The 144179-nt window shown below is 44.0% G+C and overlaps 3 protein-coding genes across 3 annotated transcripts; all 3 read right to left on the bottom strand.

Annotated features, from left to right (window-relative positions):
* Window positions 1–28973: 28973 nt before the first annotated feature.
* Window positions 28974–108086, bottom strand: fut8b (fucosyltransferase 8b (alpha (1,6) fucosyltransferase)). The gene is made up of 10 exons (XM_062411915.1): window positions 107942–108086; window positions 64638–65259; window positions 57133–57251; window positions 55912–56074; window positions 51352–51466; window positions 46386–46623; window positions 40341–40587; window positions 32543–32719; window positions 31865–32015; window positions 28974–30849 (listed from the first exon to the last, which is right to left on the bottom strand). Exons 2-10 carry the CDS (start codon window positions 64838–64840, stop codon window positions 30511–30513), a joined length of 1752 nt encoding a protein of 583 aa, XP_062267899.1. The 5' UTR covers window positions 64841–65259; window positions 107942–108086; the 3' UTR covers window positions 28974–30510.
* Window positions 108087–127352: 19266 nt separating this feature from the next.
* LOC133973699 (granzyme K-like) lies at window positions 127353–129274 on the bottom strand. Its single transcript, XM_062411713.1, has 6 exons — window positions 129180–129274; window positions 128801–128990; window positions 128492–128665; window positions 128322–128383; window positions 127987–128099; window positions 127353–127860 (listed from the first exon to the last, which is right to left on the bottom strand). The coding sequence occupies exons 1-6, from the start codon at window positions 129217–129219 to the stop codon at window positions 127708–127710; spliced, it is 732 nt and encodes a 243-aa protein (XP_062267697.1). The 5' UTR covers window positions 129220–129274; the 3' UTR covers window positions 127353–127707.
* Window positions 129275–134268: 4994 nt separating this feature from the next.
* Window positions 134269–136161, bottom strand: LOC133973711 (mast cell protease 2-like). Its single transcript, XM_062411729.1, has 6 exons — window positions 136090–136161; window positions 135711–135900; window positions 135402–135575; window positions 135233–135294; window positions 134908–135020; window positions 134269–134781 (listed from the first exon to the last, which is right to left on the bottom strand). Exons 1-6 carry the CDS (start codon window positions 136127–136129, stop codon window positions 134626–134628), a joined length of 735 nt encoding a protein of 244 aa, XP_062267713.1. The 5' UTR covers window positions 136130–136161; the 3' UTR covers window positions 134269–134625.
* Between the last annotated feature and the right edge of the window lie 8018 nt (window positions 136162–144179).

The following is a 144179-nucleotide window of genomic DNA, read 5'->3' as shown; positions in this document are numbered from 1 at the left end:
TGAGCAGCAACTAAACAAAACTGTTGCTGTACAACAATTTTTTACAACATGAACAGCTGTAGCTGTGCATTTCATAGTTATTCTTCAGCTTTGAATTTACTAATTCAATAAAAACAATCAGATTAACAGAGCCTCTTTACACAAATGAAGCATTCCAAAAATAAAACAAACCTCAGCCAAATTTAAAGCCGAGTTTTACAATATTCTATTAAATGTTAACTGTCAGACGCAGTTTCACACTCTGCAACACAGATTAGAACTTTTACTTTTATTTCATCGCACAAAAGTAAACCTGGAGGCCGTGTTTCCTCTCTTCTGGTGGGACTGCAGCATGGACGTCTGAGCCGTGCATGGCACCGCACCACTCGGGGACTGTTGTTGTTCACGGTTCAGGCCTGACAGAGAGCATAGTTAGTGTAATGATCCATTGGCTGTGTGTCTAATGAAGAAATAGATCGCATGTGGATGCTCTCCAGCTTCACTGGCTTGCTAATGAGCACATTTGTTTGCACGTATGTGGGAATATCCGTCGGCAGTAAAGGCGGCCTGAAGCGGGGAGGGGGGGGTTACCGAGATAATCACATTCCGTCAGGGAAGATACCGAGAGCCCGAACCAGTCCTGTGCTGGGCCGCTCTGCGTTCTCCTCTATACGCTTTCCCCCACAGTCCCTTTCTCTCCCCAGCCAAACCTCCATCTCTCTGCCTCTCCTGAGCCGACTCCCTCCTCCACTGTTTCTTTCACACTCCCCACAGATTAGTGAGGATATTAGCCATGGCAGTAAACACAGTCGCCTCCTCTGATCCATTTGGCAGTGAGCAGGTGAAGGGAGGATGTGTCGCGCTCTCCTCTCTCTCTGTTCTTATCCACCTGGCTGCGAAGGTGACTGCACTGCCAGACAGTAACCGAAAGTGTGTGTGTGTGTGCGTGTGTGTGTATGTGTGTTTGTGTGTGTGTGTGTAAAAGCCTGGCGATCTGGAAAAGACAAAAGGCGGAAGAGACAGTCCCACTGGTGGGGGTCGGATCACACTGGCACCAGTTCACGCCAGAGGTCATGTAATTTCAGCCATCTGACGGAAGGAAGTGAAACACTCACCAGGCCAAACAAACTGCAGGCGTGTGCCCGTGAGGAAATGCACTCAGTGCAACCTGATGATAGCTGCTGGGTTCTGGGTCCTAAAACGTGAGCGTCATCCCAATTGGGTTTATTTTTAACGTCTGCTATCTTTCAGGGGGGGGAACAAACCATTTCCATCTGCCGAGAACTATGCATTTCCCTTGCGGGTAGTGGAGTGGTTTAACAAGTACCCCGGGTTCACCTTTATACTCCCAACCCCAGCAATACACACACAAACACACGCACACTGACACACTGTTATACGCACAAAATGGATACAGCGCACTAGTGCGGTGGAAGCCCTGTGGGGAGGTCGCTTTGATAGAGGGGTTTATGTCCCTCCCAATGGGCCCGGAGCAGTGCTCACAAAACAGCCACAAATCAATACCCGCACACATCTGTGAGGGTCTGATTAAAGTCTCCATTTCTATTGACATCATCCACCCACACACACACACACACACACAAACACTCACACAAATGAATATACACATGTTCACACACACAAAACAGGCACTCAAACACGTCCTCTGCACTTGGCAGGAGGTAAATGAGAAAACATGAAATGTGAGAGGGAGTTCAAGGCCGGAGAGGAGGTGAGCATGAAGGGTTAACTTGACCCCAAGCGACCAAGTCTGCTCGTGTGACCTGGAAACCACGACTGCACATGTAGACACAAACTCACGGGGACCGTTTTCACCCGTGAAGACCTCGGTGGACGGCTTCAAGCGACACGCTGACATCTGCCCGCAGGCTCTGGGGCAATTTGACCAGGTGTTTCAGGGCTGAGGCTCCACACAGAGACCGACCTAAATAGATGAATGTGAGCATTGCTCTTTCTGGACACAATGAAGCCGCCGCAGCTGAGCTACCTGAGGCCAGGGAGGGAGGAAATTCATCAAAAAGCAATCATCAGTGCTAGGTGGTGACTGATCTAGCGTGGCATCCATTCATTATGTAAATCTGGCAACCTAGCTTTCTTTATCATCAAAGACCCTCATTCTGAAAAATTAGCCACTCTTGGTCTGTGGAAAAACAAAAGAACACTAAAAGTGGAGTGTTGCTATGGAAACTACGTGGGAGAAACCATTTTAGGGAGAGTGGGTGGCAGGGGTGTGTGTACATCTGTGTGTGTGTGTGTGTGTGTGTGTGTCAGGCCGGTGCATGAGGGTGGCAGTGTTAGCAATCAACAGGTGTAGTGGAAACAGCGATATCTGGGCCCCAAATGGAATGGTCGATTAGATTTAGGACGCCGTGGCATCGAACAGTGGGTTAGTCCAGCAATATGATGGCGTCTGTGTCAAGCCACATTGAGTATTAAAGTGAAGGTGCTGTACTTATTGTCACTGCCGCAGATGGACCTCATTATCAGGAGATTAGTCCGCGGCTGCACAAATACAAATAATCTGATTCATTGATGGGAAGGCGGCAGCTCCCACTGTCATTCAGAGCAAACATGGAATTCTCATTGAGGTATGAAAAAGGAAAAAGCTGAAACAACACAGGAGAGTATGAATATTACAGGATGTGAAGAGATAAAAACTCAACCCCCATCGTCACGCTTACTGTTAGCCAACTGCAGCTAACATGGACCTGATGAAAGATTCAAGAGGGAGAAAGAGACACTTCAAGGGCGTTTCAGACCCTGAACGATCATTTACATTCATGACTCAATAATCCTTGTCAGATGACAGCGGGAGATAAAGCCCTGTCTCATATCTGGGGTCATTTCTGTGGCGAGGGACCTAATTTCCATTACTCTGAATGTAACGCACCAAAGCGCAGGAAATCTCCGTTCGCCCGAGCTATCGTCTTCCTCTGATCTTCCCCTACCTTCCCCTACCTTTTCAATCTGGAATTTATGAGGGATTCTTATTCTCCCCCTCCGTCAGCCATTACTAAGTAAGGTTTGACAGCTAACAATGTTCTTCATGCCAGCTTGAAAGATGTCTCTCTGGCCTGAATATAAAATGATCTGTACCTGCGGCCCCTGAGTTCATGATCTGATAGGAAAGAGTTAAACACGTCAAATCATATCAAAGGACAGGCCGAGTTTGTTTGTCGCGGTGCCTTTGATTTCTGTGAGCTGGGGTCAGGATTTGTTCAGGCCGTAGAGAATCATCAGCACAGGGAGTTCCTCTCAAGTGTTTGGCTGCTGACTGATAAAATCTCACCCACAAATACACATAGATCCACACAAACACCAAAACACCAGATATGTCTCCAAAAACTTCTGTAAAGGTCAAGTTCATTTTTTCTTAAAGATAACTTGAGAAGTCTAATTTCAACCACATCATCAGTTCTAAAGATGAAAAACTCACAGTTCATGAAAAGACGTACAGGAAAGCCAGAAGTGCCAGGCTAGCGGTTTCCCCTTGATTCCAGTCTTTATGCCGTGATAAGCGAATCAGCTCTCGGCCCTGGCTGCTTACTTAAGGCATTTAACTTCTCATCTTCTCTTTCCGAGAAAGCAATTAAGCATATTTCTCACAATGTTTAAGTCTTATAAGACTTTTTCATAAAGGAAAGAGAAAGATGGTGAAGCCCAAAGAGCATCTTTGTTTTGAAACATCCGATCATATTGGACATTTGGCTGCGTGCACCACTTATGGCAAGTTGTGAGTTACCAGATGAATTCACTTCATGCATGTACATGTGTGTCAGTGCTGGGTCAGTTAACTGTGGTGCATTGCTTTGTAGTGAATTGGTTAAATGTTCCTTCTTTGGACGGCACCATACAAACAGCTGCTGTGGAAGCTGCAGCATTTGGAGTCATTTTCTACACTAAATTGAAAACAGATTACTTCTGGGAGAAATACAAGTCATGGCCTTAACATAAACCTATGGTGTTGCTAAATTACCCCCGAGACCCCCTGAGCCGCTCCTGCAGCTCTGCTGGAAAACATTAAACTTTCTATTTAAGGAAATCTTTGGAATGCTGATTTACATTTGGGCTGGATACGCCTGGGACAGCTGCTTCCTCCTGTTTCGCTTCTCTATATTTATATACTGTATACGCACAGCACACGCTCCGCTGCAAACCTCCAGCTATCCGTTCCGATCCATCACTGTGTTATAAATCATCCTGATGTGAAATTACTTATGAGAATCTACAGATTTCCTAGTGATATTCTGCCTGATTTATGTGCCAGAAAGTGGCATCATGAGCCTAATCCGGCAGCCTCCCTGGTTGTCATAACGAGGAGGAGGAGGAGGAGGAGGAGGAGGAGGAGGAGGAGGAGGAGGAGAAGATGGGAACAATTATGGGAAGAGAAAAAAAAAATGAAAGCGTGGTGCACTCCAGATGATTGGGTGAAGAAGACAATGGAGAAGACATGTGGGCATGTGTATGTAGGGGATACAGATGAGCAATAGATTGGTTCGCTGTCAGCGGCTCCGGCCCCGCAACAATGTCATCATAAGCCGGCGCCTGAGTACCTGTCACACACGATGGATGGAGAGCCGCCCGATGGAAATACCTGTGTGCATACTTGAGAAGTGAACATTGCAGCCCTCCTGCTCCTGCTAAGTGTGGGAGTTAACAGCTCACTCCCACCTGTTCCTTTGCTGCTGCAGCCCCGAGCCTCTCCCCCTTTTCTCAAACACCTCCACAGGGAGAGATTGGCATGCGAAGGCGAATTCACATCCATATACCTGTTTGCATAGGAGGTATTAAAATCCGGTGTGAAAGTAAAGTTGTAATACCCGGTTGGAAGTGGGGAGCAGTTTTTGCAGCACAGTGTATTGCAAGGTGGTGTACTACTTAAAGCACTCCTCGTAATCGATGCCTTGATGTGTAAACAGCAGCTTAATACTGCAGCAGCAGGTCCAGGTGGAACCAGGCTTAAAGGCCCGGAAAGCCGGTTTTCCTAATTAGCTTTTTTAATAAACGCATCCTACGTGAACACACATTTATCAGCTACAGTTAGAGCCTTACAGGTAAAAATCACATGAGAGATTTTTATATTTGTGTTTTTCTCCGGGCTTTTTATTACTTGCTTAAAGTAGCTTGTATGACACTGAGTTCAGACTTATTTTAATAAGCAAAATGTTTCCTTTATTTGAGGAAAATCTGTAACGACTATGATTAGATCTTGAGCTAGTTTATGCTTATTTTAGCACTTTTAAGAGGAAGTTTTCAACTGATTTAACTACTTTTTCTTTTTATAGTTTCGGGTGATTTAATCGACAAGATAAATGAAATGCATCAAGTCATGGTGTATTTTTTTATCTTTCCCTGCAAAGGAAAATGTAACTTAAGCTACCAGAGAAAAAGTAAGAAAAGCTATTTTCCACTTGCACATTGGTGCAGGACGAGGATAAAAGTAGAATATATTGAAAGTACTGGAAAAAAATTAATAAGGCAGATTAACTTAAATGTTCCACTAAATATACTTATATGTGTATATCTTCTTTCGTTGGTTCCATGTTAAATGCAGCTTTTTGCCGTCCTCATTTTCTTGTGCTTCACAGTGTGCGTCTGAGACAGAATCTGGTTCTGGTCTATTCTCAGAACGTGTCCGAGCCAGCACAGTGATCAGTGGGATCTCACAGAGGATATTACAGCAGAGCACAGAGCTCCTGGCCGGACTTGCTGAGGCAGCTCACACTGCAAATGCCTCTTAGGGGATCAGCCTTCAAAACTCTCTCACTTTCAGCGCCATGTTAAAAAAAACACTTCCCACTGCAGGGAGGAATCTCAAAACACAACTGTCAGTAGGTGATTAATGTTAAAACTTCAATATAACAACTCAAACGAGATCATAGCTCCGCCAAGGCCCAACAGTCCCCTCATGAAACCACATTTAAAATTCACTACATCAAACTTTAATGGATAAGCAAAAAATAAATAGCACATGCTCATAAATATCAGTCCCCTGAACATGATTGATTTCCATCGAGATCAATGAATTATTCTTTGAGAAATCAACAATGCAATGTTATGTGAATCCGCCCCATGATCTGCATCCTCATCAGAATTGAACATGCTCTTCCTTGGGTCACGCCCCACCCCTCCACAGAATGTTTATGGAAATCGGTTGAGTAGTTATTGCGTAATCCTGCTGACAAACAAAAGTCATCTAAAAACATACCCCCCCCCCCCCCCCCCCTCTTCCTTGGCAGAGATAATTTGCAATGAATCAATGTCTGGACTAACGCTCATAAACCAGCCGTTCTTAATTAAGTCTATTTATCTATATATAAGGTCACATTCTCTGCTGTATATCATGTATTTTTTGTGCTTCTCCAAAATATAGACTCACCCTGTCAGACATGTCATGATGTTAACTGCTGCCTCAGCTACAGATATAAAAATATGGCTGTGACAGGGTTTTTTCAGGCAACATGTTTATGAGGGATTATTTCCTGGTGGAGGCCTCCATCTCTTCCTGTGGGTTCCAGGTGAGTGACAGCAGAAGGAGCGTGAGACGCTGCGCACACCGACATAAACACACTCTGCACGGATGCAGATCCACCGGCAAAGGCAAATGAAGCCTCCTTGTTTAAATATCTTCACCCTGAGAGACTTGTTTTTTCCCACTGTAAAAAAACGAATGTGCCGAGGTGCCTCGCCTCTTCTGAGGGGGAGCGCTGCGGTGCTGTCTGTGTGACAGCGCAGGCAAAGATAATGTCGGTTTATTTATAATGTCAGTAAAGCCCTCAATCTCACAAGCAGTCTGACAGGGCAAGAAGAAGTGAAGATAAAAAAAAAAAAAAAAACATAAAAATGACCCTCAGTTGAATAATGAAAAGTTTTGAAGGAGAAGAAAAACGTAAACAAATGGTAAACACACAGAAAGCTTGATCTGATAGGAGAGCGGAGACGGATTGGGTTAGCATCTATCAACTGGAAGCAGCAGCACCAGTGTCAACAAATTTCCCTCAACCACGACGCCTCCGCCACTTGTTCCAGCGATAACGTGTGTTTATTTGCCCGAGAGACTCTGCTCCTGTGACGCTACGGGTCCACACGTGATTCAGATTTCCCCCTGAGCTCAGCCGACGCAGATCCACAGCAGCAGAATGGATACGTGCTCCTGCTGGATAGACAAACAGGCTGAATTCCCATAGATCTAAATCCTTATACAGGAAGAGGCTGAGGAGGTGGAAGGACTGAAACTGCTGGGAAGTGGGCAGAGGCAGAGGGAATGTAAAAATGATTTGTGTTTGTACAAGAAGACACAAATAAGGAATCCAATCCATTTATATGGATCTAGTAGCTGTTGGAGTTCGGGTCATTGTGATTTTACTACCAACCAGAATAGCAGAATAGAGTTGAGAGCGTGTTTCCACCAAGGCCGAACAATCCAACACATGTTTGTATATTTTTCTAAAAAAAAAAACAGTAGAAAGATACTGCATGGATCAAGAAAGAACCCATTCAATTTGAGTGTGGATCCAGTTCAGGGTGCGAATCCAGTTATATTTCATTACACTTTCTTTCACATTGCGAGACGGAGCGTTATGCAACATTTCCGTTGATTATTCACGGATCATAATTTATAAATCTGGCTTGTTTAAGGGACTGATATTCATTAGAATGTGCAATTTGGTGCAGATCCAAATTAAAGCCCAGATCTAGTTAATTTAAATGAGGATTCATTAGGCGACTGTTGGGCCTTGACGGAGGTGTGGGCCTTTCTAGTTTGTTACTCCGTATCCTGACTCAAATTGAAAGGTTGATTCCCAGGCGCGAGTTTGGTGGAAATTGGTTAAGTAGTCTTTGCATAATCCTGATAACAGTTAAAGCAACAGACAAACTAGAATGGCATTAAAAGGCTTGCGAATCTTCACCGAGGCCCAACAGTTCCTTTAAAGTCAATTCAGCTGCACCCAACTGGATACACATGTGGATAGAAGATTCTCGAATGTGGCAGATCTTGTCTTTCACAAAAATCCATGAATCAGTCCCTTGGAAATCTCAATGTTAGTCAAAGTGATAAAGAGTTCTGGATATGCCCCTTTTGTCCAGATCTGCACCAAAATGCTTTGGGTTCTATCTTTGCCAATGACCCATCCTTCCACCATGTAACATACAAATCTGTCCAAGAGTTTTTTGCTTAATTTAGCTGGCAATCAAACAAAACCAAGGGAAAAAGGAGAAAACATAACTTCCATAGTTAATTTGACCTGACCTCAACCCTCAAGGTTCTTCGCGTCCGCACGTCCAAAACTCATGGTCGGCTCTGCACATCAAATTCAAAACACCTGGCCATTATATTACAGAGTACAGACGCGGTGAAATGAATCTCCCGCATTGTCTTGCCGCAAACCTTCATTTATCATCATCAGTGCAAACCTGAGGGAGCTCCACTACAGCCCCTCCCCGAGCTGTACATCTTTCTCTAACCACCCTCCACTGGTTACCTCACCGTGCTCTAACGTCTCCGACAGCCTTTTCAAGCCCTCCATCTCATCTACCTCCTCTACCGGCGCGACAACAACTTCCCCCAGAGCTTAATTGCTCTGAGAGAAGTGAACTTTCCATCAGGCTGCTCCACCATGTCTGACAGATTCCACTCATCAGCTGTGGTCGGCCATCATTAACCAGGAGACAACAGGAAAACCTTGCTGGACAATTACTGAGGCTTTTTACCATTGTTCTGCCGACAGCTATCCTCACACAACATCTGTTCCCAGTGTCAGAGACTCATCACATCAACTGAGGGAGAAATCACGAACCACCGACCGAGATTATGAATTTAAAAGAAACTCAATCACCGAGCCAAAATAAGGATAATGACATATTAGATTGCAATAGTCAAATATGTCCAACAAAGGTTTCTTAAAAGGTCCAGAAATGCTTTTGCACTTCTTATAATAAAATAAAAGATGTCTATCTTACTATTTTGTTTCTTACTCGTGCACATTGAAGTTCTTGTCTCCCTTTGTGCCGGGCCTTCCTCCATGGACTTTCTGAAACCCAGCTGGAGGAGCACAAAGTCAAATGCAATGTGACATCCAATGTTCTAGTGTAACAAGTCCCTGTACAGTCCCTCTGCACAATAATTAATCCAATAAGAATGATAAAGGTGGAGGTTACTCTGCCCGAAGAGGTGCCACAGAGCTAATGGACTGTGAGGGAAATGTCAATCAACTGCAGTGTGGGGGAGAGAAGGTCGAATCAGTCACAACTAATGAAGACACTTGTGTGCATGTACCGTGGGTGTGTAGTTAGGTCCAGCTGATACTGGATTTAAGGGCTGGATGCCAATACTGATGCCAATACAGGGGTGGAAACACTCAGCTCGCTGGACTTGATATAAAACATCTCTTCTCTTTGTTTGAAATCAATCTATTGATATTTTTTCTCCATTTCTAAATCTATCTAAAGAATGGTTATTCTGTAAAAAATGGTTTTGTATCAGACATCTCATACATGGATACTGATTTATCTCAAATAGGACAGTATGATAAAAATCAGCCGACCGATTTATTGGTCTGACTCTGAGGCGTGGAGTCTTTACAGAGTGACAGAACCCTGCGGCAGCCGACTCCACCTGGTGCTGACGCCTGAAGAACCGGAACAAAAGAGACTTAATTATCTTCATAGGTGTCAGAATCGTCTGCAAAGGCCCGTCTGTGGATCTGAGGGTTGCTCTCTGGCTTTTCCTCATCTTATCTTTCTATGAGATACGAGATAGAAAAAGACAAATACTTTCACGACACAGAAGAGAAATGTGAGAAGAAGAAAAAAAGAATCTGGATTTAAGAGCTAAAGCAGAGGAACGCCTGCTCCATCAACATGAGAACCGGAGTGACAGGTTGATTAAAGCAGCCGAGGCAATCGGGGTGATGATGTGTTTCTTATGAGCATCTGCAGATTAAGATTAATAAAAACCTATTCGTGGAAAAATAACTTTTCTATAAAATCACCACAGGCATTTCACCTTCAACTGAATGTACAACCAATTGTGTGGGAGGCTAATAACTGGCAGAAAGCAGGTAAATACATAACCTATGAAGTAACCTTTAAGATGATCTATGACTCACACAACAGTGACGCATGTTATCAAACCTGTTCCACCTGCTCCATTTCGTCTACTGTAGTTTGGATGCGATGTACTGTGGTTATGAATATATATTAATGTTTGACAGTGAACCGGTTTTACAGCAGTCCAATCAAAATTAACCATGTCTTCATTCCAGGAGAAATTTAAAATTATAAAAAATTGGCAATGACTCCTGCTGTCAACAAAAACACCTGCCAGGCACCAGGTAGCAGATAAACCACGTCATCAACTAGCTAGGGAAAATAATGGAATATTTAGTTTATCCCATGTTTGAGGAAATCCAAACACAGCTGCAGGGACTTGACCCAATGAAATAGGCTAATGCTGCTCTACTGATGTATTTAAAGATGGACAACATGCAGCGAAAGCATCTTGGATCACACCTGGTGGCTGGCTGTAGTAATTTGTCACATAGACACCACCTTCACCATGTTTGTGGATGGGACATAGTCAAAAGAAAAACTAAATACATGTGAAATACGTGTTTCTTTCTGATTTCTATCATTTTTAAGTTGTTTTTTATCACACCCATATTTGTGCAAGTGGAAATTTATCCAGTAAGTTTTGTTTTAATTAGTTGTTATAAAAATGCGGTGAAACTAAATCTGACTCACCTCGATACCGGGGCTCCACACCATGATCGCTACCAGCTGCAATTAACTTCTTATACACAAGATGGCAGCGTTCGTGTCGGCAATACAATGACTTAATTTCTGGATAGTGGAATGAGGTGGAGAAGTCCATCTTTATAGTATACTGTGTGATCTACTACGCAACAATGCCGTTAATACAAGAACGCACTTATTTGTTCGGGCACACAAACCTCGGGGCCTTGCCGTCAGCGGCCGGACTTCCCCCGTGTCCCCCGGGCGTCAGGATCCAGAAGACTTCACGGTGTCTCTGTGAAGTCAGCACTTTAGTTTCAGATCGGATAATTGGATTCCCATTCATCAGCAGAAAACATGTGCACCCTCCTTTCTCAGCAAATTAGGAGGGGGAGAGGAGATAGAGGGGGCGTTCACATTTTTTTTTTACAGGAGAAGGAGTTCTTAGATTTATCACTAAACCTTTCCTTCATTATAAAACACACTGAAGATCAAGCTTATTTAAAGTCGAGTTTCAACCCTGGCACAGAGAAGCGTTGCCTCACAGAGACTCTGACGCTGCTCTGGTTTCAGTGGATGTCATTAGAAGCACCAGCTAAAACCCTCAGTGCAATAAATCATTATTTTACTTTCTGCCTTAGGGACAAAGATCCAATATTGAAAATCCGACTTTTTAAACGACTCAGGGATTCCTTAAGGCTAAAGCAGTCAATGCAGTCGAATGTGATCCAGACACTGAGGAGGACTCACCCAGCTCCTGACTCAAAGGGAAACTGTGCATGTCAGTGAACCGCCATAGGAAGGCTGGTAACTTGATCTGATCTGTAATAACGCAGGATTCATGTGATTCGTTTGCTGATCAGGTTTGTCGGGGAAACGGCTTCAAGCCTCAAAATATGAGGTTGAAGTTTTTTATTGGTTTTCATGTTGGTGAATTTATCTACATTTTCCACCACCTGAAATTAAAATATCAAAACAGATTGAATGGGTAGCTGGTAAATCCTACAGTGAATTGGGTGATGAATTTAGTTGTGCTATTTGTGCGACTTACGCAAGTGATATTACTCCAAGGCATCTACAGGCACTTCCAATAAGAACAGATACGTCTCAACATGGAAATGAATTATCAGGAAATTAAACCTTACGACTGGAAGTCTACTGCTTCGTGTTTCATTGTGATCCCTCTGCTGACCTGGTTGAATGTCCTGTGGTGGCCATTATAAGAAGCAGCTCAAGGCCTTTCTGCATCAGCTGAGCAGCGAACACTTAAAGCACTGGGTCAAAGTTCATACAATTTGAACTCTGACCAGTAAGACATTTTCATGGAATCTTCCAGAGGAGCTGTATGTGAGTCGCGTGTGTATGAGTTGGTTCTCCCAGAACTTTACCTGCCAGACCCTCGAGTAACATATCACAAACATGTCGAGGACAGGTCATACATGTAGAAGACAAGGGCAAAGACGACAACTTGGAGATTAGATCGATTTTGGTTGACACAAGGCCGATGCCCCTGTCAACGTCCCAAAACAAAAACACATTGAAACTTGTACGTCACCTCCATGCTCTGCCCAGACACCACCCATCGCCTGAATGTTCCGGGCATCTTCCTGTTGTCATGAACGTGTCTGATCCGGTCGATCTCCTCCTGCATTCTCCACACGGCTGTGACGTAGGTAGAAGACGGATACATTAGAAAGTCGGCCATCGGAAGAGATACTTGCAGACTATGTTTACACAGCTATCATTATCCCAGCTGCGGTTATCAGAGAATCCAATGAACATTAATCCTGGAGATTGTCGGACATAAGTTCTAGAATGCAACATGCAGAGAGCGCCCCCCTGTGGAGAATAAGGTTGGGAGCAACGTAGAAGAAAAGGCTGTATTATCAAAATGCTAAAACATAAGAAACTAGACTTTATACTTGTCTCCTGCAAAATGTGCCTTGATCCTGTAAAAGAAAATGAACGATAATGACGAGATCCCCCATCCCATGGCGCGTTCAGGTTTGTGATGTCGGCTGAAGCTGAGTAATTGAAATTTTTTCCCATCCTAATAAGAGGAGAGACAATTTCCCGACATCTTCCCATGGTATCGTCTCATCAGTTATTGTAATTCTGTCTGGACTCGCGGTTATCTGAACCGCAGCCTATCTTCAGGCAGCAGAAACATGCAGTGAAATATAATTAATCTGGAGACCGGAGATACAGAACTATCTATCTCTCCCTGTTCCGTGAAAAAAACTTCAATAGATGTCTACCCAGTCAGTCATATGCAGATGATAAGTCCAGAACTTGGGTTCGGAGTTAACTATCCCAACAACATCTATACCGGAAGGCATCTCATTACATTTGATTTCAGAGATTTGAACACGTCCTCTATGAATAAGAAGTAGAAGAAAGCTGAGACTGCTTTGACGCTGTGGAGCTGTCAGTGAGTGAGATGTCCTCGAACGATCACTGCACCAAGGAGAAACCCTTTGATAGCAGTGCAGACGGAGCCCTGCAGTTGTAAAGATAAAAATCTGATGTTTGACCCATCACCTCGTTTTTTTATGGTGTGTAATGAGCATGGCAGCATTATGAGACCTCTAAAGACTCATTAATGCTCAACGTTAGATATGTATACGAGTCTTCTCTCTGTACTCTGCGTTCGTTTCATTCGGATCTTCCGAAGACAAAGCGCAGCAGTACCGCCAGGATTCAATGGGGGGCAGTGTAGCCAATAGCACAAGCCAGTCGATCATCAGACACGAGGAAACACTTTCAACAATGGCAGAACTTTTTGAGGAGGGATTTTCCAAGTTTACAATGTGGCCGCTTTTCCTGTTTTCTTAATCATACTATCACAACCTCCGTCAGAAGCTCTTGACTCAGCGCTGCCCTCTAGTGGATGTATTGGTTAACAACCAAATTGACGTTAAGGATGCATGTGAGACAGTTATGTTGTATGAAACATATGCATCTCTCTTCATATGTAAAGGCAGCAGAACAAGGAAAGCAACTCTCTGTCTTGCTGTATTCATTTGTGAAGGTGCACTGAGCTCAACTACACCGGAGTCAAATTCCTATTACAAAGCCGATCCTCGTCTTTTCTACGACTTCTGCTTTTATTGCTGCACTTTATGGTCTGCTTACTTTAGTGCGAATGTGTGGCCGAGTGGGTTTGTGGGTCGTGGCTCAGGGTTTGGCACGATCATGGGATCTGGTTTTCAAACCTCCAGTTAACTTTGCTCCTGCATTTCTCTCAGTCTTTTATTCCTCGTCTGCTTCAGATGTGCAAATAAACCAAAGCAAACACATTCCACAGATACTTGAAGAGCAGCCGTAGCTCTGGTAGTGTAGAGGAGCTAATTCAGACTTGATACACTGCACTCGATCATTAGCAGTTTGTCTCAATGTTATTCTTTCAATGCACACAGAGAAGAAAGATTCAAATATGATATTGGAGTATTAGAGTGGCCAATTTATGACATAATGTGTTTGCCTGAAGAATAGTGACTGTGTAGCAAAACAATACAAACTAAAAATTTGCTCATGAATACTTTTACTGAGCACTGTCAGAATTGAATACTCTAGTATTGTAAAATAATTGCTTTTTGTGCTGCTATAGAAAATAGTAAACACAAAGTTTTTTTAATTTATTTTTCACCTTGATGTTACATAAATACAGAACCCACTGGTACATTCGTATTTCATTAAATCATATTAGAAATATTATATTAAAAATCAAAAAACCATGAAAGAAGTAATTACAGAGAAAACGGTTCCAAAACATGATGTTGTCATAAAAGAATAAACACATTTTATTCAAGTTGTAGAAACTTAAACCAAAGATTGTGTTTAAAATTCTTATAATTCAAGTCCATTCAGTATATCTGATGCCTTTGAACAGAAAAGCATATTTATGTGACACAAGGGATGTGGAAAAATGAAATACTACATTTCGATCTCCTAGTCTTTCAACATAAATTTTATAAACCCTGGGAAGAAATATGGTCATGTTACCCGCTAATGGCAGCGAGGCTCAGGGGAGCAGAGGGAAGCGGGAGCACATTCACTTTAGATCATGTGTAAGAAATGAGAATGGATGCCACTGGATGCTCAGCTCTGCAGGTAAAATGTACAATAAAGGATAATCCATCAGATTGTCAGGGTGTTAACTCTGTGGAAGTGAAAGTGTTGGGACAAGAAATATCTGCAGCAGTCTCACAGCAAACTGGATTCAGCGCTGACCTGTGTCACTTAGCAGGACTTTCCTGACCAGAGGGTTCAGGCAGAGCGACTTGAGGGCTCAGAGAGGAATCCTGAGGCTCCACATCCACTCTATCAGGCCCCGACCCTCTGGAATATCTGATTCCTCAGCTGATGCTTTCTGTGAGCGCCGGTTCAGACCTGGAAGTGGACGCTCCTGGAAGTACAGGTGTGAACCATAGACTGTATTTAAAGATGGATGACATGACAGAAGCCCAAAGTCCGAAGTCCTCCTCCATGTTGGTGGATGGGAAATGGACAAAAAATACAAAGCAAAAATACACTTCATAAAAAAATAATTTCTGTCACATTAGGTTGTACGTATCACATGGTGTATGTTTAAGTATTTACATTTCTGATAAATCTGGTTTTGATGCTTTTTAAACAGGAATATTGAATGTTCATGTTTATTACAATGTAAAGATTGTGATGTAAGAACGCACCTACTCAGATTCACATTGGACCAAATGTATTTTTAGTTTTCTCAGAGATTTTCCTATCACTTGATTTTAACAAACAGACATGTTGAGCTTTACTTTTTGTAAAACCACGATTTTCTGCAATTACTGCAAACACGAATGTAAAAGGACGATCCTGCAGAATCACTGTGTCTCTGACTTATGTAAAGAAGTGTGTAATTAATTCAAGCATCTTCTTTCTAACAATATGATGAGAAATGAGGAACACTGAAGAAAACACAACATCATTTTTAAGCGCTCACATCTGTTTCTTGAAGGCGTGCCTGAAAGGATAGAAGCTGTGGTTAAACATTCATGACGCTATCAAGATTGTTGTTGGTCAGGGCAACCCGTTTACACCAGGCCACTATGTGTGGAGTAACATGCAGGTGCCTAAGGGCCTCCTTGAGCCTTGAGTGCACTGGATATCTATATTACATGTGGTTTAAAAAAAAAAAAGGCCGGAACATCCGCAGGATACCTCAGCTGATGTAGGGGATACATTCAAAGATTAAAATAGATATTTAACATGTATGTTGAATCATCTGGAAATATGATTCAGTGTCTTGTTCATATTGTTTCATTTGATTATATTTCGTTTGGTTTTCATTTCAAATGTGCACATTTCTTGCAACGTGCTTTTATTCACTAAATTATGAAGCTTTATAAACAATTGTTGTTGGTCGAACACAGACAGTAAGAAGTATTTGTTATCATAGATATTCTTAAATAAAAACTAACTTTATGTACAAAGAAATAATTGTTTCCCTGATGTCCTCCTGCACGTTCTGTCAGTACAGGGCGATGGTAAGTTATGCTCACACATGATCGCCCCGGTATTATTTCATTATTTAAATCCAAATCCATATCGGTTGGACCAAACGAGCCACAATGAATTCCATGATGAAATATAAATGTTCATTAAGCAGTTATGAATCATCGAGCCGTGATGGCGGCTGGATAAAAGGCAAGACCTGCGTGCTGCCTCGTTCCCCACCTTCTCTTCTGTCTGCGAGTCTCCCGGGATCCCAGAAAACTCATCTATCTGTGAGGAGCGAGAACAAGGGTTTTGATTTTATTTTGGGTGTGTATGAATTATTCAGACTGCATAACCCTACATTTATCTCCGATGGAGGCTGGCTGCTCAATCGGTGTCGAATTCTCTCCAACTAATTCTTACTCCATCTGTCTTTCTCTTGCTCATTCTGTGTCACAACCCCCTCCTACTCCCTCTTTCAAACACACACATACACACACACACGGTGGATAAGATCTGTCTGTACTTCATCCCATGGGGGTCTTGGCAGGCCCTCTCAGGAATATTGATCATGGCACCCCTTTGTGGCAGGCCTTCTCTGCAGCGGTGGCACACAGCCGATATAGAGCTGGAGCTCTACTGGGATGGCTGGAGTGGGATTTTAGCGCCGTGTTATGAGCCCCCTGTGATCTCGGCGGCCCACAAGGCACAGCAGGAAAAGCCTTTACATGGAGGTACAAACACACTGTGGGGCTCTCAGGGGCTCGGATTCGTCGTGGAGACTCTGAATAGTGTCACTGCATTATTAATCTAGACGCAGGCTGGAGCTTATGTTCTGTCTCCTCCTGCCCCACAGGCTAGTCAAACCATTCTGGGCTCCCTCGGACCAGCTGGGACTGACTGCTGCCGAGGTGCTTTTCAGCAACACACCTGACGCTGAACTGCCCCGAGCGAGGCAGCCCGGTGACGGACAGTGGAGCTCGGCGGCGGAGGCTGGGCGGCTCCATCGCTCCTGTGTGGGCGATGGAGTCGCACTGAGGAGCCGAGCCGAGCTTAAAAAAGAACAAGTATGCAAATGAACATGCCTGCTCAGCATTCCCTGGATGAGTAAAGCCTCAAGTTCATCCTGTGACAATCTGAAGAAACAGTCCTGCACAGACCCACTGCTGCCGTGCATCTCATTATTCAACCGTCAGATACAGTGTGTACCAATCACACCCTACAGCAAGGTTACTGTACACCTTTTGAAGAAACGTGTCACAAGGAGAACTACACACACAGACACACACACACACACACACACATACACTCGTGGGAGTTCTGAATCATTAAACATGCAGCTTGATCGGTCATCACACACTCGGGAAACATTTATCAGCTCCCATAGAAACAGTGGACATCCCAGCGTTTCTAGATATAACAAACACATCACGTGGAAAACTGAGGAAACAATGATAAACAAAACCTCCAGTCTTCAGTGGAACGGTTTCACAGTGAACTCCACACTGCTTGAACAAAGGCTTCAGCTCAATACACACGCTACAGTGTGGATGTGGAGATCTGGGGCCGATCCTCATACTGATATTATGGGATAAAAGGATTTCTAATACAAATATGTTGGCTGATACATATAGGAAACAATCGGCACTGATTTCTAAGATGTCGTTATCACTCAATGAAAAGTAATTGATATTTCACTGTGTAACCATAAATTGGACTATACATACCTATGAATAAAAAGAAAACACACATACAACCAACAAGTATATCGTTTATTCTGTAAAATAAAGGTTTTCATATCTGCACCTGTCGACCAACATAAACGCAGACACCGATAAACTTTGTCTCTCTCACCACTAGTGTTAAATAAAAAAAAGACTTCTCTTCACAATGAAATACATGGACCATCCATTGGAACAGGAACATCAGGCTTCTTTCATTCCTGAGGAGCCTTAAGTTTTCTTTGAGTTAGTTCACAAAACCCTCTTAGCAGCAGAAACCTAATGAAACCCACCTGTTCACGAGTCGCTAACCATTAGCATAACCGACACCCCCAAACTGCTACATGAGGTTGTGATATTTCAGGAGAGAAGAAGTATCACAGGAATCGTCACCGCTGTGTCACTGCAGGGCGGCACGCTGACAAGAACATAGATTGCCTTGTTCTTTGATATTAGGTTCGATTCCCAAATCGCAGGGCTGGAGCAAAGTGGTCCTTAACACAGCGGGTGTTAAGTTCCTCTTTACAGACACTCACACTCACATTGGAACGGATCTGATCTGGACCGTTTCTCGCATGAAGCCTGAACAGTGTCCAGAAAGATAATTCTATGAAAAAACTACATTCACCTCCACAGTTTCAGGGTGAGTGACAAAACTGCAGACACAGAAAATTCTAAACTTCCTGTGTATGACTCGATATAACTTGAGGTAAGTGAAAAAAACCCTGAATGGACCAACCCTTTGAAGAGCTCTGAGTAATAAGGTGTTTTCTCCACTCACACTTAACGCTGAGCCTGCACTGAACCTGCCTTTGGCTGGTGACATCAGGATTATGTCACATTGCATGGAAACTGACAGCCTCATTGAAGCAGCCTCTCAGTGAGTAAACCGTGATCATGCGCTATGGATGTTAAGTAAATTGGCAAACATCTGGAAGGATATGAATAACCTGAATTTTCCACTAAACTTGGGAAATGAAGTAGCCCCCCCCCCCCCCCCCCCTGCTGGGCGTCTGATGAACAGTGTGCTCAGGCATCCTAATAAATACTTGCTCGTAATTTCAACCCGCCCTCCTGCTGAGAGAGGGCGACAGGGGCGGCTGGCGAGGTCTCACTGATTTGAAGGGGGGGGGGGGGGGGGCAGGGAATGAGAACAAAAGCGCAGTGAGCGAGCGTTGGGTTAATTTGGTGTCTCCGCTCGCGTCTCAAAAATTCAAACTGAAAGTTGAAGCAGCATCTCTCGATGTTTAATTAATCGATAGAACATCCTGGCCTTTTTTTTTTTTAACTCTGTGATTCATGAGGAAGCACGAGAGCTGAAATCTGATTTGACCCCCGACGGTAATGTGCGTCAAGAGTGAAATTACGCCACAGTGAGAATGAAGAAACTGAAAGTTATGTGCTGCGTGCCCTTTCAGCAGCGTTCACGAAAGGGGAGTCAAAGGGCCCATCGATCTTGAACCCACTGTGAAATACGAGCCAATGCACAACCCTGCAAGGCCAACAACACACAACTCAGAGGGATGACGCGGGTGGGATGAGAGACAGTGATGAAGAAGCCAGTGTGGCATTTTTCTAGGTCAACAGAAAAAACGGAGCTCAACCGTGTGTTAACATGTGCACCTGCATGCTCCCCCCCCCCCCCCCCCCCAGACGTCCCCACACACACACACACACACAAACACACACACACACACACACACACACACAGCCAGCAGCCTTCAATAATATACCCAGGATGACGGTGGCGAGGGAAGCAGGTGACGCATCGGGTCAAGGGCGAGGCCGTCATCACAGGGAGGCCGGAGCTCCAGGCAGTAATCTAACGGCATGTCTAATCCAGACTCCATGACACCACCTATCTGCATGGGAGAGTGGAGGGACTTGGGAATTGTTAAAACTTTCCCTTTCCTCCTTCACGCTCGTGTGCTGCAGGAGAACATCTCTCCGGACTTCAGAGCGATGGAGAGCTGCCGAGACGAGACCCGGTTCTCGAGGAGAACGTTTCAGATTCTCAGTCGCAGAATTACACGTAGTTACAAGTGCTAAAGGCGCTAACTCTCCTTTAATCCCCACATAAAAAAGAGAGAGAAACAAAACTAAGTGATGGAGAAAATGTCCTCTGTAGAATTACACCGGTGACTAACATGGACAGGAACATTGGGGCTTATTCATAATAAGGCTTATGGGTAATACCTTTCATGCAAGGCTCCTCAAACACCTGCTTCTTCTAATAAAAACTGGATAATTGTCGGGTGATGTCAGACACATGCACCTAAATGAACATATGATTAAACGATGCATAATCAAATCAACGTTAAACCTCTTTTCTTTGAATTCAGGCCAGTTGAGATTTTTTTGGAAAAACAAAAGCCAGTCAGTTATCACGGCAGCATGAATGTATGAATGTGGCCTCTGCTGGTTGGAGGCCAAATGACAAGAGCGGCTGCTTTGAAGGCAAGAATCCGACAAAACGTTTGGATGTACCCAACATCTTCGTCGGGTCGGGGATTTGTCAAATCAGCATTACAAAGCAGAGGCAAATATATAAATATGCAAACATGTTCATAATTCAGTGTGTGAGTCAATTTACGCTAAGGCTGGACCAATCAGAGCAGAGGGGAAAGGCACCCTCTGATTCTTCTGCATTAAAATGACACAAGCAAAATGGTGTTGATGGAAGACGTCTTTATCCGCCCGCTTCAATTCCCATAGTCCATGACTCCATGCTGTGCAATTTGAATTTTGTTTGTCTGCGATTTGCATTCAAGACAAAGAAAAATGCACAGTTCATGTTTCACTTCCAGTATTTAGCCCAATATCTCAACATCTGTTTGAAGGAATTGTACAAAAACACTTTCCAGATGATGTATCCTCAGGACCTTTGTGATAAACCTCAGTATTAAGTTTTGACTTTAAATATCTTTACCTGGGGTGGGGAACCTCAACCCTATCGGAGCTGATTTAAATTTCTATACCATCCTAACCAGGGTATTCTAATAATTATCAAACACAAATCACACTAACTGCTTCTCTTCAGCGATGAACATAAGGCCTGATGTCAGGTGGTAGTGATGAATAAGAGGATGAAGATGAAGAAAGCCCAAACAAATTGCTAAAACAAATCCTCACCTTTGGCAGCGGGTTGTGAGACAGTATTCCTCCCTTCTATCCAATCTAGTAATCAAACGCATTCAAAATGAAGAATTGAATATAACTGCATTTATCCCCTTATTTTCGAGCTTCATCATTTATATGTTCCAGCTTATTTTCATGTTTCCATAGATAGATTAATGGATTTATCATTATTATTATTGTATTATTATTATACCACGGCTTGGTTGAATTTCCTATTGTGACGCTTTCTTTCAAACTTGGAAAATCAAAGGGTGAGCAAGTCTTGATCCCGGCCTGTGATTAAATTCAGTGACTCATGTCCCCCGCAGGAGGATCTCTGATGACATGGTCGACCCTTTAACCTTTTATCGAAGGTCCTCATCGGGCCAAAATTCTAATTTGTCCAATATTTAGCTTTATGGTAACATTACTGCAATCAGCCTCCGGGGCCTTGTAACAGAGTCGGGGAGGCCGGCAGCCACCTCGAGATGAGAGGGTCTCTAGAGAAGAATTTAATATTCCACAGCATCGATAATCAGGTGAGAACCCCTTCGATTCAGTGGTCGGCCATGTTGGCTCCATGGCCAGAAACCCCCTCACCCAGTTTCCCAGTGTGCCTAGTGCCTTACCGCTGAGGCTGCATCCCCCATGCTGGACTGCAAAGGGTCAACCAACTCGTCTGATTTACTCCTCACAGAGATGATAGCATATTCCTCAAAGTTGACATGCACTCTAGGCTTGGACCACAATCTGCCATTGGGGGGAAATGCTGTGCCATGCACTTAATAGCATAAGCTCTTTTCACTTGTGCTTAGTCATCAGGTTTTGAGGGGACATCCGCTAAAGGGAGTGGGGGGAGATGGACGACTGAGAGCTCGTACATAGGCCTGGCTGAAGGAAGTAGAGAGATAGATGTGGAGAAGAGAGGTGGAGAAAGAGAGAGAGAGACCACTCTTCTCTCCTCTTACTGCCAAACCCGAGAGAACTTTCTGTCCTTCAGCTCCTGCTGAGGCCCCTCTCCTCACACAATGACAGTAGAATTACAGAGCAGAGAGCGGAGGAAGAAAGCCTGCTTAGCCGTCCCCGTCTCAAACACACAGCAGCTAAACAGCTCCTGCTCCACATCTCTATCTTTACATCCACTCCAGATCTGCCGTGGGTTTTGTTTAGGAACACAAGTGTTTTTTCTCTCGTGGCCCTAAAGATGGAGGATATTTCTTCACATATGCACATTCAAGAGGGATGAAGAAATCCCGGTTCCTGCCGGAGGCTGCCCGACATGTTACAGCATTAAGATTTAATCACCACTCTACAGACTTGCCAAAGCCTTCTGAGCAATCAGTGGGAACGATACTCCTGTCATTGTCACTGAGCTGCTCCTGGGTAGAAAACCCTGAACGTCATATAAAGCCTTTTCTTCTGTTGAGAGATGATAACATCTCCAGAGCTTTATTGGTGCACCTGCTGTGATTAGTGTTTTGGCTTTGTGCGTGAATGGGTGATCTACTGCAGCCGGAGGCGATTATTATCCCCACCACATTCATCTCGCCGAGACCATTGATTTGCAATTAGTCCGAGGGTGATGGTACACTCAGGTCTCTTTTGTGAACCACCAGGTACAGTGTCTTGTGTGTGCAGCGCTCGGCTTATTGTTGTCGAGTCCCACTGTGTCGCCCCGGGCTCTAAGTCAGCAAGGATGAAGTATTCAGCCAGTGCAGCGCTGTTGATCCTCTGATTTTGCTCTGTGTATAAGTATGCAGGTGGAGTGGTGGTGTGCGTCTCCTCAGTCCTCTGCTCCCCCTGCTACGTGAGGTACACAGGCGGTTTTATCAAACCCTGACTGGGAAGACAGATGGCTTTGAATAGGGGAGCCTAATGTAAAAGTGTGTGGAGTATGGCGGAGGGGGAGATAAGCAGCAGCCGGCCATTTCTCTCTGGCTGTGTTGGGGTACCGGGCCTTAAATCACCTGTTATCTCCCGCAGCCTCAGCCAGACGCTAATGGTCATCACAGCTGCAGGGGGGGGGGGGGGGGGCTGGACGCTGCTCTCCAGCACTGCAGTAGTCTTCACGTGGACGCAGAGTGATAGTGGATGTCTCAACAGGAGCATTCGTCTTTGAGCCGTACAGTGGAGCGGACGTCCCATCGACCCGCAGCCCATTAGGTCACTATTAAATGTGACATCACTATCCAGGAAGAAGTTTAATATCGAGACTGCATTTCAAAGGAGGATTCTGTTTTCCTACAAATTGGATTTCACTTTCAGAGGGTTGGCCATCATTTCTATTGGTCGTGATAACACTTTAATAGCTGGTATCTGGGGAGGGGACAATATTCTCCATTCGGGGCGAGGGACAAGTCAAGAGTTTGACCTGATTAATTTAAACCAGTGGTGCTGGTGGCAGCTAATTACTTTCACACTGCAAGATAAAGTTAGATAATGGGTTGTGTTTTATTGTGGTTCCTTAACAAATTGGAGAGAAACCGATTCCAAGTGCTGCTAAATGCTGAAAGGTGCTGATGAACGACTGGGTACATTGCCTGCTGATGACAAACATGGTGACCATAGACTGTTTATAGAGACGAAGAACCGATCTCCTCTTCCTCAGCTCAAATATATTGAGTAGCAAACAAGCTGTAAATGACGTTTAACGTTTTAAAGCATAAAATAACTAAGTAAAATCAAACTTATTGTAAAAATTAAGACTTTATTTTAATCTTTGACTCTCTACCTCGGTCCCATCCTATAACATGGATGAAGTGGGGGGGTTATGACCTATACTGCAGCCAGCCGTCGGGGGGGGATCAAGATGCTTTGGCTTCACCTTTGGGGAGCTGTCATGTCTTCCATCTCGTTGTTGATCACTGTAAAAATAGTCTGTATGAAAGGATATTTTGGTCAAATCCCATCGTTTTACCTTGTAGCAAATGATCCACAAAATATTTTTTGCAGCGGTGGGCAGTTATTTTCCAGTTTGCGTTTATTTTTTTTACTCCTACACACTAATTGGCCATTAGAGGGGAATATTTAAAGGCCTTGACAACGTTCTCAATCAGCGAGTGTGACTCTGAGTGATGGGTTCTTACATCAACACACACCTTCACAGTCAGGAACCATCTCTGGCTTGTTGTTTTGTCATGGGGTTACAGAGATCAGGGGTCAGCTGGATATGATTATGTCGCTTCATGTGGAGCAATCGGGATTTAACTGTCATTTGAATCAGGATCTGAAAACCGTGGGTTGTTTGGTCCATGTCAATCAAACGTGATGTGACCACACTCACAGTCCTGATGAAGCAGATTGACGGACATCTTCACAGTGTGAGTCTCAATAAACAATAACTGAGGATGTGATTGGTTTGATTTCACCACGAATATTTAATGTTGTAGAGAAATACCCACGGTTCAAAGGGGAAATAATCTGTCGGCTCATGTTTGATTCCCAAATCTCAAAAATCACAAACTATACAAAATAACAGCTATAGGTAACAAACCACAATTATCTTATGAAACACGATCGTGTGCTGTCCCAGCCTCACATTCAGTGCCCTCATTAGCATGTCTTGCTGTACCGTTATTGTGACATCACAGTCACCGTGCTAATAACACTCTCGCTCTTCATCTCGATGCTAATACAAAGCTCTGTGTCTGCTCGACAACAAAGGACGCCACAGAGTGGAGCGAGTGCGGCTCCATTATCCGAGCGACGTCACGGAGCTCTCAGAGCTCAGCTGCGTTCTTCATGAATCCAACGACGATCCCGTTGTTGATTCACGAAACAATCGCGACCTTGTTGTGTCGGTGGAGAAACAGCCTTCTGCTCCCGAAGCAGTGATTTTTATTCAGGTGCTTCAGATCTTGTTCCATCTTTGATCACCTACAGTGAAACCTGCAGGATGATTTCAATATGCACTATTAGTTTATGAATATCAAAAAGTATTACACTTATTTAGTATCCCCTCTAGCACCCAGTTGTTTTTGCTTTGGTTACAAAACAGCTGGATGCGGGTCACAGGTTCTTATGTAGATTATCAGATGGGAAGAAGGGCTGGTTGTGACTCAGTAGGTATAGAGGGTGGTCCACTAACCAGAAGGTCAGTGGTTCGATCCCCGGCTCCTCCAGTTTGATTTTCATGTGTCCCTGGGTAAGGTTGTAAACCCCAAATTGCCAATTACGACTGTGTGTTGTGTATAGAATCACTTTATGTGTGTGTGAATGTGACGCTCACTGTAAAATGCTTCAAGTGGCTGTAAAAAGCTCCATTTGAATACAGTTCATGTTAATTATCCACAGGCCTCAGCGGTCCTTTCAATTCATCAAGCCACAGCACAATCTCACAAAGTTAAACAAAGTGAAAAAACTCAAATCCTGGATTTGCACGTGTCTCTCGGTCAACAGCAAAATGTCCCATCGTTCCAACATGTGCCGTGGAAATCTGTTTAAATGTTGTATGTGTGATCGTGCTGACAACAAACAAACCAACCAACAGACGGTGAAAACTTAACGTCTTAGCTGAGAATACAATTAGTGACTTAACCTAACAATCAAATCAATTGGAACCTCCAACGATGATTAAAAACTCTTAGCAATTGTCTAAAAATGAACAATTATCGGTTTAATTTACTTTGAGACCTGTTGAAATGTTACAATCGACAGTGTTGGGCACACCTCCCTCGTTTAGTTGATAAAAAGCGGTCTGTGTTGTTGTGATTCATCAAGCAAAACGCTGTTTTCCAAACAACAACCCAGTCCTCCGGGGTGTCAGCGCTCCATTAGAGACACTGATTTAGTGGATTCACAGCAGAGATCACATTTAAGTGCCAAACAAAAAGCCTTTGTGCCTCCGGGCGGTGATGTGCGTCACCTGCTCTGTGCCAAGTATCAGGTTTACAGTGAGTCCAAATAACAAAAGGTGGCATAAAACATAAAAAACATACTGAGCTGATAAAAGCCAAACTTTGTCCGGTTGAGGATCAGAAAGATGGACGCCCTGAAATCCTCTTTGCCTTGTGAAAACCAGACTGTTCCTCCCCGTCAGGACGACAATAATCATTTCCACTTCCTCTCCCTCTTTTTTTTTTCATGAGTCATTCAGAATTAATTCAGCTGCCCTTTACGGGATTAGAATTCCACGAGGCGACGGCACACCCACTTATCTCCACATAATATGAATTCCATCAGAGTTCCCGCGGCCGCGTTGAAATCTGGCTCTGTGTTCTCGGAGCATTAAAGGATAAGTTAGCATATTTTTATTCTAAATCTGCCTTAAAACAATACTCTTGTGCGGGTTACTCATCCTTATCTGTACACACACAACCTCTTCTCAAGAGCGTTCCGGTGGAGAAGGTGGGACACAAAATCCAAAGCCCTACATTTTCAGCTTAGTCAGAAGCAATGTGGTTTCAGCAGTGGCCGTTCTGGTTTGGCTGAGTCGGGGTCTTCTGAGGCTACGCTCTGTAGCCACATTAGCTTCTTAGCTTTAGAGATGGCAGCTTCGGCCAGCACAGCCCTGAACGGCCCATTGGAATACTTCAACCATTACATGAACTGCCATTAAACTCTAGATTGTATTTAAAGGACGACATGACAGCTTGACAAAAGTGAAGCCAAAATGTCCTGATCGCCACCTGCTGGTCCGCTGCAATATAAGTCATAAATCCCGCCCCCTATATGCTAATCAATGGGATATAATTCAAACTAAAAAGTCAGAGAACATTTCAAATACATCTTTTAGGTAGTTCTCATTAGTTTTCCAGCTAGGTTGGATTTCAGTTTTTTGTTTGATGCTATAGAAACGGGATGAACATAAGATTTAGGGAATAGTTTGAACCCATGATCCAGCGCTTTGTTCACAGACACCAAGGTCACGTCAAAAAGATGCACAAACTCAACTTGCATGTCTATCCGATAAGACTCAAGCTAAGTTAGCTCCCCATGTTTGGTTTCGTTTCATCAGATGGCAGCTTTTGTATGAAGTCTGGAGATTTGTCCTCCATCTTTACGATCATCTGACATTCATGACATTTTCCCAAATTGAAGTTTGCCCTTTACGTTGCTTTAAGAAGTCATACCAGATAAAAATAACAAATGTTAAATCTCCCTCTCGTCCCCTCGTGGCTGTGGCGTGTGGGTCCTCCTCAAGCTCCCAGCCTCAGAGGCTCTACCTGGAATCTGCTGGAGACGCTCTGCCAGTTTGGTTTGTTTCACCACGGGGACCACGTCACCGCCTACATCTGCTCCAGATGTTCTCTCTTCACTGGTACTTCTCAACCTTCTCATTCTGCCTGATGTTACTGTCAAACATCACTACTTCCTTCTTCCTCCTCCACTGTGTGTGTGTGTGTGTGTGTGTGTCTGTGTGTGTGGTTGCTTCGCCAGCAGCTGCGTGTCAGTGTGGATCTTGAAGTCCCACAGGATCTTAGCTGTGTTCTTATCAATCACTTTCTGGTCATATGATTAGTTCTTCAAATCCGTACCCGGCACAGATGTTCCTGTTCTCCATCCCTCTTTCCTCTCAGCTGTCCCACCCTTCTACTACAGGCTGGACCGTCTCCTCTTCTCACTGGTATCATTTCCCCAGTGGTATCTCCACACGAGAAAACTGAAAGAATCAATCATGAAAAGACTATTTAGGATTGTGTCTCCTGATGAGGGGGGGGCCTTGTTTCAATCAATAACTATTTGTTTGTTCAATTTGTCGGGAAGATTTCATGTTTAGTGAACTTCACGAGGGCGACCTCATCATTCTCTCAACAATAAAGACGCTGAGAGAAACCCGGCTGCTGACAGAACCTGAACGCTCTCGTTCTGAAGCCAATTAACAGAATAATGAACTGAACTAACGTCTCTCTTAAACGACTGTTACCGGCAACTGTGACAGCAACAAGTGCATTTTAATCAAAGTGCCCTCCAGTCGGAGTGTGCGTTTTATAAAGCCCATGAGGGACTCTCGTCCAATGAAAGGGCTCTATCCGAGAGAACAGAACGGTGTTCATAAAGCCCCGGGAACGCCTCGTCAATGTGGGCTCAATTTGATGTGGATTGTTGTCAGGCAGGGAGGAAAAGCAATAAAACCATTATTCACCCTCCCTCCCTCCTTCACACACACACACACGCACACACACACACACACAAACAAAACAAAAAGCTAATCTCCACTACCACCGCTGTGGCGTTCCTTATGGGTGTCCAATGAAGCATGCAGATCAGCGTTGAAATAAAAGAGCGATCTGTAATGAAACTCCCAGAGCCCCCTGAGTAAGAAAGTAACAAGACAGCCGATAAATAAGACACAGAGAACGAGATCACAAGCGGTTTAGACACACTCGCGGGAAGTGGGACACTTGAACAGGAAGTGTACCGGTGATTTAATGACGCACCTGGGATGTGGAGAGATGTTTGGAATTTGGGGCAGAGATGTTGCGTCGCTGTCGGGAGTCGCATTCAAATGAAAGACGGTAATGTCCCCGCCGGAAGGTTCTGATCTCAGTCGTCAGTTTGAAATGTAAATCGTGAACGAGTTTAAGTTTCGGGGGGGATGGATTCACGCTCTCTCTGAATGATTCATAAAACAAACTACTGGCGCTTTCACTGGAAGGTACGGGAGGCCGCTCTAATCCTCGGATGCAAAACTGATTTCAATTTCAGAAGCAGGGTCTTCCTTCTTGGGGGGGGGGGGGGGGCACGAGGGTGGGGGAGCAATATCAAAAGACGAACTTCAAGTAATGACTTTTCTAAAATAGATGGATACCCTTCAGGAACTGATGAACTCTCCAAATAAGACGAGAGAGAGAGAGAGAGAGAGACTTGATTTCTCGCTCTGGAAGGTGCGTAATGCATCTGAAGCGTTTCCAGCCTGATTGAACGAGCAGGTGTCCCCGCTGAGAGACAGATGGCAACAGAAACAGAATCAGGCCGAAGTGAGAAAATGACGTGTTGGTTTCTCAAGTTTATTCGATCTGTGGTTATCAAAGACAATGCCCAAGAACATAAGTTATTGAAAAGAAGCCTTCATGGTGTGGTTGGGGGGGTGGAGGGTGGAGAGGGGGAGGGTGGAGGGAGGGGACTCTGAGATTTGATTCGAGCATCTTCATCATTTCTAAACAGATTTTTTCCTCGTTTTTTTTTTTTTAAAACAGCAAAAAGTTAAAAAAAACAAAATAAAAAAAGGACAAACAGAGAGATGGACATTAGAGACAGTCTCTCAGTGGAGTGCTTTCGGTGAAGCCTCCGGACGGCTTCCTGTTCCTGTGAGTGTGCAGGTGGGTGCACCGCGAGTTCCACCGCACCCCACTAAAGTCTCACCATTGTTCACTAGAGGTCACCAGCGCCGCGACCGGAGATCACCCTTGTTCCAAGTGCTGGTGGGGGGGTAAAGGGGTAAAGGGGGTGGAGTGGAGTGAGGACAGTCCCCCCCCCCCCCCCCCGCTGCTGTCACCGCCAGCCTCCCGCTGCCGGCCACACAAACACGATTCGGTCAGGAGGAAAAGCCAGGAATAAAAACACACACACACACACAACCAGACACACATACACGCATTTTGTCGTCTCACACACACACACACACACTGTACAGTTTAGAATGCACAAGCCCCACACACACACACACACCCAAACACACCAAAAATTAAGACGGTTAAAAACACGCATTAAAAGCACAGTATGGTATTATAAAATTAATTGCACATGTAGAGACAAGATGGAGGAAGTACAGTGAGTGGCGCAGGAGTCGAGGGGGGGGGGCAGCGGTGAGCATGGCAAGAAGAGGATACAGTACATTCTGTAAACAATAAAAACCATGAGACGAAGAACCCAAAACAAAAACAAAAAAGGCAAAGATTAGAATCAAAACCAGTGAAAAGAATTAAATAAAAAATTAGATTCTTCCAGTTTGTCATTACTCTTTTTTTTTTTCAGTCATCGATTCGGAGCTCACTCCCGGGCGTGACGCGTGCCGGTCGTTCAGTCCGTCCCCCGGTGGCGTCACGGGAGAGTGAGCTCGGCCATTCGTGTGGATTTTTTAATTGTTTTCTCACAGGTTTTTTTTTTTTATTATTATTTTTTTTTTTTTTTACTTAAAATCAATGTTCACGTCTACATCTCTACAGACCGGGCGTCAGAGCGCCAGGCGGGGGAGTAGTGGTGGGGTGCAAGTCTTCCATGACCCGACATATGCACAGGCATTTACACAAGTGCACGCACGTTCGCCTGAACACACACACACACACCCACTCTCTCACACACACTCTCTCTCACATACGCACTCAGGCATTAACACACAGTGCATTCTCATTCCTATCACCCCTGGGTACAGGCGTTTTCTTTTCTTCTCAGCTTAGTGCACTAAGTATGTCTCTCTCTCCTCTGTACAAAAGCAGCCTCCTTCCCTGGAATCGGAGTCTGCGTGTTTCTCCTCGCTCCTTCGCCTCCTTTATTTTATTTTATTTTTTAATTTAGTTCATTTCTTCTTCTTTTACTTCTTTTGAGAGGTGAGCAGTTTGTCCGCCTCGGGGTACGTCGGGTACTTCACAGTCTCGATCTTCTCTTTGACCTTGTAGGAGGGGTAGAGGCCAGTGCGGCCCAGTTTGCGGTTGATGCCTTTGGAGTAGCCGTCCCAGTGGTTGCCCGCCACGCCGATCACGTCGCCGGGCTCCAGGGGAATGTCCTCGCTGTTGCGCGGCTGGTGCGGGAACACGGCGATCTGGTTGTGGGCGTTCTGGCCCCCGAAGTAGTAGATGTCGTCCAGGGAGTAGAAGAAGGAGGAGGCGTCTGGATGCAGCATCTGCATGATCTCGTAGGCCACGCGGCAAACCTGAAGAGGAGGCAGGGATTATTCTCACTGTTAGATCTATGCATGCAAAGGAACATATTTTAAAAGGAAATACTGAAGAGCTGCAGGAACACAAAGGACTTCTCACTACAAGACGAACACGTGTCCTTCCACTTCTCGCTTAAAGAGGGATAAAATGTGCTAAGCGACTCATTCCAGTTAGATCCTTGAAGTGCACTAATAAGCCCAGAGTGTGAAGAGGAATTACGTGGCTGACACGTTCATTGTAGGTTTGGCAGGAGGCACATCCACTCCACTGGTAGAACTTGCTATGGAGCAGCTGAGTCGATCAGTGTATCTGCTTCACACAGCAGCTATGACCTGAGTTTTGTTTTATAATGAATAATCGAAGCAATTTTGTTTTATCTCATCAATTGTTATTAGGACCTTGGTAACTTGCTATTGAATAAAGCCCCATCACTGGTGTTTGGTTATTCTCAATCTTCTTCATACAATCTCGTTTAGCTCTTTGATTCGTGGTAATTGTGAATTCAATCAGCAGAGTGTGTGAGATCGTTTCAGTCTGAGGCAGTCAGTCGTTTCCTCCGTGGATGTGTCTGTGTTCAAAACTGTTAAACCCAGGTGTGAAGTCAGTGGTGCCGTATTTCAGCGTTACTTTTGAGAATGGATTACCATGATAGCAACGTGCAACTAGGGGAATTGTGTGGGTTGTTTTGTGTTGTCAATCTAACAATTTATCTCTAATCGGATTAAAAAAAGATTTATTGGAACATTACGGGAGTCAAATGTTAATATTTAAATATGATGGATGTGTAGTTAATAATAGATGCCCCCTAATGAAAGACTAAATTGATTTTAAAACTCTTTGTTTAAACTACATATTAATTGTTGGTCTCAAAACAAGCTCACATCAAAGTTGTGCGTCAGTTTTTCTTTTTCTTTGACGTCTTTCATCCCGACATCAAACCCAACTTCTACTTTAAAGAGAAAACCCATCAAAACAGCACTTTATATCGTCTTGTTTTGAAGTACTGACCTGTGAGGAGAAGGTGCACACCAGGAAGTCGGTCTGGGACAGGAAGTGGATGTCCAGGATGACGCCTCTCAGCGAGTTCTCAGTGTAGCGGTTGTGGAGGCCTGCCGACCACGAGATGGAGTTATCGCTGATGAACTCGTATTCTGGATACCTGGAGGGGACAAACAGGACAGAGACAGACGAAGACACAATCAGCGTCTTTCCTTGTTTTCAGATTTAAAAAAAAAAAAAAATAATAATAAATAACAAAAGAGCTGTTTTTTTCCCAAATCAAAGTCAAAACCACATTTGATATTTTCTGTGAACAACTTGTGTGAGCAGGAAGTTACCGACTTCTTCCTGTGTTGCACGTGATTATCACTTTGCAGCAAATACACTCAGGTGATGGTGCGCCCTCATGTCAATAAATATGCGCTGTGTGAGATGTCACATTAAAAGTCGTCACCTATGTGAAAACACACACTATCACAAGAAGCAGGAAGTGTAATGTTGAGTGTGGGTGGCAGTGTGAGCCCCGGTCTGTGTGAGTATAGAGCAGGTATTTGTTTTAGGTGGTGGACTCATAGAAAGGGATACTGAATTGTTTTTAAATTTTCTTCTACCTATACATCATTGTCATTATAATAGGACAAATTTAGAACCCCCCCGACACACACACACACAAACACACACACTGACTTGGTCTTAGCTTCCTGCAGCAGGGAGGGGTCGTCGGTGGCCAGGTAAACTCGTTTCTTGTCGATGTGGACGCGTCGGGCCAGATGTTGGAACTGCTCCTCCACATGCAGCATGTACTCCTCTATGGGATGGAAGGCCGCCTCGGTCCCCACTTTATCCGTCCTCCTCACGTGGACGCTGCAGACACACAAACAGGGACACACACACACAGTGTTACAAACGAGTACTTTTAGGTGGAAGCAGAAGATACATGTCGTTTTTTCATTCACTCCAAACTAAATGAAAGACTGTCTCTTCAGTATTGTCCATATTATTATTTTTTTAACTTTCAGATGCAGACGTCTGCTTGATCAACAAGAAAAGATTTTGACGGATTATGTCAGAGATTTACAAATCGATCTTAATTGAGAGAAACAAGGCGAAGTTTGCTGAAATGTTATTCGGTTAAAAAAAAAAAAAGAAAAGCTACAGCGGTGAAGGAAGGAATGACTGACAGTTTTCTTATTTTTACTGACAGAACCTAGTTTGAACACAGTTTTTGACAATAGCTGTAAATCCATGTCTTGGTCTACCTTTTCACAACAGTGTTTTTTTTTCTTCTTCTTTCTCTACCAAAGTAAAATCCACAGAAGAAGCAGCACTTAAACGTGTGTGGGGAACATTTCGATTGTCTTTCCGATGGCACAAAAGAAAGAGAAAAAAAAACAACAGAAAAGGCACAAACGGTGACAGGGAGGAGAAGTTAGAGAAGAAATACATCGAAGCAGAACAATGGTCAGAAAGAGAAATAACCAACCCCCCCCCCCCCCCCCCATCCCCAGTGTCCTTGTCATCGCTCTCAGTAAGCGAGGACAAAGAGAGACGGCTGTCACCGGCATATATACGAGAAAAAGAGCACAGCTTGGAAACAGAACAAAGGACGGGCCAGAACGGAAACATTCACTTTTTTCCTCTTCTTTCTCTTTTTTTTTTTCTTGACACAGAAGCATCCCTCAAACTGATGGACGCCGAGAAAAACACAATTTTTATTCCTGCCGGATCTATTCAATTGCAAAAGCCACATCTGCATGATGACTTCTGGCCTCGAGGAGCAACAGAAATTTCTGACACCTAATGGGTAAAAGCATTTTCCAGCGTTCACTTAGGGAGGGAGAATTAAGTGGGCACACGCACGGCGCAACACTTTCACTCACACACCTCTGCGCCTGGAGCAATACCCAGTCCAACCAGTTATCTCGTGCGGAGCAAAGAGCGGCTCCACTGGAACGTCCAGCAGGGTCACGGGCTGCAGCTCAGTTAAGAATATTATACCTTTCCCTCCTGCCTCTCGGGAGCCTCCACTCGCTCTAAGGGATTGAAGCTGTTTCCCTCACATCAAGGACGCCTCCGACTCTTTTGAAAGAGGCGAGAGTAGAGCAAAGTGAAGAGGAAACAGTGGAAGGTTCAGAGACAGGAGAATAAACCAGCTGGAGCCAATTTCTCCCATTCACCAGAGATCCATCAGTGGGGATCGGGGAAGCTCAGGAGAAACAGACCCTTTATTTCTGTGACAAACAAAACCCCAGAGAGTGAAGGCGGGAAGCGGAGGGGGGGGGGGGAGCAGAGCGCGTTGGAGCCTTTCATTCAGCCCCTTTCTTTGTGGTCGGACAGAGGTCTTGACTCCAGGCTTCTCCATCCCTTTGTCAGGCTCCCTCTTCTCCTGCTTCCTTGATTCTTTCATGTCCACTGGTTTTTTTTGTGTCCACGTGAACCCTCGTCCTCTCGTCCCTTTCTCCCTCTGTCAGAGCAGCAGAGGCCTCGCTGAGACATTGCTCGGCTCTTAGCGACCTCCCCTCCACCCCCTCCACCCCCCCACCCCCGATCCAGCACTCATCTCACCAGCACTAAAACGCCACAGTCGTACTGGCAGGGCAGAGCGGGTCCTCGAGGTGGGCGTAAGAAGCGTACATTAAAAGGCATCAAACGCACCCACGCCGAATGCAGTGCTGATTCTGGCAGACTGTGACACAGGCACATAGACAGAATACATTATTTGTAAGATGCTGACCTCAGTGCTCCGGCTGCCTGTCAGCTGCCGGCTGCATCAACTCTTGGCCGCATGGCTTCGAACTCTAGCTTTAATCTGCATTTAAATTTCATATCATATTGTATCTATACCCTCTTTAGGATCACTGCTTATAAAAAATCTGCTTTGGCATTGAATTAAAGGTGCTGGGCGACTATGAGCCTCCACAGCCTCAGTGTCCTTATCGTCTACATTACAACATAGGTGATAAATAATAATTATGACATTTAAATAACAATAAAATGGTAAAAGATTACATAAAGACAGACTATCATTCTCAGCCTCTGCTCCAGTGGAACGACTAAAGAGAAGAACCAGAGGATCTGAGGGAACTTCCTGGTTCATAAACCGCTGGCATTTGATGGGATGAGCAGCATTTATCTGAAGGATTTTATCTCACTTGCTATTTTAATGATGGAGAGCGCCGTCACATCGCTCTGAAAACTCCCATAGGTGTTGGAATTTCTCCTTCCTTTGTCACCCTTTGAAAACTAATAGACGACAAACCCAAACTTGTTCTGTGTGATGTGCTGTAAATCAAATTTAGTGCGAGCGCTGATCTGTGCCAGAGGAAAATGGGAACATTTTTAAGTAAAATGGCTTTTTAAAGCTGCGTTTTATCAATATTTTATATTAAAAAAGGATAAAATGAAAATGTGTGAGTGAACGGGGTTGCTGGTGTTGATGAAGAATTATCAGGGCCACTACAATTAATCACAGCTCAACTCACTGTTTTGGTTTTATGGCGTCTTTCACCTGTTTTCATCAGGAAACCCTCCATCCAATATCTATAGAGTTTTCCTATGATGGTTGTGGGGGCTGGAGCCAAACCCAGCAGACATTGGGTCAATTTAGAGCCTCCAATCAACCTGACCCTGGTTCTAAAGTCTCTTGACTGCGGGAAGAAGTGAGTTTACCTGGAGCAAACCCACAGGGAACAGGAAGGACATGCAAACTCCACACAGACAGAGCCTATGCCAAACCAGGATCGGAACCGGGAGCCTTCTTGCTGTGAGGCGACAGTGTTAACCACCAGGAAACACAACTCAAAAACTAGAATGGCAGAACTCAATGAGCCCACACCTCAGCAGAGGCCCAACAGTCCCATTAAATTCAGCAACAGAATTCACACACTCATAAAAAGAAGTCCCCTAAATGTACCTGGGAATTATTTCTGGATCTTCCCCAAACTGTAATGTGTCCCTCTCTGACCCACGCTTCATCCTACTACAACAAACAAACACACAAAACAACTAGACAACCAACAAACACATGACGGGATAGTGGTGAGAACATAACCTTCTTGGCAGAGGTCGTAATTGCTAATAAAACTAATATCTGCCTAATGTGAGAACAGGTAACTGTTTTATTAAAGATTTGCTGTATCACCTGAACATATTATGTTCCCTTTTACAGCTTCTCGTTTGTCTCCTCGAGGCCAAAATGTGTTTCTCTTTATTCAGAACATTTCCATTGATGCTTGTTTATTGCCCTTCCTAAGTAACCCCTAATCCTTTAGTGATTTTGAGAATACAGACCAATTGTCCTCTTTATCTTCTCGATCCCCGTGCAGCCCAACTTGTCGTGTTCTCTGCTGTAAGAACATGTCAGCTGATGAAGACGGTTGTAAAAAACAATGAGTGGAAATCCGAAAACCTTGTTTTGTTAACAATGAAAATGAGCTGCTAATTATTCACCGGATCGCTCCGAGTGAAGAAGTAGTTTCTGCTGTAAATTGTGTTTTTTAAATAAGATTTCTCACACAGAATTTTACTGTATAATCATGATCTTTAAAACAGTTTTTTCCGGTGGTTTGGATGTTTATTTGTTTGTTTGTAATCAAGATTACACGAAAGCAACAGAATGGATTCCCAGCAAACTTTGTTGAAGCTACGACACAAACAACATTTGACAGTTTTCCAGGGGATGATTCATGGACCTCGATGCAATAAAACAGACACATTGAGAGAACTGTCATCTACGAGTGTGTGAATTAGGTGCAGCTTGATTTACCGTCAGGGGAAAGTTTGGCCTTGGTGCAGGTGTGTGCGCTACTCAGTGCCTTCTGATTTAACCTGTGTTTTACACCGAGAGATTCCATGATTTTTAAAAACTGTTTGTTTTAAACCCCTTTCATGAATCTAAATATATATATAAATATGAAATAAATCTGATGAGAGATTTTATTAAAGGTAAGGAATGGATTCATCTCTTAGAAACGGCATTGCCATGGTGATAATGCTTCTATGGTATCAGTGGAAGACATAGAAACAGCAGCAGCAACAAGCGGCCTATTTTCCTTTCCTCTTTGTCTTTGCTCCCATTAGGCTGCGTTAAATGCTGGCGGATGGAGCTGCAGTGATGGTTGCTTTTAGTGGGTGGCTTTCAGCCTCTCTGCAGCTCGGCGTCCTCAAGGAGCCGCAGCTCAAGAGTGCCGGGGGTAACTGAGGCGTGGGGGGGGGGTCGACGGGCGGTTGTTGGGTGCTCTGGGGACAAGCCGCCTTTCTGTCGCTCTGGGTACTGTCTCCATAAACCCTTTGCATCGCCCATCACCACCATGCTCTCGCCTTTCTCTTGCACTGACGCTATGGATTTCATCTGCACTTGACACCCCACTCTCTCTCTCTCTCTCTCTCTCTCTCTCTCTCTCTCTCTCTCTCTCTCTCTCTCTCTCTCTCTCTCTCTCTCTCTCTCTCTCTCTCTCTCTCTCCCTCATACATCCACACACACAGACACACACACATATTGCCTTCCCCCACACTCCTGAGGAGGAAAGGAAAAAAGAGGGGATAAAAACTTTCTTCTACCCACTGTTTCATTTCAATACCCCTTTCCCTGGTTATATGAGTGGGGAAAAGGATGGCGTATATACGTGTGTGTGCGTGCGTGTGTGTTCATGTGTGCGTGTGCAAGGCCGGTGGGGTGGCAAAGAGCACTTTACAGAAAGGAGTGAAAACTATGAGAACAAGAGAATTGTGGGTACAGATTTGCCCCCCCGGAGGGACGTGTGGGAGAGGTGAGTGTGAAATATAAAAATTGGAAAAATCTTGGGAGCAGCTATGAACAAATGAGGACGCAGGAACGATCAGAAAATGAGAGGATGTGAGAGGACGGGGGGGAAGATTGAAAACAGTTGACATGAGTCCCAGTTAAAAAAAAAGAGAGAGAGAGTCAAAAGGGGGAGGAGAGTCAAAGAGGACTGGGAGAAAGATATGACAGCTGCTCGGGTGATGAAAGGAAGAGAGGTGAAACCCAAAGAGAGGAGCATCTGAGAAAAAGGTTGGAGAAAGAATGAGAGCGTAACAAAGAGGGAGCGAGGACTAAGCGGAGCGGGAGAGGAAGAGCGCTGACGATCGCTCACAGCGAAATGTAATGAAGAAGGTGAGGAAGAGAAGAGTTATGGTGGGGGGGAAAAGACGCTGGCTCGGGGACTACGAACATGTGGGATTTACGAAGTGGATGACAGCACTAAACCAGGCAGCCTTCACCAACCGGTACAATATAATTCTTAGCGTTTGTTTTTAAAGCGCTCCTTTGACCGGGCGGGTGGAGTTCGGCTTGTGGGACGATGCAGAAGTTTCAGACAACCTCGACGAAGTACCCGAAAGTAATTCCACGTACTTTCTCTACGCCTATAATGGGGTGCATTGTCCTAATAAGGTACCCCCCCCCCCGTGCTTCACCAGATAGGTTAAAACAACTGCATAGGATCATTTGCAGAGCCTTCTCCAATCCAGGCTCATAGATGGGTGGAATTACGTGCAGAGAAAGTACACGAGTAAATAAACATCGAAAACACATCCAATCTATTTCTTGGAAGCTAGCTAACTGTGGAATACTGTGACTACACCTCAACACTTTTCAATTATGCTGGACCGGACGTAAGAGACGGTGAGTGGAGAGTCTCGGGAGACGGCACAGCTCTGAGCAGTCGGAATAAAAGCCGAGGCGAGATCAAACACTGAAGTAAGCGCTAATGATGGCATATTTAGAACGATCGCTATCATCTAATCTGAACTACTTGTGCCAGGTTTCATGAAAGGCATCTCAGAGGTGTAGTCAGATATTAGGATATTAGTGGTGATGCATTGCACCCGGTCTGCAGTGTGGATTGTGGCAGAATAAGTGGGGGTATTACTTTTAGCTCCAGCTCCAGGGGATGGGAACATTCAACCACCATTATGGTCCAAACTGATATATTTGATAGGAGTGAAGTCTACACAGACATTCATGGTCCCCAGAGGATGATGACTTAAATGATCCCTTGACTTTTCATCCAGCACTGTCACCGGTGTCATGTAACCTGTGTGAGGTCACCTGCAGGTTCATATATGTGGCTCAGGACTTAGCTCTTTACATTTAAACTGAAATGGATAAAACCGGGGAGAAGAGAAAAAAAAGCTTTTATCGAGTCAATTAATGGATTTTTTAAAGTTCTGTAAACACAAGTTAATTTGGAATTGCTTTAGATTTTTCCTTCTTTCTCTTTTTTGTGACAGCTCTATCACGACTTGTCATATTTGCGCCAGAGGTTCAGGATGAATCATCAGAGTTCACACGACTGGACTTGCAGACTTGTGATCAGGAGTCTTGAAGTCGACTGACAGGGGACAGAGGGTCACACACCACAGGAACTTTCACCAGGAGAAACCACTGACTAGTACGTCCGGTCTCCAAACAACGTTTAACCACGACAACACGGGCAAGAAGAAATTAACTACCAAAAAATTGTGTAGTGTGAACAAGGCTGTAAATCCGTGTATCAACACAGTACCTGTCTGTGGCATTGAGCCTTAAGCCTGTCTGTGTTCATTTAAAGACAGACAGTATTTGTACTACTTGTACTACCAGCATTGTGTTAACACTACAGTGCCCGTGTTCCCTGTCATGATGGAATACAACAGTGCAACAGTGTGGCTCACAGTCTTTTGACAACAATAGAAGTCTGTGGCAAAGAGGAAAGATGTAACATCCGGCTTCAGCTTCAGACAGTAATTGTTAGTCGGATAGATTCTTTGTTGTTTTCGGTCTTTTCATTGGATTCGTTGACAATAAGAGAGATGTGGGGTAAAGCCATCCTTATCCTCTAATTGACCAAGACTATTGGCGATAAAAATACCAGGCCATTCATTGTTAGTGGGATCATAAACGTCTTGTAAACGTCGTCTGGATTTACCAATTCTAAAAACAGCCAGTGATGCGTTCAGAGCTATAAAACCACTTTAATAAAAAAAAGAAAAGAATAGATCAGTATTCCATATAAAGGTATCATTCATATAAAGTATTATTTGGCTTGGATTTGACTCGAATATTAAAATGATCCACTCATGGGCTCATGAGCAAAGTAATGAAAGAGAAAATGCCTCTCAAGCATAAACAAGAGAAGAAAATTAACCAAACAAAACGCTACCATCAAATGAAGTTACTTTTAATACTATTCTATTAGCCTCGTATTAACCTCACCCAGAGCTGTGTTTGTATTCCTCCACAGCCCTCACGGCTATCTCTTTGTTTTCCTCCTCCTATGCTGTCTGCTTGCTGTGATTGTGAAGCACTTTGTAAATGTAAATGTGGAGAAATGCTATAGAGACAAGGCCATTACTACTTAAGTGTTTATAACCACGGAAAAAAGAGAAAACCACACACACACACACACACACACACACACACACACACACACACACACACACACAGAGACAAACACAGTGAAATGCGAAAGCTGAGCGTTCTCACCCGATGATGGGATGTTTGAAGCCCAGCTTGGCGGTGGTCTGCTGGATCTCCTTCTCCAGCCATGCCTGAGGGCGCACCAGGTACTTGACAAACTGGGACACCCACCAGACGGAGGGGTCGCCGTGCAGACGCTGCAGGCGTGGTGCCAGGTCCTCGGGGATCGCCAGGGGCAGGTAAGGGGGCCGAGGGTGGAGGCTGTCCACGATGGGCAGCTCCACTACCTGGACGTCCTTATCGTGGGCCTCGCCTGAAGGTATCACAGAGAAGAGCAGGTGCAGTGTGAGACACTCAGGATTCAACATTTCATCAAAAAGCAAAGCTAAATTTTCAGACTGGAACTAATGATTATGTTCATCATCTTTATTGCAGACATTCCATTTTTTCTCTTTTCTCCCAGAGGCAAAAAAAGATGACTTCAGATTTCTTGTTTTAGTTCTAATTCCAAAGATTTTTCCATTTATAATTTGTCCCATAATAATGTAAAAGTCATGTTTACTGCTGTTTTGTTCCAGTGTAAATATAAAACCAGTGAGCCCAGAGAGTCTGGCTTTTGTGACTGACAGCCACTCTTTGCCTGTCCTTGCTCAAAGGCCAAGTAAGCTCCTTTCTATCACGGCTATGTCGGGCCAGGGGCTGAGACAGGAACCTGGATTGGAATGGGATGGGATGGGTCTGGTGTTGGTTTGGCATCGGCCCCCTCCAGTCTCGCCCTGCTTGGCAGAAGCCCTGAGGGTTGAACAGAGGGCAGAAAAGCCCCCATGCAGTGCCAGAGCTCCCTATACATCAAGGCCAACTCTCTGTGCACAACGCACAGCCACATGTGTGAACAAAGGTAGAAAACATACAAGAAACATGTGCGTGTACCCAACACCGCATACACAGGGTCTTGTGAACAGTAGGAAAAAAGTGGCACAACAGTGGGGATCCAGATGAAATAACAACAAAAGAAATGTGCAATCACACACACAAACACACACACACACACGTACACACAAAGGGCCCAGCTAATCTCATCTCACCAGAAGGGATATGCCTGGCAGACACAACCTTCACTCTCTTTCAGTCTTAAAACCAGTTGTTTTTTCCATTTTCTTTTTTATTTGCGTGCATAAACCCCTGATTCGCGTAATCATAAGTTGGAGGCCTGTGTTCTGTCAGACGAAAGAGGCTCCTCCTCCTCCGACAGGCCCTAATGCAGCTGCAAAACCCAGCATCCGCAACACACTTCCAAATAAAGGGCATAATGAGTGATTAAAAATGGCCTTTCACAGAGAGGGTACGTACAAAAAAAAGAAACGTGTCAAAAAACAAGGACAGAAACAGAGACTTGTGTTTGTGTGTGTGTACACTGGAGCATGCACTGAATATAAATTGGTAGGAGCATTAAATATTGAAAAGAAAAGATATTCCCAGGCCTGTCTTTGCTTATATAACAGTATTGGCATGCTTCACATAAGGGGGAACGGGCACATTTCGAGGCCTATATGCTTCTTGGAACAAATGTACAGACATGCAGTATGTCCTCCTCCCACAGCTACTTAATTAGATCGCAAAGCTCTTCTAAATTTCATCTCATCTCCAAAGCCTCTGAATATATTTCCCGGATGCATCATGACTGAGAAAGCATGTTTGTCCGCTCTGACGCAGAATTCCTGTATTTTAAACCCATGACGTTCGCCGAGCCTAATACATGTTTCATATTAACGTTGTTATGAGACCGGAGAAGTGAGTGTGATGCCATCCACATACCAAAAAAAAGAAGAAGAAGCACAGATACTCTCTATTCATTAACATTTGAGATTGAGTTTATGAACTTAGGGAAATCCTGTTCCAGTCTTTCCGTGGCAGGGAACATTATGTTTCCCCTGCTGCTCTCAGACTCACTTGTAAGGCAGTAATATCGCCACAGAGGACCTCAAAAAGAAGACACTCTTTTTGGCAAATTAGCTCTTTGATCAACGAACCATTGTTTTCCGGGAGAAGACCGGTTTCCCCATTTGTGTGTGTTCAGAATTTCCTCTTTTACCAGCCTGAGATGGTGCTGGGGGCTCAAATCTTTCCCATTGAACACAAAAGTTGCCTTAAACGACAAAACACAACCGCGGGCCAAACGGACACTAAAGCTGCTGTAGTCAAAACTCATTACTGCCTCTTGTGCTGACGGAAATGTGTCCATAGCGATTCAATCAAAAAACTGTCAAGAGCAAAACCCTGGCAGCGAACGTCTGTTCAGATTCTTCTTTGTGGTTCCTCATTAAAAATCGAAATATTGCCAATTTTAAATGCAGTGCTTATTCTAAGGCGTTCTACTTCGAGTACTGGTACAGCTGCTTTTAAAATTTGACGACATTTGGCTTCTTCTGGTAAATTAAAAGGGTTTTGCAGAACAACTGATTTAAAAGATATATTATTGTGGTGTCCTAAATGTAGATATTGTAAAGGCACTAGTATCCAACCTTTTTCAATATTCTCATATTATCATAATATATAAAAATATTTTATATCAGTATTTGGTTATATCAGCATTAGTTCCATAAAGATTCAACCGCAGTTCGCAGGTCGAGGTCAACTTTCATTAACTTCTATCTTTGAGTGTCCTTGTCACTGATGAATACATCATGCATCCTCTTTCTCTCCGTCTGCATATTCCTCACAGTCTGGGGGAAATGCTGAGCACAAAATGGGCACAAAAAAAATGGGCTTATATAATGACATAAAATAAACCACAGAAAACCAACACAATATATAAAATGGCTATGTTATCATAAATGAATCCTGAATGAATATGAAACATTTGGCTCAGGATACATGTTACCACCGGCTCAGGTAACGGGAAGGGATGGTTATGATTTACATGAGCTCTGTTGAGGTGCTAACACCTTGTGATGAGTGTTGGTGTTTATTGTTAAAGTGTAAAGTGAGTGCAGGTCAGCCGGAGTGTGGTGGAGGAGGGAGGACGCTCAGACAGGGACTCAAGTAAGCTCAAGTAAGCGCCTCGGGGGCCAGAGGACACGAGATGAGGAAGAGACACGACTCAATCAAATACACAGACAGACCAGCTGAGCGTTTGGTGCATCGGTGCGATCAATGAAAATATTGAGACTCCCTGCACAGATTGTTGTCCGCAGTTGTCATCATCTGCATTGGATGTTATGAATACGAGTTAACTTCAAGAGATCAGTATTCCCTACATTCAAACACTGTATGTCTAATTAGATATTCCATGTGTATCTAATTATTAATCCAAGGTTTTGAGTATCGCTTTGTGGGCCAGAACCCAGAGGAACGTTCTTCACAGCGCTGTTAAAATAGGAATGACCACAGGCGTAGCCAGGACTCTATAGGGACAAGCTGTGGTGTTTTTAGTGTGTTGGCTGGTGGCTACTAAGCAGCCAGATGGCCTTATATGGATCTATAGGAGGCTGTTTGCAAGACACCAGAGGAAGACATTAGCTAGAGGAAAAGGACACATGAAAGGCAGGAGAATAACAGGGGGGAAGGCGCTGGGAAAGCAGGAGATAAGAAGGGAGAGAGCCCAGGAGAGCACAAGTCAAATGAAACGATACGAGAAAAATGAGGAGCTGAAAGGATGCGGCGATGAGAGCAAGAAAGCACCGAGGAAGGACGTGACAGAGAGAGAGAGAGAGAGAGAGAGAGAGAGCAAAGGGGGGCCAGGCACAGTCACATAGAAAAACCTCTGAATCATCACGATCTCCATTACAAATGCTTTGGTTTTGTCAGCCTAGCAGAAGCAAACACACGGACACTGTGGGACGATCCATTAATCACGTTAAAAACCACTATTTCAATTCATACTTCTATTCATACATGATTCTGATGCCCTTGCAATAGTAGGGAGACCTATTTATACTCCAAACAAGCACATTGATCTCTGGTCGGAGGCGCTCTGCTACCTGGTATACATATGAACTACCTTGCGCCTGAACAGGGTGTTCATTATGGACAGTCGATGAGAGGTGCAGAATCCTAATTACCCACATAAATAACAAGACTAAGCGTCTGCAGCCGTACGAGCGAGTCCAGCGAAAGCCAAGATGCTGATGTCGGCAGGTAAAATGTTTACCATGCACTTAATATAAGGAACAGCTGGGGTTTGATGTCAATGTTATTAGCTTTGCTGCCATTTGTTCATAAACTTCATGGAGACCAGATACAATTTTTGTTGTTGCCCAAAGTCATTAGGACAAAAATCAGCCAGAGGACGACACGCATGTCCGCAGCAAATTCCATATAAAGATGTTTGAAACAAATAAAGGCAATTCTCGATTAGCTCAGGCCATTCCTCCAGGTTTTTTTTACTATCTGACCCGCTGTAAGATTTTAAATCCCCCAACACTGCAGTATCCATGCAGGTATTACCCTCTACAGGAGGAGACTCCAACCCAGTCTCTCCATTATGACTCTGCTGGTCCACAACCAGCCGTTTGATTCTTTCTTTCCACACCTTAGTTGCACAGTGGGACCCCCATCGTTCAATGGAGCGGTGCCGTGTGACCTGCACCCATTGGGCAGTTCCTAATGTCATCACGAGGTACCCACGCAATAAATGGGACCAGAATCTACAAATTGAACATCGTGCTGTATCAACAAAGACATGAAACCCTTGATTGAGGCCATAGTTTACATACTTGACGAGTAATTTTCTCATAAACATTTATTGAAACTGACTTAATTTAATCACTTCTCCAGACCTGACACAATCCCCTAGTTCTTTTCAGGCTGTGCCCGGCCACACCCCCTGTGAAGAGTGGACCTGCCTTCTCCTTTCACAAGATTTTAACACACAGACACATACATACTGAACTTCTCACATAGACTCATCCGTCAGTTAAGAATCTACAGTCCATGCAGAGGAAACAAATGGTGTAATTTAACAGTGCTGCAGTAAATCCTGCCTTCATTAACGTTTTAATCACTTTCATATTGAATTTGTTTTAGTGAAGGATTAATTCAACTGGATGATTGTTTTGGAGAATGTAGTGTCTGGGGCTGTTGAGCTGTTTTTAATTTTACGGTGAAGTTTTTCCTGCTAATGATATAAATGGGGTGAACTAAATATTAGAAACCAAAAAGTTATTAAATCCTGAAAACAGGAGACTTTTGACTGTTTAAGATTGAGAGAGTCTTAGAGATGGGGTGAGGAGTTCAGACAGCCGAGGGGGGAGCTCGAAGAGGGAGCAGTTGTCGCTCTTCTAATGTGGATGCCTCCTGGGCGCCCTCAATTGGAGGTTTACCAGGAACGCCCAACTGGGAGCGGATCCCTGGGTAGATGCAGAACTCGCTGAAGGGACTACATATCCCATCTGGCCTGGGAACGGCTGGGGATCCCCCAGGAAGAGCTGGGAAGTGTGGCAGAGGAGGGGGGTGTGTGGAATATCCTATTTAGCTGGCTGCCTAACTGCTCCGATCTCCAAACAGTGGAAGACAATGGATGGATGTTTAAATTAAAAAGGAGGCACGCGCTTCCTGATTCAGAGGTTTGTTCAAACAGATTTTCACTGATAATTATCATCATATTTTTTACATTTAAAAGCTTAATTGAATACTGATGCTAAAGTGGATTCAAGAGATATAGATATTCTCACTACTCAGGATATAATGAGATATAACTGAGTGAAAATCACGGGATAACAAACAGGGGACAAAACATATTTCCAACCATCTCTGTTGCAGTCAGAGGCTACAAGTGGAAACTGACTGAGGGTCAGAGGAGTAGCTTGTTTACTGAAAGGCATTTGTTGGCAATGAAACCTTTGAGCAGAGACCTGCTGCTGCTACATTCGCTGCCAAAGTGCTTTAACAGAAATTGCATAGTCCTGCTTAGCCAGGGAATTCACACTTCTTTCCTGCTGCAGCAGCACAAAAGACAGATTTGGCCGACGCCATTTTTCAACTGGGACGGTCCAGTTAGAAATGAGCGAGGGTTTTAAGATTATTAAGCAACCAATCACAGCAGTAGCAGACAGAACTGTGGCCATGACTTTGTTTGGTACACAGTGTGTGCGTGAGGATGTGTGCACCTACCTGACCAGTGTCCAGTGGTGGCCCCGGCGCGATCGATGCACGTGTTACTGACGGGGAGGAAGACCGTCTCCCAGCCGCCGGGGGCGTAGCGCCAGTTGTGGGACTCGAGGATGAGCGTGCGCTGGGTGCCGTAAGCGATCATGAAGCAGTAGACGACGTGGTGGAGCTGGCAGCCATAACCACAGCCCTTATTGATGTTACACACCAGCTTTCTCGCCTTGCTGCAGTCTGGGGGGTTCTGGGAGGAGGAGAGCAAACAGTGTTTCAACATTCTTTCTTATTGCTTGACCTTCGTCTCGAATCTCTCAATGCCCTGCTCCCTGACTTGTAATAACACACGGCAGATATTGTTTTCTTTGTTCCCTTCACCTGTCTGGCTCATTCTCCACTTCACTCTAATTGTATGTAGCCTGGTTCAATCCTGCTCTACCCTTTCTCTCTTTACCTGAAATATTCTCTCTCTTGCTCTAACTCTTGCAACTTCGTCTCTTAGATTTTATGCTAACAAATGTTGTCTGTTTTTCTTTTGCCATTGTTATCCAGACACTATAAACAATTTACTGTACCTCTTTACAAGTCCAACTCCTGGACAGCATTGTGTTACTGTGCCCAGCTGTTTTATGAATGTACATATATCTATAACCACTTTTTAAAGATTGAACAGTCTATAATTATATTTCATGTTGCTCTTGCACTCTCTCATTACTTTTCACTGCCGCTGTTCATTCCTGTCTTTTTCTTACACTCATTCTCATTATTTTTTTCCTTTTCCCCGTCACTTTCTCTCCACTACCTACTTTAAACCATTTCATCCCATAAATTAGTTTCGATATCATACAAAGTCTGAGGGTACGAATACCAAATGAGAGATGCTGGAGGAAGAACAAGGCTTTCTCTTTTTTTTGGCATAAAACCAAACTAAAAAAAAGAGAAGAAGTGGGAACCAGCAGAGTGACACACGCTGCGTTGTCGATGAGTTGCCGGGCGGATTGCGATTCGCTCTGCAGCCAGTCTGAGTGACTCCGCAACGCTCGTGCCAACCAGCTTCCTAAACAGCAATTACCAGATGATGGGAGTGTTTTCCTCATTAGGCTGCTGCAGCTGTGGATGGTTCACAGTAATCAGGCCGCCCCGGCACCCACCGGTGAGCGCTGCCTATCTCACAAGAGCAGGAGAGGAAGAGGAAGGAAGAGAGGAGGAGGAAAGGCGAGGGAAGGCAAGGAAAGTGAGGAGGAAAAGATAGGAGAGGATAAAGACCCGGAGAGAAAATGAAAAAGAGGCTGTGGAGCGGGGCGATGAGAGGAAACACGAGGAGAAAAAGAAAGAAGAGAGGCGACTATATGAGGGGAGAGGAAAGAAAAACGAAAGGAATGAGGGAAGGAGATGAGAGGAGAGGAAAGAAAACAAAAGGAATGAGGGAAGGAGATGAGAGGAGAGGAAAAATAAATGAGAGGAGAGCAGAAGGATAGAAGAGAGGAGAAAGATGGAAAGGAGAGAGGAGAAGAAAGGACAGGACAGAGCAAAGGAGGGGATAGGAAAAAGAAAGGGAAGGCGGAGACGTGCAGAAAAGTGATTACCACCACTGCTGTGGAACATGAACAGAGAACAGCATCGGGGTGACAGAACAAGCCGCACAGGTGCAAAAACCAACTTGCTATACTAATAATCTACAGTGGCACTCTGACAAAAGGGCCCCGCGTACAAAGCTTGTGTTCTGTCAACAGAGTTTTGCTCCTGAACCCCCGGGTCGGCATGAGATCGATGCACGGTGCGAGCCGCGTGGCGTGGAGCCTGCTTCTGGATCCCGGGCTTGATAATGATGAGGCTGGAATGACTCAGAAGAGCCCAGAGAGCCTCGGTTCAAGGGTAATGACGGCAGACGCACACGCACAAAGGCAGCCTCTGAGTGCCGCTCTGCACTGTGGGGTTAAGTGCCGGTTTAAATGCTCTGCCTTTTTTTGAGTGCGACACATATAGGCAGCTGCAGGGAAACTCGGCTGAGGGAGAAAGAGCACAGTGGTATTGTTTACGTGGGGAACCACTGGAAATGAAGAAGAGCACGTCAAGCTCGGGTAATTATCCACTGTGATGCCCGCACTCTTGAAGACTCCACAGCGTTTTGTGCAGGTACATTTCTGCTTTGCTAGTCTCCGTTGCAGATTTACAGTAAATCCAGCAGCTCATTATAAGTTTCTTGCCTTCTGAGTGAAAACAGTTATACAGTGCAGGCCATCAAGTCCCACGTTCTGCTCCGGAGCTGCTGCTGGCAATTTTTCTCTATCGCGGCCATTTAATATATTTTGCATCCAGTAATTGCCTCTACTTGCGGTAGATTTCATTGTTGCTGGCTCAGTCTGCCTTTCCTGCAACTTTAGAATTTACATTCACAGAAAAAGATGCATGCGCTAACCATGGAATGTGAAAGACTAACTGTCACTCTATATGTTATTGGGGTGTGCTGTTTATTTTTAAAGGATTATCAGCTCAACCGATTTTTGCTGCACGTCGTTAAGTTGCGTTTTCAACCCTGTCCCATTTTTTTGTTTTATAGTAGGATTACGCAAAAACTACTTAACGGATTTCCACAAAACTAGTTGGAAGGATGGGACATCTGCCAAGAGAGAACTCATTAAAGGTTGTGGTGGATTAAGACAAGGGAGGACCCATATCCACTTTCTTCAACATTTCAAGATGTTTATCAAGGAAATAATTCATTGATTTTCATGAATATCATGAATATGTAAGGGACCGATATCCATGAGTTTATCGAGATCCAAACAAAAGTCTGAATCTAGTGGATTTAATGGTTTCAGCTAAGACGTTAACAAATATATCTTTAACTACCAATGTGAAGCTGAGATCCAGTGGATCCAAAGGAAATCAAGAATTCATATGCATCTTCAAAATGAACATGATCGATGTGGAATATGGGGATTTGAATGGAACTTTAGGACGTGTTTTATCAAAACTAACTTGCCATAACCAACAGTAATCACCATTAACAAAATCAACCAGGACTGAAGTGATAAATCACTGACGTAGCCCTTTTTAATTTGGTCTGGGACACTAATCACATATCAAGCATTAATGGAGGCATTCATTTAGAGTCACATTTGAGGCCATCTAATGATCATAGACCAATAATGACACTGCTTTTAGCCTTGTTGTGCTCTCTGCCAGCTTCTGAATGAAAAACCTGGCTCGTGAGACACTAAAAGCTCCAGCTACTGTGTCTCTCTGCCCACTTGGTGCCTTGCAGGTAAACGTCGACTGGGCTTTTAAGCTTTCTGAGTAGACTGGAGACCAGATCAGCTAGCTCATGTTTATTCGCTCTCGCAGATGGTTCTGGCACCCTGCCCACTCAGACAGATTTCCATCCATCCCGAAACATGTCTGGGCCAATCACAGTCAATTATCTAAAAAGGGCTGGGTTTGATGGAATGACTGACAGGGGGCACAGCTGAAGCATTTCCACTAACAACCAAGAGCACTGTCGCTGATGTGGATGGTCTATTGAAGCAACGACTGGGGGGGAAGTGGCCAAAATCTGTTAGGAAAAACTCACTCACTGACATGTGCTACAACATCACAGCTCTTCACTGCACGCTGTTGACTGTTCACATCTTTCTGTCACGTCGTGTTTCATTGCTCTGATTGCTTGTCGAACTATTCCGATGTATCCAGCGGCAGTTTGATCAGCAACCGTTGATAACAGCACTTGGAAAAATTGAAAAATGAACTGAAGTGTTCCAGAATCATTTGCAAATGCAGGTGTCTGCTGCGACCGACACTATGAGAGTGGGAATCAATCTGTAAAGCTGCAGCTAGAAACAGAAACAAAGAGCTGAAAGACAGAATAAAGCTCTGTGGAGCAAAGGACAAGCTGCTGATTCATCTCTTCTGGGTCAATTAACATAGCCTCTATTGTTAATATATAAAAATGTGAATTATTGGCAACTTAAAGTACAGATGTGTTGAGTGGTAGGGATCTTATGGGTAGCTTGTCCAACAGAAATCCATCGGGAGACGCCAACCATGTTCACTGAGTAATGTAAGTGGACAGATGGAGCAGACGCAGAGACGGACTTAGTTAAACCGGGAGTGAAGGGAGAGGCTGGTGCGGGTGGCAGAGACAGCAGGAGAGCAGGGAGGAGTCTGTCTGTGTGTGTACATATAGATGTGTGAGTGAGTGTGTGTGACTGAGATAGCGTGAGACACACACAGAGCATTTCTTTTGCGTACAAGCATGTGCATCAATCAAGGGGCTGAGCGGGTGTGTGTGTGTGTGTGTGTGCTGCCTGCGTAGGTGTGGGTGAGTCCATGTGAGCACGACTCTCTGTGGTGTGTATGTGTGATGAATTAGTGATGGCAGCTGGTGGAGCGGTGTGATCCCTCAGCGGTGGTGACAGCAGCTGTTAGTGGTGCTGTCTCCGCCCAGCCAGACTGACTGGGTCCTCTTCATCAAACACACCGGCTCATTAAAGCTGCAGGGCCCGGTGCTGCGCCGCACTGCCCCACCCGAGAGCCCTGCAGCACCACCGCCGGGGAGGGGGGGGGGGCGGTGCTGCTGGGTGTGAGAGGAAGTGTTTCGGGGTCTCAGGTTGTGTATGTGGAGCTGTAAACATAGGTGTGTCCATTTAAGCCTGAGTAAGCAGGTGCATGTGTGTTACTTTCCCCCGATCCGTCATTTCCCCCGGTCTGCATTTGTGTTTTTGCGAATGTGTTTGCCACTAAACCGCTGACAGGCAACAAGAATCCTGCTGCTCAGATCCCACTGCTGGAACCGTCTGCTGTCACAGCCCTCACCTGCTCCTCGTGGAAACTGATGCCGACAGTTATGGATGATGTAAATTAGACAAGCATGTTAGAGAGATGTCCTCTGTGGCTCTGTGTGTGTGTGTGTGTGTGCGTGTGTGTGACAGAATATAGGGCCAGTTGGTGAAGCAGCAGGTGCGTCTGCAGTTACCTGTAGGTAGGTGATTCTGTTCTGGACCAGATCCGACAGGTCTTTAGCTTCCTTCACTCTCCACTCGCCCACTCCGTCCGCCTGGCTGAGGTAGTACAGGTCTGTCATGATGGACCTGCAGACACACATTTTCATACTTAAATTATTACACGAGTTCCCTTTTTAATATCTGGCTGAACATCGAAGGCAGAGTCATAGTTTCCACGTCTGCCAGTCTGATGGCAGGCCATGTGCCTGCACTGAATGTACCACATCAACTGTGCAACCTCCAGGTAGAAGAAAGTTTGGTCAACCCTAAACAGTGCTTGGTACAAACTTTGTTGGCCTTGTGCGACTCTCTTGTACAAAAATACTACATCCTCTCCAGATGATTAAAAAGTGCCGACACAGAGTGGCACCTCGCCAATACTGTTTCCTCTGCCATCAGTGTGATGTAAGAATCATTCCTTGTGACATTTACAGACATTATTGTCGTGAACACAAGCAGCAGCCGAGGGTCATATTCAAACAGCAACACTATATTTCTGAGAGGTTGGGACTTAATAGCTTTTTTTTGCAAGGGAGTGTTTTCACAAACATACATACCTCCCCACTCTCACATCACTTCTCCTCTGCTCTCATTAACAATGACAACGTCTGGCATAACTGTTCAGCTGTGAGGCAACACGTGTACATTCTTAAAAAACGATGAATACCCTTGCTGTAGAGTGAAGCTTTAACTTTGTTCACATAGCAGCCATTCAGAAGGATGCAAATGGAAGGACGGAGGTTTGGGGTTATCATGCAAATACTGATTCAACCATTATATTTATCAACTGGAAGATCGGGGAGCGAAACTATCAACAGGTTTTAAGGCACACGTTCAATTTGTATAAACACAGAAACACAGATAGACATTTAAAACCCTGTGGTTGGGTTAATTAAGAGGAAGAGATTCTTTGACTATTGGCTCTAGAGGTTAAAATGTGTCAACCATATGAGGTTTTATATATGTTTATCATAGGTCTTCATACAGTAGATCAATGTTGGTCTCTGTGAACGGGTCAACATGATATCCAGTGGGATCCAGATGTGATCATCACAGGAGCTGAAAATAGTTTCTTTGACATGAGGCAACACTGTGTATATTTTACTGAGCAACAGTGCCCCCATGGTGCTTCTGCAGGTCTGTTGTTTTAGATACATTTATACAAGCTGGGTTAAGGTTGGATTTTCCAGAGGTCCTTTTCTGATGGGCTCCAAAATCCCTAGGATGACCTGCAATCACAAGAGCATCACAACCACAGCAAAGTAATCAACAGGATTGCTACACGTCGATATCTGGATTAGGCAAAAAAAAACAAAAACGTTCCCCCGCTAGCGGCTCTAAAAACAGCTTCTCAACTGAACCTCTAGGAATTCATAAAATCTTATAGTAGATCATATATCCTGCGACAGAAGAGTTTATCAATATGGCCCGCGCCTACTTGGATATGCAGATTAATTATGTTCTTGACCAAGTGATCATGCATATTTTATACATCTTGCGTTACATAGCTGCAGCTCCGGTCTGTGACACTATTTCTGTCCAGACAGGAAGCTTGTCCCTGAATCAGGGCAGACGTCTCCTGCCCTACAGCACAGCTTCAGCCTCAGTGGCTGCCTTCCACAGAGATTTTTCCTCAACACAAATTATTGGTACGTTTCAGAAAACCTCTAAATCATGTGATTTGTGTCTTCCTGCAGGTAGAGAGTGAAGGCAACCCCCTGGACTACAAACACGTGTGATAGGAACATCCACTTGACAGCATATACAGTGTGACGTCTGTTAAACATTGACAAGTCTCCACTTTCAGGATATTTATAGACAAAGTGTCGTTTTTTTTTGTCATGTTGACATACAACAACTTCTTTCTGGTTGTTGAGCCCTTTTTAAGAAATCCGCAATCTTCATGCCTCTAAGAGCGAATCTGTTTACGTGACACACTCTGTCAAATACTGTGGCCATCCACTTAAAAACAAGCCCAAGAGCTCTGATATTTGCAGCTCAGGGCAGATGCAAAACACATCACCCACTCACACATGCACTTATGCAAGCTTAATTTATTGCTCCCTCCTTTGACCCAAATCAGTCACATCCAGTGTGACTTCTTAAGCATATATAAAGTAGTGGATGCAGAGATACACATAAAAAGCAGACAGATACACCACATCACGTTTCAGCAGGGCAGCATTGGCAGATAGCGCCTTCCTCGACAAGTAACGCAGTTTTATTACTCAATGTCCTGGTCTGAAGCTGGAACCGCAGTGTGTGATGGATGTCAAACTCTCCTCCACTGGCACACAGGGGAGCCATCACTGGACCTCTGTGGGAAGGAGAAGCAAACCTTCCCGGCCGCAAAACTTAACAACAGCAGAGCCCTGAGGGGATTTGGCAGCAAGACATGGGAACACCACACATCTATGACGTACCGCATATGTATAAGAGCTGTTCTCTTGTGTGCATGTAAATAATGTGCGGTCTTCCCCCAGTGCCTGTGATTGTCTCTTACTGATGTTGAGGCTGCAGCCGCTGGGCTTGGCAGCCGAGCGCAGGAGATCCAAGTATTGATGTTGCACCGATGGGAGAAGGTTTCAGGTTTAATTTACAGCGCGAGTATCACCAGGCGTATTGTAGGACAAAAGATGGGCAACAGGGAAGAAAGACTAGATGTGGGTTTTGCCCAGTTTATAGCCCTATGATGTGCAATTGAATGACACAACATAATGATGCATTTGGTAAACACCCATCCAGTTTGAAACTGAGCCCCTAACGTGGGTTTCGCGGCTTGCACGACATATGACACAATACTTTCAGCCATATCGGATCGCCATTGTGTCCACCCTGTTAGATTCCAGTTATAAGATATATACTATAGTTTGACAGAAATAAATGTTCTGTCTCCTTCTAGGGTGTACTGTTTCATACACCTTACAAATACCTCATTATAATTATATAAAGCCAAAATCTATGGGTTTCGGTATCAAGCAGTCAAATCATCCTGATCGCCCCCTGGTGGTTGGCTGCAGTATAGTTAAAAAAAAAAAAAACATGTCTTCAATGTTAGCAGATAATAAATCATTATTATATTATGAGTACATGTTTCCCAAAGATGGTTTCTGTTACTTCAGTGTAGGTGGCATTACACTGATATTTTTGGACAGTGGGAGGAAGTGGAGATGCGTTGTTCATCTTTATACAGAGGCTATAAGATCAAGACTCACTGTGGTATATATATATATTTTTTTTACCTCAGTGTATGTTACTGGCAGTCACATATAGAGATACATTTCCGTAGATGCAGCGGTGTTCATTTCCTGCTTGCAATAAGTGTTCCGTTTTATTTTCATATCTGAATGAACTTTCACACGGTTTCACCTCACCCGGCTATAAATATGTTGTGAAATCGCGACTCCGTATAATGCACGCTTTTTCTTTAATGTGCTACATTTTTATTTTACACTGGAAATCTTCTGGACAAGGGCCTTACCTCCTCCCTGAGCCGAATTTAAATGAAGGAGCGGTGCATTTATTCGAGTCAAACATTTCATTGCTCTTTCCACCTCTGCCCCTATCTGTGCTGCCTCTCCCAGCCTTTGCCTGCAGCACATACAAAGAGATCTGAGGGGCTTAAAAGGAAAGTGAAAGCATATAGAAGTCTGTGTGTGTGTGTGTGTACCTGGTGAGGAATCAGTCTTTGGAAAGCTGCTTAGGGCAGAAAAGACTAAGACAATGGGCTGTGTAAACCACTTCACCGGGATTACAATGAACCACTTGGCCAAATGACAGCAGGCCTTTCTTCATTCAGCTCTGTGGAAGCCGGCCAGCCAGATGACAGCGAGGGTGTGCCTGTGACCTTTGCCCTTTGTTTCTCAGCAACCAATGCGAGTGCTCCTTTCAAGTCCTGCTTCTGGCCAATGTTCTAGTTTCAACCTTTGCCACTGTCGGCAGGCTGTTAACTGTATCTTGTCAATGTTGCTTCAACACAAAGGAGGAAAGAGACAATATTTGCTTTACAAGGATCCGGAGCTAAGGCAGAAGCAACAACAATATCAGAAGCAACTATAATTTTCCCTGACAGATTATTTACAACAGATAAAGTTAAAATGCTGTGATTGTTTGTTTTTGCTTGAAAGGTTTACTTCAAAGATTAATCAGTACTTAATTTTTCATGAGCTGGGCTTTCTGTGGTGTGTTTGCTCTTTACAAATAGGTGAGGTTATGTGGTTGACTGTGCAACTTTACACTTTGGATTTGTAAAGACTAAACCGTGCAGTATATCCCATTGTACAGTAATGCTTAAAGTACTGTGGTAATACTAAATGTTTAACCCTGCATATTAAGTCCCATTAAAACTCACTGACACGTACATTCTCACTTTCACATCTCCGGAAATGTAAGTGTGGACAATGCGTATAAACTCTGACAGAAACACAGTCAGTTACTGGGAGATGATGTGTTATTCACTAAAGCACTGCCACATTTATGACTTGTATTTTCTTTCACCATCAACTTTTCCATGGACAAACATTCCAGCCCACCTCTCCTGGTGTCCCAGGTCCTGCAGGAGTGTGTCGGCGTACTTCTGCCTCTCGCCGGGCTCGACGGTGGTCAATTTCTTCACCTCGCTGCGCACAAAGTACCAGAACTCCTTCATGCCGTTCTCCACGCTTCTCCGCAGCTCCTCCTGAGTGGGGCCGGGGCCTGCGGCGGAGGTAGGAGAGAACAGCTCACAACAAAACACAACATAACAAAGATCCAGAGCTGGTGTGACATTTGAGGCACGAGTACGATCTCAAACAATGAATCAATGACGGTTACCTCAGGGCACCTCCTTGGGAATACAGCCGGGAGGAAGAGGGGAGTGGCAGAGGCCAACAGGTGTAAATAGGCTAAAGGCCCAAAGCAAGGTTTCATTTTTAACCAACCATGAAAACGTTTATTTCCATACTTTGTCCTTAGGTGTTGCTTTGACCCAATTAAAGACTACTTGATCTTGGTGTTTGTGTCTCATCTCTCTCTCTCTCTTGGTTTAGCCTCACAAGGTTTCAACAACAGGAAAAGAACTCTATACCCCGTCCCAGCAAAACAATGTTGAGTAACCCACATGGAAGCACAGCTGCCTGCTCTGGTTTCTGCTAAGCGAAATGAAAAAAGAAAAATAGAGGGAGGGGAAACAGCCTCGAGCAGGAGAAGAGGTGGTGGAGAAGGAAAAAAAAAAATCACTGTTTTTTTAACCTTCCTATCTCACACTCGCTCTTGGCTCCCTCCCTTGGTAGAAAAAGCTGGAGGGTATTTTTAGCATTTTCTTCCCCTGCAGCAAGATGGAAAGGCTGACCCTGTGCTGCCCTCCGCGCTCACATGTCCTTCTTTATTTTCGTTTTTCTGTCCTCCTCTTTTCTCTCCTCCCTTCTTCCCGCTCTCCCTATTTGCCGTCGGGGCATTCATACCGCTTCCACTTCATTCACACATTTCCCCACTCACCTGACAGCTCCCCTGAACCTTTGACTGCCGCTTAGAGCAGCAAATATACCCATAACCCTGCACGTCTGACAGCACGGCTCATCGCTGCTGAGCCACAGCAGGTTTAACACTGGACAAGACTGAGATTCTCGCTGCAGGCAAAAGCTCAAAAGAGCCACCGACTGGTTTCCTAACATAAAAAGTCGAGCCCCCACACCTTCAAAACAGATGCTTTCATATTTCCAAGCACTGTGCCAAATCCTTCCCACAAACCTTTTAGGTGGCCCTGCCCTGCTTACCGTCGCCAGTGAGTTTCTGGAAGCTGTGGATCTTCTCTTTGGCTCTGGTTAGCTGGTCCTCCAGAGAGCGAAGTCTCCCGGCGGCCAAGGACCCGGCTTCCACCTGGCCCTCTGGTATCCTGGGGGAGAAAGGCACAGGCAGAGGTTGTGGTGACTGAGCATGGGAGTGTGCCTGAATTGACCATCGGAGGAGGAAATATCAAAGAAATATTAATTTTATACCTTCAGCTGAAATAGCAAAGCCGTATTCAGGGTTAATGTAAGTGATGAAAATTGGATAAAGCTTACTCAGTGAAAAAGTTGTCAAGTTGGGTTTTAGATAACAAAAACAGTAAATTCATAATGATGTAACACAGCAAAGCAGCAAACCCTAAACTCTGACCAGATGTTTGCAGACTCCTCCTGAATTTCTTATCAAATAATCTTAAAAAAGTAATTAACATTGCTGTCACTCATGAAGTAAACACCACTAACCTAACGTTAAAGTTACTGGACCCTCACAAGAACCTTGCATCATGTGATTATTCAATCTCAACACATACTAGACTAAGATTAATCTCTGCAATCTTCGCAAGCCCCCAGTTTTTAGCTTTTTTCATTTTGGAGTGGCAGCGCCGTGGATGAATTATCTTGTGACAGACACCATTCAAAACAGACCACATAATATAGACTTCAGTATTAACCTTCCCGAACACTGACTGGATGCACACCACTGGCTGTAATTAGTTTTTGCTCATGATTTGCAATCTGAAAAAAAAAACAAAAAAACAGGTTGACTGTTTTGCAAATATTGTGAAATTCCTACTACACCATCAAAATTAAATCTATCTCTCCATAAATCTGTGGAGAAATACTGCGCGCCACACGTTTGCAGCATCCCGCCTCTTTTACATTGGCAGCTCCTCGTCTTTTTTAGACATTAACGAGGTGCAGGAGTTCGGAGAAGAAGAGAGAATGTCTACGAGACTCATGAGATCCATGCTGGACCTCATGTTGGCTCATCTGGAGTCAAATAGCTGCAGTGAACATGCAGCTGTGAAGGCGTCTTTTAGTGTTCACCACCGAAAAGTCTAGTTCATTTGCTAAGACACCACAGTGCAGCCTCCTGGAGCTCTGTCCTGGTTTATTTATTTTGAGTTCAGGATCATGGACGGCTGCATTACATAATTGTACAAACACCCGAGCACTACATCCTTCTGCAAAATCCTCTGAACAGTCTGTATAGAAGAAGGAAGAAATCAAAGCCATTGAAAAGGAATCGAGTGGTACAAACTTTATATAGCCAAGGTAAAGGCACTGCAAACTTTTCTACATGTTAACAATGTTATTTCATAACATTGAGTTATTTTGTACAAAGGATAATAATAACTTACAAATAGAAAAAACACACACACGTACATTAAATCTATTCATGTGCAGTAAACAGATTAACTTTAATTTGTTACTTCACTTTGACCATTTAAAAGAGGCTCAAATGGAAATCCCCTCTGATTACCACGCATTATCTATGCTGCATTAATGCTGCAGTGGCCATGGTGGCCTCTTCCTTCTACGATGTGTGAGGAGGGACTGAAGGAACAAACAAAGATCCCAGACAACGGATCATTCACAGGGCTCCTTTTCACAGAGCCACGGTTCAACTCATTTCTGAAGCTCTCTGTGGCTGATTCTGGATTAAATGTGAAAATGAATGACTCATGCGACGAGCTCAAAAACTTGACACTGGTTTTGTAAATTCACAGCTGGTTTCTGTGTAGCTTTTCTGTCCATTAAATGCCTCTACTTTAATGCGATACGCCGTCTTTTAAGGAGTGACGTAAACTAATCTATTTATTATTGTATATTATCAGGTTTTTTTTTGCCAACTATGGCTCTGTGATAAATAGATATGAGAGCAGTGAATAAGCATTTTCACACCACTGTGTAGTAACTGCTGCGAGCATGTCATGAAAACACAAACGAGCAATCGCTCAGGCACAGAACACAGAACACAGAGTTCAAATCCGCCTAGGAGAGAAAAAGAAGCTGCCACTGACACTGTGCTATATCAGTTCCTCTACATAAAACTATTAAAAATGGAAAATGTTTGAATGCACAGGGGCATTGGTGGAGTGCTGCAAAGGCCATGTTAATGAGTAATCAAGGCATGCAAACTCAATTTGCTCCCTGAGTGAAGAACATCAGTCGCTGGCAGGCATAAAGATGAGACTTTTTAAAGTTGCCGCAGCCCTTCTTGCTGCACAACTCCCCCTTTAGTGTTCAAGCCCCGGTTACTCCGAAGTCCCGGCCTCTCACATCACTGAGCACTAACTGAGCGATGTGCTTCAAAGCCATGGAAATAACTGAGGAGGAAAGGGAGGATATTCTCACTCTTAACATTATGTAACCATGTGATGGACAAGGATAAACCTTTCCACACCTCCGAGGCCTCATGGATATTTATATGAATGTCTTAAATTCACGCTTGTTTCCTTTGTGAAATCCGCGGTGCTCCCGTTTCAGCTGCATGACACAGATCTTTGGAAATTAGACCCAGGTGCTTTTCCACTCCGAGAATCAACTCTACTCTCTAAACTCACCGCTAAGTCTGTTTAAACAATATTCAACGGAATCCCCCAAAAGGCCACACCCTTATGTACTAGTTACATAACGCCACAAGAAGAAGGAATATTTCCTCAGTGACATCATTTCCCAGGGGTCTTAAGTGCTGCTAAACTTGTGATATATAACGCAGCGTGATGATTCCCTTGAGCATGGCAGAAGAAATAGGGCAGGGCAGCACAGGCTGAGGAGCAGAGATGTGGCACAGAGGTTGGCTAACCTTAACTGCTGAGACACAAAACACAAGCATCCTGAACCAAGATATATGCAGATATAAAATATATCCAAACAATCAGTGGCATCAAACCCAGACACACACACACACACACACAGGAAGGAGGAAAACACCATACACAAATGATTCCTGGCGGTATCTCTAGAGGATCTGCAGCGGAGACTAGACGCGGCGGCAGCTGGATTCAACAGCGTCTTAATCAAACGATACCGAGAGGTAACAGATGAGGAAAAACTCTGACTCTGGGGGAGGCAAGGGGGGGGGGGGGTTCTGCAGAGGGAAAGACAAGCTAGGAAAGCAGAGGGGGGGGATGAGACCCAACGGCACTACGCACCGAGTCGGAAAGCAGGTGAGGTTTAGCATGTAACCCAGTTTCCTCTGAAATGCAGCCCCAGCTGTCGCTTCACTGGCTCCCGCCCCTGCACCCAGTAACCGTGAAGTTCACAGGGTGATCAGAGCCCGGGCGGAGCAGAATGAACGGTGGGGGCCTAGGTGGCACTGCGACGCATGCAGATATCCGTGGTGAGATTTAATATACTGTGATCGACTTCAAAAGGAAAGACCCATGTGCTGGGATGGGGAAACCATACATATGGATGCCAATGTGAAATGTTCTGGGAGGTGTAGATGAAAGAAGAGCACATGAACACAATTTGACTTTCGATTAAGGGGTAACTTTGATTTGCTATTCCTGCGTATGTGCGCATATGTGCATCGCCTCACTGTGATGCATCAAAGACTTGACTGATATGTTTCAGCCATTTTCTGGGAACAGACTGTGTGGTGCAACAAACCACTTGACTCCAATAAGTCAAGCTAGTAAACCACAGGAATGTGGCAAGGGGAAGACACAAGCAAACACTACAAATTAGTGGAAAAGACTCAAATCACCATGAAAACCAGTTAGAACTAGTCAAATTTGGCCTGTGAGGAATGTTATAATTGAAATTATAACAATAGGAATATTGTGGGGCCTGTATCAATTGTATTATCATCTCTACTAAGGCAGATCCTTCAGATACGGATTGAAGGCGAATCAAGGAATTATTTTCCCTCTCTTTAACTTTGCAAGATTGGATTTTTAGTGAATTATGTGTGAATCTATTGATGAGTGTGGGCAATTTTGTGCAAATTCATATAAAAATCTGTGACGAGTCGATTTAAATGTGGTTTCACAGGGATTATAAACTTTCTCAGCCGCTTTTGGTAAGAAATAAGACTGGAAACCTGTAACTTCATCCAATGTGTGTAGTTGAGTGGCCTTAGCTGTAAGGTTTAATTTAATTTAAGGTGACTGCGAGGCCTCGCTGGTAGCATGTTCTCTATTGAGTGCAATTCTAGTTGCGTCTGTTGTGTTTGTATGAATCGTTCTGCTTTGCATGGAATCAGTTAGTCTCATCTTTAAGTCTCCTTCCTTACTGACTCAAACGGTAGAGTTCCAAGGAAACGGATTCTGAACGGTGCATTCTTGCCTCACATGCTTTTGACACCAGATTCAGCCCTAGTTGATATCATCATAGATCATAGATGTTCTGACCACAGATCCCACAAAGAGGCTATTGTGTGTTTGTGTGTTTGCGTGTAATAGATGACCTTCCCTTACCCGGCCTGAGTGCCGGGCAGGACAGTGGGAATTCAGGTTAGGGTTAGCAGCAGACGTCTGTTTAGTGGAGTCGTGAGAACCCTAACAGGATAAATTAGTCTTCTCACTGTCACCTTACATACGAGTGAGAGATTGGCTACTTCACATTCAAACTATACATCTGTTTCTACAGTTTACATTAAGATTTCCATGCAACTGGAAAGAGAAGAATCCAAATGAGTTTGCCGTATGCAAAAAGAGCCATGTGTAGATTTTAATGAGCTAATGTTGCTAGAAGCAAACCATAAAACACACAAGGGCACAGAGGAGACTAATTGAGGTCTAATGGTCAATGGCCTGCTCCATTAAAAGACAATTCCACTGGAGCAAAGAAAAGTATCTGCATCAATCTTGCCCTCCTCTCTGTCTGACCGTGAACCCGGTCATGTGGTACTGCATGTGCAAGTAATTATTTGCATTAGTGTGAAGCGCACTTACCATTTACTGTAACAGGTCGACTTAAATATACGCAATCAATTCATGATCGCGCAGAAAAGTGTGCAACATTGCCTTTTATCACCTAGTTTGTGATAGCATTGAACAACGCCAAACAACTCATCATGCTGGCACTGAACTCAGTAGAGTAAGATATAAAACAGATTAGCGCCATGACTGTGGTCTCTGCAAATCTTCTTACCCCCTGAGTCCTCATTTTCCATTTCCTCCTTGCTGCTCTTTACTTAGTTCAGTCCTCACGCCATCCATCATGCTCACCACTCCTTTGCCTCCCCTGCATTGCCCCCTCCCTCCCTCCATCCCTGTGTTGGCATGCCTGGGGGGGATCGATCAGGTCCTCATCGCTCAGCCCAGCTGTCACTCTCGACCCCTCGATCCCTCCAATGTTGCACCATCCGGCTGGCACGTGTCATTGTCTCCGCAGCAGCCGTGGCTTCGTGCCCGAGGTCACTGACAGCTGCGGAGAGGGCGGAGCCAGACAGACTAAGCAAAGTCAACCTCGTGCTCACCTCTCATTAATGCCGCTGGGTGATTGGTGGGCTCGCACGGTGCCTGTCACTCAACGCACTCACTAACGGAATTAATAACTGAATCACTGGAATGAATCCGCAGGCCAGTCGGGTGATACTAATTTGAATCAATTCAATTTACAAGTTGTGATCAATATAGTAGTGTCTAGTGCAAAAACACTAACCAAGTTAAACCCTACTCTAAACTATAAATCAGCCTTGTTGAAGTGGGTTTCTGCTGCATAACATGCCGGCACAGAGGTGTAATAATTTGAGTTTTATTGGTTTAAATCTCTGTGAGGCCGCTCATGAAAAATTAATGCATTAATGCAAAGGTTGGGGTGTCTGGGTGAAACTTTTATTATCAAATGCCAGAGGGGTCATGCTCTTAGTCCCAATCAGATTCTGCACAACGTGTTAATCGAGTTGGGCATGCATCACGATGGTCGATCAGCGAGTTAGTGAGTTGTTACATAGTCAGTCAGTCTGTGACAACCTGCTGGCTGGAGTCTGGCTTGGCGCCGTGCCTCTGTCAGCATTTTGGTAGAAGGGGGGAAAGAGGAAGAGGAGGAGGGAGGTGACTCGGAGAAGGCAATGAGCTGAGAAGGGAGGGCTATGGCACGAGTGATGGGCACCTTCCAAACCTCCTCTCTGCGTCTATTAAGGCCCCAATCGAAGAATAAAGGACACTGCAGGATGAGGTGGTGGTTCTCTCCCTTGTCTGTATCAGACAAACCGACCCCGGTCTATGCAGATAGCTCATGAAGCTTAACCTCTGGTGCCAGTAGCCTTCTTTTTGACTTGCTCTGCCGAATACTTAGCTGAAGGTTAGAGGAACTTGAGAAGGCACTGCAGCACGGGCCCCCATAAGCAACTGCTGAGGCCTCGGTTCCAGATCAGCAGGCGAACTCAAGAACAAGCAGCAAGCATGCAGTGTGTCGGGGACCCATCTGGACTCTGGTCAACTGAAAACTGCACTTGTTCTTTATATGCCATGAATTCCACCTTTGTTTTTCTGCCAATTCTGAATAATTACAAAAGCAAGGGATTTAATCAGGGACCAGCTGCCTGAAGCAGCGTGTCCACGTGTTTTTTTATGTTTGTGTGCGCTGACGAGGGCCTCGCATCAAAGTGAATCTGGATATCACAGAGGAGCAGCAATGGCAACATCTGAAGCCTAAGTTCCCAGTTAATATGGCGCACACCAGGACACACTGATGCAATCCCCGCACATGCATGCATGCTCAGGGAGGCACCCGCCCGCGTTCAGACCCAGTGTTTAATGTGTAAAGAGGAATGCCGTCAGTGTGCGGAGATAAGAGCAACACCATCTGTCTCTCCATTACACATAGCTTGATTGCGTGAAAGACACCGTGTGGTTAATGGGCTTGTTCGATGTGCTATTGTCTGCCAAAATAACCAGTGTGACAGTCAATCCATCTGTCTGTCAAACGCATCCTCTCTGACACTACTGATCAGCTTTTAATGAAACTTTGCAGCACCATTTGTTTAACTGTATGTCACACAGAAGGAGCTAATTTAATCAGATGCTGATTACATTTTCACAAAACCAGCAGAAACAATCATCTCATTGCTACATTCTGACATTTGTGAAATTACTCTGATTGGACTAGCGGGGAGCTCGAGGCTGAATCTAATTGCTGGACTTTGCAAAAATCTAAGGGAGATGATGAATTGCACTAGAGCCCTTTAAACTTTAACGAAACGCAGAAGGATACTGACCAGGAAAGCAACGGGGGGTGCATTACAGTTGTAGTTTGTGCAGTGATGAAAACGTTTTCTGAACTTTGATGAAACATCGCCTGGACCCGCAAATACAAATCAAACTTGAAAAGACTATTCTTCTAGTAGTTACCTCTTTCTGGATTTGGCACCAGTTATGAATAAAGGAGAGCACATACAGTTTATAAACATTCCACTACATTGCACTGGTTTAAATCACAGAGTTCCAAATAGTATTCAGGTTTCACAAATCCAGGTTATATCCACAAAAGCATATGATGATGTGCAACCAACAAAAAAGAAAAGCATTTATTGTTACCTGAGCGATTCGGCCATGCGCCGCAGGTCTTCATTCTGCTGCTTGAGCCGCTCTAGCTTGGCCAGGATCTTGGAGAGCTCCCGGCTGGACCGCTCCGGATGGTCGCTGTCCCTCACCAAGTGGCCGCCGATGTAGAAGAGGAGTGTGCCCCAGGCCAGCAGCACCAGGGTAATCCAACGCCATGACCCCGCCCAGGGCCGCATGGTTCAACCACGCCCGCCCTTGAAAAAGCCTCTTGGTGTGCCTGTACACCCACCGACCCACCGGCCTGCCTGCCAGATGTGCGCACACACTCTGTGCCCCCGTCACCACAAGTGCCCCAGCATCAACCTTGGCATCGGCATCTTTGCAGGGGGCGGCGCTCAGTAAATGACGGATGAGAGGGGGATGCGTGCAATTGTGGCTCTGGAGTGTTTGATAAAAGGCAGATGGTGTTTCTCCAGATATGAGCTAGTCCTTCCTGTGTGTGCTAAAGGATGGCTAACATGGTGAGAAGTCTGTGCTGTGGTGGCGCGATTGACGTCTTCTCCCCTCCACCCAGCTCCGTGTTGACACGGGTGTGTCCCACACCGTCTTGTTGCTGCCTTCCAATCCCACAGGATTCTTTTATTGGTGTTGCATCCTGTTGAATCAAAGAAAGACATGGGAGGTTAGATGAGCTTATTGCACGTTTTGTCTAGTTCAAATAGTAGCACATGAAATCCATTTGAGGGATAGGCCAGCAAGACGGTTTGACGAATACTACAAATCATGTGACATACATAAAGCGACAGATACAGCCAAGACGCCACTGACTGGTCCTGACATAACCCTGTCTCAGCAGCCTACAGGATTGATCAGCATGACACTGCAATTTGCATTTACATAGTGACATATAGTCCCTGAGCTGTGCTGCAGTGCTGTCGAGGCAGGACAGGGATGTTCCACTTCCACGTCCTGCCGGCTTGCACATTACACACAAACACACCTGGTCCACTCACAAACACACCCACATGTCTCTTGAAAGCTCTCACACACACAGCGAGAGAACTCACATCTTTTATTTCCCCATCAACCCACACTGCATCCTTGTCCACAACCTGATACAACACATTTCCGACACCTTCTCCCCACACTATTATTTAAAGCCTGGCGGTTAATGGATTTGTTTAGAGACAACTAAATCCCACAAAGTTCTCCTCAAGTATTTTTCTCCTCCCTGTGAGCTCGCTGCCTTCCACGTTGCCTACGTGACAGATTGCCACATTGTCAAGGTGATTCTGTGAGATCAATGGAACAGGGAGAAGGAAAAAAATCCCTGGATCATCACTTCCCTTCATCTCAAGGCAGTGGGGGAGACGGAGATGGACTCGTGCCGGGTTTATGAAGAAACCTTGGCTGTCAACTCCTCAACGAAACCCTACCACGCAACTGGGACCAGTCGTGCGATGAATTGAAGACTGGCAGGGGTGTGTGCGCCACATCCAAGTGTGTGTGTTCGTGCTATCGTCTTCGAGTATGTAACGCGGCACACTGGAATTATATCAGGTATCTTAGACTTTAAGACAGTAGTGGGTGGTGTGGTGGGGTTGAGTGACATGTTGCTGTTTCTGCCTGAGAGTGTTCAAGACAGAGAAGAGTGTTCCTGCTCCTCCTGGCAGTACAGGACTGGGTTACCAGTAGCTCATCATGTTTGCCATGGCACAATATTTGTTATGTAGAACCTAAAGGGTTCCGTGCTGTAATGACGTTCATGCTTCACTGGTGCAAACTGCCTAGATCACTAAAACAATGAGGAGGAAACTATTCCCCTTTCATTTCTTATTGAGTGATATGAGATTAGTGAAATCTGTGCAGTCGCCGCTTCCTTGTCCCTGCTCCTGTTGTGACTAACCTGGGTTGACATGAGGGTGGCTCCTCTTTATTCATGCAGCACGAGGATGTGCTGAGCTGTTTTTTATTATGGAAAATAAGAGCTGTGAGAGGGCGGCACTCCACCAGCTCTGCACAACTGGGACCCCAGTAAAAAGCAGGCTGCAACAACTCTCGTCACTATATTTGATGAGCCATAATGATGTTTGTGCATAACAAAATAAAACATATAAATATAAAAGAGTTGGATGAGACACACGACTGCGACAAAGTAGGAAATGGGTTCTGGATATACTTGAAAGTCAAGCCACGCTAATAATACATTACTAGCATAGTATATTAGAAGGGGAGTGAGATAAAATTACGCATGTCCAAGATCTCTGCTCACCCACACCAGTATCTTTTTACTACACAGGCTGATTGGCCCTGGTCACGATGAAAATGTGTCGACCGATGGCGAAAATTTATGATGTCACAAAACTCTAAGTACCAGTAAGAATGAAACTGCTCAACAAGTCGAACCCTCAAAACGGGTGATAAAAACTTAACAGGAGGGTGGAGCTGTCAGTCAAACCCAATTTATCAACACCAGCATAGTCCTAATGGTCTACCTGGTACACTGCCAAAGCTAAGGATGCAAAAATTTGCTGTGTATGTAACTATAACACTGTCCCACAAAGTAGGGCTGTGCAACTATAAAAAAAAATGTTCTTTACTACATTGTGCTGCAAATCAAATCTTTATTCCTTACAGTAAAATGTGTCATCATTTGAATGCCAGGTTTTCTGTTGTGCCACATAACATGGATGCAACTGGAAATCTGCATGAAGGTAACACAATACAAAAATGCTGGAAAGTGAAAGTGACTCAAAATGTGCTAATTTCGTCTCAAAAGGTACAAATCTTGAAGATGACTACTTGATAATGTTTTTCTTTGACAATTATCAACTCCAGTCGATGGCTTTGGAAAACGAGCGGAGTGAGGTTTTACTGTTCTTCTTCAATACGCCTTTCAGCTCAGCCTTGGTTGTGATAAAGTCGGAAAGAAGCACAGAAACACGATCACAGACCCTCATTCAACAGCTTGAGATTGCTGCGTTGTAACTAAATGAATGAGGAGACATCTATCGAGCCCTGTTTCAGCAGAACGTGGTCTTATTAAAGAGAAAGTGATACTCAACTACAATTTATTTCACTGATAACGATTTGCCAGTGTAATATTCCACCAGAGATACGGCAACCGGGGAGCCAAACGCTGATTTTTGCATTTTTTATTGAAAACTCTCACCTCTGCCCTTGAGTTGCCATGAACACAGGGCTACATACATGATAGAAATTATAATAATGTCAAAGTTCCCTATTGTGGTGTGATCGTTTCTAAGTTGTGCCAGTGACACATGTGCTGACAGAGAAATTGTTCATATAGTACCTCTTTTTTATTCCGCTTTTCTTCTAAGTAAAGTGGAAATATGATTGTCAAGCCTAAGCTACTCAAGACAAAATGAAATACGTGACTGCTTCCTCCAGTACTTTATAGCTGGAGGGAATAAGTAGGCCATTGCGGTTCAGAAATTGGACCTCTCATCTGCACCACCTACACACTCACTCCCCAAATCTTCCCGTAACCTAGAGTTTCCGACATCATCACTCATCATCTTTGCCCTTCACGGTGCCCTTCACGGCTCGGAGGGCAGAGGCTGGCGTGGTACAGGTGGAACCACGGGGCGGCCTGTCAGCGCTGCCACAAAATGCCCCTGTGCCGCAGCAGCAGGCAGGAACCCGAGGCGTCGGCACAGACGACCTCTTCTCACTGCTCAACGTGACTCAGGCCGCAGCAAAGGTCACATGTCAGCAGGTACCGGTCTCCAGGCGGTGAGCACTGCGATGAGGCCCACCACTGAAGGACAGCTCCTGTTATTCCAACACGGACATTACAGGTGGAGAACAACAGGAGGGGAGCCCTGAGGTGTATATGTAACGTGGTGACATAGATATGTTGTGTTAGAGTGCATACAGAGGAGATCGGGGACAAATAATTCCCAATGGGGAAAAAAACAAAAATAGAAAAAGGTGTTTACACATCTGTAGCTGCAATGTTATCTAGTTGACAAATGAAGCTGAATGTGACCTATGACTGTGGAACAGACGATTATTTGGAAAGAAATGAAACGTTCCACCTCACCAAGGGGCAGCTCGCAGGTGTATAAATAACTGAAACATCAGCTGCCACTGGAATCTTTTAACCCCAACTCTCTCTGAGAAACACAAAGCCTTATTTAAAGCCATTAAGCCACACTCATTTTAACCTGATGGTTGCCTGGTGTGGAAAGACTATCCAACAAATGGCCACAGAGCAGGTTTACTCGTTATTTTCTCAGCTGGTCCGGGGTTCAAGCCAGTGACCTTTCAGCTTCTAGCCTTATTCCCAAGGGATGGACCACACTAGTATCAGGAACACAAGGCTTGAGACATTTCAATACTTCTGATGACAAAAATATTTAAATCGGAAGATGGCACTTAAAAAGTGAGCAAAATGTATTTATTCCACAAAAAAGCAGCAACATGGGAAAACAACACAGATGCTTCAGGGAGGAGGACTGTATCCTGAAATGTTTGTTTCCTGCCATTTGCAACAAAAACATCACGATTAAATTTGGAGTGTTACTCCGTGATTTTTTGCAATATAAATATCAGCAAACATCTGACTCACTCAGCAGCAGAGTGCTCCATCTCCCAGCGCTCTCTTTTTGCTTCTCAGCTGGCTCAGAGCCGAGATGCGGAGAAACCCTTTCGCTTTTCGGGCCTCTCCGGTGTTTTATGCACAGATACACACAGAGATGTGCGCCCTCACACACACATACAGGAGAGCAGTGAATATTTCATGAGCTGCTGTTTACTTTACAACATTTCGGAGCTGAATGTGCAGGAGTCCATTATCTTGGGCTAAATAGCAGAGTGGAAGCCTGGTGTGGGGGACAAGCTGGGGGAGAGAGAAGGCAGCATAGGGATGGTGAGCCGGGAGAGTAAAACGCATGACGTACAAAGTGCACCATACTTATTGCAGAAAAATGTCATCCTTTTTGTGACAATGGATTATTTATCTATTCCATTATCTATTATCCTATGAGGGTCTAGAAGGGGGGGGGGGGGTGTGACATGCAGATTAACCCTAATCTGCATATCGCAAGAAGCTAGAGTACTCACAGAAAACATGGAAGAACCCAGAATGGAGGATATGTGAACTCCACACAGAAGGACCCTGGCCAAACTGGGATTCTAACCCTAACCCGGAAATCCTCTTGCTGTGATGCAATAGACTGTAACAAAATGCTGCTCTAAAAACTTGAACTGAAATTCAGATCAAGGGATTTATAGAATAGTACGTGCATTATTGGCACAGAAAAGCGTTCTTTGAAACAGCATTCAGGCCAACGTACAAATATTTGTCAGCTCCTTTCAAAGAGGGTCTTGTTCTCAAAGAGTGACACACTTTCATCCTCTGGCACCAGCCGTCTGAGCAGCTCTCCCTCTTGAGCACTGAAGCCCGCCCACCTCATCGCAACTTTGGGATTAAGTCTCGCAGAAGTGGCCAAAGGTCTCGGAGAAGTTCTAGCCCTGCCACTGCTGAGCCCGCGGTAGCTTGGCATTCGGTATCAAAGCCGAGCACACAGCCTTTCCTTCAAGGTTATCTCTGTGGAGAATACGCTGACAGCAGGATAGACACGCACACGGAATCACAGGTGCACACGCACACTCACACGGTGACACACAGATAGGCAAACACACACCCACACACACACACACACAAAAACAAACTCTTTGGCTCTGCTGCTATGTGTGTGTCTGTGTGTGAGGGAGGGAGGGGGTGGGATTTGTGTGTGCTGATGGTTTATGCAAACAGGTTTTTAATTGAGATGGAGGAATTTGTGATTAGCAGTAAAAAGGCACCAATCATTCCTTTGTTTTACTACTTTTTATGCCCAAATAAAAATGTTGGCCTGTGCAGGGGCCACAAAAATCCAATGTGTCACCTGACGAGTGACAGCCTACCACAGAGCTTAGAGATGTGGTCAAGGACGGCATTGTAAATTCACTGTGTCAGAGAGGGTCATTGAGAATGACTGGGAAAAGAGCAATAGCCAGTGCCACTCAAGCAGCTGCATGTATCAGGCCTGGAGCACGAAGGACATTAAGTGTCAAAGTGAGTGTGTGTCAGTGTGAGAAAGTAAGAGTAAGTGTTGATTCAGGCATAGGAGAGTTGTAAGGAAATCTTGAAATGAAGCATCACCACAAATTGATGATTTACTTAATGCGAAACAGCGTTGATAAAAATACATTCCTCTGAGAAGGCCGCACAGAAACTTGTCCATCGTTCTTCATAAGAAACAGAAAAGGTTTAACCACGTGACTTGAGCTCTACGCCTGCTCACATCCACACACAGGGAAGCACACACTTCCTGTCTGTTCAGTTTCTCTTCCTCATAATGAGTCCCGGTGACGGCTGACCTTTCCCGGCCGGGGCTGCCCGGGACGAGCCAGAGAGGTGGAGGCAGTGGGGAAGGGAGGGTGTCAGGGGGGGGAGGACTTGTGTTGACCTCATACAGAGGGTGCCAACCTTCACTCGGTCACTTTAAAGCAGCTTAATGAGTGTGTCAATGCTCACGAGGAAAAGAGAGACTGAAAAGTAGGAGCAGCAGAAGTATAAATCAGTAGCCAGGGAGGGAGAGGAGGAGGAATATGAGGACAGGGAGAGAGAGCAGCTACTGTTACACTGTGCTAAATTGTGTGATTTTTATCTTCCGAATATGCGGTGACGCATAAGGCGATACGCCCAGATCCACTGAATATGGATTTTGCTCAGATTACAATCAGACCTTTGTAAGAAGCCTTGGAAGTGGTCAGGCTCACATTGTGATAACAGTTCTATGTCATTTGACTGCGGCCCACGATGAGCGCTACACAGGGGAAAAGGCTGCTTTAATATTAGTGTGATAGTGTAACAGGCATTTCCAGTTTAAACATCGGCTGCACGGCTGTGTTAACCAGTGATCAAATATCATGAATCACACGGAAATGGACTGTGGCCAAAGTTTGGCAGGAAGGTAAAGAGAGTGAAATCAGAAATGGCACCACATTGAGAACAGACAGAAAGAATGTGCCAAAGCCGGCAGTGACGGGGACACCACACCACAGAGGAGGACAGTGAGAAGAAATTGTCCTGAGCTCCTGTTGCCGTCCTCCATTAAACCCAGGATTGAGGAGAGCAGGGGGGGTTCGGCTACCTCTCGAGCAATAAGTTACATTTCTAACACAATAAGCAGTGTACCATTCTCCTGAACACTACTTACCGCACTCATCTTCTGCTGCAGAATTTACCGCCAGTGGTTAACTCCCATTATATCCTGGCTCAAGGCAAAAGTGCCCTCTCCGAGGCCAAGGATTAAATGATACAGGACTGACTATGGAGGGGTAAAGATGGAGAGGAGAGCTGTGGCAGCAGAGAACTAGGCAGCAGGAAGAGGAGAAGGGAAGAGAAAAGCGACAAGAATGCCCAGACAGAGAAAAGCTCCAAGAAAAAAATAGTCATAGAAAGAGAGAGGGAAAAAAGTGGGAGCCAGGGAGGTGGTAATCGGGAGAAAGATGGCGGCTGTAGATGCAGAGACAGAGGGAGAGAATGAAGAGTGTTCCCCCCCAAGGGGCTCGAGTCCTGACTAATACAGAGGAGGAGTTCTATAAACAGCAATAACACATGGCTCCCACCGATTCATCGCTCTCTGCTACATTACCTCCATTCTCGTCTTCAACCTTTAGCTCTTTTGCTCTGTGACCTTATATCCCCAGACTGCCAAAACACGTCAGCATTAACAAGTGACAAATTCATTCATCCTCTGCTGGGCCTCAAAATCGTGCCTTTTCCAAGACAAGGGAGGAAAAAATTATCCGGCAGCTTGATTGCGAGATAACTTCCGAAGCATTTGTTCAAACAATTGCCTTCATCTTTGGGGGGGGAAAGCACCATTCCAAACATTTTGAAATGTCATCCATTCTACGGTGGCTCCGTCCTCGCATTGAATGTGTTTAAAGACTTTGCTGCAGATGCTGAAAACAACTCGGCAGTTCAAAGTCAGGACGTCACCTCTGATGGTGAAGTCGCCAACTCTCAGCTGTAGACTTCTCTGCATCGACTTCACCCCTGTCTCTCTTCTTCCTTTTGAGTTTCCTCCAGGTGCTCTCGTACTCCAAAGACATGCGAGATGAAATGAAACCCTGAAATTGCCCACAGCTGCGTGCACTGGCCTGTCCGTATTGGCCCTGTGATGGACTGGCGACTGGCATGAATAAATGTTGAAGCGTACTGCGAAATTAATAATTGACAAGTTGAGATGGGTGTTTTTGTGCCGCGCTCCCGCCTGACTGCATCTTTTTTTTTTCTCCTTCTTTCAACTCTCTGCTCGACTCCCTACTGCTTGATTTTGGTCGCTGGCTTCGTTTCAATTTCCTCTTGCTCATCTTTACAGATTTTTGTTAGAGCTTGACATTTAAACCCAAATCCACTGGGACCTGCCTAGAATAGACTTGAGTATGCTTGCACTGAATTTTCCATTTAATTTCTTTGCTTTGGGTCAGGATTGTTTGAAAATGTTAAAATACACTTTACCTCACTTGATGATGAGACATAACTTAGTGATGAATGGAGTAGACATATATGGCTGGCTTGTGCCCAATTTCAAAGATCTCTTTTTACACATAATAAGCTTTGTTTTGCACCACTCTTTCCTTTTTCTTCCATCTTTCCTGCCTCTTCCCTGTCCCTCCACAGAAGCATCCTGCATGCGTCACAACAGAAGCCATATTGACAGAGGTCCTCGTCGCAGTCAGGTTGTGTTTTCTGCTCTGGGTCCATACTTGTTTGTTCGCCTGACTTCTCCTCTGTCTCCTCGACTCTGGCTCTACATCTGACACTGTGTGTGTCTGCCGAGCCCATCAGCTTCCACTTGAATACCCCTTCAGCTTGATGTGACCTGTTTACCAGCGTGTCGTAGTCAATGACTAATTTATAGTTAATGTTTGGAACGTATAGATGTGTCACAGCTCCATGTGTGGACCTTCATTTGGAAGGAGATACAGCACTGCAGCAATGGCTGACATGATTTTAATCAAGCGTTTCAACAAGACTTTATTCTGGTGTTGCGGGGAAACAATCCTGTCATCAAGGATGAAGTGATTCTGCTTGGCTGGAGAGGCTGTTCACATTCACTGCATTCAGACTTGACTCGCTTGACTTGGATACACCATAGGTTGTTAGCGTAATGAAACTGACAATTACAGGCTACAGTGGCTTTTCATAACCACAGGCTTTTTTTAGAGTATTCATTCAGGCTTGGCCTTAAATGGTACAACTCTGCATTCCTCTGGAGTACAATAAAGAAGACACATGAATCACTGGGAGAAAAAAAAAAGGGAAACTTCACCTCTGGAGGAAGAAATTTCCGAAATGCGATTAAAGAGAAATACTGGCACACTGTTTTCCCTGAACCCCAATTAAAGGATCCAGAGAAAAACGCCTCCTCTCCACACAGGCTGCCACTAACAGGACCTGTTGCTCAAATCACATTAACTAACAGCAGATGAAATAAGTCAATACACAGCGTGCCGGCCAGTGCTAACGCCGAGCTGATGCAATCACATGTTCAAACACAATCCCACCTTTTACTGCTGCATCTCTCACAAAGGAATATAGAGAAATAAATATCACACATCACCTCAAACGGAGAATATTTGTTCACACGCCTTCTTTCTATCCTGTGCAGGCACCACTGAGGCCTTATTAGGACTCAGTCGAGCCAGAGCAGGAGTTTACACTATGTGACTTTGTAAACGCTTAAAAGTGAAGGGAGAGACTAAACACTTCAACTGCTGGCAGAACATTGTGATCCAACTGGGAGCAGCTGCATCCTTGATTCAATAACACACCGACAACGCAGTGCCTGCCCCCCCGCTCTTCCAGTTGCGAGGATTAGTGGAGAGACAACCTGTGGGGGCATTGACTGTAGCTCTCCTTCACTGTGCTCTAGGACGTTAGGTGTCGTACACCTCCGATATTATCGCGGTGTTATATGTCATGTTGTCTTACACAATGATGCTGACACGAGTCTAGACAGCACAGGGAAGTCCATCAATCTTCCTTCCTTCGATTGTTCCTTCTTCTGTTTGTTGCCTACTCAGTTCCCCTGTGCAATAATTTGAGCCTCTATTCTCCAAGTCTGTGCCCAGCTACTGTCCACAGCTGTCATGTGTCTGTTGAAAGTGGTGTGACTGACAGTCATTGTTCAAGATTGAATATGCATTTCTCCCTCCAGGACTGATGCATGCCAAATGAAGGACATTCCCCTGATTGATGGCATCTATTTATAATGGACCTCTCTCTTTTTTTGCTCCCATTTCAGACTCTCTCGCTATTTTCTCCTTCTGCCATGGTGACCTTTAACAGGCCCAGAACAAGTTTTCACAACTGGGTAAACAGAGTGAGCTGAACTTGAATACCGACACTAGTTCTTACCGTTCTCTCAACTTTCCATTAAGGGCTCAAAATATTTCAGCCTTTTTTTCTAGAAATTATGCATGGGCACTGACACAGGGGGGGAAGAGTACTCCTGTGCACCAAGGTTAGATCACAAACATAATCAATAATGCACTGCCTATTGTGTTCCGGCACTGCACTCAGCTCAGCTCAGTTCAGTTCCATTCAAGTAAGTTCAAAGTGCTTGACAGATCAGGCCTGTGCCAACAGTCCAGACGAAGGATGAGTCTTCTTGAAGGCAACGACAGTAGGAGCAGTGAGGAAGGGTGAGGAAGGGTTTAAATGGGGTGATGGCCTGAGCAGATGAGGGAGGACGAAGGTGGACTTGGCAGGAGAACGAGACCCAGAGGGAGAGCCTGTTTGTGCAGATGATGTTTGTGCATCGTTGAGCTTGAGCTGCAATCCACCAGAAGGGGTGGTGGCCGATGATGATGATGACAATTATAAATAGAAAAAGACAGCCATGTTCTCGAGTGTACTCACATTAAAATAAATTCCCATACCTTTAATTTGATGTGAACTACTAAAAGCGAAGCCTGCCTTTGCCTCTTCTCATTCCAGAGCCCTGTTGGTGTGGCTCTTGAATAATTACCTCATGCAAACCTATCGATACTGGTCAAGCCGAGCAACGAAATGCTTCCCCGCTGTTTAATCTGCCCCTCAGGCAGCATCGATGGCTTCATCTTCAACTCAGCAAACCAAAATTCTGGCGTGTGAAAAATGCAATCAACACAACAGCAAGTCATCCAGATTCTCTCCCTCATACAGATCATTGTTTATGGGCCCTTCGAGTGCATTCAACTGCATATTAGTATCCATACAACATCTGAATCCACAGATTTATTAGCATATGGCAGACACAAGAGTTGTAACCATTGCTCTTCATGAAGGCCATGGAATGGGCATGTTGACAAACAGGCAATTCCATGTTATTGCTTCTATATTACCTTGTTACACGGATTGCTTGTGCGTCCGTCTCTGAATTATTGATCTGCTGATGTAATGAAAACACAATTAACAGACACCATGATATCTCGCTGCCACTGCACACAGGATATGAGTGTGAATATAGATCTCTTATCATTGATAACCATGGACCATCTGGAAGCCACTAAAACATGAGCTCATAGAACGAACTGAGCCGTGAAATGCATTTGCTGAATTCCTCTTTTGTGAAGTAAATAAACTAGAAAACGACAAGCAGGGTTTTGTTTTTGTAACTTCAGATAAAAGTTGTACTGATTTGATTTTGTTTGAAGATACTGTGACTAAAATGCTCCAATTCTAGCAACCAAGAAAATCTGATCACATCCCTACAAAAGCAAGATCCTGGTGAACCACACAGACCTGAATGGCACATTTCGAACGCATTAATCTTAACTACGCTCAACTAGCATTGATCTAGAATGAGGGATGCTATCTGGACCCCATGTGCTAGTGTGTGTCAGTAATGGTTTACTCATGGTCTGTCCGCAGGCAAAAATCTCCTTTCCCCCTAAGCTCCCTTCTTGCCTCCTCAGTCTGTCGAATCTGATCCTCCCAGTGTGTCCACTGTGGTGTCTGCTTCTGTTCCCCATCCTGTCAGCGAGCGGAGGGCCAGCAGAGGGGAACAGGCTGCCAGCGCCTTGGCCTGGTTGCCTGGCTCCCCACCGCCTAGTCATTACTGCTGGCTAACAAGCAGAGAGCAAGGGACGTCTGCGGCTGCTCTTCCCCTTAACTAACAAAGAGAGAGACCTCACGGGTAACAGTGGCAGAGGCAGCGGAAGCAGCAGCAGCACAGAGGCACAAGCTCCTGCTGGACCCATAATGGTGCTTTCTCATTATATGCTGTCTACTGGAAACAAGATGTACACGCTGGGCTACAGGTCCTTTCAACTAGGCATTGTACGACTATATGGGTGGAAATGGAGGAACATTATGAATACAATCTGTCACATGCCAGTGCTTTGAATTATCTTTACATGGTGTGTATGTTTTACAGACACGTGTTCTCTGTCATCTTACGTACGCTGGATGTTTAAATGCACTGCCTTTAAGTCTTCTTATATTTGTGTTGGTGCAAGGGACATCAGACTAAATTCCTCGGAGGAGGAGGGGGACAAGGAATGAGTCTGACTTGATTTGATTTGATTTCGGTAGCTTTGCCGGAGCCGGGGGTGACACTGGAAGGGAAACGGTGACTGGACTTACAGAGCCTGAGTGTACCCAAGCATACAAGGAAACCAATGCACAGGCACACAAGCTCGCAACACAATCATCCCAAACACACACACACACACACACACACACACACACACAAGAGGCTCACTGTGTGTTCTTTAAGATCAACAAACGCATGGTGTTTGCAGCATTTCCCGGTTGATCTGAATGACACAGGGACAGAGGCATGGGGAATGTTTGTTAACGACTTCTAAACTAACCCTAAATCCTCAGTCCACCATTGGTTTGTCAGTAGTTTTCATTAATTTGCATTCGGGTGTCCACATCGAAGAGGGGCTATATTTCGGCAGCACTATTGTTGACATTTAATTTAGTCAGCTCAATATATTATCTTTCCTCGGGCAGGAAAGTCCCTCACTGTATTATTAGCTAATGAGACCAATGTTTCCTAACTGGCTCGGGGGAATTCAGTGGACGATCAAGCTCCCAAACATACTGTTCAACAAACATGCTTTACAGCTGGTTATCTTTACAGTATCTCGTGTAGGCTACGGTTCAAAGATCACCAAACCTGTATTGAATAAGTGGCAGCTGTCTCTACGCAAGAGGTGGAGAAAAAAACTCACAAGATGAATAAAGTCTAACGCAACTTAGTGCAACAGTCCTGTAATATATATAGCACTTTGGTGAAGGCGGTAATATATTTTTGTTCACACTATGTCAGAAAGGTGTTGACTCAACCCTATGGTAATTTCCAAGGCTGCAGTTTGCGGTTGTATAGTTCTGTGGTGTTGTCGGTGTGTTTCCATTACCTTTCAGCATAACAGTAAAACCTTTGTGTTGTGTTGCACTTTGCTGTTGGAAGTTATTTACTTTCCACTGGAAAAACACAGAAGCATCGTACATTACAACCAAGTGTGACCTCAAAATTGGCTGCACAGTCGGATCAGCATCTCTCTGACACAGTCTCTAAAAGAATAAAACACCATAGGCTTCACAAAAGGTACAGTGGCATTCACTGCGGGTCTATTGCACACTGTTGCATTGCAGTTTAAAAGTATTAATGCACTCGTTTTCTTACCCCTGCATCTTGCATCATACGTGGAGTGTCTTATGACCATTTTAGTTCAATAAGTCTTTCACTGCTTGGCAGCTTTAAATCGTGCGTGTAAGAAAACAACAATAACTGCTGCAGTCTACAACCACAACAGATGACATAAAAAAGGGGATCCAATTTCCTCCACTCGCATGATTATTATATTCTGCCAGTTTGCTGGAAGAAAATCTTGATGTTGGGATTTACTTATGTTGAAAAATTGATTGTGATGGCTGAAAACTTCTCTTGAGAAATATTATAAAACCACTTCTACATAAAAAACACCAGTACAAAGACGGTCAGTTAGAATCATTCTACTCTGTGTTAACTATAAATATACATTTAGCATTTTCTCTGCCACTGCAGCCATCATAAAATATAAATAACTTCATTCATACAGCGCATTTATCCATTATTTATAAAGGGCTTTACAATGTGTCTGTCATTCACCTGTTCAAACACACACTGATGGCAACGAGCTACTAATAATAGCAACGTCTGGTTCAGCCTCTTGGCCCAAAGACACTTGGACAGGATGAGCTGGAGGGATCGAACCGCTGGAGGATGACCTGACCTTTAAGAGCAAAGTTGCCAAATATAGCTTCAACATCTTTGTTTAAAGAACTCCACGCATAATACCAGTTAACGACATCACGGAAGCCAAAATAGATATAGAACCGATATTAACATAAGGAGGCTTTAATTTACCTGGACAAGCTTCCCAGTTCAAATTAATATATGTAGAACTGTATACTGTGTAGACTCTGCAAACAACTGGTAACCTACTGGTTCATTCAGGAGCTCATACACAGCTGATGCTCAGTAGACACCAGTTATCTCTTCACAGTCCAGGCATGCCATGACCCAGGCATGCCACGCCCCCACTCAGGTCAGGTGGTTGATCTTTGACAAGTTGCACGCACCCTTCGTAATCTTAGTGTCTGGGGGTGGGTTGGGGGAAGGGTGAGTCAAGTCAAGTCTATGCTGCTCTGGACTGTTGTAAACTGGCTGGCCCCTCCTCTGGGATTCACTGACTCCCCCATGCTGCAAACCCCCCCCCCCCCCCCCCCTTACCCGGCACTGCAATGAAGCAAAGTGACGCTGTTGCCAGGGCTACCCAGGTGTGGGAGAGAGCGGCCGTCTGATTGTACAGATGAGCTGATTTGTTATCTGCATACATGGTTGGTGTGAGGCGGACTGTTTGCCGGGGGGGTATGGGCAGCTATGGGTCGATGGACATACGGGAGTCGTACATGTGCGTGCTTGTGTCAGTGTGTGTGTTTGTATGTAGTCTGAGCAGAGGAGAGGTTGGTGAAGCTTAGCCGACTCTGTGGAATGTAAACTAGCCAATGCAGCACTCCTGCCTGGCCTCAGTCAGGGGATTCCACAAGGATATGGAGGAGGCAGCCTGTGTGTGTTGGGGGAGGGGGGGGGGGGGGGGGGGGGGCAAGTAATGACCTGGGGAGGGGTGCAGGGATTATGCCCCCCACCACCAATAGAAAGACTTTGATTTGTATAGACTGATCGTAATGACTTTACCTCCACTGATTATGAAGATGTGATGTGTTGTTGTTTGTTTTCAAAGAGAACCGGGCTTCTTTTGCATTGTAGCCCATACAGCTATTTAAAACCATGCCTGGTTTAGATGGACCTTGACATCATTAGATTTTGGGGTATTGTTGTTATTCTGTTTTAATCAATTTATTCAATACATAAACCGTGTTCTTCTTTAAGAAGCCTTTTAGATTCTCCACTACACCCAAGCTTCCTTTAGGGTGGCCTCGTTCCTCTCCCTCATGTTCTCTATTGATAAACTCCACAGCTCAGGGAAGTAGGCAGGCAACTGTAAATACTTGAGTTCTGTATATTACAGCAGTTCAATTACACCATGTTCTATTTTTGAAACATGACTTGAGACATCTGACATTATAATTGGCCAACAAAAGTGCTTTATGCCATTTTAAATGTGAAATAACAGCGTGGGCCTGATATGTACTGCACATTTTCCTCATATGACAAAGGTCCATATACTTTCCATATGCTCTGAGGTGTTACTTTGCATATGCAGCTCGACAAGTGGACCTTTTAATGTTTACTGTGCAGTCGTCAAGTTGCTGCCACCGGTGTTTCCCGAAGTAGCTCGTCAAACGTGGTCGTCTCCAGTCGTCAGGTGTTTTGCTAATATTCTCTCTCTATAGACTACTCTCTTTGTTCGACAGGACACATCCTCAGCTGAGGGCACACACAAACACACACATTGATATGGAGCATTTAAAGGCAGGACTGACGCTGACAGAGGCCCGTTTCTCTATCATCACGCTGGTATTGATTTGTAGCAGAGGTCGGTCTTAACATGTACCTACATAGTGAATCACAGGTTGGTGACACAAAAAATTTTCTTGAGTCAAATATGTATATAATAAAGTAGCTGGGTAGACATACTGTATATAAGCAGTCCGCTGCCCCCCCCCCCCCCCCCCCCCCATAAAGTCCTGCATCCACCACAAAGTGCTGCCGTCCCTGTTAAACTGTCTGCCTAGCACCCACCTTGCGTTCCAGTTGCCACTGAGATTTCTTAACGTAGTTCCTATTTTCAGGCGTGCCGATAGGTTGAGTTTGAACATCGGCGAGCAGTCCATACCACGCACCATCATCTCACAGCAATTGGATACCTGTGCCTCACACATCTGCAGCTATCTCCCCAGATGATTGCCCGAGGGAAGGTTCAGCACTTTAATCTAATCTGATGACAAATGATTCGTTTAGCTTGGCCACTGATTAACCTCTCCCTATGTGCAACTATCACTGAGCAAGTCTCATCAGTCCCCCCCCCCCCCCCCCATCACTGGATGTGTCTCTACAAATGTCAGCATTGGCTGCATGTGTCATTGACTTGATGCATCGTGTTGTTCTGTGTGTGCCGCTGTGTGTACCGCTGCACCCATGGCTCACCAGCCATCTGCATCCTACTGAGGTACACATGATGATGACGGCTGAGTCACCCATTAGCCCAAATTAGAGCCATCCTTCCACCATTCACGACAGGGCCTCTGGCAAAGCCATGCAGTCAAAGCCATTACGGAATACACGCGCTAAACTGATTTTTCCCAACAAATACCATTAGCTGGTGCCCCAAGATTATAAATATCTAAACTACCGATGTGATGAAGAAAATGGGCTTGGACGGGGAATCGTGTTAAGAAAATCCTGCATCATTTCCACGGCCGTGTCACTGGTTGCCGGAGGGCAGAGAGGAGCGGGTAATGGCTACGAAAACTCAGAACAGATAAAAAAAACAGAAGCGGGGAGAGAGGATGAAGATGGACAGTTGCAGATGCTACTGGCTTAGTGAGGAAGCTGTGTTAAAGATGATGATGTAAAGTTGAGCAGAGCAATCAACAGAGTTAAATGTAGAGCAGCCTTACATCACTGTTAAAAATCACCGTTATCACAATTGGAAATCGGTGGAAAAAAAGATGGATTTGAAAGTTTAGAGCTGGGAATGAGTGCACTCTAAAATGGCTGCAGTAATGGTGGGCCACGCTGTTAAAATGGCCTTGGTTTGGTAAACAACTGTCCTGCATGTGGTCCAATTTTTCGAAGCAACATTTCCCCAGGCCACTTCAGGCCTGGGGAAATTGCCATTTTGTCTGTACAGTCCATTTCCATCCACTCAATATTTCCGTTTTGCCACAAACACGCCCCCCGGCTCCCCCGCCTCTTTCACCATCGCTTATACTGGAGGGTTCCTGTCGAATGCCAACAACTGTTGCCTAGCAACTAAATATTCACCCAGCAGAAATCAGCAAGATTATTATTTCTTCAACATTCTTCAGATTTCTGAGAGAAAAGGTTATCTTTGTGATTTCAAGTTTACAAATCCCAGTAGTGCACAAACAGTTGTAGCTGGCTCTCAAAAAAGGAAATGCACAATCCCTCCTTGTGACATCTACAGACTCCAGAGCAAATATGTAAATTGGTACAGTTTTAAAAAATACTCAAATGTACTGGTGGTTAGCACCACATAGCAGCTGCTGTGTGGATTAGGTCAAACTACCATACATTATAATGAGGATCTGGACTCGAAGGGCTATTTTCAGTTGACCTGTGAACAAAACAGAATGTGTCCCCCGCTGTTAGTAGTAGTAGTAACTCAAGTTAGTAAGTCTTTATCAGTGCTGTATTAATGATGCTTTCAGAATATCTTTTTACTGTTTGGTAGTTTTTCTTTACTCTTGTTGAGGGTTCATGACAGGGGAAAAAATGGGATTTGTTAATATGGTCTTTACAAATAAAATTTGATAAAATTGAAATAAACTGAAAATAGCCCAGACCTTTGTCTCATATTCCTTCATTAAGCATCTGGATTTTTGACATATTTGAATAATGAAATATGGGTTAAATTGGTGTTTCATCCATCATGGACACTCCCTTTCAAACACTCAAGTCTCTCCCACACTGAGTGTTGGCCTGTGGCTGGGTGGCAGTGAGGTCTGAACTCTGGACTCTCAGTAATATGGCTATTTACTCAAGACAACAAAGGCCCTGTGATAAATGCTGTTGGGTGGGGACTGGCGATGCACACAGTCAGCATTGTAGTAATGCCCCATTTCCATTACGAATTTGTGTCGCTGCAGAATGTGCCTCATACCACAGGCAGCAATATAGCCAATTTATTTGTGAAAATGCAATGTTACGCCGACTGTTACCTCCAGGCTCTTCTAAGAAAGGAGCAGTTACGCTATGATGCCTCATGTTTCACTCCTCTGAACAGCATGTCTGTGTCACACAATCATGTGTGTGCTAATCAAAGCTGAGGATGTGTAACTTACTTTAATCATGGGTACAACATTACTGCAGTTACACACAAACTACACATAATGTACTGTAAAACCTATAATGAGGTGTCATAGTTCTCAAGTGTATTTTAGCTTCCTACAGTCTCTCATGCATGTGAAATGAAAGATGCTATATTTGGTAAACCTTAGATGATGTGTATCCACTTCCTCGTGTTGTAAAAAGATACGAACGCTACCATCTTGCGACAAAGCTCTCAATTGTGATGTTTCCCCCCCATTTTAATGCACCAAATACCTAGTTAAACCCAAAACGGAAAATAAACACTTGAGCATACATCAGTGTGACATATAGTCCCATGTCGAGGCAGGGTTTATGATCGATAGTGCAGCAAGCCACCAGGGGGCTATCAAGATGATTTGGCTTCACCTCATGCATATTTATACAAAGTCTATGGGTAGATTACATCTTTTAATACTGAGTTAGAAAGACAAATAGTACAGAGTGCAAATCACTTCCATACACACACTCTACTTTTATGTTGTGAGTTATGATGTTCAAATCGGAATCCACAGACTAGTTGGAATAGTTGGACTTATCTCAACGGCTCTGTAAAATGAAGATGAAATGTTGGTGAATTGATATTTTTAAGGTCCTGGTAAAGGTGAAGTTTTTCTGCCAATGGGACAAACTTAGCTTGGGGAGGATGGCAAATCACTTTCAATAATCAGACTGTCTCTCCACGCGCCAGTTGGGCTGTACTTGATAAATCCTTTCAGTAAAATTGATTGGAAAACTGTGAAAGGATTTAATGACGCATTGGAGAGCTCTGATGTTCCCAGTGGATACATTTGCAGATTCACCATCGTGACTTTGCACCCAGGGAAGTGAGGGAATACCACACGAAAAAAAACACAACTAGAGAGAGCCTGCACTTTTTCTTAAATAATTAATGATGTTCTTCTGAGACCTAAATGAGTCTGCTTATCAGATGTAGGCTCTATGCATGGCGGCTTATTAGGATCGTGTCATATTCAATCTCGTGAAAAAATATGGAAATGACAGAGAAACGAGAGAGTGTGATGGAGCTGGAAAGCAGACTGGGATGAATGGGGGGGGGAGTCGCAGGTTCACGTGAGGCCTTTCAGAGATGCTCTTCATCACTTCCTGGACCTGGAAGGCGATCAGACCATCATAGACACAGCTCCTGCTCCATAGCTCCTGGACAGATGTGGATATCTTCAAACCTTCACCACTTAGGATGGGAAAAACAATTTACCCAACAGGTCCAAACTGATTGTGGCAGTCGCTAAGCCCCCACCTTGTGCTTTCATGCTTATGCAAATATTTATCTGAATTCACACTTGACTTAATTTGACAAAAGCAACCCAGTCTTGGATGGCTTTGGATGCAAAATGGTAATTACTCCTGAACCAAGCTGGAATAATGAACCTGTTAGATTGCTCAGCCTCCTGGAATTCATTACCGCGCTCGGTGCCGCACTCCTGAAGGAGCAAAACCTGATCTGTTTTCATTCCCGACTGCTCACAGGGACACACGCCGAGGGGGAGCTCCAAACCAGGCAGGTCGGTGTGCGACAAATCCAGCTGCCACTCAAAGCTACTCATTCGCATACAGTGGATGCACATGCATCAGCTTATCTAATGAGAGGGATTTGTCTCATCCCTGCTATCGTCCGTCTCATGTGGTCACACACGGACACTAAAGGGAAAGGCATGATCCATGCAAATTGAGGACGGAACATTAAAGGAGAAATTACGAGAGCTAATTAGTTGACCGAAATCTTTTCTTTTATATTAAAGAGAGCAAAGACTACTACTTTTGAAACCCTTCAAATACAAGTACTCTCAAGGGAACATCACACTCGTCTAAAAAGGAGAACTCCAGGGTTTGCTCTTATTTAACATTTTCTGTCCGTGAGAAATTAAATTTGAAATCTATTCCACGCCTGCAGCGTGATTTAAGATATTTTCAAAACTACTTTGCCAAATCTCTTCCAGCCTTTTTCAAAACGTTGAATTTCAGTTAATCGATTTTGTTAAAATTGAATCACTTGCAAATTTTGACAGAAAAGCATCAGTTACATATTATAAATCTGCTAATTTGAGAAGCGTGCGAGAGCAGAAATGAAAAAGAGATAGAAGGAAGTGTCCTGCTTCCTCTTTCTGCTTATGAGTCCATCTTCTCTTTCAGACGACAAAAACAGATATGCTGTCACAGACTACAGTAAAGTAAAACTTGATTGTACATGACTATGGCTTAAAATATCCACAAAACGAGGTGTTAAACTGTGTTATTTATGCAGATTTATTGCCATGATAGAAGAAAGGAGGTAGCATGCATCTCTTGTCAAGAGGATGTCCTGAGATAAAGATCAAACAACGTAAACTGGCATTGTTCTCACAAGCTGTGAATACCTGTATCCAGCCGACTGGTCACAAAGCAACCCCGTGCTTTACACAGTCTCGTTTTTCTCCCCAGCTGGGTCAAGGACGGATCAGGGGCGACACGCCTGCAGTCAGCGTTTGTCCTTTTCATGTGAGGGAAACGCTCGCAGCCTCTCTGCCTGTTTGTCCAGCGTTTTGAGTCAATCAGGCCACCACACAGGCTTACAGTCAATGCACACACTGCTGATTACATTTCAGTTGGGTATTTGGGGGGGGGGGGGGGGGGGGGGGTAAACATTTGAATGACAGTACAAACAGACACAGTGGTGTGACAGACACCTCTCCGTGCCTTGCCAAGTCTGACACACATGCAGCAGCAACTGTAGATTCACGATCGCATTCTGCCACAGCGGAGCTTTGCCAGCTTTGTCTATTACGGGTGTTTATGCAGTATCCGTTGCCGGTAATGTTTGCAGTTTATTACAAAAACTAAACATAAAAATTCTACTGTTGCCCCCCGCTCTGACTCTCTGAATACAAGCATTGGCCAAACGCCTGAAATCTACAAAATGTAACACAGCTCTTTACACCTGTAATTCAGAAGCTGGAAGTGAGAACGCTTTATTTTGGTTTTAGTGTATGTGGTGACAGATCAAGAGATTATTTTCGGGATTGAAGCGTTTAATGGAAACAGCTGGGCTGCAATGTGGGTTAATGTAGTGGCTTTGCATGTTGAGCAGGAGTGGTGCTAAGCTAAGGCTATCAGAGAGCCATCGACGGGGCCGGACCCACCGCTGGATCTCTCACACACTCAGTTTCACATCTCCAGCTTTCCCTTTTCCCTCCCCTCTAAGCACCTATCAATTGAGGCAGTGAAGCCATCAGTACCCACGCTTTAGCCTGCCTGTCTCATTTATTTCATAGCAGTGTGTGTGTGTGTGTGTGTGTGTGTGAGCAAGAGAGCGCTCATGTTTAAGGGTGCTCCTGTGTGGAGCCCCTTGACTGGACCCTACAGCAGAGGCAGGAACATTAATGAACACTGCCTGTCACAGTCTCAGTCCTCTGTGCAGACCTCTCAGCCGTCACTCTGGGCGAGCTGATCTAAACGGGCTCTCTCTCACTTTCCTCCCCCTGAGACCAGCTCTGCCGGCTCTGGATCACCAAGATCAGTGGAGGCGTCTAATCCAGGCTCCTCTCCCTTTTGTGTTTGCTACAGCTAGCCTGGTGTTGTTCAGGTGAAATGAAAGACCAAAGAGAACAGAGTCTTATCCTTGGATCAGTCTGATATGGGAAAACACTTGGGGTGGGATTAACACTTCAAAAACAGCATAGTAATAGTTCAGGCTGGTAAAAAAAAAGTTTTCTCTTGCTTTAACATTTATAAACTTCCGCAATTTAGCTAAATGAAAGGGAAAATAGATAAAATAATAGAAGTTATTGGTGCATGACATTTAAATTTACCAAATTTGAGGGATGAGTTGGTTCTAAGGAAGTTGAATCAGTTCTGCCCTACACTATAAATGAATTGGTCCCATTTTATATACTTTCAGAAACACATGATGATTTTTTTTTCATTACTTAACTCTTCTATCTGAAGAACAAGCACTTTCTGTAAATAGAATCAGTACATACATTTTTGTTTTGCACTAGTACATTTTCATAATTATGTGTTGCTGTTTGTAACTGAAAAATCTCCCACACTCAGTGACACGGATGCCGGGGACACCCTAGAAGTTGACCCAGGACTATAGAGAACTGAAATTTGACATTTTTAACTTTTGGTTTAACAAATGTCCGACATCATCGTGTACTGAACTAAGTCTGTTTGGAGTCTGTGGAACAGCAGCACACACACAAGGAGCATCCAGCCACATAATGTTACCCCTCGTAACATCCTTCCACTCCCCATTAGGAGAGAGCGCTGATTATGAATATGCAGGCTTTTGTCCTTAGTCCCATGTTTTATTTAATGAGCCTGGGGTTGGGTCGACTTGATTTGCATGTGCTTGTTATAGAATCACACGGTGCCAGTGCTCATTCCCACACACTCCCCAATATAGGAACATTTTGATTCCATTTTTCGCTTGGCTTGTCTTGGCTTGTTTACGCGAGCAGAAGGACCATGACTCAATTTTCCACCAAGGAGGATGCCGGGGCTTTCATTTGTGTGCATTTTTTTTGCATAACGGACGGAGGTTCTGCTGTTGGAAGTGAACGTGCGCATGTGAGCGTATGGACACGTGTGATGTGAGGTGTGGCGTTTGAAGCAGAGTGCGTGGGGAAACGCTGGCTCCCCCGTGAGGGAAGGCTCTGAGGAGAATAGTGCTGATGTGGTCCCTCTTTCTGAAAACAGCCGGAGAATACCAAGTGAGAAGACGGCAGGATACGAACTACATGAAAAGAACTGAAAAATCCGCAGCCGGCTAGAATACATCTTTGATAAGAAAAAGAAGACAATGATATAAAGCTTCTTCACCTCCTCTCTTCTAGTAAAGAAACAGCATCGAATGAATATGACTCATTCCATATAGCAATTAATACCCCCCCCCCCCGGTCAGAAATAAGTCCCACTATGATGATGTCAGTACTTTTGAGGAGTGAGGGACAGGTCAGCACTGGCATCACGGACATCACAGGCCCTTAGCGCTGCGGCGAGATGTCAGCCCAGCTCGCGCCATCGCTTTGTGATGAGGCCTGGACGGATGCACACGGGGGCCAAACGTGACAAGGCAAGCAGAAACGGGGGGATGATTCAACCCTGCAGTAAGGATGGAGGCAGGCGGGGAGAGACAGAAACGCAAGAGTGGGGGGAGGGGATACGTGGAGAGAGCACATGGCAGAGAGAAGATTGAAAGGGAGGGCAGCAGCAAGAAGAGGAGGAGAGGGCAACAGGAGAGATGATCGTGATAAGGACAACAAATGGGGAGTTTACATATACAGTGTCGGAGGAATTCACGGGGGAGTTGAGTGAATGAATGTATTAACAGCGAGCAGCATGGAGTGACTGGAGCACGTTAATGAAAAGGGGGCGCTGCCGGGCACAAAGACTGAATGGGGACACGTCTTTTGAATAGCGAGACCTCGCAGCAGTCACGACTAAAGAGTGTGACGGCGGGAACAAGAATTAAGAGATGAACAAGTGGCCTGAGAAATGGAAATCAGCAACAAGTCACACGGGAAGAAACCAGAAGTGGTCCATGCTGAGGATAAACAGCCCACCACACCACACCCTACGATTCCTACGACCCCCCCCCCCCCCCCCCCCCACACGCCTCCCCACCCTCCCCACTCCCTCAGCACATGCCGTCCAATCTGCTCCAGTGTGGCTGCGCTGCGCTGGAGCACAAGGAGAAAACAAATGTGTGGTTCTCCTGCAGAACTCCCCGAGCAACTCTTGAGCTGCCGCATGAATGTGAAACAGGGCATTGCAGAAGAACAGCCGCACATCCACTGCAAACTTTCACTGAATAATTTACGGACCGGTGCTTTAAGAAAAATATTTTCTTTTTTCGTCGACTGATCCAAAGCATTAGCGATTCAATCAATAGGCGGGAGTGTGAAAGCTTTTTCATTTGCTCTTGTAGAACAATTAAGTGCGTGGTACTGTGGGTCCTTCCTTGCCTCGTCTCAAAAAAGGTCATATTTAAACATAACTAGAGCTGCTATTGCCAGTTGTGAGGCAAAGTTCGAATCATCGATTAATCAGTCAACAACGTAATAATCATCAGCTCCTATAATAATTGCTCCTTTAAAAGCAAAATTTGAGCTTTGCAATTGTGATGTTTTGTGCTTTTCAAATGTGATGATGCTGTATTTCCTTGAGCTTTTGGTCACTACTATAATTCTTAGTTATTTATGATTATCTATTTCATCGTTATATTTTCTCTGCTCGTGTTCCGTTGTTTGATCTGCCTGTCTGATGTGATTTATTCCTTGTAAAGCACCTTGTAACACCCACAAGTGCTATCTAAATTAAGTTTATTATTACAATTATAACAGTCTTAGCCACAATCACTGCAGCATTAATGCTAATAAGGAACTTTGTACGAGACGTCTTTCACTTCATTTGTAATTGCGTACTTTGTAACAGAGAGCAGGGGGTGTGTGCTGGGATGGAAGGATGAGTGCCAAGTGGGGAAAAGGTGGGGGGTCGCCGCTGTGGCCATCTGGAAGGCTGGTGCGAGCCGGTGAACTAATGGAGAGAGCAGACTGTCACCTCATGCACAAAACTGATCACTGTGTGTGTGCGTGTCTGTGCATGGTGACAGAGACGGGGAATATTCTGGATATAAAGACTACACACATCTCAATAAATCTGTCAGCCACCGGTGTTCCTGCAGCAAACCACAGCACAGGGAAACTGCGTGAGGGACAGTGACAGATGGAGACAAAATGAGACAACAGAAGTGTGTCACATCGTATTGACAGGGGCGTCTCTACACACAACTCCTGCTCCTTTTATGAAAATCACATCACCTGAGGCTTTTGTGCTCACGTGCCCGAAGATGAACGACGAATTTGATTCGAGAAAATTATATAGTAATGCTGCAGGAATGGATGTGAAAATGAAATTGGATCAATGCTTCACATAAAAGAAGGAAATAGGTTAAACTACCACCAGCAAACTTGACTTCACCGCAACTAAAACCAATAGGAAACTTACCATAAAAATTCATTTCAGCCGTTTCTTTTGGACGGAGGGAAGCATTAGAGTTGGGGTTAGTGAAGGGAAACAAAATCATTGAATTAGCGTAAAGACTCCACAGTTTGGACCGGCAGACAGGCCGGCTAGTCCCGGGCAAATCCTTTTGCAAACAGGGCTCCACAGTTTGCCACAGTGCAACTGGACTAAAACCTCAGAGGTGCGCTGACTGCGATATCTGGGACAGCTGATGAGGCAACTCAGTTCTCACCCTCAGCATAAGGAGACAATGCTTTCTGTCTCTAATAGCAGATTCGAAACTCATTATCATACAGTATGTTTAATATGATGATACTATTATCAGGATCAGTTTTTTCCTGCAGATTATTTAAGGTATTGTTTGGTATATGAAATATGTATAAAATAATGTTTAGCGACTAACATGAAAATTACAAAAAATGTATTTGAAGGCTACAACTTATTCATGTCTTCTTTAATCATTTTTAATCATGTTGATGAATATAGTGAAATATAATAATTTTAATATCAAAGAAATCAAAGAAAAGCAAAACACACTATTTTTGAAATTTAAAGGTTAATCATTTCACCTTTGTTTTCCAGTTTCCATTGGTTACGTTTACCTCTATTCCTGGACCACCACTGGCAGAGAGTGCATGTAAATAAAACAATGAAAACAGCTTCTACTTCAGGCAAATTTTTACTTTGCTGGTATTACACCACTGCCTTGAGCCTGGTTAGAGCAGGTCTGACACAGTCTGGGTCTACTGCTTCTTGCAGTGTGGTCCGCATTGTGGTCATACACAGCTAGGGCCCCTTGGCTATAGAACCACGCTCTTTGCCTCCAATCTAGTGCAGTATATGTTGTTTGTTTGCCTGATCTGTGCTAGCCAGCAGCATTACCCTGACGCAGCCAAGCACAATCTGAACTGGACACACACTCTGTCAACGGCAGTAAGCAAGCATAGTGCTGCACTGCCAGAAATACAGAGCAACAAATCTATACCCCTCACACAATGGGAGGGTGAGGAGGGGGGGTATCTCGCAACAGTATATGATAGAATTTGATAAACAGCGGGGGTCAGACGGTGGGTCAGCACTCCATTAAGTTATTCTGACAGTTCTGATCCATTGCACACAAAACTGAGACGAGGCACTGGGCGTCACCTAAGATGAGTAGGGGAGGAGAGAAAAAAAAAGCAAGGAAAAAAACTGTCAGGAAGCATAAAACAAACAGAGACAGTATTTACTGCAGAAGATGAGAAGAGATAAGAGACATCAGAGGGAGAGTCTGCTTTATCACAGTGCAACAAGAAACCAGGAGGAGAAATGCACTCCCTCCAGGGAGAGGGGAGGAGAAGGGATGGGGAATGTGGAGGGAGATTGCTAAAAATGCATTATGAATCATGCATTGCTGTGTTAAAATAAAAATTATAACAATATAACATTTTGACTTATTGTAAGATTGTAATATATATGTAATAAAAAACACATGTGTTTTTTGTAATAAAAAACACATTAGTTTTAACATGGCATTATTGTAATTACCATTAGAAGCGTCTGTGCTTTCAAATACTGTCCGACATCAGCCCCATTTAGCAGTCTCCCAGATGCAGCAGCGTCAATGAAGACAAGCTGGGAGGCAGTGACAGAGCACTGGATATTTTTTCATCCTTGGTGAAATGACTAAGACTTAACTGTGGTGGTTTGGGGGTTTTATGTGGATGCTGGGAGAAAACATGATGGAAGATGGTCAACGTGTGTGCAGAGCATTCAGACAGAAAATCACTGAAATGGGGGCAACGTGATGTGGAGCATCGGCACTGGGGAAAATGTCATGGTTTGTCCGTCTTCCTTGTTAAACTGGGTTAATAAGGTGACCTGAAGCTTTCTGTGTGTGCATCGCGTTATTAAAATAAATCAACCAACCAATACATTTTGTTAATTTCAAATCAGTCATTGAATCATTAAGTGTTCCAGCAACAACAGTTAGGGGGGTTAGAGATTCAATAGGATGAACCGAGGCCATTGTTTTAATTAACAGTTCACTTATCAGCAGCTAACGATTAGGTTAATGTAAAGGGTTAATAACCCAGCAAGCAAGATCAATCATCTGATTGTTGTTTTGTGTTGCTGAAGAAAGTCCCAGCAGACACAAGCACCTGTGTTTGTACAGTATGTTCTATGTGAATGAGCATGTGTGCGTGTGCTGTAAAATCAGCCGTTCCTTAGATGTGTTTTTTTCCACGAGAGATTTTATGTCAAATAGACTGACCTAGTATCAGCGCTGAGCTGCATAGGAGTATTTTCCTGTAAGCTGTGTGGATCCGGATGTTTGGCAGTCTGTCGTGCTCACAAAGTAGCCATTAGCAGCTTTTTGAGTGTAGGTCAACAAAAAGACGATGTGGGGGGCGAAAACCACTAGTATATCAATTGGCTGATATAATCCTCGAGTAATAGCCACATCGTTGTCTGCGTTTTGCTGATGTGAAAACTGAATTTTTACTCCTATTTGTATCATCCCCCACAAATCCATATCAGCCTGGCTCTAGTCTTTATATCTTAGGGATTTGCCTCTGAAGGTCATTGTTTCAAAATAAACTTATGTACAGTGGATTTATTCAGACTAAAGATGTGCATTTATTCGAGGGCATGCATGTGGGCACGAGCCTAATGAGGCGGCAAGGGCGCCAGTAGCCTTTGAGGAAGGAGCATGTGTCCAGCATCCACCACTGTTGTGCTGGGTCACAGATGTCACCTGCTCCAGCCGGCTGCCTCACACAACTCGCCTCCCCCCCCCACCACCACTTGTAAGCGGACCACAACACCAGAGGCAAATACAAGCGGCCCACAGTGTTGTTGTTATTTAGATTGAATCATATTGTCCTGTTTCCAAAATGGGATCAAAACAAGGGTCACCATAAAACTCCTTTGTATTAAGTATGAGAAATGCTATGCGGTGCTACCGGCTATGTTGTGTCACCGTGGCCTTGCCAGGCACTCACACTGTAAATTGCACTGAATTAAACACTGCTGGCTGGTAGGTCGGCTGCCTCAAACAGCAAATTTCCAACGAAAAAAGCTTTGCAGGAGAAAATGTATTTGAATAATGCCAGCCACAAGAAAAAGTGTGAAACCACTATTCCACTAACGGGACAAAGAAGCGTGTGTGCGCGTGTGTGTGGTAAAAGCATATAGACTCTGCTAATCGTTCAAAGGAGCCCTGCTGTAATGGTGTGGTCATCTTTTTGAGAGGGCCTGAAATTCCTTTTGCACGCCTCACCACTTGTTTGCTTGGGAAGCTTCAAATTCTTTGCCACTGGAATCCTCCATGGAGATTGTTGATGTGTGCAACTGTCTCTTCCTCACACACACACACACACAGACATATTAAATGTGCCCACCCACACATTTCTGACATTTCTTTTCGGAGCATCTTCAAATTATCATGCATATTAGTGAAGCACTGCCAAGAACCCTTTTTATTATTCCTCTTAATCTTATGTGCTTACAGGGTCAGCAGCTGCCCCCACTCCCCCTTACGCCCTTTCTTTCCCCTTCACTCCTCCATGTCTCCTCAACTCCCCTCTGCCCTCCAGCCAGCACAAAAAACAGACAAGTGGAAACAGAGAGTCTCCCATGGGAGCTCCAATATTGCACCAACATATTTGGAAAGGACAGCGTGGCGTGTGTCTGCTTCACGTCTGCCTCGTCTGCCTGCACTTGCCACCACCCAAACCCACTTGTTACCCACTGTGATTCAGTACAGTCTTGATATTTGTTTGGTGATATTTTTAAGATTACAATTGGTTGTGAAATAGCACATGATTTCCAATCAGGATGAATGAATCAGCCTGTTTCAAACAAGCTGGATCGGATCATATAAAGTCAGATCTGGAGGGACCATATGCAATTATTCCAGTACCTTTCTGAAAATGCCAATCAAAATAGAAAATCTACTTCTTACATAATATGGTCAGTTTAGTCAGGACCACTTTCGTCAAAGAAATCTTCATTGCATCTGCATAAGTTACATATGCCGGTATGTCTCTGTTCTCGGTCCTCCCTTCCCTTCCACATGCATACGTTGAAAGCCTGAGACAGAGAGATCCCACCTTTTTGTCCTTCCATGTGCCTACATGGAAAGTTTAAAACAGGTACAGCAGCAGCAAGACCCCCAAAGGGAACAGAACAGAGTGGGCATCAATGACAACAGAAACGTAATTGAATAAATCAAACACAGTCTGAAAAAGGGGGGAGCTGGGGTGGAGGTGGGTTGCAAAGCGACTTGTGGAGGAAGCAGCCGGGGGAGGCAGACTGAAAGAGCTTAAATGAGGCGCCTTGTTTGAACTTCGCCAACGAATGTGTTGAAGAGAGTCAGCTGAGCCATCAGCTGATGTGGGCTGGCTTTGAGATCAGCAGCTGTAGCTGTCAGGTGAGCTGAGCTTGCCTGAACTAACGTGGCTTGCTTGAACTAACGCTAGGCTCAATGTGTGTGAAGGGGAGGAAGTATGCTTGTACATATAATTAACATTAAAAAAGGCTGAGGTTTTAGAACTCATTCAAGGACAGGGTAACTTACAAGTAGAGGAAAGTCAAACGATTTGGCACAGAGCATGCTGCACAAGCTTCATGGACAACTTTGTCAGAGGTTTTTGCTTTTCTTAAGCTGTACAAAGATAGCCTTGTTATCTTCCGTCCTTTGACAGAAGGTATGCCAGGATCGAACCTGAGGGTAACTCTTACTGTATTGGTTTCAATTGACATGAATATTTAATGGTGAACTTCTCTTTTCAAGTTATGTTTCAAGATAGAGTGTAAACTTCAGGTAAGGTTCAAAATACAATGGTGAGGGGATAATTGAGATTTTCTGGTTTTGACGTTCAGATACATACAAGGGCACGAAGAGGGTTCACTCAAGAACAAAGGCAGGGGCATGAGCGCAGTGTGGGGCCTGGTGGGCGCTAGCAGCCCATCCTTCTAATCCCAGTTAAGACAACCCCGGCAGGCGAGTCGACAAAAAGGAGCTTGGTCCAGTGTTAGTGGAATTAAAGCAAAGCCTCTCCTCTGTTGTAATGCTAATCCACAAGACAATGATTATCTGCAGGGCAACATTGCCACGGTGCTAAACATGGCTCAAGAGTGCCTCAATTAGGGGGCCAATTGCCAGAGGAGAGACTGAGTGAGGCGGATGATGCCACTATGAACGAAAAAGAGGCTGGGTAACAGAGGCGTTTTGTTATTTCAATCGAGTGGCTGGGTCAGCTTTCAAATCGAGGGGTAAGCTTACAGATGAAGCTTGACCCTCACAGCTTGACCTTGAGCCTGCCCATGCTGTAAAAACTTCCCCACTTCCCTACTCACACTGGGACAAGTACCTCTATAGTGAACATGTAATTAGCTCTCACTATATGGCACTATTATGGCTCTTAAAAACACATTTTCTATGCTGTTGTGGAAAGATGATAAGTGAGTATGCCATACAGGGTTGCGGTTTGCCTTATTCCTCCTCTAATGCGACAGCACAGCAGTTGCACTGTTTTAGTTTTTGTTAAAACATCAAGAGTTGGAGGACAACCATAACACTGGATTCATCTATAATAATCCTCAATTTACTCCACAAATCAAAGTGAGGGGGCAAAGCCCTTGCTGTGTGTTTAAAGCTCTAGTCTGAGTTGATGTGTCAACTTCAATTCTTTGCTGTTGTCACAAGATCAAAGAAAAGTAGACAAAGAAATAGGCCAGGGAAAGGCTGTTTTCTGTTTCTAGAGCAGCTTGTCATACAGCAATTTTACAGATGCATATTTGAAAAGCTGATAGCGGGCATTACATGAATGTCTGCTCAATCCACGTCAAAACTACCCCTTGGCCACCAACAAAGACAGGAAAGACAAAATGCATCCAGTTCAGAGAACCTCAACCTATTCTACACAGTCCTCTTTAATACCGTTTCCATAAGGGATGCTTCATCTTTTTTGGGGTTTATGTTCAGTCATTTTCTTCTGCTCCCTTCCTGTCTGTCCCACAGCTCTGGCAGAATAATAGGCCTTGGACTGCTGTGTCATCTCATTGAGTCCTATTAGGGGCTCTTATATCTGACTGGCATGTTGTTACTGCTCTCCCAGAACACAGCTAATACTGAGGAATTGGTCTGCCAAGTAGACCCTTTTAAGTCCCCTCTGCATTTATGGCACTGGTGGTAGGGAGCAGTGGGGTTGTGGAGGACTAGGCTATGATAACATAAATGGAGAGGAAAGGGGAGGAAATGACACTGTGTGCTGCAACAGCCCCTGGGCTACATGACAACCATGTCAGATGCTAATTATCTCATGCTGGTTCGCCAAAGGCTTTGCCATAGGTGAATGCCAGTACTGCCACTCTCACAAATGCTGAAGGAGGACATCATCAAGCTCACAGAAGCAGCCAGATGCATGATAGAAAAGTGTTTGTGTGGCAAAGCACTGAAGATTAAGTGTTGCAGGGTTGTTGGTACTTTTCCCCTTCTTGAAAATCATGGAGCCTAATGACACATAAAAGAAGAAGCAACTCTACTTCCAAAGTGATAAAAGCCCACACTTCCTCTTGAGTCTCAAAATTCACTCCCCACATGTAACCAGCTGAACTATAGATAAGCTGTATCTGACACATCTTTGAGAGTAGTGTTGGGCCAATGGACAACAGCTATCACTGTTGTAAGTGCAGTATCACGTAGCTCACTCACAGTTGTCCTGTGGTGGTACAGTTTGGCGGTGCCTCACTCCCACACTATCTGTGACAAGTACTGACAGTGGTTTGCAGAGAGCACACAAACCAACAATGGCCAAGTTTAATTTGGGCCTGTCATCAAGTTACTTAGTTATCGCTGATATGACACACCAGCATCAACTAGAAGTGAGAAGCTGTGTTGCAACTGTAGGACCAAAACTTTGAGCAGCAAATTTCCAAAAGGCACTCAAATTCAGCTGTATAAAATAACAATTGTTTTGGGTTTGTAACATGACAGGCCAGATGAAAGAGGCCAGACGGTGACGTGGCACAAAGAAGGACAAAATAATGTTAGTTTTCTAGCATGCCGTGCAGACCAAGTAACGTTAACATTGTGTTTTATGTTCACACAGTAATGCACAGTCCTCTTCAGTTTTGTAATTATTTATTTCAGATGCGATGTGAAACCCAAAAAATCAATTTGCCTCTTTTTGATGGAAGGCCCCTGGCGACCAATGAGCTCTGTCTTACCTTGAGAGTAATACAAGTTACTTTTCACTAGACATGCACATTACTTCTATGACCTGCCCCAGCAACCAACAAATATCCTCCATCTGCGTTGTGCAAGGGCTGAACATTTCATATTGATGTCTCAGTATCAAAAGAATTCGATAACTGTAAACGCAAAGCCTGCAACATGAGCATTATAAATTAATTTCGTAACTCAATCAATAACTGAAACACTGGGGAATGAGAGTTTTCTGGCACGCGGAACTCCTTAATGCACAGCAATACCATTAAGCTGCACAACTGGACATAACTGAGAAGTCCAGTGGGAGATATTTCCACAATCCTCCAAGAGAGGAAGCTACCAGAAATGATTTTAAGTCACATCTTTTAAGTTATTTAACCTTAAGTGTATTCTTCAAATGCATTGCAACTTCAAATGCAATGCTGATACACGTTTCATCCACTTTTTGACCCCCCCGATTCTCTGCTGATGTCCATTGGGAGAAATGTGAGAAAAAGACTAAAAAGAATAATCCACCCCCAGATACTCTTATGCTGCTGAAAATCATCAGTATTCACTGCCTGAGTTATTCTGCAATCGTTATAATTACTATTTTGTTGTAGACATTTTCCTTCACCATTCCTTGTCTAATTCGACTTCAGTTAGTGAGTTCTTATATTTCCCGGAGTGCTATTCAACATCCCCCAGAGAAAAGTCCTGACAAGCTCCATGAAACAGAGTGTTAACTCACCTGCGGGTTATATACATATATGTAGGTCTGAAGATTATATCAGACCTTTTTTTTTTTTTATTCATTCAAAAGCATTGTGCTCTGATGTCTGAACAAGCTGTCCCTGCATTGCATTCTGGTCATTTGAGGCTACGTACTGGATAAATTGCTGCCACGGCCTGGTTAACAATGCATTTATGACAGTGCAATAATGAGTCCTAATCTACAAAGAAAGTGTTTTTGTGTGATTCTGAAATTTGAGCTTTAAAGTGCCAGATGCAGGAAAATATGACATTACACGCTCTGCAGGAAGTAAGAAACTATCATACAGCAATTAAATGGTTCCAGAAACTAACCCCCACTATTATTTCCTAAGTGTCTGAAAGAAGATTTGTTTCCATACAGGGGAGTATTTATTAACACCTCTTAAAGGGACAAAGTCAAGGATTTGGCGGATGTTCGCAACTTGGCAATGGGAGGTTTATCTCTATTCTGTACAGTGGGTGTTTGTATCTGCAGTGCCTGAATGCAGATTTCACTGTATATTCACAGCGTGGCTGCTGTTTGACTGCTATCCTGCTGTTTTCCCGAGCGCATCACTGAGCCAGGTGACAGGACTCCTGCAATGGAAATCCAATCAGGCCAATCCCCCACGATCCCTCACAATCCTCTCAGCCGGCGCCCTACACCCCCGACCATCGGTAACACACACTGCATATGCCACACACACTTACAAGGAACTCTTTGATAGATATGGAGATGGACAAATGCACATTAACCACCTCACCTCCTGTGGACTTGGCACAGGCTTTAGGGGGATTAGTGCAAAGAGAAACACTGACTCTCCTCGAGCTGCGAGCACTACAAACTGTAGCTGACCCTCCATTCTGACCTCTTAATGGAGGTCACAGAGATGAATTTACCCCATGGGAATCAATAGAGTTACAGCAAAGGTACACAAACACCACCCCCACCATTGCAAACAACCCTTCAGAGAGCAGGAATGGCACCAATGGCATAAATAGACCCCCACCTGTGAGAAAAATAATGCAGGCCTTTCATCGTCGGCCAAGTCCCACTTTCCGCGGGCCCTGGGGTTGAACCCTCTCTGGACTTGCGTGGGGGTCACACGCCGGCCATCCAGTCCTGGACAGTGCTGGATCAGATACCATGGCTAAATGGAGGCCATTCAATAATTCTCATGTGTGTGGGCAGAAGTGGAGGGGCTGCTGGGAATTTGTGCTTCCTGATTGAAATAGAATATATCTATAAACCCCTATGTACATGCAGGCCTGTCACACCACCATTCTACCCAAGAGTGGGAAATGCACCCATTCTGTCAGAGGAGCTTTTCTATTCCTATGTGTGTGTCTTTGTGGGCTTGTGCCCTCTGTGGTCTGGCCAAACAATGAATTTGGGTTATTGTCACTGTGATCCTAATGGCCAGCATCTGGCTTTCTGGCTCTCTTTTTTATTTTCTAGGGTGGAGAGAGTGAGGGGTGGGAAAGAGGTGGGTGATCTGGCTGCTTGTGCCTCAAGCTGCGCAGCTGTCCCAATTACTACCTCTCTCTTTTCTCCTAATTTCCCCTCCATATGCCTCTGCCTTTTCTGCACTCCAAATCTCTGTCCCATCCGTCCGTGGATGCAACTATTATGGGTTTGTACTTTCAGGAGGCTATAGAGAGCCCTTTAGAGGCTGAAGTCAGTTTTAGATCCTGTTTTAAGTCTGATGCTGTGGGGTATATAAGACCCAGACAGTGCTGTATCTTGTCAGGCAGCAGAGAATTCTTAGCAGCACCGCTGAATCCCACTAGTCCTCCATCTCTGTGCTGATCCTGGCCTGAGCTGTGGACTCAGAGGGAATGACACGGCTGTTTGATGGGCCATGGGTGCAGAGCATCAGGGGATTTTGTGGGTAGGTGGGTGGTTGGTTGGCAGGGACCATGTGGGCTGATTGTGTCGCACAGTAAGCTGCACACAACTTTTGATGAGCTAAAAATTGTCAGTGTGTCATACCCCATGTGAGTTTAGTTCCTTATGGAGAGGAGGCACAACTAACTTCACTGCATCTTTCTTTATTCTTGATTTAGAGCCAGTCATTCGCAGAGACAGTAAAGAAACTCACTGCGTATATATATAAAAACATAGAAAATTTATAAAAAAGAGACTGACATAGGAGGCTGTGCAACATGGGGCAGTTAAACGCCTCCTTCTGGAAAAAAAGAAAAAATGGAAGGATAGAATTTAAGTGGTGCATGTGGATGGGTACATGCCTATTTCTGGAAGGCTCCAATGAGCCAAGAAGAAATATCGTAAAACCCAGTTCTCAGCTCAGGCTGCAGCAGCAATAACTCCCAGAGATAGAGCAAAAGCCAGCACATATGAGCAAGAGCACTAACACACACACACACGCCTGAATACACATCCTCTCTGACGTGAGTGCACTGCCGGTTGATCAGCCTTCCTGCAGGGCCCAACAGAGCTTGGGTTGTACACTCTTTGAGGGGAAGTCCAGGTCAGGATCTTTGACTGGTCACAGCATCACTAAGAGGGAGAGGGCACACTCAGAGCTTCCCCTCAACCCAAACCCAGCACACATTCAAACTCAGTGTTTCCCCCACGTTCACACAGCAGCGGCGCGCCGCCGCTGCTGAATTTTCTCCGCCGCTGCAATAAAAATCCTCCTCCTAATTTTTTTTTTTTTTTACGTAGCTCCTTTAAGAAAATATACAGCGCGTAACGTCAATTGCGCAGCACGCAGCACATCGTCACGTAACCAACATCAAAGAAGAGGCTACCCTACACGGATGCAAAGTTAGGCCAATGTATGCTTCTCCGTTTTGACGGACACGGACAGAGAGGACCGCCTTCTCCAACGTGGAACGCCCTCTCCGTGCCTCTCCGCGGCTCCGCGGCTCTCATTTTTCTAACTACACGTCGAAATGGCGGAGAGCCCACGGATAGCCCTTGGCTGTGATTGGTCCGCTAACGCCAGCATTTCGGAATGGAAACTTCCTGTTCCATTCCCTACATCACAATTAACCAAAATCACAACTACGACTATGATTAATGTGACAAGTGTGTTAAGCCAGCGGCGTTGTCCGGCTGACGGTGGCTGGTTAGAGCACTTACGGCATGTGTGTACGGTCACATACTGTTATAACGAACTTTCATAACGAGGCTAGCGGGCTAACCACCATGCTAACTGCGGTGGGAACAGCGCAAAAACCCGCTGACTTTAATCCCACGGCTCATGACACTGTTTCTCAAACACCGTCAGGTTAGAAGCAAACACTTTAGATCGATACTAACTAACGGTAGTAGTTAGTATCGGGTGTCCCTGCTGACTGTGTGTGGAAGCTGGGGGGAAGCTAGCTGCCTCCGTGTAGCTTCAAGCTGTTGCAGCTGTTGAATTAGAAACGCAGTTTGGAAACAAGACCGGGGAACCACTGCGTTAAGACACGATAACATAAGCATTATGACCCGCTGGGTGTCACTTTATTCAGCAAAAACTGTCGCGTCATCAACATCCTTTTTCTGTTAGCTGCCATCGTTCACTGTGTGTGAGGAGCCGGGAGGACGTAAATAAACCAGCGTGGACTTCTTCTATATACCTCATGAGGTAGGCTTCTCTAAGCTCGACTTCAGTTGCGCCATCTACTGTTCTGGCGGTGAATTGTTTTCACAACAAAAAGGCTCGTAGAACTATAAATCAAAAAGGGTCCGTCCGCTCCGTCCGTGTGTGTGTGTGGGTGTTGTCGCTCTTTTTGGGATCACTCATAGCCTTTACAGGAGCTTATATCCAGTCAGGAATTTATAGCCTAGGTATTTTCGGGAACTTTGAAAAATGAATCCATACTGTTAGATCCGATGTTGTTCTTTATTGCCATATAAAACACGTTTTCATCGCGTATTTTAGTTAGGGATTTATGCTAATCGCCTGTAAGCATGTGGTCATTAGCATAAATGCAGGGAAAAAACCTAAGGACTTCTTAAAAGATCATGAATAGTTTCTATTATGTATAACTTATATTTATTTTATAATTTTCTCATCACTTTTTGACGCCCAAGACTAAGAAGAAGTGTTTTAAGCAATAACAAGCTTAATCAATTTTCCTAACCCACCACCAAATTCCCCTACAGAAGAGCACTGGAGCTCTTCTTTAAAAAGCCAAGGAGAATTAAATGCTCGCAGGCTGGATGTAGCCTTTGTGGATGAGCAAAAACTACACAGTTCTCCGTCTGTTGTCCTCTTTTGTTGTCTTCTGCTGTTGCCATAAATCGTCAACTTGATCTGCATGTTAGGCAAGTTTGTTCGATAAAAGTACAAATTATTTAATTAAATAAATGTAAAAGGTGACACGTTTGAATTGATTTTGTCATCTGTCTTTATCAGATACACTGATAAGGAAGGGCAGCTGTTTAGCCAGTTCTTGGACCTGATTATATTTGCGTTGTGGCATTTTTTGTTTAAATATTACTATACAAAAATATAAAAATCTGTAAATGAAGACACAAAAGGCAAAGTTACAACACCAATAATCCCATCTACAGTAATACACAGGACAGTTTGAATAGGATTTAAGTGCATATTCTCCTCTCAAAGTGCATCAGATTCATGCATTCCAATGTAAAGGGTACAAAAAATGTTCATGCCCCCGGACCCCCCTAGAGGGCTCGGGGACCACACCACCGCTGCTGAAAAAAATCCTGCGGGAAACACTGAAACTGCCTCCAAATCCACCAAAGATAGCTCCTACACAAATCCAATCTGATGCCACGTGCCTATCGGGCCAAGCTCCTATTGTGCCTGTCTGACTGAATTCCTCTCCAGACCCATCCCCCTTTTTTCACCCTGTCTTTAGACATTCAGCTGAGTAAGACAGGTAGACAGGCATAGAGACATTTGGACGAGCAGACAGCATGGCAGGCCTGTTGGGGCCTTTCCTTTTCCTGCTGCTGGAGAATGGTATCAGCATGGATCAGGCTAGCCTGCTCAAGCTGAGCTCCAGCAGCCTCACTGCCCAGCCCACATTTCTCCATGGAAACCAGCCCGACACTCGCCCTGTGATTGGCTCATACGATCACTAGACAGACACTCTGTCTTACAATACAGATAGTAATGGCACAAAGGCCTTTTTCCTACAGATTTTGCCCTTTAGAAAAGGCTGCATTCTGCAAGCGTATAGGAACCTAAAGACCACAGGTATGTCGCTGCAAACAACCTGCAGGTGGGCGGCGCTACAGCCCTTACCCTAATGTACAAGACATCATTAATCTTCTCCAATCATTGCGATCATTAAGGGTTCATGATTATTTCATATCGCTCCACTGGTGTTTTTAAAGCCTGGAGGGCAGAGGGGAGAGAAAACAGACACAAAACTCCAGTCTCACATGATAAATGCCAGCAAAATGCAAAAAGTGGTTGTACAGTGATTGTTCAATCAACCAGCACCAGAAGTCGTTATTCTTTATCCTTCTTTCCTTCACAGACCGAATCTTTCATAGTAAGGCTCAGACATCAGTGGTTGTCCATGTCCTCATACACGATCATTTCAATATTTTCCTTCCTCAAAGCAGGAACAACAAAAGCAAAAGCTTCTTTTCAAGGACTTCTGCTCTATTTATAGTACATTGTCTGGAATTTGGGGATCAGGAAAACCCTAAACAGAGATATACAATGCCAACAAAACAATGCTACCAGATGAGCCTGCCCATTTGGTAGCATTGTTACTGGAACTCGCTACACGCATTGCCGTTCCATGCTTCTTCAGCTCGATGTTCTTTGTGTTTGCAGCAGGAGACCCCAAAACTGGAAACGTGTCTTCAAAATGTGTTTGTTTGTTTCCTCCATAGCTCTATTCAGCCTTCTCTTCTCATCCGTCTGACGTTCTCAGGATATATCTGGGACAACAGGGTGCAAAAGGGGGATGTATACACACACTGTACACTGAGCCAAAACACTGTGATGCTTGAAATTAGAATGGCTTTTCATGCAAACAGAGGCGGGTTGCTGTGCAGGTGACAAGCTGGTATTGAAAAGACAGAACTGAAATGAAAAACAAATCCAAATGCTATTTTAAATAAAACTCCACTTGGCGGCGGATTGTTGCACTAAACCAAAGCGAGAAAATGCCACATGACAAATGTGCACGGTGTTAAATACAGATAAAAATATGGAATAAGTCCTCTGCCATTTTTGCTTACTGCACTGCATCTAACCTCTATGGCAGAGCAACACTAATATGTTTAATTAACTCATTAGTGAAAAATGAAGACAGACAGTGGCATGAAGCATGGAAGGTGGAAGCATAAATGGCAGAGAGAGAGAGAGGGAGGGAAATGAAGGAAGGGGAATGAGAGAAAATAGATCAGCTGAAGTGAAAGAGAGGGGGGGCAGTACTTTTCTGGAAAGCAGTCTCCTGTATTATAGATGTGGTATTGTGTGTTACAGCAGGTACATGGGTGCAAATGCAACATTTGTCCAAAACAATCAGCTCACCGAACAGAAACAACACAACCTTCCTGCAACGACCCTTCAAACATGCCATGTGAATTTCAAGGGCGATTTTGAGTGTTATCGCCACCATTGGATTTAAGGGCTTCATCGAAAAGCTCTAAAGCTATGATTTGCACTCGGCTGACACAAATGTGTTACATGGCTACGCCTATTGATTCCAAAAATGACAAAAGCCCCCATCAAAGCAAATTGTTGCCAAAGCGCTTTTACTATATGTAAAATAATTGGCCACTGAAGCTTTAAAGCAGTTAATATTCAAACACGCGTCTGTCTGACAGCATGGGCCCTGCCACTGGAATCTGAGCCTGAACACTCCTGCCGTGGCACAGACTGCTGTCGCCGCAATATATATGGCTGTTCACTTATTCATGAATGGATTTGGGCTACTAACTCAGTCAATCCACTTCCAGTTACCAAGGCTGACTTTATTAGATAACATTAATGATGCATTCGTTGTCTATAGGTGTTGAGTTTCCTCCCTTGTCAGCAACTACAATTCAAATGAGAACACAATGGATATTGGCTGCAAATGGATCGAAAACATGGGGGATAATTGTGGTGCTACACGACACCACGAGCAAATTATTCACTGTCAGACAATATGCTGTCAAAGAAAGAAAAATCACCTCCCGCTTCACAGGGATTAAATATGTATTTTAATATCAGCAACGGACATAAAGTGATATGAAACCGTTGAGCTAAAAAAAAAAGGGTCATCGTTTATCGGTATCACAAATACGCTCTTATTTCTCACTGGATTTTTCCTGTTAAAGAAGATTTAACCCGAGACTTCCATCATACTGTTCGCTGACATGCAATGGTTATAGCTTCAGCTCAGAGACAATAACAATATTACAACCATCTCTATACTGAGAGTTTGCAGACTGAGCTGCACATTTATTTAAATACCAATTAGTGGCAATTTCTTTGTTTTTAACCACAATATGAATGCACTCATCTGCGAATGGGAGCCCCTGCTGGGAACTGAACCTTTCAGCCTCACCAGCACGAAGTCGGCTGCAGCTACAATGAACACAGACCCACAAACGCAATCTGTGTACTGGTGGTGCTGCCATCGACGGTACATATTCATCAGGGTTGAAAAGTGTGCAACGGTGTTTTTATGAGATGATGCACTTACAAGATACTGCACTTCCCTTCCACTGAATCTGTCCTGTTAAATAAGATTACACAGACACGTACATGATGCTGTTCCCTGGCATGCTTTGGTTTCAGCTTTACCTCTGAGATCAGGAGAATATTACCGTCATCTACATACTGACAGATTGCAGACTGACAAACACTGACTTTATCAGGACCAGTAGACATTATGGAAGCCAGAGCCTTGCCCTTATAAGACAAAAGATAATTTTTGAGGTCCTGGTTAAGGTCAGAGGTAAGATGGGAAGCGTGGTTAGGTTAAGGTCTTGGATCAGGACCAGTAGACCTCCTGGAGTCCAAACCTAGGTCAGGTTAAGGTTAGACATGGGATAAGGTTATATTTAGGTTACAGTTAGATTAAGGGTTAGAGTAAATTATGAAAACACAACTGCGTGTGTGTGTGTGTGTGTGTGTTTGTTTGGTGTTTTTTTAGGACTGTAAACAGTGACCTTTCTAGAACCAGTGGCCCTCATGGGGACCACGGTCTGCTGCTCATGGGACATTTCTGAGGTTTGGGGTAGGAAGTGAATTATGGTTACGTTGAGGTTAGTGTTAGGTTACAGTTGGTTAGAATAATTCATCCTCCGAGGTCATGGAAACACAACTATGCGTGTGTGTGTCTGTATGTTTGTATGTAGGGTCTTTTCCAGCATAAACAGTGATCATGTAGGGACCAGTAGACTTCTTGGGGACATAGGCCTAGACTGAGGTTAAGGTTAGGTTACAGTTAGATTATGGGTTAGAGTAAATTGTTCTCTGCAGTCATTGAGACACAACCATTTGTGTGTGTGTGTGTGTGTGTGTGAGTAGGTGTGTGAGTAGGTGTGTGTGTGTGTGTGTGTGTGTGTGTGTGTGTGTGTGTGTGTGTGTGTGTGTGTGTGTGTGTATGATCTTATCCAGCATAAACACTGATCTTGCAGGGACCAGTAGACCTCTTGGGTAACTAAGGTTAGGCTTCAGTCTGGGTAGGTTACAGTTAGATTAAGGATTAGAGTAAATCATGGAAACACAACTATGTGTGTGTGTGTTCATTGTGTACCTCTTTAGGGCCGCTCTAAAATGAACATTTGTGACATTTGTGTGGTTTAAAATAGGATGTGAATCATGGTTACGTTGCGGTTAGGGTTTGGCATGAATTTGTCATAACTGCAGTTGGGGAACAGGTTCTGGTTCTTGTTGGTCAACAATGAATTGAAGTGATGCAACGTCCCAACAAGGATAGCTGTATGTGTGTGTGTGAGGAGATGATGGGAGGAGGGGGCACATCCCTCTGGTTGTCCTGCAGTGATGGAGTTGAGACCCAGGCCGAGGACCATCGCCCATCAACGAGACTTATTACGCATTAACCACACCTCTGGACAGCGCAAACAAACGCTCGCCTCTCGCAGCGGGTCCTGACGGGCACCAGCAGCGGCGCCCCGAGGCTGAAACACAGGCAGCTTTGTCCACTCGCCTCGCATCAGACACACACAATGACGGGGGACACACCAGAGGACACACACACACATCACGTTGTCAAACACCTCCCGTGTGTCATGAGTCTCTGTGTTTCCATATGGGTGTGTGAGGGTGGAGGTCATCTCTCTCCCATTCAGCTCCCAGCAACAGACAACAAACGCAGCTAGCTTACAGGCTACATGCTCCTAGCGCCGTTAGCCGTCAATAAAGCTGCCACATTAAACACCCACGTCCCCACCGACACAACCCAGGGGGGGAAGCCTCCGCTGCCGCCGCCGTCTGCACCGGGGGCTTCCGGCAGAGCTGCCCCGCTCTTCACGCACTGTGAGCCCGGGGGGTTGTTTTGAAACACTTGCTTTTTTCCTTGGCGCGACACGGACGGCAGCGGAGGAGCGCCAATGTATGAGCGTGTATGTGCGGGAGGGATGTGAAACGTATGTGAGCAGCGGACCTCCTCCACCCGGGAGAGGAGCAGCGTCACGCCGAGGAGCGGCGCTGGTATAACGGGACCACCAGACGTCCCTCCCCTGCCGCCTCCGCTGTCTGGGCACGGCGGTCCCAGCAGCGACGCAGTCAACAGGCCGGGATGTAGCGGCGGGGAAGGAGCCGCTGTCTCCTCCGACGTTTCCGCCATGCACGACGGGTTTTTTATCAGCATCGACTTACCTTGCCGGGTTTCGCCGGGGTCCAGCGGCCGCACAGATCAGCCGCTCCGGGGTTAAAATAACGGGGAAAACGCTGCGGCGGAAACAGAAACTGGAGGAGGGGAGCTGAGGCTCTGTGAATCCGGCAGTCGAGGCTGCTCTGTGGTGATCTGCTGCTGGACGGCCGGTGTCAAGGAACAACACGGAGGGGACACACTGCACTTCCTGTCAGGAGCTTTCAATGTAATAGGCTGCATTGTCCCTGAGTTGGAATGGGACAATTAACAGTGACAATAATAAACCTTATCTGTGTAGAACCCTTTGTACAAGAAATGCAGCTCAAACTGCTTTACATACAAAATAGATATAAATAAAAACATGATATTTTATTTAGCTATTTTGAGTTATTACTTGGTCATAATAATATGATAAATAATCCTCATTTTGCACTTGTGAGCAGTCTAAGTTATTCAGTATCAGTTCTCACTTTAACAGAGTTTACCAAGTAATCTTTCACCCTAACATCTCTTGATTTATGCCCAAACGTAAATAATATGTCAAATATTATCAAGGCAAATAAGTAGAATTTTGGCCCATATCATAAGTTTTGGTCTATTTCTATTATTTATTTATATGTATTAATATCATCAACTTGTTTTTATTTTCTTCTTACTTGAATATTTTCTTTTTAGATTACTTATATACCATAAATATGTATTTGAATACAAGTATACAAGAGGCAGGAGTACCTATATACCTTCAATGCTATATATGCTACATACATGTTTTGGTCTATTTTCTATTCAATTAATTCTATATAATACATTTTCATTTATTATACCTCTGTAATACCTCATGTAAATTGTCGAACTTGTGTTTGGGTGTGATTTATTTTGGAGGGACGGCGGTGAGCTTCCTGTTCGTGCCTTTCTCTCGCTTGACTCTGGCTGCTGCAGACCCTGGTGGTGGTGGTGGTGGTGGTGGGAGCAGTTGGACGGTGTTGAAGCTGCAGTGCGCGCACCAGTGTCAGGTTGTTGTACTGCATCACACCGACCCGGGGGCCAGCGAGGCGACGGAGGGCTCGACATCTCCCCCCCCCCCACCCCCAGGAAGGATGACACTCTCTTCGACCTTCAGCCTGAGCACAGCAGAGCCTCACGTTACCTGCTGATTCCCCAGTTATCTGATAAGAGCCTATAACTGGTGGCATCAGTCTCTATCTCTCTCTTCCTCTACACAGTCATCATTCCTTCTAAATTCATATCTGATGAGAGAAGCAGATGATCTTGATAAACTTGGGAATATGTCGAGACACAAGGAGCGAAAAACTAGCCCTGCATTTATTTTGTTGCACCACTAGCAAATATGACACAAATACCTCAAGACAAATGTGGGGCCCTTTTTTTGTAAAGGTGTAATCCGGATGTCACAAAACTATTTCAGGCCACCTTTGGCACATTTGGTTGACAGTCGATATTGCTTTGGCTTATGCCGCATTCCATTAGACCCAGGAGCTAAAAAAAAACTATTTTGCCTTGTGTTGGAGTGATCAGAGATTCCCTGGATGTTATATTGCTCTGCTGAGACAGATTATTCTCAAAGTTTGATGTTAACATTGAACATTTATCCGTCGCTCAAATAGAGAAGTGGATTTCAACATATGCATGGTTCATGGTTCATGGACAAAGACAAACCCGGCCTTGTAGAGCATGACGAGTTGTGGTGAGGCGTGAAGTCATGGAGGCTGAAGATAAGGCACGGTGGCAATGAGGATGAAACATTTCAGAGATTGAAACAACGATTATTTGTAGTTCTAAATAAAGCTTATTTTTTTCAACATGTCAACTGTATTTCATTCATTTCCATTGTGTTCAAGTAACGGCAGAAATGTCAAGACCAGATTTATTTTCACGCATCCAAGAAAAACAAAAGTCTTTGCAAGGTCAGGTCCTTGTAGTTAGAGCAGGGAAGTTTGATTTTTTTTGTCTGCGTGTGATGTTGTTGAAGAAATGCTGTATTAGACAAAAACACAGAGGAAAATATTAGATACAATCATATTCGGTTGCATTATTTGAGTAAATTCAAGACCATGTCATTTTGCATGTACAAAAAAACACTCTCCTGTGTGAAGATTTGATTTGCAAAACAAATTAGATATATGCATATATCTATATATACAACCCGTACTTGTGATTACTCGTTTCTAACACACCCCACATATATTTTGACTTTTCATTTATGTATTTTGTATTTATAATATCTTCATTTATATAGCACTTGTCAAAACAAAGTTACAAAACACAAAAACAAATAAAAACACAGCCATAAAAGAATAATTGTGTTGCGTGAACTAAACTAAGCTAAATTAAAACATAACCTCAGTGCAGTAAATTCCAGTTCCCAGCATCATCGAAGTGTATCCTGAAGTCATCTTTTATATAACTACACACTAAACACTACAGCTTTTGAAAAGTTGATCTGTATCCTATAAATTTGTGGACAAAAACTCATCTGTAGCACATGAGTTGATGGGGAGTCCAGACCAGGTCATCAATCACACAGCTGTCACAGCAGCAAACTGATCCTCCAGTTATTCACCGTTGTAAATTTACAACGTTCATTTTTGATTTGAGATTGCTCAACTATTCATTAGAACTTCGTCAACTCGAAAATGACTGAACCTATAACGCATTTCTCGACACGCTACTTCATGTGTAGTATGAAACTTGGTTTTAGCGCAGCAGCTGCTATTCAATCTGCATAAAGATCCATTTGTGACCTGAGTTGGGGTCAAGTACAGTGTGTGTCCGAGCAGAAGTAAAGAGAGGCCAAGGCCTGTGCGGGTAAATGAGGGTGAATGCCTGCTGGGTGACACATAAACAGGCTCTCAGGTAGCAATTTGTTGCCCTTGAACATGTAATCCACTGTCCCGCTCTCTGTGTGTATGGATGTTTTCATGCACACACACCCCCCCCCCCCCTTCCTGCCCCCCCCCTTTTTCAGATTCACTTAAGAATTAAACCACTAAATCAAACTCGTAACTCGCCAAAGGCTTTTCGTTTTTTGTTGCCTCGCCATCCCTCTTTGAAAAATATCCAGCTCGCCTCGGAGGAGTCTCACTCCTGTAGCGAGGAGCAGAATCACAATAACAACCCCCACCTACATTCAGATTACAAATACTTTCCGTCTCGCCATGAGGGCCCTAAAAGCGATGCAGCAGCGCCACCATAAGGTGAAAAGGACATAGTGCAGTCTCCAGAAGACGGAATGAGTCATGACTGAGATATTTTCTTGGTTGTGCAGAAATATGACTCAGGGGAGCTTTTAGTTTTGTGTTTCATCAACCAGGCTAATCTCGTACACGTGGAAATTATCTTTATAATTGGCCTCATTAAAAACCTCCCACCACACTCCCACCCTTCCCCACCACAGGCCAGAGGGTTTAATCCGTCAGCTGTGATATCGTCATCACTGCTGTTCTCTGCAGGGTGGAGGCAGCTCCATCACTCCTGACCTTTTCAGTCTCGGCCAACCTTTTCACATTGAGACACTGAGGTAGAGTTTCTAAAGACGAACATGTGAAGTGAAAAGCTGCAGTGGGAGGACACAGAAGCAGAGGAGATTTGATAGAGCACAGAGGGAGATACGGCCCATCTGGACGACATTATTGCTCCCCTCTATTGAGATAAAGCTGATATAATTTTGTTTCCTATTTTGCATAAGCTGCGAAGCTTTTAAACATGCAAAAAAAAATTGATGATGTCCAGCTGGTCAGGACCAAATGTCCAAATGTCTACTGCCTAAGATTGAAATGAATGTACAATTTTTGGTTATGTCTGTTGATAGTTTTTCTTATGTTGTTGTGTGAGAAATGTCCAGTGATTATTCCTTCAAACTAATATTCCTAAGGGCACTAATTGAGAAAGTACCTATCATTGCAGGTAAAGGTTTTCTGATATGACAATAAGAAAAAGTTTAATTTGCCATGCCACAAAATACATATCATGCTACAAATCAACAAAATTGGAACAGAATAGTAAAGTAGAGTATAATAATTACATTAATTTATATTTCACTTGGGAAGCAATGCATGTTTGTCATACTTTGAAAACTTTGTGGATGAGGAGCATATTAGGGGATGCCACATCAGGATTTCTATCTGTCTTTCATTCACAACTCTCTTTCACCCTCCCTATCACTGCTAAGCAGCTGACTCTGGTTGTTCACGGTAATTCAATAATAGTAATTCAAAAATAGACTCTTATTTATATCACATTACTGTCATCTCTCATTATGCATGGCAATTCATTTCGATTTTCGTTTCTACTGAAGTCTCTTCAGATTTAAATTATTTTTTCTGTGAGCATGCAACAATCTGTTATTTCAATAGAGTATAGGAGACTGGTTTGATGCCCTAATTAACATAAAGTTTGGCCTTGACAGACGTATCTCTGCTGCTATGGCTGCAACAGCAGCAGTGAAAAGCTGGACAGGTAAAAACAAGGTAAAATAATCACACCAGGCAAACTGAGCTAGTCTTGAACAGCCTTGTGGTTTTAAAGATGTAATAGTAAATCAGTGGAATAAAGATATCAGGCGACTGAGGCCCTCAAAAACGACTGCCCTGTTTTTGCTGGAGTTCGTCTTTTGAGAAATTAGAAAAAAAGATGGGGGCTGGTTTGCCCACACGGAAATTGCAAACGAAAAGTTTTAATGAATTCTGGAATGAAGTCAGGAGCAATAAGAGCCCTTCAACCTCTGGTACTGATGGTGTGAGCAGGCCCAGACGATATTGGTAATCTATGGCAGAAGCTTTATTATGACTCGTCTAATTGTGTGCCGAGTAAAATGTCAAGCCTGGTGTTAATGATGTTGACACTAGTCGGGGTATGAGAGGGAGAGGGGGACATTGAGGCGCATGTGGGCAACTGTCCAGTCTCAAGAAGCTGGCAGGCAGCAGACGGTGAATTTGTGGAATGTATCCACAGATAGTTTTAACATACGACAGCGTCAGACATTTGCAGGTTCAAAGTAACACAAAGAAAACTAAACTGGCCCTCAGTGGATCACATCCCCCAGTCAATGTTAAATGACATTCCTGGAGCTGATTCTTGCCCACAAGATTTAATGGGTTCTTTCCCCACGTCCCATCCTTCCACAAAGCTTCATGAAAAACTGTTCATGGGTTTTTGTGTGATCCTTCTGATCAACCATTCATCCATCCACCCAACCAACCAACCAACCAACCAACCAACCAGACTCACTCACCCGACATCAACCAACCAACCAACCAACAATCTACCCAGCCAGCTAAACCAACTCACCAACCAACAATCAATTTAACCAGCAAACCAGTCAGCCAGCCAACCAACCAACCAACCAACCAACCAACCAACCAACCAACCAACCAGCCAACCAGACTCACTCACCCACCATCAACCAACCAACCAACCAACCAACCAACAACCGACCAACCAAACAATCCAAAATCAAACCAACCAAACCCACCCACCCACCACCCAACAAACCAACTAACCAGCCAACTAAACTGGTGAACCCCTTTCAGGTTGGGATATTTGACCCAAACTAACCCCAAGACAAAATGTGCTTGTTGACCCAGAATTACTTCCATACGGAGGAAGGTCAAGAAGAGACACCTGCTTCAAGGTAAGGCAGCTTGTTCAGTTATGGTCTCTTTAATGTTTATTGTTGGTTTAATGAGCAGTGCAGCAGTTTGTCATGCTGTATCAATTCTTTGCCATTCGGATAACAAGCACTGGTCTGTATTTCGTTACAGGGTCAACTGCTGCTGCCAGGAAGTGTAATTAAGGCTGTGAAATTATGGCGTTGGTTGAAAAAATAATTTTTTTAAGCAGTAATCATCGTAAATTATCACAAATACACTCCCTTGTGTACAATGTGCAAGACTCCTGCAGCTGGTTATACCCTGTGTTGACAACTGGGTGAAGATTTACCTGTAACACAATCAGCAGTGTATAATTCAATGTTACTGTAAAATGATTTTTAGCAGAATTGTATTATGATGATGTTTATACCATATGTTATATTAGTTATATTAGAGGATGTAGGGGGATCCACTGGCAGAAATGGAATATACTATTCATAATTGGGTTTTCATCAGTGTAGTTTATTATAATCTCAAGCAAGAGTCATTGTGTATTTGTTACCTTAGAATGAGTCCTTGATATATATCATGGGAGTGGAACCTCTTCCACGGATATAAATAAATATACAAAAGTGTCAAAATTACGATTTGTTTGTTTATATTTTCATTTTATTGGCTTAGCATCTCAAAAGTGCCCTTTTACCCCCAAGCTTTACACATTATTCAGGCATTGATACACAAATTAATATGCATTATCTCAGTGCAATTTATTGACTCTGTGCACCCCGTGACACTGGAGACGCTGAGTTTTGTTCTAATGCGTGTAAAGAATTTCATGCCACATTTCACGGTAAATGCACCATGTGATTCTCGCATCTTCAATTAAATAAACTCAAAGAAATATTATCTTATAAAGTCCGAATCTGATATAGAAGATGTTGATCTCATAATTACCCTGCTCTTCAAATTTAGTTCGATTAAGTTCCTGCCATCTCTTTGAACAACTCTCACTGGGAGCAACATGTCTAATTTTCAGTTTAGTTGCACTTATACAACCACAATGTTAGTTTTGGGAATTTAAAGTGCATGCAATTTAGTTTAGAAAAAGGCAGGTTAAGGATATATCAAGATAAGACAAAACATACTCATTTCACTTTAATCCTCAGGTTAAAGGTAGAGCACTCCCGGCCTTGTCAGTGTACCGGGGGGGATGTTGACATCACATGAGAGTGATTCCGCGGTGGCAGTCATTCAAGAGTCATCTGAGTCACATGAAGTGAGTGTCCTGTGCAGGTCATGTGAGAATGGCACAGTAAGTAGATAATAATTGGAGTCACACGTTGTCCCTCTGTTCAGGGACGGTTCTTCCACACTGACTCATATTGTCTCCTTATTTCTTCTCAGTCCCTTCTTGTCTGTCCCTCTCTGACATGAAATATTAAGAAGCCAGATAATAACCCTGGGAAATTGAAAACCACATTTTGACTTGTGGAAGCATGGATCTGTATTCATTGCCCATTTGATGTAAATTGAATATGTGATGTTACTTTGTGAATGTGTTTTTAAGTTGTAAGAAAGCTGTATTTTATATTTACTGTGTTGATACATGTGAAAGGTCTGTCTAGCGCTCATTAGTCTGGATGACAGTTTGGCCATTCGCCCTTTTACACACACACACATTCGTACAGTGAATCATTCTGCAGCACATTGTCTAAAAAACTTTATTGTCATTACGAAATGTGTTGTCCTCAAATCCAATGATGCCTGTTAAAAAGGAAAATATACAAATGAAAAGAAGGACAAAATAAAGTTATAAAGCAAAACATGTTGAGGTTACAAGCGTGCAAAGAGCATTCAGTAGAGTTAGGTGACGGATAAAGATGAATATGATAAACACTATGAATATTTCAACGTGTTTTTAAGTGGTATAATAAATATGAAAGTTATTGCACTGTGTGTAAAGGTGACATGATTGATACGGAATCTACACTGACCTTAAATGCACTTGTGAGCCAAACCACTCAATCTTCCTGACACTGAATCTCACTATATATCGTCAGGGAGCAATAAAACAAAATCCTGGACTTCGGTAGTAATAAAAATCTATGATCTATGTCATGTTCCATATCCACTGTCCAGTCCTGGGCCCTGTGGTCCACTCTGGCTTTTCCCGACAGGCCTCCTGGCGTAGCACAGCAAATTTTTATTAGGTCACAGTCCCCATTTATTCTAATTACACTTGTAAAACCGCTGTCACATAAAATATCAACATTATGCACTTCATGTTCAACAAGCTGCTTTCGGATGTGGAAGCGACCTTTAGGAAGGTTAATATTCACTGACATTTACCTTTACTATATCTCAATACTCCTTTTTGCACACTAGATGGCGGTGTTGCATCACATGTGCACAGTGTTGGTGTGCAGGAGATGGTTTACAGGAGCTGGTTAACTGCAGCAGGCCACAGCAGCATCCATACATGTTGGTCGTTAAGTGCATGTTGCTGTAGGCCGTGTGCAGGGATTGCACTCTGTGGAATCATTCATTTTTACGACGTGGATGCTGGAATCCCTTTGCTATTTTATGTCACGCTCGCCGCCTCACCGGGGATATTTAAATTAGCCCGGTGGTTAAAGCGAGTGTGCAGAGAAAGTGTCATCGTACTGCTGATGAAAATTAAATTAAACACTGTGATTACAGATTACAGCAGATGCCCGTTGTGCTGCCACCAGGTGTCGCTGCAGTCTCCTTCGCAGTGGAAGTGGCAGAGCCTTAACACAGAAGCTCTCACTGCAGTTTCCACTGTGCAGCTGAACATGCCTTCATCTTTTCTCCACTGTCTCCATCATCCTCATCATCATCATCATCATGACATATCATCTTGAATTTATGGAATCAAACTATTAATTGAAACCAAACACGAACACACATAGGTTTGATAACTACATAAAATCACAGAAACCACCAGGGGGCGATCAAGATAATTTGGCTTCACTTTTGTAGAGATGTCCTTTCATCCTTCCTTGTACTTAATCTCTGTGTTTAAATGCAAGTGACCTTAAACCAGTTGTTTAAATCAATGACAAAATGAGTTGAAGTTGATTCTGATAACTGATCTAACCACAATCAATCTAATTTATTTGCAGAGCCCATATTCACAAATCCCAATTTTACTCATGGGGTTTAAGTAGGTGCAGCATCCTGTGTCGTTAACCCTCAGCCACTTCCCAAATGATTTACTGAACTTGCAGATTCTAACTTTTCAAACTGCAGGATTTGTGGCTTTTCTCTTTCATGTCATTTGATCATTGAGTTCTTGCAACCCCAAGAAAACAAGCCTGGGTAAATTATAATGACAATTTGTTTACGGGATGATACAAATGATTCAAAAGTCTGTCACCCCACTGTATTAATTTAGTGAAAAGCCGTGTACACTTGTTGTGGAGCCTGTCAGACACATCACCACTCATCCGTAATGGCGACTTACTGCGAGCTCCCGGTATTTGCTCACTTTCAGCGCACGCTTACCAGCAGCACTTCCGCGACTCACACCTTTATTTCAAAGCTGCTGAGTCACATGGCGGCCGTTGCACTGCGGGGCTGCAGTAAACACACTGAATGAGTGGGGCTGCATCTTCCAGTATCTCCAAGTAAGTGGAGAGATTTCAGGGTTTATGATTTGTGATTTAAACAGCCCTGTACTGGCAGTGAAACGGACATCTGCTCGCAAATCGTGGCACCTACTGTTTCATGCTCGATGGCGAAAGCTGTGTTTACCGTCACACGCTAGTTTAAAGGACTCGGGCTCTTCCATCTGTGCCAGCGCCTGACATTTAGACTTAATGAGGAAGTAAAGCTGTGCCGCTACGAAACCCATCAGAAACCACGCTCGGCCTGAAAATGTCATTTGACTACATTGTTAAACAAACACAGGAGGTCGAGCTCTGCACATCTCAGGGCCTCTCCACATCTGACGCCGCGCTCGGCGACCTGGACGTTGGTGGGAAACTCCTCGTCTCCTCTGCGGGGAAGCTTGTTCAGAGGGAAGATCTCCCACTCAGCCTGTCAAGTGGAGATTCAAATTGAATCCCGGCCGTTGAGCCTGTCACACATCTGCAGCTGTCGAAGAATGTGCTGAGGAGGAGCTGCCTCAGTGACTCTTCTAATTCGTGAGATAGTGGGTTATCTGGGAGATCTCTCGCTGCAAATGGGAGGTGCAGCGGCAGTGAATGGTTGGAGAGATATGGTTTACGTTGCGTGCAGTGCCTCTGTGTGTGTGTGTGTGTGTTTCTGTGTGTGTGTGTTTGTGTGTGTTGCAGGCATCAGCGTTAACTGCATGCCGGTGCAGGTTGAAGGCTGCATGAGAAAATTTCCAAATCAGGCAGAAAGCAGTGAGCCTGGAAACCAGTGCAATTAGCGAGCTCCCATTCAAAACAACATCTCGGAGGTGGCAGGACTAATCACAACCATCCGCCACTTCCTGTTGATTCTGCTGTCGAGGCAGTGGGCTATGAAACAAACTGGACAGGGATATTTTGTCACTTCATTGCAAGTTTTGTCGGTTTGCGACTGTTGATGTCAACCCTTTGAAATCGAAAATGAGCGGAAAAGTTCCAGACCCATTTGCAAATGCCAATTGGCGACGCCACACTGAGTGGGTTTTTGTTTGTTCTCAAAAAAACTTCCAAAACGCTCTGTTTTTTGGAAATGAGCGTGTGAGAGAATTAAGGCAAATAGAGATTTAAAAGCCAACACTCTGCAACATCAAACATCTGAAATACTATTGGCAGAGCGAGCTCGGGGTTCTGCAAGATACGAAAACAGAAGTAAATAACAACATCTTCGGCACTCAGACATATGTAGCGTTTGGATAATGATCAACAAATCAAAGGTGCATCGTGACAGAGCTAAACCGAGGAGCTGAACGTGTCTTTCATCCTCGTGTGTGTGAAGCTGAAAACAAGCGGCTGCAAGGTTTGTGTTCGGCCAATTAAAGAAGCTCAGCCCTGATGGATCCTGATAGAAGCTACTGGAAAGTACGGCCACCAAGGACAGGGACTGTTTGGTTCCACTAACTAAGATTGAGACACTTGATTTAGAACGTAGCTCCTGTTTGTAAACACAGGGGATGTTTCTTACTGAGAGCCCCTGTGGTGGAAATGGGCTGTAATTAAAAAAAACATTCACCAAAGGCTCCACCGGTTTGATGGCACAGCGCTGCACCATCGAAAGTGCATAGCTTTGTAGAAACACGGATGTACACAGTGCGGGTTTCATTTATAAGGGATAATAATTGAGAAAAGCTGCTTTCAAATGTGTTGCACTAGAATTGCCCGATACCTCAGTCAAGGCCCAACAGTCACCTTCAATTCAAACAAGCCTGAGTGCTAAAAAGCAAATTAGATTTCTCAGCTACGCTCAACTCAGTTTAAATTGTACATTTTTCTACTTTGTATAATTAGTTGTGTATTTTTAACTTAAGTGGAGTAAGAAGGAGTGTGTATTTTTTTAGTCCTGGATCCCAAATGTTAGGCCTGACCCGTTGTTCCATCAAGTTTTGTGCTGATCCATCGAGAGGTTTATGTGAAATCCTGCAAAAACAAACAAACAAACAACATAACCTCGTGGACCACAATCCTAAAGGCACACAATACATTGTGATAGAAAACTGCGAGAACAAAACTCCACAGGGTTAATAATCTGTACCCGGCACCATCTGCTCTCACAGTATGAGAAACGACAACAAAACCCTCACGCTTTAACTAAAGGAGTTCTGAAATAACTATATGTCTCTCTGGATGAAAACAGCTTCTAATCCTTTAAACCTGACAACAGCATCCGCCGCCTCCAGCCCTCTAACCTGCACGAGGCCAGCTGAGCCTGAACAAACAGATAATTAACTAAAACTGCAAGCGATTTCCTTCCCGCGGTGCAAACAGGATAAACACACTCGCGAAGAAATCCTGCCCGCTGCTTATCACACGGTCTTCAGCAATCTGAACACACACTGAACTCTGTGACACACACACACATGAAAGAGTTTCTGACATGGAGCGGGAGAGACAGATGCCAAATCGACGGCCGAGCGGCCACGTGTTTCGTTTGCTCCCAGCTATCTGCCTTCCATTAATGATAACACAACCAGAGCGACGAGCATGGATGCAACGCTGGCCTTGCGGAAGAGGGGTTCCTCTTCCACTGATGTGCTTTGTTTTAAAGAGGACGCCAAGAAGAAGAATGATAAGCCACCAACAAAAATGTGATGACAACAAAGATAGGGAGATGTGTGTGTTCTGTGTTTTTAGTCCTTTTCATTGATTTGAAGGGAAAGTGAAACACGGGGAGATGATCAAATTATCAAAGGAACTCAGCCGCACGTCCTTTGATGTGATTTCAGAGCCAAAAACAAAGGAACAACAAAAAGATGAAAAGATGAATGAACCAACACACAACTCACCTCCGGCTCGCCATGACAAAACTAATTGCTGTTGCCACCATCACCACCATGACTCAGCACAATGCCGTCAGTATGTGTAAGCGTGTGCAGAGTCAGTGGAGGGTGAAGCTGGTAAGATGTCGATGGCGGCCGTCAGTGCGAAAGCCTCGTTTGGCGAGGTTGTCTCCTCCCTCTAAATGAGGGGAGAGAGAGAGAGAGAGAGAGAGAGAGAGAGAGAGAGAGAGAGAGACCGGTCAATAAAGCTGAATGACAATCTGGATTCTAAATTGAGTCGTGTCCTGGCCTCCGACGAGATGAACTCAGTTTATAAAGGCAGCATTCAGGATTAATGGGTACCGGCGGGCCGAGCCCAGTTTCTCATCGGTCACAGGCTCCTAAATCCGACCAGATGCAGTTAGTGGCGCCCCCTCTGGACGTCCACAGACACACAAACCGGCCTCATGCCAAAAAGGCAAGACACTGGAAGAAATACTTTAACGGCTCTGTTGGAGAAATTACTCCTCTGTTGTTTTTTGAACTTCTCCACACTTCACGGTATCACAAAATTAGGATAGGCTCCCATTTACTGGTTCGCTAAATATATTCCAACATTGATTGTCCCCTCAGGAGATGCATTTGGCCTGGAAAATGTTCGTTCATGCCCCAAAAAATTAAGTGTTTTTCCCCTCGAGGGATAAATCTGTGAAGTAAAGGAGACGATAAATAGGACTTGAAAGCATTAAAAACTTTAAGCAACACAAAATGTTATTTCTTTTTCCAGATGTTAATTAAAACCAACTGGATAACTGTGTGATATCAAACATCTATCTAACAACTTCCTGTCCAAAGGTAAAAAACTAAAAGTTTTATCTCAGGGATGAGCTAATTCCTAAGAGTGAAGAAAACTTCAAGGAAGCTGAAGGAGGACTCATCCTTTTCATTAAAACACATAATACCCAAGTCATATCCAGTGCAAAGCTTCTGCTCCACATAATGACAACCCTCTGTCACTGTGAGTGAAAGAATGCAAACACAGCGATCGCATGAAATAAGAATCTTATTACCTCCGCCGAGGGGCTTATTACCTCGCTGTTTGTTTGTTTGTCTGGCAGCAAGAAGAAATAGATGTATGCAGGATTGTTTTTCTTCACTTTCTGGCCTGGTTGTTTATTTTATTTGACCTTTGCTGAGGTGTGAACTCTCAAATCTATCTCAAGGTGAGAAAGAGCCTTGTGTTCTGTTGTATAAATATGTCACCGCCGACTTCGGTTCTGAGTTGCAAATTAAATGATTAATTTAGAGGTTCATCCATTCACCAGGAAGGTCGGTGGTTCGATCACTGGCACCTCCAGTCATTCCGGAACGCCCTTGGACAAGAGGCTGAAACCCAAATTGCGGCTGACAGCTGTGCCTAGAGTGTTTGGATGGTGTGTGATTGAGAGAGAGAGCTTCGCTTAGATCTGGGCCCTGTATGAATGTGTGTGTGAATGAGAGTTGTACTGTAAAGTGCTCTATCTTGATTAGTCATGCTAAGCTACGCTAAGTTTTTGAAGTTTTTATCTCACGCGGGTCAGACGCGGTCATGACAACAGGAAATGTCCGCCACATTGAGGCGAGCGGTGGCGTCTGCTTGGAGCATGCAGGAGGCAAGAGGTAGGAGGCAGGAGGCAGTAGGCAGGAGGCAGGAGGCAGGAGGCAGGAGGCAGGAGACAGGAGGCAGGAGGCAGGAGGCAGGAGGCAAGAGGCAAGAGGCAATAGGCGGGAGGCGGGAGGCAAGAGGCAGGAGGCAGGAGGCAGGAGGCAGGAGGCAGGAGGCAAGAGGCAATAGGCAAGAGGCAATAGGCAAGAGGCAATAGGCAAGAGGCGGGAGGCGGGAGGCAAGAGGCAAGAGGCAATAGGCGGGAGGCGGGAGGCAAGAGGCAGGAGGCAGGAGGCAGGAGGCAGGAGGCAGGAGGCAGGAGACCCTGAGGAAAATTACAGGAAAGTGTCTTGAGCGCATGTATGAAAGCAGCTTTGAAAAAGAAATATAGCTTATTCCACCCGCACCAACCCCCAAAAAGAGATACACTGAACTACATCTTCAAAAGGTTCAGAACCAGTGGCTCGGAGGCTCCTTCACCATCTTTGAGGTGGAACAGCAGAAGCTTCTTTTTGTTGTTGCTTCCCCGACTTTGAGAAGAGATGTTAATATTTAAGGTGTATAGGAAGAGGCAGGGAGGCCACAGCAGGATTCTTCCTTCATTACTGCAGCCCGGGCCAGACAGGGCTGGTGTTTGCTGTGAGCGGAGCATCTCCTTCATCACATCGGGGCCCCAGCATGCACATTTCCTCTACGGCTTCAACCAATACTGCTATAAGGCGAGGCTTTGTGATATATATATGACAACGAGAGGCGATGACGCTCTAGAAAGGATCCTATGTTGATGTCCCGTGAAATTGATGAATAATTCTGCGTCTTGAATACTGAGTATTTCATTGCAAATACTTGCCGGGTTGGAGTTGAAGACTGCGGATGAAAGCTGCGGTTTCATTCTTTTTTTTTCTTTCTCTGGCCGAGCTAAGTTCTGCTCACCCTGCCTTTAACTATTGTAAATGAGTTCTCGCTCACAAAAGAAGGCCGCCCCGCCACTCGGCCTCACCGGGCCCCGCCTCGCTCCACTGGCCCCTGGACTCGCCACTCAAAGCCTGCTTCTCCCATTTCCTGATGCGGCCAGGAGCCAGCCGGCTTTATTGGAGTTTTTCAAAAAGCTCCAGCCTCAAACATTCATCCCCTCCGTCTCGACACGTTCTAGACAGCTTCCCCTTTTTCCTCTCTCTGCCTCGCTTCATCTTCATTTCTCGCCCCCCCCCCCCCCCCCGATTCCCTCGTTCTCTCTCTTTTTCGCAAAAACTTCTGTCCGGTCCCCCGCTCCCCCCCTGCCTATCCCCCGTTCTCACTCTTTCCCTTAATCCTTCAACTCATCCCCAGAGCTCACTCCAGTGGTTCGGTCTGGCCTATAGCTCCTTTCAAACCGCCCTCTCATACAATCAACAATGCCGGTTTCAGCTATATTAAATTCTCCTCCTTGCTTCTTTCGCGTTGAAACAAAGTCCCCTGAGTGTCGGGCTCATCTACTTAGATTTAATTTAGCTGTTCACAAAAACGATACGATACAAACTCGGCTTTCTGACTCTTGTTGAATAAAAGAGCTGAGACTCCGACAGGGTGACCTCAATTCCCTTTTTTCTTTATAATTTTTTATTCTGCTTGCAGTTTGTCCCACATTGAGGTTTTGGTCAGCGGCTCTCTGCAGTGCCCCCCCCCCCCCACAAAAACATAATTACACACCTCAATCGACGGCAGTTGAGGTGCGTTAGAAAGTTGATGTTTCACTTCACATTCAGTCCCACTGTATCCATCACTCTGGATCACTCCAATCCGATCCGGTATCGATCACACGGGGCATCTCTCCTCAGATTGAAGCGTAATTACCACCGAACTTTGAAAGTGACATGAGGGAGAAGTGAGTCACGGAGCCGCGGAACATACAAACAAATAAATTCTCGCCGAATGAGACAGGCTCTGTCCCAGAAGAACTGCTTAGGCGTGCATTTCTATATCATTAGTGGGGAATGTGTCCAAATTCCGTGCAGAGGCATGTCATTTCCCTTTTGCCTAGGGAAATGAGCACATCTGTGGGGTTGGGGGTGTGGGGGGCGAGGAGCGAGGGGAACGCCACAGCATCTGTGTTCTCGTGGACGCATGTCCGCAAAAAACAAATACAGCCCCACTTCAAAAAAGCCCCAATGAATCCCCTGCAAGAGGGAGACGAATCGGGGACGGCGTTTTGTAAGATAAATTGGGATGATAATTCAGTGGCAAATTAGTTTAATGCAAGTGTGATTCAAAGCTTTGTGACTGATTTGGATCCTTTTTTCGCTATCGGTGGTATTACACTGAGAGGAGTGGTTGCCATGGTTGCTTTTCAGCCTGCTGTATTACTGTCTCCTCGGGGGGGAAAGTATTTTGCTGCCGTCGCCCGGTCGCTGAGACGAGCCACCGCTTATTGGACAGAAGAGATTCAGACCCTGAACGGCCTCCACTGGTTTTACCCTGCCACTCGTTAGTATTATTGCTCTTCTTTTTCACCATTAGTGATAATAATTTCCTGCATTACACCATTTACATCCCCTCAATGTGGTTAGGGTTAGGGTCATGTGGTAAAAGAATGGATGGGCAATAAAGACAGTATCACAAGATCTGGGGCCAAATGACCCTGTTAACAATCTAACGTAGTGTATTGGAGCTTTCAGGTGATATTTAGTATTAAGTAAATACTGACACACAATCGCAAGTAATTCATTGTTTTATAGACAAATTCAGATTAATGGCGTGGGATTAAACAGCCACTGTTACTGCAGAGATGTGTCACTTGTTAACCTGCACAATAACTCGACTGAGTGCCAGTGCTTCAGCCTGAGATCGTGGATTTGTTGAAATATAGTCGTCAAAATGTCTTTGAGGCAAAGTCTATATGAAAACCCGACCGAGGGGGATTTTTGGAGGATGGGGCAGATGCCGATGTTAGGAAGTAAAAATTGAATCGGCCAATGTGTGAAAATGACAATGATTCCCTTCATCTTGTCAACCATGATCAATCAAAGCATCAGGAGAAAACGCTGTGCTTCTCATCACTTGGCTGCAGCTCATGTCCAGTCCCCAAAATACCAAAGCGGTGACACATGAGAAAGAAATCTGCTTGTGCTGCACAAACATTTGACTCCTCGGAATAACTCTCCTCCCGAGCTTGTTATTATCAAAACCTTATTAGCACCGATGATGTCATCACCTTGTTCATCTGAAGCCGATCCGTCGCCATTATCACCCGACGGCTCATCATCATCATCAGCATCAGCCTCGTCGCGGCAGCCGCCATCATCATTATCATCATCATTATAAGTGTCGTTACTCCCGCTGTAACTTCAGTATTATTACCTTGTCATCATCATCAAACTATTAATATCCTCGCTGCCTTCATCGTCACCGTCGCTTGGCGACCGAGTAACTGACCAATTTTAAGAAATGACTGTGTACTACACGGAGCGGCAGAGGCGGCACAGGAGGTGGAGCGGGCCGAACACCGGTCGAAAGGTTGGTGGTTTCATTGCAGGCCCCTCCAGGCCATATGTGTCCTGGAGCCAGACTCCCAGATGTTTGGGTGAATGTGACCTGTAGCTTGAAAGCTCTTTGAGTGGCCATTAAAAGTGCTGTATAAATGCAGACCATTTACCATTTACATTTAGAGTGGAGGTACAAGGCTCTGCTCTATAAGGGAGCAGCAACAAGGACTCGGTTTAGAGAAAATCCCCCGATAAAAACATGTGTGAGCATCGAACCTTGGACCGGCAGTGGCAAACAGCCTTTCCCCCGGCTTGGTATAATGGCCGAGCTGCACACCAGCAGTAAATAAGCTCAGGAGTGCAGGAGTTTTCCAAAAGGGACTGTGAATACACATAAATAATAAAGTGGAAAAAAAATCTGCAACTATTCTCACAATCAAATTTTCTTCAGGTCGTTTTTTTACAGATTATTAATCATGAAAGTAATAGTTGCAGAGCTAATCTGATTAAAACATCCATATTATTAGAACAAGGGAGCAGAATTAACCTTTTAAAAAACGAACTTTCAGGTTCAGTTCACACAAACAACAACAAAACAACAACCAGTCACGTAACCCAGGAGATAGCTTGGCTATTGTCTGCCTTTGATATCTGTTGAGTGACGCAAGGACACGAGACTGCTGCTTTTGAAAGTCGTTCTTCAAAGCTGTGAGCATCACAACACAAAGACGTGTATTGAGTTGGAGGCCGACATCTCAGAGAAGGACGTGTCCCTTGAGACATAAAACCATAACTTTCATTCATTTTAAACCAGAAGTTTTACACTGTTCAGGACTGTGTTCATGTGTGTAGTTTGACTTTGACACTTGTTGGGACATGGTTTTTGTGCAAACCACAGGCCTCCTTTCAGTCAAACTTGTAACAAACATGCCGCATGTGCTGGAGTTGACTCAATCCCCCAAGATGCCACAGGTTCCATTGATCTTAGAAAGTCAAGGAACTCAGTCTCCCAGAGGATGTAACAAGATGCTGCATGTCCTGGGGTCAGGGCAATGTCACACAAAGGTGTCAAGAACCACCAGGGTCAACTCCTATTGGTCACTCTGGTCGAAGACCCGTGAGGTCACCAGGGCCAATATAAGGAGAGGTCTCCTCAAGCTCTCTCTCTTTCTCCAATCCTCCCGAGGGCGGAAGGCTGCTACAGCCTCTTTTCTTCCATCTCACCGAGGGCGGAAGGTTGCTCAAGCTCTGATCCAGCTTCCTTCTCTATCCAACCCACAACCGGAGGTCAGAGGTGCAGCTCCCAGCTCACCATTCTCAAGGAAATCTCCTCGCCCTTCAAGCTCTACAAAACTCCTCGAAGCGACGCGATGTCCTGCAGGAGAACTTCAACCAGCATCTGAGCACACGGCTCGACAGAATCACGAATGCAGAACTCTACGACCACAAAGCCAGGAGACGTCACAGAACTGCAAACTGAACAGCAACTTTCTTTTCCTCTTTCCCTCGGACTGGTAACATAATCTGGGCTTAATAATTATACATGCTAAGCAAGACTGTTTACTCAATTCTGTGTGTTTACAAGTTTGATATATGCTGTGACGTTGAAGTTATAAGTTAAATGAAGGTTAATGCTTGTTAGGCTCGCCACAGGCTTTGTCCCTGCCTATCATTATCTGATTAACATACAGACACGCATGGCATCTCACCAAGTTAAACCTTCCCCCTTAGCCGTAAAGCAACGGCCATAAAGCAACCTCAGAAGAAGGGGGGGGGGGCTCTTATCTTAGGGACCATTTTATAAAGCATGCTAATTTACATTCACACACACACACACTCACACACCTCCTTGTTAGTTAGTTAGTTAGTTTGATTGTTAAGTAACTTGTGTTTTTATACTTTATTATGTTCATAATAAATGTTCTTCTTTCACAAATGTTCTGTCATTAATATTGCATAAGTGAATCTTGCCAACCGTTACACTAAAATATTGAGATTTCTAATTGAACTAGATCTAAATGAGACTGATTATAATCAATGAATTGGCTATCTTTTCCCTTCTATGAAGGGTGGTGCCCCGTGATAACTTTAACCAATTAAAGTTATGATTTAATATTAATATTTTAAATGTTAATGTTTTACATTTTAATTTGATAACCAAATTTATTGAGTGCCTAAAGGCACACCATTATATGGTAACTCTGTTTAAGCACTATTGCACAACACACTAAAACCTTCAAAACAACAAGCCACAAATGCATTGATACTCATTTTATTTCAGTTGACGAACATTGGGAAAAGAAAGTAAAATTTATAATTTTCTTTTTAATATTGGTAAAAGAAGAACAGACTATTGATATGTCTACCGTTATAGTTTTGTTTCCGATACAATGACTGTATGATAACAGAAGCCATCTTTAGAATTTACAAATGGGAAAATGCACAATTGTTTACTTTTACAAATTTTGTACACATTTTAGTTCCTATACAATTGCATAACAAATATTTCACAAATTAACCAATGATAGTAAAAGATTTAATAAACAATGTCATCAACTGTAAATTTAGATGTGAAATTTCTGTTGAATAACTGAACATTTCACCATTAACCAGAAGCTGCATTTGCTCATGGTTGCTTGATAGTATTCTTGATCCAGTTTAAGTATGGCTTATAACAGAGGTCCATTGCTACAGCTGGTGAATAAAAGGCGTTTTTATGACCCCTTACATGGACACCATAAATCTGGTCCTTGTACACCACTCCTCCACCAGAGTCACCCTGTGAGAGACATACTTGTGTTTATTGCAGTTTTTTGCTGTAATCATTAACATTTCTATTTTTAACAAACAAGTGAAACTTGCTATAGCTGAAGAAATTAAACAAAGTCAGAATCCATGTACTCACGGGACCTGTATCCATCGTAGGTGCTCTGTAACAGATCCAGTGCTCATGTCCTTGAGATTGACAGTCAACGATGTTCATATCAGCACATTGCAGAGTGTCTGAAGTACTAGGTACTGAGGAGAAGACATTTTTTTCAGTGAACTCACTACTGGAAGATTACTGTACTTTTTGATACTTTAATAAACAACATTGAACCTAAGTGAGTTTTTTGTATAACTAAGCAACACTTTATGAGGACAGAGAAAAACCTGATTGATTTAAATATTTGTCTCTTAAAAAAACAAGAACACGAGTAAAAAAAAATTATCAAAATAATCCAATAACATGAAACTCACGTTTTTCATTATTTGGGCCAAGCTTCGTTTGACCGTGACCTGCCACCTGAACCACGGCACCTCTGTAAGAAACAAACATTTTAATTAAAAAATAGTTTGAAACTATACGTAGTAAGTTACCTAAATTGTTGTTTTTATTTTCAAATGTCTCTGGAAGGATGAGAACTCACTTCTTGGGAGGATGTTGACAGTCGGGAAGTTGTACAGGTTTGTTACGTACTGCTTGAGGCAGCTTCAGCAACATGAGGTCGTGTTCATTGCCGTCTTTGAAGATCTCAGCTGGAGCTTTGATTTCCACTTTTTTAGGAGAAGCAGGATGCACACCTATATATGCGGTGTACCTCCTACAGGTAAAAGTTTAAACATAACAGTCAACATATCATATTTTAATACTGTTGGTTATTAATCATAGTTTCACATCAAACCATTAATGACCGGTGCATCAGAGCATTAAAGTAAAAGTTTAATCACTTTCTCACCCTCCTGGCTTAAAGCAGTGAGCTGCAGTCAGAATCCACTGGGCACTGATCAGAGTGCCGCCACAAAGGTACTGTTCTCGGTCGGGATCAGTGGTTATCACCTTGACATGGTACAGACGCTCCTTTGGTCCACACTCTTTACCTCCGAAGATTCTCTTCTCCAGGTCAACCACTGTACTCACTGTCACACCTGAATGAGACAGAGAACAACACAGTATCTGACAAAAAGTAAAAGAAGCAGCAGTAGTATTTCTTGGTCAGACCCAGTCATGTCACAAAATCCTTCACTTTCACAACTTGATAAAAGACAGAAATGTGACGCATTGCTTCACTGAAACAAGTTGGAACTAGAACACAGAGAGAATTGCTGCCTACTCACCAAGCCACATGGCAAAGAGAAGAGTTGTGAGACGAGCCATCGCTTCACCGTCTCAGTGACTGTCCTCCAGATGCAACAGTTGTGTCTTTTTTAATCTGTTCACGATGTCCCGTCGGCCTCTGAGGCACCAATCACATTGTGAAGATTTACTGATGCATCCCTATTTGCTAAAGTAATCTGCACATCTATGCTAATTGTTGTCTTTACAAGTTGTTCTTGTCCCATTGCAATGAATCGCTAGCAGTGGTTAATAATGTTGAAAAAATGATAGTTCCTCAAACTAGTTGACAGTTAGTTCTTACAGTTTGGTTTGTGTCTCAATGGACAACATAAAAATGACATCCCTCAGTACAGCTTTACTCTGATGACTTCTAACAGGGATTGTCTTACAATACAAAATGATCAATATCTAGCATATTGATAGATATTGTACTTCCTGTTTATGTTAAAAACGACAGCTTGTCCTGTTTTGACAATTTTTCTGACTTGCAGATTGAAGAAAGAGATTTTAGTTGAAGGTTGACCCAAGAGAGACAGCCAGTCACCAATACAGCAGAAGTAAGAAGGAGAAGTGTCTTTACAGGTCAATTCTATACACATGTCCACAGTCTAATGTATTCATAAGGAGGATTAGACCCTGACAAAATGACATATGAGAATTATTTGACTTAACATGAATCTGCTCTGTGGTGCATCTTGGTGGTCTCAGACTTGCAGTAAACGTGCTCCTGTGTTTGACCAGCACGTCTTGGAGAGGCTGGGAGACATTGTCCAGAACGGGGGCATCCAACTGCAGCGCTGTGGTACTTCTCGCCTATTAGAGCTGGCCTGATGGTGTTGAAAGCATTGGAGAAGTCAAAAAACATGACAGGTGGTCGTGGACTAGATTCGGCAGGTAGATGATGGCGTCTTCAACTCCTAGCCGGGGATGGTAGGCGAAGTGGAGGGGATCCAATTGTGGCCTGACTATGGGCCTGGGTTTGCTCGAGGACAAATCTCTCCAGGGTCCTCATGATGTGGGACATCAGTTCCACCGGCCTGTAGTCCTTGGAGCCACAGGGACGCGGCATCTCCGGCACAGGAACGAGGCAGGACATCTTCCAGAGCTCAGGGACCCTCTGAAGACTCAGGCTCATGTTGAAGACACAGCGAAGCACTCCACAGAGATGGGGGCACAGGCTTTGAGCATCTTGGGGCTGACACCATCGGGGTCCGCAGCCTTGCGTGAGTGGAGTTTCCTAAGCTGACTTCTAACATGGTGAGGTGTGATGGATACTTAAGAGGATGCAGGCTGGGGTGGAAGGGGGTTGGAGTCGTCAGGAGGAAGACTGTTAGCAGTTAGCTGCCAGAGGAGGTGTTGTATACCCCATGTGACCCATACTTCAGCGAAATCAGATTCATATCGGGAAAATGGGAAGACGTATAGACCATGGGCTGTTTGTGCATTAAATATTTTATAGACTGTTACACTCTTGTTACCTCTTTAATTCTTCTTCCAGGATTTAACACTGACCTCGTCAAGACCTGTTGGGATAAGATGGGAATTGTGATTATTTTAAAGACTAACTCTAACTCTTTTGGCTGAAGTGCCAGTCCCTGTACACACACATTTACAACACACACATCAGAATGATGAGTCATCCTTATGAACACATTAGACTGTGAACCTGTGTTTAGAATTGACCTGTCAAGACACTTCTCTTTCTTACTTCTGCTGTATTGGTGACTGGCTTTTTCTCTTTGGTCGTCCTTCCACTGAAATCTCTTTCTTCAATCTGCAAGTCAGAAAAATGGTCTAAACAGGACAACTGTGTTTTTTAAGATAAACAGGATTACAACATCTGTCAATAGGCTAATGTATGAAGCAGAGCCTTCATACATCAAACAATTTTCCACGGGATTACTAAAGTATCCATCTATCTATCTATCTATCTTCTCGCCTACGGAGTTTCCTGATCACTAAGAGCACAGTCGTCCCAAGTGAGACAGCCAGGGCTGAAGCAGCCATGTCAGAGGACCTGGAGGAGCAGGAGAAGACGCCAGACGTCTCTCAGACGAGAGCTGTAGTTTCAGCTAGGGACTTGGAAATGAACAGAGCTTTCCAGATTCACACTCATAGCGGTTGATTAGAGACTGTTACATTTTTTTTATATAATCTGATATTGATTTACTTACTATATACAATTATCCATATTTAGCCTCTTGACAAATATTGTACGTCCTGTTTATCTTAAAGAACACAGCTTGTAATGTTTTGACCATTTTTCTGACCTGCAGATTGAAGAAAGAGATTTCAGTTGAAGGACGACCAAAGAGAAACAGCCAGTCACCAATACAGCAGAAGTAAGAAGGAGAAGTGTCTTTACAGGTCAATTCTAAACACACGTTCACAGTCTAATGTGTTCATAAGGATGACTATACACTGACAAAAATGAATATGAGAATTATTTGACTTTACGTGAATCTTTTCAATTACTTATGAATCCCTAAAGTTTTTTCTGTGATGGAAACGGATTCAAACTAAAGCTGAGCCTTCGGTCCGTCCATTGTCATCCACTTATCCTGGCTTAGGTTGCACCGGTAGACAACCAACATGTTTTGATATCTCATTAATACACCCTAAATATAAAATGTGCATGTCTTTACAATTTACCTCAGACCAGGTTTTGATTGGTCAACTGTGCCATGGTCTTTTGCAGCCTAAAGACACCAATGCTCCGACAATGAGTGTGTTCAAAACCACTACGAGTTGGCCTGAAGATATCAAGACTGGGTCCGTTACTACTCCCGTAAACCATTAACTTTACCATGTTCATCATAATGTGCTCATCAAACCATTGTTTTGTATTCTCCTGGTCCTCCAGCTCTTCATAATCATCATCATCACCATTATTGCTGTCCTCGACCATAGTCATCATCATCAACCACTCCGGTATTGCTTTTGACAGAAGGTGCTGAAGAGAATAAAAAATGGAATGATTTTTCTTTCTTGCACCATGTAACAAGAATAGTGGTGGAAATGTCAAGGTAAACAGCCGGCGGGAGGAAGAGAAGAAAACAAACAGGGGTGATAGCGAGTTTGATCTGCTATTTATGAGGAAGTGGAAAAACAAAGCTGCACTATGAAATCGATAGCTTCCTAAATCACATAAGAGATGGTGAGCAGAGGCTCCTGGGCAGCCCTCCAGCTCCGGGACTCAGGTTTATGGATCCTCCGTCGCACGTAGGCACGCACACACACACACACACACACACACACACACACACACACACACACACACACACACACACACAAACAAACAAACGCACACACACAAATATACAGTATATGCAGACAAAAGATGAGCACACACACGACCTTCAAATCCTTGAGAGAAGCATATCTTTATGCACTGTATCTCTACAGTAAACCCACACCCACATGAAAACTGAGGATGCACCCTTTTTTTCTCACAACCACACAGAGGCACACAACTTACACACGCATACACACCACACACACACACCAGTAATCCCCCTTCCTGTCACACTTGCACACACACATTGACATCCACAGCGGCAATCCCTAAACAGAATCCCAGAAGCACGTCTCTCTCTCTCTCTCTCACACACACACACACACACACACACACACACACACGCTCAACTCCACTTTCCCACAGAAGATCATGAATAAACAACCTCTCACTCTCTATCATTTCCTCTGTCACACACCCGCAGTCACACAGCTACACTCGCTTTCACACACACACACACACACACGTAAATACTCACCCACACAAAATCACGAGTGCACACATGAGTGCTCACACACTCACACGAACACCATCATAAACACCACTCCAACTCGCACACAAACACGAAACCCTGCTGAGATTGAGTCAATTCAGCCAACACAAAAAAATGAAAAAATCCAATTTCACCTGGAAACTGTATCACACTCATATTTTTAGGTAAATGCCGTGTGTTGAAATAGGACACGGTGAAGCTGCTGTAAATACACACGGCAAAGTGCAGCAGAGATATACCGAGCAAATAAAAATTATGCTTTCAACTTTTGATTGTAAGTTGTGTACTGTTTACTCGTGTGCCAGTTATGAATAGGTCAGCGGTATTTGTCCCCTAAAGTTATTTTTCCCGATTCGACGCTGCTTCAGAGTTTCGAGGGAGATTGATCGCAAAGTTTAAGAAATATACCAACATGTCAACCTACTCTCGGACTCCACTGGGGGGTCTTCTCTTGTGTTTGTTTGTTTATGCCGTTCGAGCCTCATCTGCATAGATTATCACGTTGAGGGGTCGACGCACCACCAACCACATGCTTCCACACTCCCTCAGCGGGGGGGTGAGTACAGCCACAGAGCGTGTTACGTCCCAGAGAGACGGCAGCGGAGCGACGGGTTAGAGAAGGAGAGAGGAAGGGACTGAGGCAGAGGGACAAAAAGAGAAATGAGGCGGAGTGACAAAGAGAAAACTAGAATTAGAAAAGAAAGAAAAGAAAACTTGATTACACAGAGAAATGTCGTTCTACATAAAAACTAATTCCAGACTCATATGGGGTCACCAAGATCTTTGACCAGTGAAATCTAATGGGTTAACTTTGAGTCCATCATGACTGATACAAATCTGAAGACATTCCCTCGAGGTAGACTAGAGATGTCATGTTCAACAAGAAATATGTTTTGTGAGGTCCCCCTTTCCTTGACCTTTGACCTTTGACTACTCAAATCGAATCACTTCATCCTTGAATCAAATTGAACACTTTAACCAAATTGGCAAAAACCCCAGTCACGTAACCAAGGAGATAGCTTGGCTATTGTCTGCCTCTGATATCTGTTGAGTGACGCAAGGACACGAGACGGCTGCTTTTGAAAGTCGTTCTTCAGAGCTGTGAGCATCACAACACAAATACGTGTGTTGAGTTGGAGGCCGACATCTCCGAGAAGGACGTGTCCCTTGAGACATAAAACCAAAACTTTCATTAATTTTCAACAAGAAGTTTTACACTGTTCAGGAATGTGTTCATGTGTGTAGTTTGACTTTGACACTAAAACCTTCAAAACAACAAGCCACAAATGCATTGATACTCATTTTATTTCAGTTGATGAACATTGGGAAAAGAAAGTAAAATTTATAATTTTCTTTTTAATATTGGCAAAAGAAGAACAGACTATTATTATGTCTGCCATTATAGTTTTGTTAACAATACAATGACTGTATGATAACAGAAGCCATCTTTAGAATTTACAAATGGGAAAATGCACAATTGTTTACTTTTACAAATTTTGTACACATTTTAGTTCCTATACAATTGCATAACAAATATTTCACAAATTAACCAATGATAGTTAAAGATTTAATAAACAATGTCATCAACTGTAAATTTAGATGTGAAATTTCTGTTGAATAACTGAACATTTCACCATTAACCAGAAGCTGCATTTGCTCATGGTTGCTTGATAGTATTCTTGATCCAGTTTAAGTATGGCTTATAACAGAGGTCCATTGCTATAGCTGGTGAATAAAAGGCATATTCCTTATGACCCTTTACATGGACACCATAGATCCTGTCCTTGTACACCACTCCTCCACCAGAGTCACCCTGTGAGAGACATACTTGTGTTTATTGCAGTTTTTTGCTGTAATCATTAACACTTCTATTTTTAACAAACAAGTGAAACTTGCTATAGCTGAAGAAATTAAACAAAGTCAGAATCCATGTACTCACGGGACCTGTATCCATCGTAGGTGCTCTGTAACAGATCCAGTGCTCATGTCTTTGATATCGACAGTCGACGATGTTCATATCAGCACATTGCAGAGTGTCTGAAGAACCTTTGACTGAGGAGAAGGCATTCATTTCAGTGAACTCACTACTGGAATATTATTATACTTTTTGATACTTTAATAAACTACATTGAACCTAACAGAGTTTTTTGTAAAAATTAAGCAACACTTTATGAAGACAGAGACAAACCTGATTGATTTCAATATTTGTCTCTTAAAAAAACAAGAACACAAGGAATTTAAAAATAAATAAATAATAAATTCACGTTTTTCATTTTTTGGGCCAAGCTTCATGCGACCGTGACCTGCCACCTGAACCACAGCACCTCTGTAAGAAATAAACATTTAATTAAAATATAGTTTGAAACTATACGTAGCAAGTTACCTAAATTGTTGTTTTTATTTTCAAATGTCTCTGGAAGGATGAGAACTCACTTCTTGGGAGGATGTTGACAGTCGGGAAGTTGTACAGGTTTGTTAGGTACTGCTTGAGGCAGCTTCAGCAACATGAGGTCGTGTTCATTGCCGTCGTTGAAGATCTCAGCTGGATCTTTGATCGCCACTTTTTCAGGAGAAGCAGGATGCACGCCTATATATGCGGTGTACCTCCTACAGGTAAAAGTTTAAACATCACAGTCAACATAATTTATTTTAATACTGTTGGTTATTAATCATAATTTCACATCCAACCATTAATGACCGGTGCATCAGAGCATTAAAGTAAAAGTTGAATCACTTTCTCACCCTCCTTGCTTAAAGCAGTGAGCTGCAGTCAGAATCCACTGGGCACTGATCAGAGTGCCGCCACAAAGGTACTGTTGTCGGTCGGGATCAGTGGTTATCACCTTGACATGGTACAGACGCTCCTTTGGTCCACACTCTTTACCTCCGAAGATTCTCTTCTCCAGGTCAACCACTGTACTCACTGTCACACCTGAATGAGACAGAGAACAACACAGTATCTTACAAAAATAAAAAGAAGCAGCAGTAGTATTTCTTGGTCAGACCCAGTCATGTCACAAAATCCTTCACTTTCACAACTTGATAAAAGACAGAAATGTGACGCATTGCTTCACTGAAACAGGTTGGAACTAGAACACAGAGAGAATTGCTGCCTACTCACCAAGCCACATGGCAAAGAGAAAAGTTGTGAGACGAGCCATCGCTTCACCGTCTCAGTGACTGTCCTCCAGATGCAACAGTTGTGTCTTTTTTAATCTGTTCACGATGTCCCGTCGGCCTCTGAGGCACCAATCACATTGTGAAGATTTACTGATGCATCCCTATTGGCTAAAGCAATCTGCACATCTATGCTAATTGTTGTCTTTACAAGTTGTTCTTGTCCCATTGCAATGAATCGCTAGCAGTGGTTAATAATGTTGAAAAAATGATAGTTCCTCAAACTAGTTGACAGTTAGTTCTTACAGTTTGGTTTGTGTCTCAATGGACAACATAAAAATGACATCCCTCAGTACAGCTTTACTCTGATGACTTCTAACAGGGATTGTCTTACAATACAAAATGATCAATATCTAGCATATTGATAGATATTGTGCTTCCTGTTCATGTTAAAAACGACAGCTTGTCCTGTTTTGACATTTTTCTGACTTGCAGATTGAAGAAAGAGATTTTAGTCGAAGGTTGACCCAAGAGAGACAGCCAGTCACCAATACAGCAGAAATAAGAAGGAGAAGTGTCTTTACAGGTCAATTCTATACACATGTCCACAGTCTACTGTATTCATAAGGAGGATTAGACCCTGACAAAATGACATATGAGAATTATGTTTCACCAAATGTGAAGACAAATCCTCAAGGTGTTCTTGAGATATGATGCTCACAAGAATGGGAAAGACGAATGGACGGACGGACAATCTGGAAAACATAAAACCTCGGACCACTGGCTGTCGCTGATGCGGAGGTATAAGGATGGAAGGAGAGAGAAAGAAGGATGAGAGTCACAATGAAGCGAGTAAACAAAGGCGGAGACGAGTTGTTTGTGGAGCTGAGGAGATGCTGAGGAGAAAGAGCCAGGAGCTGAGCCTGCATCCTGCACATTATACAGTATACTGTCATGTTTGTGTGAGGGCCCCCTGATAAAAGTGCAACTGTGAATAGGGAAGGGGGGATGATGATAGTGAAAGAGAGAGAGAGAGAGAGAGGGAGAGAGAGAGAGAGTTGTTTTCTCCTGGGCAGGAGGCAGGATGTGAATACGTAATCAATAGCCATCAGGACTCAAGAGGATTTACTGTCTTGTGCTGCAGGACTCGAAACACCCCAAGGCAGGTCGAGCGCTCAGACCAGAGCAATGGAGCACGAACTCCGTGGAGCAGGGATGTGATACAAGCAGGGAGGCGGGTCCACAGAGGACGGAGAGGACGATCAACATCATCCGTCAGACGGGTTGTTCCAGGACACAAACAGCTTGGACTGCAGCCACGTGGCTTCTGTCTTCTTCAATGTTTCTGGGATATGAAACCACGTTTACGTCTATAATCACACATCAGATTTGTTTCCATGTCTACTTTCATCAGAAATGTCGACTGATAACAAATAAGTTTTGTAGGATGTAGTTAAATGATTACTTAGTAGAACTAGTCGTAGTTTTAATGAATAGTTCCACGCAGCCCCCCCCCCACACAACACTCAAGTATTCTGCGACAAAAACAGACCCTTGAAGAACTTATCTTTGGTGCAACAGCAAACAAAGTAATGAGGGGGGGATGGATCCAAAATGTTCTTCGAGTAAGGTATGTTTGTTTTTGTTTATACATCCGCCCTGTAACACGGTGCACGGCGACCCGATTGGCTGCAGCCCTCCCTCGGGATCCTCAAAGCATAAGATAAGAAAAGGTGTATAAATAATGGATGGATGGGACCGGGTGTGATCACTAACCTGATAGCCAACCACTGCAGGGATTAATCAGTGAGTGGGTTGTCAGACAGCCTGGAGGCATGGACCACAACGAAAAGTTGATCAGAATTTAAATGAGTGAGATGATTCCTTCGTGTGGAGGAGGAGGAAAGTGCATTTAAATAAAATGAAACGGAAAAGTTTGACACATTTTCTAACAAAGTAGTTAAAAGCCACGCACGCACGCACACACGCACACACGCTCATATTTAAATGTAATCTAATTAGAAGAAGTCGCTTCATGGAAAAGTCTCCACACAAGTCAAACCCTGGTGTAAATAAATACGTGCTGCTCCACTCATGTGGTGCAGGAGCGCACATAATCAGGACGCCATCATGATGTTAGTTACACTTTTGCTATTCTTGCTGAGACCAATCACAATGTCTGTTATGGGGAAGGTCAATTTAAATCAACTCATATACTCAAATAATCAATTATCTATACATTCAGTGAAGTATTAGTGTCACTGAAAGGCCAAACATTGTATATCCCATAACTTTATGAGGGTAAAGTCGTAAAAAATACTTTATTCTATATTTTTTCTTTAATCTGGTAATATTAGGATTTTATTCTCTTTGAATTACAATTTACTTATTGAAATACGACTATTTCTCACCTTATTTTTCTCATTAAAAATCTTTGATTTTCATCTTTATTTTGTAGTACTGTGTTTTTTCTCATGAAAACTTTATCCTTGTAACGTTTCAACTTACAATTTTGACTTTATTAAAATATTTTGTAATGATGGAGGACATCATAACACCTCTGATCATACTGTGTTTATGTGTAGTTTCATTTGTTGTCATTACAATGATGAGACTTTGATGTATGAAAATACACAGAAGTGTCTGGAGACAACAAACAAACAGATGACACACGTCGGCCCTGTGTAGTTGTTCAAATTTAATGAGTCGGATCTTGGAGGAACATAATTCATCAAATCTGAGTTGCCTGGAGACGTGAACATTCACAAGTCACACACACAGGAATCTTTACCTCCTCTTACATCCATCACATATTCTGCTTCACATTCCCTTCATGCAACACCATCCTGAGAACAGCTCCAATTACCCAGAATCCACCTGCAACACGGATTCAATGTAAGTGAGACCTTTAAAGGCAAAAGATCCTCGTTACTGCCATTAGAGCCCCGGGGACACGAATCAGTGTGAACGAATGTGTCATTACAGAGAAAACACACAAAGTGGGATTGTGATGTTTTAGGGCAGAAAGTATTTTTTAACTGTGACTCCAGATTTCATCATCATCATGAAGGGAAAGCTTTAATCCTGAGATTTAGGGTCAAACACAAGAAAAAAAATGAGAAGAGAAGATTTTTTTCATTATTTTAAAAAGTCAAAATATTGAGAATAACATCAGTGGATGAATATCTTTTTAATTTGCACTTGTTGAACTAATTCAGACAGGATTTTCTTTTTGTGTGGATAATTGAAATTGTTCTTTCACAGGGATTTGTTTCTCTTCCAGTGCAACACAGTCACACAGATAAATGCAGGGACACACCCACACATCACAGATCTGACAGACCAGAGGAGTCGACTTTAATCTGGACAGTTTGACTTTATTCATCGAATGCAAAACTTCACAAAACTTCCTCTGATTTATTTCAACTTTATTCTCATTATTCTCAAAGTGCAAAAAATTTAAATAAATATTCCTCCTCTCAATATTTTTATGCCTGACCTTAACTGAACCATGTTGTCTTCTGTGTTAAATAACAGAAACTGCAGAAGAAGAGGAAACCTGTTGTTGTTATTATGGGCGGCACAGCCGGGCCAACACATGGGTGATCATTCTGAGTAATTACAGACAATACTGGCTGTCTGTGGTTGTTTTGCATCATTTTGAGAACCCAAAAACATTCTGTTAATTACTCTTAGCTCCTCATTGAAGTCCACAAAATATATATATAAATACAAATACATACACACACATATATTTATATATGTATGGACCGCGAAAACTCTAAAAAAAACAGGTAAATGGATTGAGTTAATTAAGTCTTCGAGCTTGATTCATGTTCACAGTTTACACTTACAACCACACACTGGCAAATGTGTATCATACTGCAAACACACACACACACACACACACACACACACACACACACACACTCACACACACAGACACACACATGCAGCTCTCCCAGAAGACCCCTCAGGCCATGCCGGAGTGGCCCTGACGTTTATGCTGATCCAGCATGGCAACAGCAGATATTGCTCTACACTCCCTCTTCATATTGTCTGTGCTCGGGCCCGGCACGGTTCACTTACTCACCGCTGCACAGCCTGGCGGCAAATAGACTGTGAACATCCCGACTGTCCATCATGCAGGGGAGTTTGACAGTCCTCTGACAGGCACGCTGGATTGATTCCTCAGGCCTGCTGTTTATTTTCGCCTGCCGAGCCAGCCCCGGTGCTCGGCTGGGCACGGTCCCCCGCTCGCTTGCATTCAAGGTCCAACGCCGCCGCCGCCTCCTCCACAACCTATCCCTGTCACCGCGTCGAACCACTGACACTGACAAAATTACAGGGGTGTGCGTTTTCCTTCTCTGTTTTCAAAATCCATTTTCAACGCCAATGCGACATGACAATGAGTTACGAATGGCAGCTGAATGCAGCACAAACAGGGCTCCAGTGCTCAGACGTGGACAAATGCTGTTCACTTATACATCAGCCCAACACAGAGGGCATAGTGTAAACACATACATATATATATGGAGAGGACAGGTTTATAGAACAGGAATTTGTGCAAACTGGTCACGTGCCCGTTTCTTCTGCTCACTCCAACCCTCTGCTCTTCAGCTCCAGCACTTTGCTGCTTCTGGCTCCCGAACCTCCTTCAGCCTTTTTTATCAATTTGATTTTTCTTTCTCATTGTTGTCGTGATTGTCACAGTTGAGGTTTGCGAGATGGACATTTGTTTCTGGAGCATTGCACAAGCTGGAAAAAATTCAAATAAGCCTCCACATCATACTGAAATAAAAAGTAATAAAACTGAATTTATACAGAAATTGTGCTTCAACTAAGTATTTCTATCTTTGTAAGTTTATCGACTTCATGTTTTTGATAAATTGTTTCATCTCTGGTTTTAAATTTTTTCCTGACCAACAATCCAAAATCGATTTACATATTTTACACACCCCCACGTTTGAGAAGCTGGAAACCTTTGCAATTTTCTTTAAAAAATTTCTCATTCATATTCTTTTCAAATAATGTGTAGTAAATAATTTGTGGTTATCCCTGTGTTGTTGTTGTTGTTGTTGTTGTTGGCCCATATCTTCATTCTTTCTAATTCATTTTCTTTTTCTTTCTTATCGTCATGTAAAGCTCACACGTACATTTTCCACGGCATGAAATGTGTTGTGTAAACAAAGTCGATCCTTTCATGCCTTGATTCACTCAGATGATTCACTATTTATCAAAATGGTTGCAAATGAATGTATTGTTGATTTGCTAATTGATTGATTGTTTCAGCTGCAGTTTACTGCTTTCTCTGCTCCTGGTGAACCTTGTTTATTCGGGTGGATCCTCTGGAGGTAAACATTTCTGACGTGTGACGGTGGCACGTTCAATCAGAGACAGATCATTTATTAATAAAGCATTATATTTGTTCCCAGGCTGATATTTATTGAGTACTTCACTCCTCATCAAAATGTACACGTGAAAATCATATTTTCTAAAGGAAAATATAACAAATAAGAAATTACAATAAATCTCTTCCTGATGTTTTGAGATGTTTTGTGTTTCACATGTGCCTGCATTAATTGAATGTGTATATTTGAATAATGTCAAATTAGGTTTGGAGAGGTTATCTTTAGTTTTTGTAACGCAGCAGGTTAAGAGGTCATGGTGGTCAACTCTTTTTTGTTTTTTAGAGACTTTCGAGAGGACCATCAATCTAGATCTGTATTTAGCTGTTCTCTAAATGGTAGTATGTGTAGTTTGAAAGGAGCGACTGTGGCTTAGGGTCAGTGGTTTGATCCCCAGCTCCTCCAGTCTGCACATCAAAATGTGCCCTTGTACAAGACACTTACCCCAGATTGCCACTGACAGCTGTTGTGTGTGTGAGTGACGTGTAACAGAGAAAACACTGCACACTGATTAGCTGTGTAAATGGGTGAATACGACTTGTAGTGAACTTTTCACTGAAGCAAAAAATGAAATCTGTAATAGCTAGAGGGTAGGTAGGTAGGTTGGTAGGTAGATGGGTAGGTAGGAAGGTAGGTCGGTAGGTAGGTAGGTAGGTAGGTAGATAGGTAGGTAGGTAGGTAGGTAGGTAGGTAGGTAGGTAGGTATGTAGGTAGGTAGGTAGGTAGGAAGGTAGGTAGGTTAGTGGGCAGGTAGGTAGGTAGGTAGGTAGGTAGGTAGGTAGGTAAGTAGGTAGGTAGGTAGGTAGGTAAGTAGGTAGGTAGGTAGGTAGGTAGGTAGGTAAGTAGGTAGGCAGGTAGGTAGGTAGGTAGGTAGGTAGGTAGGTAGGTAGGTAGGTAGGTAGGTATCGGTAGGTAGGTAGGTAGGTAAGTGGGCAGGTAGGTAGGTAGGTAGGTTTGTAGGTAGGTAGGTAGGTATAGGTAGGTAGGTAGGTAGGTAGGTAGGTAGGTAGGTAGGTAGGTAGGTAGGTAGGTTTGTAGGTAGGTAGGTAGGTAGGTAGGTATAGGTAGGTAGGTAGGTAGGTTGGTATGTAGGTAGGTAGGTAGATAGGTAGGTTTGTAGGTAGGTAGGTAGGTAGGTAGGTTTGTGGGTAGGTAGGTAGATAGGCAGATAGGTAGGTAGGTAGGTAGGTAGGTAGGTAGGTAGGTAGGTAGGTAGGTAGGTAGGTAGGTAGGTAGGTTTGTAGGTAGGTAGATAGGTAGGTAGGTAGGTAGGTAGGTAGGTAGGTTTGTAGGTAGGTAGGTAGGTAGGTAGGTAGGTTTGTGGGTAGGTAGGTAGGTAGGCGTTCCATTTTGGTTTCTTGCTCCCTTCACATAGCTACAGACTGAAATTGGCTATGAATCGCTCTCTGTTTTGGGGCCTTTACGTTTTTTACCCTCTTTTCCATTAAAAGCTCCAGTGGTTTCTAGACATTGTCGCTTCTATCCTGCAGCTGCAGCTTGTATTTGCTATCAAACATCTGCACAGACATCAAACAGATGCACCCCACCTATATCCACCAACTACTGCCAATACACACACATTTCTTCTGATATGATCATTATCATTAAATTGTAGTTTTCACTGAGCTTTCTCTCTGCCCTGATTTAAATAGATCTGCTGCATAAATCCCTGAAACTTCTTCCCCGTGTTGAGAGTGGAGGACTCTCTCCGTCTCTGTCTCGGTCCCACTGGCCTGAGTCTTTGTGTTGCCTAGAACAATATTCTTTGATCTAACAGCTTTAATGTCTGCTCTCAAAGACTGTCTCCACTCTTCTCTTCCCCACCTACCTTCCTTTCTTCCTTTCTTTCTCTCTTTCTTTGCCTCCCTCCAGCTGCCTCCATTCATCCTCTGCCTCCTTCCTCCCGCTCCCTTTGTTTCAGAGCTGCAGAAGAATAAGAAGTTGGGTTAACACTGAACTAAACTTGTCAAAAAATATATGGAGGAAGCCACGAAAAATACACTTAGACCTGACTTCAGTACACAATTATAAATCTTTAATGTTGTCAAAACTGTTGCAGATACAGCCACAGATAGTGACTCTTCGTAGGCTGGTTTAACCGGTTGACCATATCAACTCTTGCATATGCCATATTCAGACATGTCCTGCGGAGGAGCTCCAAAGAATTAGATGTGTTTTACTCGAAGAAGAAGCCGACGAAGATGTCGATTTTCTGTTCAGAAATATTCAGACATTTTCCAGAGAGCATGTGAAGAGGTTTTAATGACGCGTCTCACTGAGAGCAGAGGAATCCCTGTCTGAACGTCTGTCCGCATTTCTTTCTTCTCGACAGCAACATGTCCGATCGACTTCAAGCCTCTCAAGATGCTGATGTATGTTTTCTCGAGAAAGCCTTGAACATTGGTAGACGAGAAGAATGTGGCAGAGCAGCACCTGGACAATTAACAGCACCAACATGCCAGGATTTGTATTTACTGAGCTTGTCATTCGCAAAGTTTATGTGAAAGATCTAAGCATAGATGTGATGCTGTATTGTGTCACAAACTGGGTTGTTTGAGCACAACTTTTTTTTTTGTGTGGTTGTTGTGATACACACCATAACACCTTCTCTGTGTGTCGCCTTTAATATACAAACCGTTAAACTTGATGGACTCAAATTGCCCCCTATTCGAGTCCATCAAGGAAC

Source organism: Platichthys flesus, chromosome 18 (genome assembly GCF_949316205.1).
Source record: "Platichthys flesus chromosome 18, fPlaFle2.1, whole genome shotgun sequence".
NCBI classification, from domain to species: Eukaryota; Metazoa; Chordata; class Actinopteri; order Pleuronectiformes; family Pleuronectidae; genus Platichthys; species Platichthys flesus.
Note: the sequence above shows the minus strand (reverse complement) of the source record. Positions and strands in the feature narration are given on the sequence as shown.

Coding starts and splice junctions, on each gene's coding strand:
- LOC133973699 (XM_062411713.1), bottom strand. CDS start 129,219: ATGGCTCGTCTCACAACTCTTCTCTTTGCCATGTGGCTTG. Junction 128,666..128,800: donor CACTGCTTTAAGCCAGGAGG/GTGAGAAAGTGA, acceptor TTTTACCTGTAG/GAGGTACACCGCATATATAG. Junction 128,100..128,321: donor TGGCCCAAATAATGAAAAAC/GTGAGTTTCATG, acceptor TCTTCTCCTCAG/TACCTAGTACTTCAGACACT.
- fut8b (XM_062411915.1), bottom strand. CDS start 64,840: ATGCGGCCCTGGGCGGGGTCATGGCGTTGGATTACCCTGGTGCTGCTG. Junction 57,252..64,637: donor CGCATGGCCGAATCGCTCAG/GTAACAATAAAT, acceptor TTTCTCCCCCAG/GATACCAGAGGGCCAGGTGG. Junction 56,075..57,132: donor CCAGAAACTCACTGGCGACG/GTAAGCAGGGCA, acceptor CCTCCGCCGCAG/GCCCCGGCCCCACTCAGGAG.
- LOC133973711 (XM_062411729.1), bottom strand. CDS start 136,129: ATGGCTCGTCTCACAACTTTTCTCTTTGCCATGTGGCTTG. Junction 135,901..136,089: donor TCTCTTTGCCATGTGGCTTG/GTGAGTAGGCAG, acceptor TGTCTCATTCAG/GTGTGACAGTGAGTACAGTG. Junction 134,782..134,907: donor CTACGATGGATACAGGTCCC/GTGAGTACATGG, acceptor TGTCTCTCACAG/GGTGACTCTGGTGGAGGAGT.